The following is a 111755-nucleotide window of genomic DNA, read 5'->3' as shown; positions in this document are numbered from 1 at the left end:
AAGAAAAAAGAAAAGAAAGAAAAACATTATAGAATCTGAGTCCCTAGCCCAGACTTACTGAAATCAGAATCTCTGGAGGTGAGACTCAGGCAAAAATCTCAAGTTGCATGAACCAAATTACCTGCTTTCTTCCTACCTGAAGCTGGGCGGCAGAAGGAAAAGTCACCTTATGAGCTAATTTCTTTTTTGCTTGTGTAAGTCTTTCGTGGAGGGGAGAGGAGTGAAATGGAATCTATTCTTAACTCCAGGCTAATATATTTGATTAATGGGTACAAAAGGATGCCTTGTTCCAAAAAAATAGAATTTTCCCAAATTGAGGCAAGTAGAACTAGAGATCACAAACAGAATAACATGCTGAAATCACGAAAGTCAGAACTTTCTACCACAAGGCTTCTGCCCATCATGGATTTTCTGTGTACTTTTCCCAAACCTCCAAGGATAATCTAGACTGAAGGGTTTTATACCCTGTTAATGGCCAATTTGACTGGCTCTAAACACTGTTGGGAAATCCTATTACCCTTCTCTGGTTAACTTCTTCTCCTTTTCTCTGCAACAGCTAGTCCAAACCTTTGGTCCCAGATCCACAAACCCCATTTCCACACACACATTCCCTTCCTCTGTTACAAAGAGGAAGTATCTCTCCTCCTCTACCCTGTTATCTCTGTTCCAGAGCCCACGCTCCTGCCCTCCCTGGACCTTCCATTTATCATTTCAGTTGACCTCTCCTTATCTCTTCAAACATCTCTTGACTTCTAAGGCCAAATTCACCTTGTTTTTCTCTCATCCGTCTGGCAACTCTTTCTCAAACTCCTTTATTAACTTCCTTCTGCTTGTTCCTAAAGGCTAGTCTCCCTCAGTGCACAAACCAAGACACTTTATACTCTCTTCTTTGCTAACCTCACTGTGGTTCCACTGCCATCGACACTGAGAACAAAGGCCATGTCCACTACGCTGATGACTCCCAATCCAATCTGGTCTTCAGTTTGGAGCTTCAATCGACATATTCAACTAGAATGCCTCCATTTGGGAACTCTTTTGGAGCTGCTCAAACCAAAATGTGCCAAACTCCCACCCCCACCTGCTGTTTGTCCAGTCTTTGTTATTTAAGTAAATATTAACACTCTTCTACCCATTTCCCCATGTACCTTCCTCTTGCTCATCCAAAACTCACTAAGTTCCATCAACTCTGCTTCCCACTGGTCTCTCAAATCATTATTTTTCTGATCCATTTTAGTCCATTCATGCTACATGACATAATACCACAGACTGGGTAATTTATACACAACAGAAATTTATTTCTCACAGTTCTGGAGGCCGAGAAGTCCAAGATTAAGGCACCAGCAGGGCTGGCTTTCCCTGCTTTCAGGTGGCATCTTGCTGCTGCAGGCTCACATGGGAGAAGGTGGAAAGGCAAGAGGCAGCTCTCTGAATCCTCTTTCACAAGGGCATTAATCTCATTCACAAAGGTAGAGCCCTCATGCCTTAATCATTTCCCAAAGGCTCCACCTCTTACTACCATCACACTGGGGTTTAAGTGCCAACATGTGAATTTTGGAGGGACGTATACATTCAAATCATAGCACCATCTCCACTGCTATCATGGTCCAAAAAAGCCATCACATCTCCTTTGGAAAGTTAACAATACAGATGGTCCCTGACTTACAATGACTTTGGTTCCCTGACTTTCCTTTGGAAAGTTAACAATACAGATGGTCCCTGACTTACAATGGTTTGACTTAAATTTTTTCTACTTTAGAATGGTGCAAAAGTGATATGCATTCAGTAAAAACAATACCTTGAGTGCCCATACAGCCATTCTGTTTTTCACTTTCAGTACAGTAATTCAATAAGTTACATGAGATATTCAACATGTTATTATAAAACAGGCTTTGTATTAGATGATTTTGCCCAATTATAGGTTAATGTAAGTGTTCTTAGCACATTTAAGGTAAGCTAGGCTAAGTTATGATGTTTTGTACATTAGGTGTATTCAATGCTTTTTTTCTTTTCTTTTCTTTTCTTTTTTGTTTTGAGACAGAGTCTCACTCTGTCGTCCAGGCTGGATTGCAGTGGTGCAATCTCGGCTCACTGCAACCTCCACCTCCCAGATTCAAGTGATTCTCCTGCCTCAGCCTCCTGAGTAGCTGGGATTACAGGTATGCGCCACCACACTCAGCTAATGTTTGTATTTTTGGTAGAGGCGGGGTTTCTCCATGTTGGCCAGGCTGGTCTCAAACTCCTGACCTCACATGATCCGCTAGCCTTGGCCTCCCAAAGTGCTGGGATTACAGGCATGAGCCACCGTGCCCGGCCACTTAGACGCATTTTTTACTTAACAATAATTTCAACTTATGATGGGTTTATTGGGACATAACCTCATCATAAGTTGAGGAGTACCTGTGCTTATGAAGTTGTAATCTTGATATAGCCACTAGTGGTGATACAGTTAAGAGTTTGGGAGGAAAGGGAGTGAGCGTGTGTCTAGAGGACAGGAAGTCCACATCTGGCCAGATGTGGTGGCTTGTGCCTGTAGTCCCAGTTAGGCAGGAGAATTACTTGAACCTGGGAGGCAGAGGTTGCAGTGAGCAGAGATTGTGCCACTGCACCTAGGCAACAGAGTGAGACTCCATCTCAAAAAAAAAAAAAAAACGAAAGAAAGAAAAGAAAAGAAATATAGAAATATCAGTATACATAAATAATTTTGAGATAAAGTGGTAAATAGGAGAGGAAATAGAAGAATTGAAAGTGGTTACCTGTGAAAAGTATGAATAGGGATAAGGTTGGAGGAAAAGAGGTATGCTGGTTTTATTATAAGGCTTACGTATTAATATTACACATACATGCACAATTTTAATATGAATAAATTTATGAAAATATAATTATTTCATGAATTCCTAACAAATCCAGACCATTACTGGCTACCCTTATGGTGGTGTGGCTTTTAAAAAATACAGTATCTTCTTAGCTGCAGAAATGGTTAAAGCTGGCAATGTGGAAGGACAGCTGGATAACTCTGTCATGCTCCAAACTAAGAGCTAAAAGCATTATCATGAGAAGTAGCTGGGGATAGAACAAAGCTTTTTTTAAACTATGAAATTTTTTGGAAATGATATATTACTTCAAATACTACACAATTGGAAGTGATTCCAATTGCATCTTGGAATGTTGGCAACATTTATATTGTTTTAAATTAAAGATATCTGAATTACACCACTTATGCTGCTATAACAGAGCACCACAGACTGGGTAATATATAAAGAGCATAGATGTATTTCTTATGGTTCTGGAGGCTGGGAAATCCAAGATCAAGGCACTGGCATTAGTGTTTGGTGAGGGCTGCTCTCTGCTTCCAAGATGATGATGCCTTGTTGCTGTGTCCTCACATAGAGGAAGGTAGAAGGGCAAAAGGACCCAAACTAGTTCCCTCTAGTCCTTTTATAAAGCACCAACCCATTTTTGAAGGAATCCTCATGACTTAATCCCTTCCCCAAAGTCCCCATCTCTTAATATCACCACAATGGAGATTAAGTTTCAACCCATGAATTTTGGAGGGGTCAAACACATTCAAACCATAGCAGTATCTTCATGGAGAGTTTAAAATGTTCATACCATAAAAATAAAGCTAGATAAATAAAAATTATTAACAAAACATGGTAAAAGAAAGCTGATCTTTATTCTTTCATCTCACTTTAACATCATCGTGTTTGAACTCAAAAAAAGTGTGTAATGTTTATTTTATTTATTTATTTTTTAATTCTTTTTTTTGAGACGGAGTCTCACTCTTATTGCCCAGGCTGGAGTGCAATGGTGCAATCTCGGCTCACCGCAACCTCCGCCTCCTGGGTTCAAGTGATTCTCCTGCCTCAACCTCCTGTGTGGCTGGGATTACAGGTGCCCGCTATCATGCCCAGCTAATTTTTTGTATTTTTAGTAGATACCAGGTTTCACTATGTTGGTCAGGCTAGTCTCGAACTCCTGACCTCAGGAGATCCACCCGTTATTTTATTTTTTATTTAAAAACAATTTTAAAAAACAGACAGGGTCTCACTATGCTGCCCAGTCTCCTCAAATGATTCTCCCACCGGTGTTAGCCACTGTACCCAGCCATTTATTTTAAAATGCCCTTTGGTTTTTAGGCCCTGAACTAAGTATTTATTGTGGGCAGATCTCCTTTGCCAGTCTGCAGCTCAGTTTAACCCTTTCGGAGTGGCTTATTTTTAGAGTATGGCATGTGTATTTTTTTGGTGGTAGCATTGCTCTCCCAGGTTCAATCCTGGGGTGGGGGGAGTAAGCTACTCAGTTGTGTTCTGAGTAACCAAGGGCACCTTGAAAATGCAAAAGAAGAAATAGATTATAGGCAATTATAGGGAGAGTGTCAAGGTTGAGATCAGTAAGTTTTCAAGTCAAATGGCCAGACTTCAATCTTGGCTTTACCATTTACTGTGAATTTATTCTCTCCAAGACTCAGCTTGCTCATTTTTAAATTAGGTGTGCCAGTTACTTTTTTTTTTTTTTTTACTAATTTTATTAATTTGTATAACAAATTAACCCAAAACTTAGTAGCATAAGATAACCATTTATATTATGTGAATGGATTCTGTGGGTGAGGACTTTGGACAGAGCACAGTTAGCTTAATTCTGCCCATTGTGGGGAATTTAGTCAGGGCATGTCCAGGATGACTTGTTACTGCTCTTCAAAGTATGTAGCCTCTCCTGGAAGACTCACTCACATGCCTGGCGATTGCTGCTGGCTGTCAGCTGGGGGCCTCAGTTTCCGTCCATGTGGGCTTCTCCATGGTCTCTCTGTGTGGGCTCCTTTGGGCTCCTTCACAGCCTGATGATTGACTTCCCCAGAATGAGTGTCCCAAAAAAGAGCAAGCCAGATGGAAGTTGTATCACCTTTTCTTACTCTAGCCTCAGAGGTCCCATAGCAACACTTTGACTGCATGCTATTCTTTGCCATATTCAAGGGGAGAGGAATTAGATTCTACCTTTTGTGGGAGAAGTGTTAAAAAATTTGCCAAAAAAAAACCCAAAAAATTTGCCAAGATGTAGGGGCTTCTGGTTATCTGAGTGTTCATAATCAAAGTTCCCACATTTGCCAGGTTGCCCAGGGAAACAAAAGTCATCATGACAAGGAAATAGTCACAAGCGAATTGACATTCCCGGCCTCCCTCAGCCTCCCCGCCAACATTCCTCCTTGCTGAAACTAAGGGCTGTCTGTGTGCACCAAGCCCCATCAAGTCAAAATCTTTATTGGTCAGCCTCTCCCTAGTAGCCCATGGTAAACATCTGACAACACATAACAAGTCATTCGCAAGAAATTATTGCAAATCTTGCAGAAGATTCGGGATCTCATGCAACCATTACAAAAGATGTTGGAAAACTGCTAGAATCATATGCAAAGCTTGAATGTAACAGAATTAGACGAATTAATAACCAGAAAAGAGAAAGTCAATAAGGATGTTATAGGCACTTCAATAAAGAATGGTTTCAGGATGAATAAACTGCTATGTATTTGCACAATGGGAATGTTAAATAGGTGTCAAAAGGAACAACTGTAGCAACACACAACAATATGGTAGAATCTTAACAATGTAATATTAAGTGAAAAAAGTACATAGCTGGGTGTGGTGGCTCATGCCTGTAATCCAAGCACTTTGGAGGTCGAGGCGGGCGGATCACCTGAGGTCGGGAGTTCAAGACCAGCCTGACCAACATGGTGAAACCCCATCTTTAAAAAAAAAAAAAAAAAACTCTCTCTCTCTCTCTCTCTCTCTCTCTCTATATATATATATATGCACACACACACATACATACAGACACACACACACATATTTTTACGACTGTATATAGACACAAGAAAACTATAAAACTGTATGAAAAGCAAAGTGAAAGATAAAGAGCTCAGCAATCTGGATGATGATCACATTGGGCCAGGGAGGGAGTAAAACGTGTTGGGCATACCATACAGGCAGATGCAAATTGCCGACCAGACCCTAGTTTCATTTCGAATAGAGGATCTGAAGGTACTTATATATTATTAAAATAACTAATATTTAAAAAGTAAACAAAAGAGGGCCATGCATGGACCAATGAGGATATGTCATGAACCATGGATTATGAACAGTCTGACTGTATGTATGTAAAGTAGAATTAAAAATACTAAAACAACAACAACAAGGATAGTAACATTTACCTCATAAAATTACTGTAAAGATTAAATGAGTTTACATATTTAAAACATTCAGAACAGTTCCTGGCACATAATAAGCACTCATACTATATAATTATGTAAGTATTTTTGTTATCATTCTTTTTACTTTATCCCAAGGAGTAACTACTCTTTGTTATGCATATAAAACTACTACGTATTAAGCTTTGTTGCAGCAGACACCGTTAGCTTCCTTCCCAATACCTATTTCCGCCTTCTTTGCTACCAGAAGTCTGCTTTTTCTCGGGATGGCAATGAGCCCAGACCCAGGCAAAATATGTGCTTTCCCAGGTTTTTGCTTGTATCCAGGGTATTCATGGCGCACGGTTCTAGCAAATGACATATAAGCAGAAACCTGTTGGGAGATCTAGGAAGACTTTTGTTTTTCCTGGTAAGAGAAGATGATGTGGCTGGCACCATTCTCACTTCTTCCTTTTTCTTGCCTCGAATGTGGTATGATGCCTGGAGACTCAGCAGCTATTTTGTTACCAAAGCAACAGGCATGAAGACAAAAACAAGTAGGCCAAGGATGGCAACATGAAAGGGAGAGACTTACTTTTTACATTTTATTGATTACTCTTGTGGTTGAGAATTCTTCTAAGTATTGATATATGATTTTTTTTTTTTTTTTTGAGACGGAGTTTCGCTCTTGTTACCCAGGCTGGAGTGCAATGGCGCGATCTTGGCTCACCGCAACCTCCATCTCCTGGGTTCAGGCAATTCTCCTGCCTCAGCCTCCTGAGTAGCTGGGATTACAGGCATGTGCCACTATGCCCAGCTAATTCTTTTTTGTATTTTTAGTAGAGATGGGGTGATATATGATTTTTAAAAATCGATGTCTAGGCTGGGCATGGTGGCTTGCACCCATAATCCCAGCAGTTTAGGAGGCCAAGGTGGGCAGATCACCTGAGGTCAGGGGTTCAAGACCAGCCAGCCAACCGGGTAAAACCCTGTCTCTACTAAAAATACAAAAATTAGCCAGGCATGTTGGCACGTGCCTGTAATCCCAACTACTAGGGAGGCTAGGCATGAGAATCACTTGAACCCAAAAGGTGGAGGTTGCACTGAGCTGAAATCATGCCACTGCACTCCAGCCTGGATGAAAGAGTGAGACTCTGTCTCCAAAACAAAAACAAAAACCTTATGTCTAAATAAGTATTAAAAATTATTTTGGTAAACATACAATAAAAATTTAAAGTCATGGGCTGGGCGCAGTGGCTCATGCCTGTAATTCCAGCACTTTGGGAGGCCAAGGTGGGCATATCACTTGAGCCCAGGAATTTGAGACTAGCCTGGGCAACATGGCAAAACCCCATCTTTACAAAATATGCAAAAATTAGCTGGGCATGGTGGCCATACCTGTAGTTCCAACTACTTGGGAGGATTGCTTGAGCCCAGGAGACCGAGGCTGCAGTGAGCTATGATAGTGCCACTAAACTCCAGTCTGGGTGACAGAGCAAGACCCTGCCTCAAAATAAATAAATAAATAAAATTCTAAGTCACGAGAAAGCACTGAAGCATGATGTAACTAATTATATTTGTACTTCTGTGGCACCTAAGATAATGATGCATTTTGCAGTTGATGGCATCTCAGATTTACTCAATCATGGTAAGAACTTTATATTTCCAGTTGCTCTCACAAGTTGACTTGTGATCCCAGTAGAATATGTTGCTGCCGGCTCATTTCAGCTGGATCTTTTGCAACACTGGACTGGGGAGGAAAATAACAATGACAATGAACACATTATAAAGCTTTAGAGCCTAATTCACCAATGTCAGTTAAGAATGCATTTGGGGCTGGGCACTGTGGGATCACACCTGTAACCTCAGCACTATAAGAAGCCAAGGTGGGAGGATCACTTGAGCCCAGGGCTTTGAGACCAGCCTGGGCAACATGGTGAGACCCTAACTCATCAAAAAAAAAAAAAAAAAAAAAGAATGCATTTGGCTGCAAGGAACAGAGACTCAAACAATAGTAGTTTAAACAACTAGAGATTTATTTTCTTCTCTTAACAGGAAATCTGGCAGTGGCAGCCTAGTACTTCGGCAGTGGCCTCTGGGGAGTGTGTCTGGGTGGCTAAGAAGAGGTGAGACAGAAAACTACTGGGACTTTTTAAAGCCTTTAAGTATTTGTGACTATTTTACCCTCTGAACTCTCGTATTAGTCACTATCTCTCTGTAACAAATTGCCTCAAACCTTAGGCACTTATGATATAAAACATTTATTATCTCATAGTTTCTATGAGTCATGAATCCAAGAGTGGTGTAGGTGGGTGGTTCTGGCTCAAGGTCTCTCATAGTGCTGCTGTCAAGCTATTGGCTGGGGCTGGGGCCATCTGAAGGCTCTATTTGCGGGAGGGAAACTTCATCCAGGCTCTCTCTCTGACTGTTACCAAGAAGCCTCAGTTCTTTCTTGGCTGTTGGCCAGAGAACTCAGTTCCTCACCTCCTGGGCCTTTCTATAGGTCACTTGAATTTCCTCGTGACATGGTCACTGGCTTCCCCCAGAGTAAACGATGTGTGTGTGAGAGAGAGAGAGAGACCAAAATGGAAGCTGCACTATCTTAATAATCTCAGAAATGATATCCATCACTGCAGCTGTATTTAATTGGTCACACTCACTGACCCTGAAGGGGACTATGGGGAGAGGACAATATAAGGGTAAAAATACCAGGAAGCAGGAATTAGTCACTTTTCTTCCCCTGAGAGACAGAGTCTTGCTCTGTCACCCAGGCTGGAGCGCAGTGGCCCGAACTCGGCTCAATGCAAGCTCTGCCTCCCGGGTTCAAGCAATTCTCCTACCTCAGCCTCCCGAGTAGCTAGGATTACAGGAGTCTGCCACTGCATCTGGCTAATTTTTGTATTTTTAGTAGAGACAGGGTTTCACCATGTTGGCCAGGCTGATCTCTAACTCCTGACCTCGTGATCCGCCCACCTCGGCCTCCCAAAGTGCTGGGATTACAAGCATGAGCTACCATGCCCGGCCGAAGCAGGGATTATTGAGGCAAACTGGAGGCTATCACACCTCTATGTATATATACATATATGTGTGTGTATTTGAGAAAAATGATTAAAACAGAAAAATAAATTTTAAAAAAAGACATAAAAACAAAACACCAAATGGTTGTTAGTAATTCACTCTTCCACCAAAAATATATATACATACCTGTTTTAGCACATATTTGCCATCATTTGGTATTATTATTTTTAAGATTCTTTTCTATTTTGATTTATTATCTTAATTTAACCTAGTAGTAGGTGAAAAGTAATATTTTAATTTTTGTATCTTATTGATTATTCCTAAGGTTGAACATTTATAAATTATTTGTTCACCAGTTTTATTGATGTTTTTGCAAGTTATGTCTTTACTTAATATATTAATGCATTAGGATATTAGCATTTTTTTCAATGTGCATGAGTTCTATATATAATAAAGGTATTACTTTTTTTCTTTTTGAGATAGGGTCTTGCTCTGTCTCCCAGGCTAGTGTGTAGTGGCACAATCTTGCCTAACTGCACCTTTGACCTCCTGGGCCCCTATGATCCTCCTGCCTCAGTCTCCCAAGTAGTTGGAACTACAGCTGTGTGCCACCATGCCTGGTTAATTTTTTTTCCCAGAAATGGGGTCTCACTATGTTGCCCAGGCTAAAGATATTACTCTTTGTCAAAGAAAAAAAAGGCAGCTGTCTAGGTGGTGGGGAATATGGGGATCCTGCACTCCTCAGTGGCAGAGCTCCAAGGAGGGAGCAAGACCTCAAAAGGGACATCTCAGCTTTGTACCTGGAGAGGGAACTGGACCCTGAGTACGAGGGATTCCATCTTCCCTCCTCCAACCTCAGTAAAGATTCCTACAACTCATGTGGGGCTAGAAACAGGCACCGGCGGGCCTCACAGTCCCCATTCTTGGGCTGGCATGAGCCAGCTGTCAGCACCCCCAATGATGCCACAGGCTTTTTTGTTCCAGGTTCTACATCTGGATTCTGGGGCATCCCTGGGAGCCCAGTGATAACAGAGATTGAATTTCTTTCTAGTCTGGCAATATCCAGGCCAATTTAATTAGATTTTTAAAATATAAATGGATACTTTATATATATATAAGCCTCTACTTTCTATATTTTCTTATTTAAAACTTCATCTACATTCTACATTTTCTTATTTAAAACTCCATTAACTTTTAAAAAAAGATACTGAGATAATTTATTATTTTTTCTCACTCCTTTCCCTTGGCTTTGTATATAACAGCGTGAATTTGAACTGTAACTGAACACTAATACAAGAGATGGCTTTATCACATTGTCTTTATTTTCAAAAAATAACATGAAGTCTGCTTTGGCCTGCTTCCTCAAGGAGTTAGGGAAAAATTCCTAGTATCGCATGACACTGGTTACAAAAGAAAAGAAATAAGAGAGAAAATTCCAACTCAAATCTGTTTTTTTTATTATTTTATTTTGTTGGTTTTTTTTTGCCTGCTCTTTCCCTGCCCCTTGATGGAGTCACATAGAATCCCCTGAGTTCACCCAATCTTGGAATCTGAGGGAAGAGTTCTAGACAGTGTGGTCACTGTGAAGGGCTCGATGTCCAAACTTCAGTGGTCCCACTGCTCATAGCCATGGAGACCATGGCTTAGAGCTCAGTCCCCAGCCAAGTGTCAGCTAATCCATCAGACATTCTGCCACTCTGGGGTCTGGAAGGGAGTCAAACACAGGCCTCCACGGAGGGCAGAACCTGTACCTCTCTATTTCCCCCATGGGGAGGAAATTCCACTTGCTGTAGAAAGCTGGGAACCATTCTATTCTCCCTCAACTTTTCAAATCAGCACTCCCTACTCACTTATATAAACTAGATCTTTGCCTTCAAGAGCCTAGATTTTCCAAAACAAAAGTTCTTTAACTCTCTGAGTGGGGACGAGATGGGCAGTCCTCTTAAACCTACTAAGAGAAAAAGCCTGTCATGCTTTGGTGGTGAATCAGCTGATCAGCAGGGAAACCAGCCCCAGCTTGGAATGAGGTAATTCTGACAATAAATCACACTACTGCATACAAAGCCCTCATGAACTGACTGAGACCCAACTTTCCATGGCTATCTCTAACCATTCCTTCTCATGTATCGAACACTCCTACTTCCTTAAATATTTTTTCTCCCCTTCTCCACCTGGCTCATCTCTCAAGGTATTCAAATCCTCAAAAAGGTGTCGGGGCTCTAGCTTGGCATCTGTAATTCTTTTGGCTTTCTATTGTGGTCATAAGCTGACTGCCACAGTGACTTACACAGTATCCCAGGCCAGAGTGTGCCAACAAGCTCTCTGCCACGTTTGTCTCTTTCATAGGAAGTAAAACATTTCCCAGAAACCCCTAGCAGTCTTCTTCTCGTGGCTCATTGGTCAGAACTGGGTCACATGGCACACGTAGCTGCAGGAGAGGCTGGGAAAGCAAATTTCTGGCAAAGTTGAATGGTATCACCATAACTGGTTTAGGCAAATTATGATTTATGCCCAGACTGTGAACATAGTTGCCCTAGCCCTACAAAAAAATGAGTACCCCTAACAAAGAACATAGAAAGAAATAATTAATATAAAGTCTACCATAGAGATGTTGTCCCATTAATTATTCCATCTTCTTTAATTTGGCAGGGGCTACTACTCTTTGTTTGCCCCTTCTTCCACTCTGAAACACTTCCAAGAGTGTTTAGTTGTAAACTCAGTTGGCCAGAATAAGGTTTACATTTTCCAGCCTTCTGTGCAGCTGAGTGTGGTCATGTGACCAATTTCTGAGAATGGGTTGAAAGGGGAAAAAAATGGAGGAAACTACCAGGTATTGAAGAGAAAGGTCATGTTCTCCCTGCCCTTCATCCCAGTGCAATGGCCCAGTGCGTTCTTCCTGCCTCCTACACAGACAAAACCAATTCACTGAGACCATGGCATTGCAGTAAAGAAAGAGTTTAATTGACACGAGGCTGGCCATACCACATGGGATATGGAGTTATTACTCAAATCAGTCTCCCCAAAGGCTCAGAGGTTAGGGTTTTTCAAGGATAGTTTGGCAGGCAGAGGACTAGGATATGGGTGGTGCTGACTGGTTGAGGAGGCCATCATAGGGATGCAGAAATCTGTCCTTGTGTGCTTAGTCTGCCTCTGGGACAGGGGTGCACAGGACCGGTTCAGTCAGGAGTCAGGAGCTCAGGTACCCAGATGGAGTTAGACAGTCCTCAAAAATGCCAATCTGAAAAGACATCTCAAAAGGCCAATCTTAGATTCTAGTGATATTATCTACAGGAGGAACTGGGGAAGTTACAGATCTTGTGGCTTCTGGAACAATGGCTGGTTATCATTTAACTACACCTACATTTTAGCAGAACTCAGGCCCCTCTCTTAATCCTAACCTTGTGGACTTTTATTAGTTTTACAAAGGTGGTTTAGTTTTGGGAAGGGCTATTGTCATCTTTGCTTTAAGGTTAAACTGTAAACTAAATTATTTCCAAAGTTAGCTTGGCTTGGAATGACCAAGGAGAGCTTGGAGGTTAGAAGCAAGAAGGAGTCAACTGTGTCAGACTTCTCTTACTGTCATCATTTTTCAAAGGCAGTTTCATCGGAGGCTGAAACTCCTATGGGAGAATAACTGTAAACTTCTATAGTGTCTAAAGCACTATTATTTTGCAGCTACACTTATATCCTAACAAATACAGCTGCCTCCAATCCTTGGCCTATAAACATGCTAAAGTCTCTCCTACCTTAACTTCTCCTTGACCCCATGTTTCTCTCTAATTTACTTTCAGCCTTTCTCTATGTAAGTCAGAGCAAGCAACATGTGCCAACTCTTGGTTGATTTAAGCAGAAAAACCATAGCTCACAGACTTTCTCCAGGAGAAAGCTGGAGAATCATATGTGTATTAGCTGTATATTGTCACAATAACATCACATAAACAACCATAAAACCGCAGTGGCATATAACAATGGATACGTATTTAGTACACAAGCTTGTGAGGTTCAGTTTATCTGGGGATGGGCTGGGCTGGCCTGGGCTGAGCTGAGCTGATCTCAGCTGGACTCACTCAAGTGTCTGGGGTCAACTGTTGGTTGGCCAGGCAATTCTGTTGATTTTGGCTGAGCTAATTCATATGTCCGAGGCTCAACTGGCTGTTGGCTGATCTAGGATGGCCTCAGCTGGGATAACTTAGGGAGACTTGGCCTAGTTCCACATGTTTTTCATCATCCAGCAGGCTAGCCTAGACATGTTCTCATGGCAATGGCAGAGAGCAACAGTGAGAGTAAGCCAGTCACACAAGTGCTTTGCAAGCCTTGGCTTGTGTAATGTTTACTAACATCCCATTGACCAAAGTAAGTCAAAAGGGTAAGCCCAGTCAAAATGAGAAAGTCCAACACGATGAGGTCCTCAAGTGAAGAATGAAGGCCATTAATGCAATCAATCTACCACACTATGTTCAGAGATTTTTCCTTACAGGGTGGTGGGTAGCCCAACATCACACCACGGAGCTGGTACACTGAAGGCACTGCCACTGCTGCTGATGAGCACTGACTCCACAGTTACACGGAGAGGCCCAGGACCAGATCTGATTGTTGCTGCTGCCACAGCTCTTCTCCCAAACTGGGAGTTGCTGCCATGCTGGCATTGCCCATTAGTGGAATGGCTTCTGTTCTGCTTCTGCTTCTTTGCATCACAAGCTCCTTGCGCTTGGAAGTCTGGAGTGGGCACATCTTATTAGCAGAGCCTACAACATGTGCCATGACTTAGTTCTCAGGAAGACTGGGAAAATAAGTAGCTGGTGTTTTCATATGTAATACTAGGAGGTGGGCTCTGCTTCCCACAGAGTTTCATAGAGTGGGAAATTCTCCATTTGTGGGAAAGGGATTTATATCATGGGCAGCTAAAACACCAGAACAGAACAACAATGATGAGGAAGAGGAGATATCTACTAGCCTTTCATTTTCTTGACAGCCAAGCTTCTTTTTTTTTTTTTTTTTTGAGACGGAGTTTCGTTCCTGTTACCCAGGCTGGAGTGCAATGGCACGATCTCGGCTCACCACAACCTCTGCCTCCTGGGTTCAGGCAATTCTCCTGCCTCAGCCTCCTGAGTAGCTGGGATAACAGGCACGTGCCACCATGCCCAGCTAATTTTTCGTATTTTTAGTAGAGACGGAGTTTCACCATGTTGACCAGGATGGTCTCGATCTCTTGACCTCGTGATCCACCCGCCTCGGCCTCCCAAAGTGCTGGGATTACAGGCGTGAGCCACCGCGCCCGGCCAGCCAAGCTTCTTGAAAGCCTATTCTTAGCTGGCTTTTCTTTTCTACTTATCTTTGAATTCACTCCTGTAGTAATCAGCTTTTGCCACAGTAATGATGCAAAATTCAGTGGCTTAAAACTACAAGCATCTATTTTTCTTACTCAAGCTTCAGGCTGAAGGTTGCCTGGGGTAGGTTCCAGCCTTCAGTGTGGATTTTTGTCTGCTCCACATGTCTGTTATCTTCCTTGGGCCAGTAGCTCCCCAGGGTATGCTTTTCTCACAGTGCAGGCAGGGGAGTGGAAACACATGATATCTCTTAAGGCAAACTGTTACTTTTGCTCACATTCCATTGGCCAGAAGTCTGGCAGGAAGGTATACTCCATCTACTCTCATGCACTGCAAGACGGAGTGAAAAACTGAAAACAATAATCTAGTCTACTTCTACTCTTCTGACTTCTGACCCTGCTGTGCCATTAGGGTCGACCGTAACCCCACAATTGCCCAGTTGAATAGACATTTCCCAGTCTGGGCATGGTGGTTGACATCTGTAATCCTAGCACTTTGGGAGGCCGAGGCAGAAGGATCACTTCAGCTCAGGAGTTTGAGACTAGCCTGGGCAACATAGTGAGACCCTATTTCTACAAAATAATTTTAAAAATTAGCTGATATGGTGGCATGTGCTGTGGTCCCAGCTTCTCAGGAGGTTCAGGTGGAAGGACCGTTTGAGCGTGGGAGGTCGAAGCTGCAGTGAGCCATGATTGTGCCACTGCACTCTAGCCTGTCCCCCCAAAAAATTCTCAGAAGACGGAGAGACAGCCAGGTGCCAGGTCATGCAGTACTTATCAGGCATGATTAGGAGTTTGGATTTAATTCTAAGTGTAGCAGAGGCCATTTCATTGTTAGGTATGTGACTAACATGGTCTGTCTATAATGCAGATCTGGTCATGTCACGTCCCTGCTTAAATTGGCAATGAATGTCCCATTGCCAAGAGGAAAAGGTAACGTAAGACTTATATAGCCTTAGACGTCTCCGATAGACCCCTGCTGCAATGTCTTCTGTCCTTCACACCATTCCTTGTGCTCTTTGGTCTTACCACGTAGAGCTACTTATGGTTAATTTTAGTTTGGATTCTCCGAGAAGCTGACCCTGAGACAAGGATTTGAGTGCAAGTAGTTTATCTGGAGGTGACAGAAACACGAGTGGGGAAAGAGGTAGAAATGATATAGGGGAAGGAAGGCAGTCAATAAAGGGCGAACTATTAAGCCAACTACCACAATGGACAACAGGAGCTTAATCCTTTAAAGAAACTCTAAGAAACACACACCTCAGAATTATCCCCTCTAAGTGCTGAAGGAGCTTGGGTATTTATTTATCTACTAACTCCTGAGAATCAGTCGCTAGATGAGGGCTGCTCCCAGGAGGAGTTAACTCTCAGACATTTCCAGTATGTCAAGACTCTGAATAGCATGGTTTTCTATAGTTCTTGGGAGCTGGGGGAAGAGCCTTTAGGCAAAGAGATGCACTTAGCACAAGCAGAGGCTGAGGGATGTGGGTGAGGCACTGATAGCATCTCCTACAGTGCTTCATACACAATTTCTCCTTGTAGACATCCATAGTTTCACGTTTGTTTCATCCTCCTGCCTAGAATGCTTTTTCCCACCCTCTCTACCTAGTAAACTCACATTCATACTTCAAGGCCTTCCTCAGATCCCCAAGCAGAGAGGCTCAAGCTCCACTCTGTGTTTTTTTTAGGACATATTAAAGCACACACCTCCATTTTTATCACTTGCCATGCTGCTTTACTTACTAGCCGGACTCCTCTACTAGATTATACAGTAGAATAATCTAGTAGAGGCTAGATTATCCTCTAGGACAGGGGCTGTATGTTTATAGTTCTTTACATAGTTTAGTGACAGGAATATAGTAGATATATAAAAGCTAGTGAGATAGAAATGTGGCAATGTTCTGGTGCAGTGCCGCATTGAACTGAGGTCAACTTGAGGCAAAATCATATTTTTTTTTGCCCCTTTCTCACTTTCATGGCATTCCCCTCCCTTCACTCACCCAATACCATGCTCTTCTTTCTCCCTAACCTAATATCAAAATCTGCTTCTGGATACTTTTCTTACATTAAATGAGCATAAAAAATAGGAAACCTGGATTGCTATTCATCTGCTGCTAGCTAGCTTGAGGGTCCTTGGGCAACCCTCTTCCTCTCTTTGAGTTTCAGTCTTCTCATCTGTAAAATGATTTTCAATGTTCCTGCCAATAATTAGGGGGTTCTTTAAGAATATCTCTATAAGGATGGCATACAAGGAACTGGCCATGGTGGTTGCCTCTAGGAAGCAGAAATAGGTGGCAATGGGCAAAAAGTTGTGAGGGAGATCAACTTCTTCTTTATATCCTGCACTAGCTTCCTAGGACTTCTGCAACAAATACCACAAACAAAGTGGCATAAAAGAACAGAAAAGTTTTTTTAAGGTTCTGGAGGCTGGAAGTCCCAAATCAAGTAAACTCATGCTTCAAAGGCTCTGGTAGAGAATCCTTTCCTCCCCTTCTGGGTTCTGGTGGCTCCAGGTAGTCCTTGGTTTATGGCTGCCTCACTCCAATCTGCCTCTGGTCACATTGCCTCATTCTCTTCTGTCTGTTTCTTCTTTCATAAAAGAACACTTGTCATTGGATTTAAGATCCAACCAAGCAATACAAGATGATCTCATCTTAAAATCTTTAACTTAATATTTATAAGGACCCTTTTTCTGAATAAGATAACATCCACAGGTTCCAGGGATTTAAATGTATACACATCTTTTTGGGGGCCACAATTCAGCATATCCAGTTGTATATTTTTATGATAATATTGCTTTTCTTTTCTTTCTTTCTTTCTTTTTTTTTTTTTTTTGAGACAGAGTCTCTCTCTGTTGCCCAGGATGGAGTGCAGTGGCACTATCTCGGCTTGCTGCAACCTCCGCCTCCCAGGTTCTAGCGATTCTCCCACCTCAGCCTTCTGAGTAGCTAGGACCACAGGCTAACTTTTTTGTATCTTAGTGGAGATGGGGTTTCACCATGTTGGCCAGGCTGCCCTCGAACTCCTGACCTCAAGTGATCTACCTGCCTCAGCCTCCCAAAGTGCTGGGATTACAGGTGTGATTCCTGCACCCAATGGAAGGAAGATTTCTATGTGACTAAACAGAGACTAAGATTTCTTTTTTTGTTGTTTTTTTTTTTTTTTTTTTTTTTTTGAGACGGAGTTTTGCTCTTGTTACCCAGGCTGGAGTGCAATGGCGCGATCTCAGCTCACCGCAACCTCCGCCTCCTGGGTTCAGGCAATTCTCCTGCCTCAGCCTCCTGAGTAGCTGGGATTACAGGCACGCACCACCATGCCCAGCTAATTTTTTGTATTTTTAGTAGAGACGGGGTTTCACCATGTTGACCAGGATGGTCTCAATCTTTTGACTTCGTGATCCACCCGCCTTGGCCTCCCAAAGTGCTGGGATTACAGGCGTGAGCCACCGCGCCCGGCCCCCAAGACTAAGATTTCTACTTTTCTGCTTCCTGTTCAACCAAATTTTGTCCTTCCCTTAGGATCTGACTTTGAACCACCTTTTCCCTCCAACTTTTATTTACTGTCGAAACTATGTTGTAGGAAATAAAAATGGAACTCTCATCCCATGTGGTTGGAAGTGTAAAGTAGTATGACCACTTTGAAAAACAGTTGGGCAGTATTTTGCAAAGTTGAACTTATGCACACACTCCAGACCAACAATTCCACTTCCATGTCAACATCCTAGAGAAACATTTCTAGTTGTTCACTTATCTGCAACACACAGGTAAGAAAGTTTGTAGCAGCAGAATTCATAGTGGCACAGAATGTGAAACTACCAAATGCCCATCAGTAGTAGCACAGATAAAATGTGGTATTTCTAAAATGGACCATTACAACAGTGAAAATGAGTGAACTATAGCTATACTCATCAACATGGGTAAATATCAAAATCATACCATTCTCTAAATGAAGGAGGCAACAGAAGAATAGATATATACAATATTAATAGTATATTACTTAAGGTTACAAACATAGGTAGAAAACATAAAAACAAGGGAAAGATTAACACAAGATTCTGCACAGTGGTTACATCTGAAAGAGAGAGAAAAGGGGAACGCCCACAGGAAGGGACCCCCAAGTGGCTTCTAAGGTATTGGTAATATCCTGTTGTATAGCATGGGGAGTGGGTACACGAGTGCAAATGTTATTCATCAGACTGTGCATATTAGTTTTATACATTCTTTTGTGTGTCTGATATATTTAACATCCCATGAGAAAATTCTATTATAGGTGAGGACATGGAGCAATGGAAACTCACACTCATTGCTGTGAGGATAAGTTGGAAAAGCCATTTTGGAGAACATTTTGCAGTATCTAGTAAAGTGGAAGTTGTACATGTTCTGTGATCTAACAATGCCTTTCCTAGATATTCCTAGGTACTGTGCCTTAAAGCAGTGCTTTTCAAACATGCTGATCGTAGCCTCTTATTGAGAAATATATTTTACATCACAACCAAGCATTTCTCTTTCTCTCAGGTGCTTGCATGCATGCACATACACACACAAACACAAGTGTAAAAAGGCTGGGAAAAATGTTTGCAAAACAATGCCTACCCCTATTACATGCAGCATATTCTGATATGTTCTATTTCTGTCTATTCTGTTTCATTAAAGGTCCCGACCTTTAAGTTTACTTTAACTCATTAGTAGTTAATGCTGTGGAATGTTTGCGTCCCCTCAAAATTGGATTTAGATGCATATATTGAAACTAATCACCAATGTGATGGTATTAGGTGGTGGGGTATTTGGGAGGTGATGATGGTAGATTACTGCCCTTTTATTTATTTATTTATTTATTTATTTGATTACTGCCCTTTTAAAAGAGGCTCCAAAGAGCTGCCTGGCCCTTTTCACCATATGGGGACACAGCCAGCAGGTGCCATCCATGAACCAGGAAATGGGGCCTCACCAGACACCAAACCTGCTGCCATCTTGGTCTTGTACTTCCTACCCTCCAGAACTATGAGAAATAAATTCCTGCTGTTTATAAGCTACCCAATCTATGATATTGTTGTTTTTATTTTTTATGTCAGACAGGTAATATGCCTACATCTTAACAAGGTTTGAGGGAGGTACATGTCACACATGAGCATAAACATTCACTCATCTCGCTTACAAACTGCAAAAGGACTGATCTATGATATTTTGTTATAGCCTGAATGGACTAATAAAGTTGAGAAACCATAATTTGAAAAAACTGCACTATAGAAAATTTTCCACGAGATAATGTATAAAAGAATGTTGACTGAGCAGTGCTCAGAATAAAAATAACTGGAAATGAGAATTGAGGAATAGTCACATAATGGAACGATATATTGCAGTTAAGATGAGTAAACTAGAGCTCAATGTATTAACAGAATGTTGAGTGAAAAAGCCAGTTGCTGAAGCATATGTACAGTATGATGCTATTTATAAAGTTTCAAAACATGAAAAACATGTTGTTTATGGATACACACATATGTAATAAAAGTCTAAAACACACATGGGAATGCTGAACATGTAACTCAGGATTGTGGTTTCCACTGGAGAGAGGGAGTGGAACTGGATCAGAGAGGAACAAAATAGAACTTTAATTATATTTTAAGGTTTTTTGTTTCTTAATCTTTTTCTTATTTGTTCCTTATTATTTATTGCAGGAAATGGCAAACTACCAATTATGAGCCAAATCTGGTATGCTATTTTTATATGATCTATGAGATAAAAATGGTTTTTACATTTTTTAATTGTTGAAAAACTTGAAAGAAGAATAATATTTCATGATATGTAACATAAAGTTCAAATTTCAATGTGGATAAATAAAGTTTTATCAGAATACAGCTCCGAGACTTTATTTATTGTCTGTGGTTGCTTTCGCACTGCAATGGCAGAGATAAATAACTGCCACACAGACCGTATGGCTGGTAAAGCCTAAAAATATCTACAACTCTGCCCTTGTTAGAAGTTTGTTAACCCCTGGTTGACATATATACATATATGTATACATATATATACGTGTTGACATATATGTGTGTGTATATACATACACACGTGTGAGGGTCTGTGTGTTTGTGTGTATGTGTATGTGTATTTTTTTTTTTTTGAGACAGGGGACAGGGTCTCACTCTGTCACCCAGGCTGGAGTACAGTGGCACAGTCTCAGTTCACTGCAACCCCCACCTCCCGGTCTCAAGTGATCCTCCCACCTCAGCCTTCCGAGTAGCTGGGACTACAGGTATGTGCCACGACACTCTGCTAATTTTTTGTATTTTTGGTAGAGGCGGAGTTTTGTGATGTTGCCCAGGCTGGTCTCGAATTTCTGAGCTCAAGTGATCCACCCGCCTCAGCCTCCCAAAGTGCTGGGATTACAGGCATGAGCCACCATACCCAGCTATATTTTATAATATTAAAAATTATGGTAACATTAAAGAAAAGTTCCAGAAGTACCAAAATGTATAATTCTACCCTCTACCAAAATTCACTTAATTTTTCCATGTTTTCTTCCCAGCTTTGACAAAATCTATATATTCTTATTGAAGTCATGCAAAGATATTTTATATTCTACATTTTTCCTGCTGTACATCATTTCATACACCTTTTTGATGTGCCATGTAACATTCAAATTTGCCCTCTTTAATGGTATAACATGCTTCAAGTTTATAAACTGCACACCATAATGTATGTAACTGCCTTCTCATGTTTGAATCTTCATATTCTTTTCATTTTCTGCTGTTTATTATTGGTTGCAAGACAAAGAATATCTCTGTACACAGAGATTTTCCCCTTCTTGCCAGCCATGGTGACTTCTTTTCTTAGAATAAGTTCTTAGGAATGAAATACCTAGTTTTCCCTCCCCCACCCCCAAATTCTTAAAAACTCTTTCTTTCTCTCTTTATTCCTATAACCTCTTGCTTTTTCAGTCTTTTTGCTTATCCCTTTGCCTTCTCTAATATAACTGATCTCTGCCATTGGCTCTTAGAGTGGTTGTTTAGATACTGTAAAGTTCTCTTGCTCTTAAATCCCAGCTTGACCTCACTGTCTCTTAGGTGGTCCAGCACTGCACAGTGCATTGTGAAGGCTGCTCCTTGCTCTAATTTCTTAACCCTTCCCCTTGTTAAGTGTCTACTTCCTTCCTTCCATTCCACTTCTTTGCTAAGGTTAAAGTCTGCCAGTGATCTCTCTGTAAGTCCAAAGGCTTTTTTCTCTATTTTTATCTTTCCACTGGAGCTCCTGTCCTGAAGTGACTTTCCTCCTATAGTTCCTCAGGCCTTTCTCTTTCCTTTCCTGTCCCTACACAAGGATTATCTCTTTCATAACACTTTCTCTAAGGGTTGGGATATGCCTACCTCTTTTAAGTCGGCAGTCAACCCAGGCATATCTCATCCCTTAATGATGCTTTGCCCCATTCTAAGTAGTTTAACCCCCTCTTGAATGAAGATGAAGTTAAGCGGGGAAAAGTAAAAACTTGCAGGCAAACAACATTGAGAAGCCTTTCAAAAGAAACTCTTGAGATAAATTCAACAATCACAGGCCATACTATACTAGTAACAGAAGATCTACAAAGTGAGGTCCATGGCTCAGCAGCATCAGTGTCACCTGGGAGCTTGTTAGAAATGCTCAGTTGTAGGCTCCACCTCAGATCTACTGAATCAGAATCTAGGTTTTTAATATAATCCTCAGTGATTCACATGTGCAATGTAGTATAGGAAGCAATGGTCTAGTGGACCAGTGAATACCTGCCAAGAAGGACCTCCATCAAAAGGCCTCCAAGGATCCCTTGGGAACCTCAAACCAATGATTTACACCTCTGGCTGGGCAAGGATGGCTGCCATAGCTATCAGCCCTCTGATGACAGCTACCAACCGATCTCCTGAATAGGTGGGGGGCCTCCCTCCCTCATCATTCTAGGTACAGGCACATTCCTTTGAAGCTGCAAAAGAGTTTGAAGAATACAATCTTTCTCAGAGAAGAAGACTGTTCTTCAACCGAGAGTGGAGGCAAGGATATAGAATCATTGGTAAAGTGGACACATCCTACTAGGGGTTAGGAAACACTGTTTCCATCATCTTTCCTAATGAAAAATATGTGAACGACATAGAACTGAAAGACAACAAATATTTATATTCTTCATTCTTTCACTCAGTAAATATTTACTGGGGCCAGGCGCAGTGGCTCATGCCTGTAATCCCAGCACTTTGGGAGGCCCAGGTGGGCGGATCACCTGAGGTCGGGAGTTTGAGACCAGCCTGACCAACATGGAGAAACCCCATCTCTACTAAAAATACAAAACTAGCTGGGTATGATGGCATATGCCTGTAATCCCAGCTACTCAGGAGGCTGAGGCAGGAGAATCACTTGAACCCAGAAGGCGGAGGTTGAGGTGAGCAAATCTTGTGCCATTGCACTCCAACTTGGGCAACAAGAGTGAAACTCCGTCTCAAAAGAAAAAAATATTAAGCACTCATTATGTGCCAAACACTATTCTAGGTGCTGGGGATACAGCAAGGAACAAAGCAAAGTCCCAGCCTTGGTGGAGTCCACATTCTAGGGCACCCAGGCATATTTTCCTAATATGCCAGTCCCCAACCTTTTTGGCACCTGGGACCAGTTTCATGGAAGACTTTTCCATGAAAATTTTTGGGGAAAGGGGTTTCAGGATGAAACTGTTCCACTTCAAATCATCAGGCATTAGATTCTCATCAGGAGTGCACAACCTAGATCCTGTGTATGAGCAGTTCACAATATGGTTCGCACTCCTATGAGAATCTAATGTTGCTGCTGATCTGACAGGGGACGGAGCTCTGGTGGTAATGATTGCAAGCCCACCAGCCACTCACCTCCTGCTGTGCAGCCTGGTTCCTAACAGTCCACAGACAGGGGGCTTCTATTTTAGGGGATAGAGATGGACAGCAAACAAGTATATAATATGGCCTGTAGTGATAGCCCTTTAGGTAAAAATAGAGCCAGGCACAATGGCTCATGCCTGTAATCCCAGCATTTTGGGAGGCTGAAGAGGAAGGATCATTTGAGCCCAGGAGTTCGGGACTAGCCTGGGCAACATAGGGAGACTCTGTCTCTACAAATAATCAAAAGATTAGTTGGGTGTGGTGGCGTGTGCTGTGGTCCCAGCTACTTGGGAGGCTGAAGTAGGAGGACTGCTTGAGTTCCAGAGGTCAAGGCTTCAGTGAGCCGTGATCATGACACTTTATTCCAGGCTGGGCGATGAAGTGAGACCTTGTCGCAATAAACTAAAGAAAGAAAGAAAAAGAAAAATAGAGCAGTGTAGCCACTATTTAAGATGGGTGGTTAGGGAAGGTCTCTCCAAGATAAAGACAGTTGGGTATATGCATGACATGGGGAAGCAAGGCATTTGGGGAAGAGAAGTCCAAGCAGAGGAAATGGCTAATGCAAAGGCCTTGAAGTAGAAACATGTTTAACATGTTCAAGGAACAGCAGAAAGACCAATGGGCATGGTTGGAGCAGATTAAGCAAGGAAGACAGTGTAATGAGATGTGACTGGAGAGGCGAGTGGAACCAAGTCATGTAGCGTCTTTAAGGAGCTTGGATTTTATGCCAAGTACAATGCAAGGCATTGCAAGGTTTTGAGCAGAGGAGTGACATGATACGGTCTGTTTCTGGGCTGGGTGCAATGACTTACACCTGCAATACCAGCACTCTGGGAGGCCAAGGCTGGCAGATTGCTTGAGGTCAGAAGTACAAGCCCAGCCTGGGCAACACGGCGAAACCTCATCTCTACAAAAACACAAAAAACTAGTTGGGCATCGTGCTGTGCACCTGTAGTCCCAGCTACTCAGGAGGCTAATGTGGGAGGATTGCTTGAGCCCAGGAGGTGAAGGTTGTAGTGAGCTGAGATCGTGCCACTGCACTGCAGCTTGGGTGACAAAGCAAGACCCAGTCTCAAAAAAAAAAAAAAAAAAAAAGCAGGGAGCCAAATAGCAGGCTGTTGTAAGCGGGTGTGTGGTTGGTTAAGATTAGGGTGGTCAAGTGGTAGTGGTGGTGAAAAAGTAGTTTCCCTAGCAAATACTATTTAAAAAGCCATCACCAGGTAACTGATGTGAATTTTAAAAAAATCTTAGAGGGGAAACTGACACAGAAAACTAAATGTAGAAATAATGGGCTTCTTCTCTGGGTTGAGCACTCCTAACAACATCCCCTGGGAATCAGTGTTATTTAACATTTCATAAAAGATTAAGAAAAAGGAATACTTTAAGATATCTCTAGGTACACAAATTATACTTTCCTTTCCACATAGTAAAATGTCAAATCAATAGGGAGCATCTTCTGGAACATCTCTAAAGCCAGGTGCATAAGCTGGAAAGTGGCAGGTATCTTGTCACATGGATGAGTGTATGGCAGCTCACACAGGGGAAGACAATTCAGAGGATACCTTTAAGATGATGAACTCTGAACTGCCAGTTGCCACCAAGGTAAGGAATCTAGAAGTTGTTTTAGATTATTACTTCAAGACATCAATTCTTCTAAAGCCTAAACAGCCAGCAAAAGTTTTGGCTGTCCAGAATAAAGACAAAACATCCACCTTAACAAAGCCTTAGTACATTCCTCTTTGGGCTTTGTGTGCAGTGGGTCACTGCATCTTAAGAAAAAGAAGCGCCAGAGAAAGGCAGGTAAAATGAGTAAAAGAATAGAGGGGTGGCTGGGCGCAGTGGCTCATGCCTGTAATCCCAGCAATTTGGGAGGCCAAGGTGGGTGAATCACGAGGTCAGGAGTTCAAGACCTACTAAAAATACAAAAATTAGCTGGGTGTGGTAGTGCATGCCTGTAATCCCAGCTACTTGGAAGGCTGAGACAGAAGAATAGCTTGAACCAGGGAGTTGGAGGTTGCACTCCAGCCTGGGTGACAGAGCAAGATTCGGTCTCAAAAAAAAAAAGAAAGAAAGAAAGAAAAAGAAAAAAAGGATAGAGGGGCTTCCCCTCCCCTGCCCTGGGTTAAATGGCCATAAAGAAGACAAGATGAATGTGTATAAAAGCATTAAAGAGTCAGAGATAGTAAAAATAACTCTTTTCATAGATACCTATAATTCTCAAATCTGGCGACAGAAGCTTGAAAATGGGAGTAATGGGGCCAGGTGCAGTGGCTCACGCCTGTAATCCCGACACTTTGGGAGGCTGAGGCGGGCAGATCACGAGGTCAGGAAATCGAGACCATCCTGGTAACATGGTGAAACCCTGTCTCTACTAAAATATGAAAAATTAGCCGGATGTGGTGGCTGGCACCTGTAGTCCCCGCTACTTGGGAGGCTGAGGCAGGAGTATAGCTTGAACCGGGGAGGCAGAGGTTGTAGTGAGTTGAGATCACGCCCCTGCACTCCAGCCTGGTGACAGAGTGAGACTCCGTCAAGAAAAAAGAGAAGAAAGAAAGAGAGAGAGAGAGAGAGAGAGGGGAAGGAAGGAAGGAAAAAAGAAAAAAGAAAGAAAGAAAAAAGAAAGAAAGAAAGAAAGAAAGGGAGTAATGAAGAAACAGTTGCTGGAGGACATATAAAGAAGGTCCTTCTTTGGCTGGGGCCAGGGGTCAGGTCTTTAAGCATTCTCCAATGTGTGGAAGGGCATGGGGTCGGGTCTTCAAGTATTCTCCAGTATGTGGACGTACATGTGGTAGCTGTGAATGGGGGGTGGGTGAGGGGGTGGGGGACATGCAGCCCACCTCAACAGTCCTTCGATGGGACAAAACCCACTCTAGACTGGTGCCCGCTTTCTCTCTGTCCCCTAATCACCACGGAATACAACCATAGAAACTCAAAAACAGCAAAAAACCCCGACAAGATATTCAAAATGCTAATATTAAATCTCATTGTCTGTGAAAATCAGATTGAAAATAAATCCAAGGGTGCAAGATTTATAATAGATTAACAAGCGAAATTAAGGATGTTGGTGGGGCCGGGAGGAGATGCATCCTTAACTTTGTGATTCACACGATAGAGCTATACTGTGTCCTTCAAAGAAATGGTACTTGGTAATCTGAATTGGACGGCTATCATAAACCGTTTCCTATACACTGTTAACATAGTCAGAAAGTGAGAGTTATGGATTGACATCGGGATTAGATCATTTGAATTTTTCACCCACAGCACAAGTCCTTCCATCGTTTTCAATAAACAGAGCGAGAGGGACACTCCAATGAACCGTTGCTCACGTGTTGAACAGTTAGCAACCCCGGGCTATCGGATCCCTGATGACCTTCCTTCAGAAAAACGAACGGACATCTAAACGGAACGAGGAAGGGGAGGGTAATAACCAGAGTGTCACTGAGTTGAGAGATGTTAAAAATGGACCACAATCAACACATGGACTCTTACTTTTAGGTTAAAGATTTCTTTTTTTTTTTCCTAGGTTAAAGATTTCTATATATAAATACATATTATGCTCTCCCTTGCCAAAAAATACTAGACTCAGGAAATTTATTCCTCACAAAGAAAATAATCCCCTCTCTTCCATTCCTTAGGTCCCTTACTTTACCTGCTTCTTCCCTCTCGAGGGTAGGAACTTTGAGCCCCGCCTCTCTGCTCATCCAAGCTCCGCCTTCCCCGTCCACCTGTGTGCCCTGCCCCTGACGTTACCCGTTGGCTTCAGCGGCTTGCAGGATTCCGGCTCCCGATTGGTCGGCCCGTCCACGGCTTGCGCAGCCCACCAATGGCAGCGGCGCTGGGTGGAGGGGTGCCCACATCCAAGATGGCGTCCCCAGGAGCTGGGAGTGGGTGACCGGCGGCGGGGAAGCGGCCTGGGTTGGCCCTCAGATTGCGGGGTCTGGGGGCATCTCTCCAGGCAACCCCCCTGGCCCGCCTACAAGGCCTTCCCCCGGCCAGAGCAATGGCCGCTGAGAACAGCAAGCAGTTTTGGAAGAGGAGCGCTAAGCTGCCGGGGAGGTGAGCCCAGGACGCTGAGAGGGAAAGGGGATTGGACCAAACCCTTCCAGATCCTAATCCCTAATCCCGCGGGCCTGGGGCGCCACCGAGGCCAGAAGACTGGTTTGGGGAAGCCGGGCTGGGGAAACTGGGGCTGCCTGGTGGCGGCAGAGCAGCTGTCAGGCAGAGGAGCGAACAGCGAGCTTTGGGGACGGCTGGATGTGGGTGTAGACCGGGGTCTGGGGGCGGAGGTTTCAGGAGGGGTGACCTCAGCTGGAAGGTGGCCGAAGATTGGGCGTAACCTGCAGTGGAGTTGGGTGAGAAGTCAGTGTCGGCCCTGGTCTCGGAGGTTCATCCCCAGAGCTGCTTCCCACTCTAATCAGAACCCCCTCTCAGGGGTCTCCACCACGCACAGGTGGTTGCTCGCTTGAGGATGGCCCCTTCCCTTGCTCCCCTAGCTGGGCACTTACCCGAAGAGTTCTGGTGGGAGTTTGTGGCCGCTTGCCGAAAGGGTTAGGCAAGAAAAGTGAGGACAATTCTCAAGCCCGACCTTACTTTATCTTGAGTTGGCTCTTTCCTACTGGGAATTAATACAAGGCGACCACAGAATCAGGGTTATTCCTTTGGCATTTTCTAAGGATTTGTCCAAACCCAAGTGACTTCTTCCTTCCTTGCATTGTAATGCTCTTCTTGTGCAAATGCACTAAATTCTTTCATTCTTCACTTGGTTAGTTGGAGAGCAGACCTCCTAAGACTACCCCCCACCCTCCTTTTGGTGTATGTTGCGACTTTTAGCAAATTACCCATCCATCATCTATTGGTTTACTGTTTCAGTTTATTTTGGGGAGAGTCCTGAGAAGTATAAGGAAGAGTGTGTATTTCAGTCGTGAATTTAAGTTTTCTTCCAGCTACAGCCTACTTGGTGATGAAATTCATGTTTGGTTGTGCCCCATGTGCTACCTTTTCTAGTGGATTCAGGTTTTTTCCTTCTGAGATAATCTTTTGAACTCGTGACTTTTTTTTGAGACGGAGTCTCTCTGTTGCCCAGGCTGGAGTGCAGTGGCGTGATCTCAGCTCACTGCAGCCTCAAGCGATTCTCCTGCCTCAGCCTCCCGAATAGCTGGGACTACAGGTGCGCGCCACCACGCCTGGCATATTTTTGTATTTTTAGTAGAGACGAGGTTTCACCATATTGGCCAGGCTGGTCTCGAACTCCTGACCTCGTGATCTGCCCACCTCAGCCTCCTAAAGTGCTGGGATTACAGATGTGGGCCACTATGTCCAGCCGACTTTATTTCTTTATTTATTATTTATTTATTTTTTAAGCAAGAGAGAAATGAGGGTCAATAGTAGCTAGATAAGAGCCTTAATTTTTTTTTTTTTTTTTTTTTTTAATGAAATAGAGACAAAGTCTCACTCACAATGTTGCCAGGGCTAGTCTCTAACTCCTGGCCTCAAGTGATCTTCTTACCTTGGCCTCTCAAAGTGTTGGGATTTCAGGCGTTAGCCACCATGCCCCAGCAAGTCTTATTTTATTAAGGATCCTATTAGACATATGGAGAATAGGGTGGAAATCAGCTTTTAGTAATATTTATTAAAATAATAGGAATACAAAGATAACTTCAGATTAAAGTGCTGTGGATTTACAGTGTTAATATTACTGTTAAAGATGTTCTATGTCTTTAGGTAAGCACCACTTCCTGTCAGCTGATTCGTTTTCCTTCCTGGTCTAGTGAGCTCTCTACTTGTGCTGACTGCTATTCTCTGGGATTTTCCATAGTGAGATCATTAAATTTTGACATCCTAAGATTATAATCAGAATCAATAGGAAAACTGTTGTATCAGGAAGCAGTGTAAGAGATGTGTGACATGGCATGGCCTTCTCTGCCTTCTGACTGGTGGTTGCTATTAACAGTCTTTTTTCCCCATATCTCCTGTGTTTGACTATAGAACGGTCAACTTTTTAAAAGCACTACTTTTCTGAGATAGGAAGAGAAGTCTTTTCAGTTTCCTGATTCCCTTTTCATTTTGAAGAATATAGAGAAATTGAGAGAGGGCCGGGAACAATGCCTTCACGCCTGTAATCCCAGCACTTTAGGAGGCTGAGGCGGGCAAATCATGAGGTCAGGAGTTTGAGACCACCCTAGCCAACATAGTGAAACCCCTTCTCTACTAAAAATACAAAAATTAGCTGGGTGTGGTGGCGCTGTAATCCCAGCTACTTGGGAGGCTGAGGCAGGAGAATCGCTTGAACCCGGGAGGTGGACGTTGCAGTGAGTCGAGATCATGCCACTGCACTCCAGCCTGGTGACAAAGGGAGACTCCGTCTCTAAATAAATAAATAAGTACATAGAAATAGAGAACTTTTGCCAGGCACAGTGGCTCACGCCTGTAATCCCCACACTTTGGGAGGCCGAGGTGGGTGGATCACGAGGTCAAGAGATCAAGACCATCCTGGCCAACATGGTGAAACCCCGGCTCCACTAAAAATACAAACACTAGCTGGGCGTGGTGTCGTGCGCCTGTAGTCCCAGCTACTGGGGAGGCTGAGGCAGGAGAATTGCTTGAACCGAGGAAGCGGAGGTTGTAGTGAGCCGAGATCCCGCCACTGCACTCCAGCCTGGCGCCTGGCAACAGGACTCTGTCTCAAAAAAAAAAAAAAAAAGAAAGAAAGAAAGAGAGAACTTTTGAGTTCAGAAAGACTTGGGTTACTATTTGGATTCTCTTGTGTATGTGACCAAGACAAATAATCTTTCTAGGCTTCAGTTTCCCTAGGAAATGAGAAATAAAAATACTTTTCCCAGAGTTACTGTGGGGACTAACTGAAATACCCTATTTGTAAAGAACCTAGGACAGATTTATTTAGCCCATTATAGTTGTTCAAAAAACAGTAGTTATTAATATTACTGTCATTAATAGAGCAAGTAAGCATTTAAAAGAATGTTTCTCAGATCCTTATCCCAGCTCGTTGTCTTCATTAAGGATTAAAGTATTGTCACAATTCATAATAGTTTGATGAAGTTAAATATTGTTCAGCTGTGTGCTTCTAGCAGTGAAGCCCACGAGCCACTGGTCGTAGGAAAAAACTAAGGTTTTTTTGTTTGTTTGTTTTTGTTTTTGTTTTGAGACAGAGTTTCGCTCTTGTTGCTGGGGCTGGAGTGCAGTGGCGCAATCTCGGCTCACCGCAACCTCCACCTCCCGGGTTCAAGCGATTCTCCTGCCTCAGCCTCCCAAGCAGCCAGGATTACAGGCATGTGCCACCACGCCCGGCTAATTTTGTATTTTTAGTAGAGGCAGGGTTTCTCCATGTTGGCCAGGCTGGTCTCCAACTCCCAACCTCAGGAGATCCGCCCGCCTCTGCCTCCCAAAGTGCTGAGATTACAGGCGTGAACCACCGCGCCCTGCCCAAAACTAAGGTTCTTTTAGATAGGAAGGTACTTTGATTTAAAGAAAATGTTAGGGCATTTTCTCAAGAATAGAACTTTTGCATCTGTACTCTTTCAGTCTTAGAGAAGAAAAACTTTCTCCCAGGTGGGGAAATGACACAAATGACTGTACTAGATGCTTTGCAACTTGGAAATGAAACTAGTTTACTCTTCTTTGCCAATTGAAAGGTGAAAAATCAAAGTGATGACAGGTTTCTTTCAGTTTGTCTGATCACAATCCAGCAACCTTAATGACACCAAATAGAATTTTTATTAAATAAAATAACAAGTTGAAAGTGAATGAAACATTCTTTTTAAAAATAACAGCGTTATTGAGATATAATTCACATACCATAAAATGTACCCTTTTAAAGTGTACATTTCAGTGGTATTTAGTATATTCATTTATAGTACAGATGGTTTTGTACAACCATCACCACTAATTTCAGAACATTTTCATCATCCCAAAAAGAAACTACATACCTGTTTGCAGTCACGCCCCATCCACCCCAGTCCAGACCCTGGTAACTTTAATCTACTTTCTGTTTCTGTGGATTTACCTCTTTTGGGCATCTTATATAAATGGAGTAATATGATATGAGGTCTTTTGTGACTAGCTTCTTTTTTAAACACAGTGATTTCAGGCTTGTCCACCTTGTGGCATGTATCAGTACTTCATTACGTTGTATGGCTGAATAATATTCCATAGGGTAGATACACCACATTTTGTTCATTCATCAGTTGATGAACATTTGAATTGTTTTCGCTTTTTGGTTATTGTGAATAATGCTTTTATGAACATTTATGCATAGGTTTTTGTATGGTTATATATTTTCTATTCTTCTGTGGATAAATAGGAGTGGAATTGCTGGGTCATGTGGTAACTTGCTGGAACTAAACATCTTTTTAAGTTCTCTCAATTATTCACATAAGCCCCATGTACTTAGCACATCAAATGGTCATCATATTGAGCCTAGAAGATAAGAGGCAATCTGTACCATTGTGGTTAAGAATGCAGGCTTTGATGGGTATGGTAGCTCATACTTGTAATCCCAGAACTTTAGGAGGCTGAGGCTGATGGATCATTTGAGGCCAGGAGTTCGAGACCAGCCTGGCCAACATAGTGAAACCCCCATCTCTAATAAAAATACAAATTAGCCGAGTGTGGTGATGTGTGCCTGTAGTCCGAGCTACTCAGGAGGCTGACATATGAGAATCACTTGAACCTGGGAGGCAGGAGTTGTGTGAGCCGAGACTGAGTCACTACACCCCAGCCTGGGAGGCAGGAGTTGTATGAGCTGAGACTGAGTCACTACACTCCAGCCTGGGCAACAGAGTGAGACTCCCATCTCCAAAAAAAAAAAAAAAAATGCAGGCTCTGAAATTTGACTCCCTAGGTTCAAATCCCAGCTCTGCTTTCTAGCTATGTGATCTTGTAGAATTTAATTAGCCTCTTAATACCTCAGTCTCCTCATCTGTAAAATAGGGACAGAGTATCTGCCCCAGGGGGCTGTTATGAGGATTAAATGAGATAAATATAAAAATGGGTTAGGAAGTACAGAATAATATTACTTATTATAAGAATGATAATTCCAATGATAGTAGCTATCATGTTTGTTTTCTCTCCTTGCTTTAGTTTTTGAAACTGGAATTGAAAAGCTTTGATCTGGCTGGATGTGGTGGCTCACGCCTGTAATCCCAGCACTTTGGGAGGCAGAGGCAGGCAGATCATTTGAGGTCAGGAGTTCAAGACCAGCCTGGCCAACATGGTAAAACTCTGTCTCTACTAAAAATACAAACACCATTAGCTGGGCCATGGTGATGCATGCCTGTAATCCCAGCTACTAGGGAGGCTGAGGCAGGAGAATTGTTTGAACCCGGGAGGTGGAGGTTGCAGTGAGCCGAGACCATGCCACTGCACTCCAGCCTGGGTGACAGAGTGAGACTCAGTCTTTAAAAAAAAAAAAAAAAAAAAAGTTTTGATCAGTGTGTATGTGTCTGGAGCCTGGGCACAGGAGAAAAAAAACAGGGTCTCACTCTGTTGCCCAGGCTGGAGTGCAGTGGCATGATCTTGGCTCACTGCAGCCTCTGCTTCCCAGGTTCAAGCAATTCTCCTGCCTCAGCCTCCCGAGTAGTTGGGATTACAGGCATACGCCACCATGCCCAGCTAATTTTTTGTATTTTTAGTAGAGAAGGGGTTTCACCATGTTGGCCAGGCTGGTCTTGAACTCCTGACCTCAAGTGAGCTGCCCACCTCAGCCTCCCCAAGTTCTGAGATTATAGGCATGAGCCACTGTGCCTGGCCCTGGCTGATTTTTGTATTTTTTGTAGAGACAGGTCTTGCCATGTTGCCCAGGCTAGTCTTGAACTCCAGGCTCAAGCAGTCTGCCCACTTCAGCCTCCCAAAGTGTTGGGATTACAGGCGTGAGCCTCTGTGTCTGGCCAAAATCCAAATTATTTGAGTCTTTCAGGCTCTTCAGCGTTGGAAAGAGAGGCCAAGTTAAGGACTTGAACCCAATCCTAAAATCATAATGAATCTGATACTCCTATCACGTAGTGTCACAGCCTTTCTGGGCAGCTATGTTACAACCTGTTCTTGGCTTGGAGATGTTTTACTGGTAGAGTGAGTGACTAGAAGATACTAAATTATCATTGAAACAGCATAGATCGCCTGTTCTGGAAGACTTCTGTGGAGTGAGTGTGTGAACCTAGATCAGTTGCCAACACGTTTGGCATTTAAATTTGATGAGTCTTTTCCCATATTTGCACTAGCTCTTTTATCAGTGGTAAATGAACAGCTGTTGGTTTTTCCTACCAAGATGTTTGCGCTGTTCCAACTAGGCAAAACAGCTATGCCAGTACATTCTATGGTGTTGGTTTTATTAAAAGAGAGTGACGGAGGTTAACAGAACTTTTGTTCCATTTTGTCTGTGTGGCAGCATATCCCATGGCATTCTTTTCTCTGCATATGTGTTGTGATTTCTTCGAGATGCAGTGCGTTAACCTCTGGTTTTTAGATCTAGCTTAAGCAAATGCCTAGGTTTTGTAGAGTTCTAACCATCACTTCCTAAATATTGTTAAGTGCCTGCTGGCAAGTGTTGTGCTCTGCCAGGTGGCAAGGGGGCTACAGAGAAAGATATGGCACCACCATGGCTTTCTAGAAGCAAAAAATCTGCTTGGCATCATGGCTTCCCCTGGAGAAGATGCTGTGTATGATTGACTTTCTGGTTTTTCCACTAAACATATGTTACATTTGTAATCAGACAAACTTAAAAGTGGAGTTGGGTGAAAACACATTGTTGAATGCAAAGAGCAAGATGTAGAATGATATGTACAATGTGCAGTCTTTTATGTGAAGTTTGAAAACATAAAAATTACTGTGTGGTGTTTATGGATATATGAATATACGTAGAAGTATAAAAACAGATGGGAGGAGTTCCCTCCAATTTCAGAATAATGGTTATCTCTTGGGAAGTGAAGGGACAGGATTAGGGACTGCAATTGGAGCATCAGTAGTCTAATACTTTTTTTCTTCTCTTCTTTTTTTGTTTTAAGATGGAGTCTTGTTCTGTTGCAAGGCTGTAGTGCAGTGGCGCAATCTTTAGCTCACTGCAACTTCTACCTCCTGGGTTCAAATGATTCTCCTGTCTCAGCCTCTGAGCAGCTGGGACTACAGGGATGTGCCACCATGCTCGCTATTTTTTTGTATTTTTAGTAGAGATGGAGTTTCACCATGTTGGCCAGGATAGTCTTGATCTCCTGACCTCGTGATCCACCTGCCTCGGCCTTCCAGAGTGCTGGGATTATAGGTGTGAATCCCTGTGCCTGGCCTAACACTTCTTTTCTTAAATGAAATGTGACAAATGTTAACATTTGTAAATCAGAGTGATGGGTTCATGAATGTTTGTTATATTATTTTCTGTACTTTTCTTCGTGTTTGAAAATGTCAATTAAATGCTTTTTCACTTGTGTTAGAGCAAATGTTTTGTATTTTTTTAATTTGTGTTGGAGAGATCAGCCAGTTAGCCATGGAATTAAGTAAAATTTAAAGTAACATGGTTTAGAGTCAAAATAAGTCATATTTACAGTATGATGTTATTTATATAAAGTTTAAAAAACATGCAAAATTATACATTGTTTAGGGATAATACATAGAAAATAAAAATTTTAAAATGGGTGTGAAAAATGACAGATTTAATAGAGCAACTTTCTAGGAAGGGAGGGAGGGGTATGCCAGGGGTTTTGACTCTGTAATTTCTTATTTCTTAGGCTGAGTGTTGAGTGCCTACCTGATTACTTGATTGTGTCTTTTTTTTTTTTTTTTTTTTTTGAGAAGATCTCGCTGTGTCGCTCAGACTGGAGTGCAGTGGCTTGATCTTGGCTCATTGCAACCTCTGCCTCCCAATTGAGGCTCAAGCAATTCTTGTGCCTCAGGTTCCTGAGTAGCTGGGATTACAGGTGTGTGCCACCAAGCCCAGCTAATTTTTATATTTTTAGTAGAGACAGGGTTTCGCTATGTTTACCAGGCCAGTCTCGAACTGCTGACCTCAAGTGATCTGCCTGCCTTGGCCTCTAAAAGTGTAGGCATGAGCCATGGCTCCCAGTCCTGACTGTGTCGTATATTATTACCCAAATCTAGTTTATTTTTTATTTTTGTTGTTTTGAGATGGAGTCTCACTCTGTTGCCCCGGCTGGAGTGCAGTGGTGCGACCTCGGCTCACTGCAACCTCCATCTCCCTGGTTCAAGCAATTCCCCTGCCTCAGCCTCCTGAATAGCTGGGATTACAGGTGCACACCACCATGCCCAGCTAGTTTTTTGTATTTTTAGTAGAGACAGGGTTTCACCATATTGGCCAGACTCATCTCGAACTCTTGACCTCAGGCAATCTGCCTGCCTCAGCCTCCCAAACTGCTGGGATTACAGGCATGAACCACTGCACCTGGCCAATCTAGTTTATTTTTTAAAAATAATATAAGCCCTGATTTATGTAAGTTAGGGAACTAGAAAAGGCATGAGTTAGTAGATGCTGAGGGTAGGGATATGGAAAGTTTCATGGTGGGTGTACAATTTGAAGAGAATATTGCAGGGTGGATACAATTTTGAAAACGGATACTGAAAATAAAAAAGCACTCCAAGTAGGGAAAATAGCCTTATTTAATAATGGATTTAATAAGTTTGGAAGGGGAAGTGGAGATCAGCCTTTCCTAAAGCTGAGTTTGGGTTTGGAAGGAGTAGGGATGGTACAGACAGTGATAGGTGAATTAGAAATGTCAGGAAATTGAGCACCTTAATCATTGGGCTCTTCTGGTCTATCTCCATTTAGTCTCTGTGATCATCTTGGTTTCTCTTTTCTAACTTCTTGCCTGTCTTTTTAAAAGTGCAATAAACTGATTTATTATGCATAGTGTTCCAGGTTTAGATACATCATGGTTTAGTTCAAGAATATGTTAACAAATTCAATTTGGGCTCTGATACCTTTGCTGTTGAAGTCTATCATTTATCTTAGCCTTTCTGGCTACGCCAGCACCATGGGCTGACAGCTTTAAAAAATAGTACACTGTGTTTTTCAGATTCCTTTCCTAGATAGTAACTGATGGCCTCTGACCCTTCAGCCTGCACAAATTACGTTTGCTTTTTTTCTCTATGGGTTACTGGCAGATGGCAATACTCCTTTAAGGAGAGGATCTAAGGACCCTCTTATTTTTCTACCCAGTCAACCTTACCTAACTGGCCTGTTGAGATCTTCCTGCAGTTTTTTTCTCTGATTTTATATTGTACTGTGAGCAGGACTTGTGGACTTGAAGAATTCAGGTGTACTCATCTTAGATTATGTGCAGCTGCTGATGTGCACATCAGTAGCCCTTTGGGTGCTTTTGTTTTTGTTTTTGTTTTCCAGGAAGGGGCAGGTTGTCTGTGTCTAACACCCGCTTCCTCTCTCAGCAGAACTTTCCCTTTACTCTTTGATTCCTCTTTTCTTCTTTCTGCCTAGGAAACCCTTTAAACACATCAATTAGTATTGTTTTCAGAGTTTGTATTTCTGTAGCAATATATGTAATAGTTTGCTTACAAATTACTTCATAACCTTCCAGAGAGATTTTGGGAGTAATGAGTGTTATAGCTAAAGAGGTGGGGACTGTATTTATACGTGGAAGATTATATACAAGAAGATTTCCTCTGAAATCTTAATAGAAATCAATGTGAAAGTGATTGAATTGTCTATATGTTTATTTAAAAGCATCTTTCAGATCACCTGTTATGTGAAACAAGTATTTGGTAAGCTTGTTTCAATTTCTAAATGTTGGGTATGTATTAAATTATAAAACTGGGAGAGAGGAAGAAAATCAACGTTTCTTGGTCACTGAGTGTTTGCTGGGTAGTGTTCTAACATTTGCAAATGTACGTCACTACCTGCTTAACATTAAATGAGCATTACCACCAACCAGGAATTGTGCTAAAGGGCTCTTGACATATTATCCCATTTAAATCTTCCAACCTTCTCATGATTGCTTAATTTATTTCTTATAAAAGTGATACTTGTACATGAACATGATACTAAATCAGAAAGGATTTGCAGTGAAAACAGTCTCTTTGGTGTCCCGTCATCTTCTAGTCATCTGGTTCCTATTCCAAACTGCTGCTACCAGTGTCTTTTGTATTCTTTCAGATACTCTGTGAATACATAGACCTAATCATACATAAAATGCATATATCTATTTTAAAGATTTGTACAAAAATGGTGTCATACATATAGTTCTGCATCTTTTTTCAATTAATGTCTGCGTTTATTTCAGGTCAGTGAATATAGAACTGCCTCATTCTTTTTTTGTTGTTGTTGTCGAGATGGAGTCTTGCTCTGTTGTCCAGGCCGGAGTGCAATGCAGTGGCGCAATCTCAGCTCACCACAATCTCTGCCTTCTAGGCTTAAGTGATTCTCCCACCTCAGCCTCCCAAATAGCTGGGATTACAGGCACCAGCTAATTTTTATATTTTTTCGTAGAGACAGGGTTTGGTTTTGCCGTTGTGCAGGCTGGTCCTGAACTCCTGACCTCAGATGATCCACCCACCTCGGCCTCCCAAAGTGCTAGTATTATAGGCGTGAGCCACTGTGTCCAGCGAGACCTGCCTGATTCTTTTTAAAAGATGTATTGTAATTTATTTAACTACTTTCCTGTTGGTAATTATCCTTTCTCTTTTAATAGGTAAGTTCACTCCTTTATATTTATTGGAATAACTGATATATTTAGTTATTAGTCTTAGTTCAATTTTTAATATTTTCTTTGTCTTTTTTTTTTTTTTTTTTAAGATGAGGACTTACTCTGTTGCCCAGGCTATAGTGCAGTGACATGATCATAGTTCACTGTAGTCTCAAACTCCTGGGCTCCAGTAATCCTCCCACCTCAGCCTCCCAAGTAGCTAGAACTACAAGCATGCACCACCACAGTTGGCTAATTTTTAAATTTTTTGTAGGGACAAGGTCTTGCTATGTTGCTCAGGCTGGTCAAACTTCTGGCCTCAAGCAATCCTGCTGCCTCAGCCTTCCAAAGTGCTGGGATTACAGATGTGAGCTACTGTGCTCAGCCTGTTAAAAATATTTTCTTTTTAAAAAAATCTTTCACTATGTGAACTGTGCTTGCTCTTGAGGAGAGGGCATACACACACACACACACACACACACACACACTCTGATAATTTAGATTTATCTTTTTATTCTAGTGATTGTGTTTATAAGTGTAACTTTATACCATATTTCTTCAGACAGTACCTGTTGACTCCCTAACCATGAGTAATGATGAAATTAGTAAGTATATTTCCTCACCCCTCCCTTCCCACCTGCTTCTAGTTATTTTTCTTAGTTTTATTTTCTATCTTAAAGCATACATATTCCTCTGTTAATGTTTACAGATCTCAGTAGGATTTAATGTTAAGCAGGTAGTGACATAGATTTGCAAATTGAGCTGTCCGCTTTATCTTCTCAGCCCTGTCAGTAAAAGATGAGGGAGTCAGTGCACTTATTTGTCTACTTTTTCCTCCTTTTAACATTTGCCGATTATATTACTTTTACATTCTCTTTGCCTCAATGTAAGACCTAGTCGTAAGATTGGATCCGTTCAGGGCCCTCCACCAATCCTTTTGCCATGGTTTCTCCATCTCGTGATTAGTTGAAGTTTGTTCTGTCACAGCTTCTTCAGGCAGGAGTTAAGGGAACACATTTTCCCTGAGTTCTCATATGTTGAAAGTAGTTTGTTTTTTTTTTTCACTTTTATACTTAAACAATTTGACTTGATATATAGTTATTCTTGAGTTATTCTTATTTATTCTCATTTTCATTTTTTTTTTTCTTGAAGCAGGGTACAGGCTGGAGTGCAGTAGTGTGCTCACTCCAGCCTAGACCCTTCTGGGGTCAAGCGATCCCCCCATCTCAGCTTCCCAAGTAGCTGACACTACAGACGTGCATGCCCAGCTAATTTTTTATTTTGATTTTTGTAGAACCAGGGTCTCACTTTGTTGCCCAGGCTGGTTTTGAACTCCTTGGCTCAAGCAATCCTTTTCCCCCAGCCTCCCAAAGTGCTGGGATTACAGGTGTGAGCCCCATCCAGCTCATTTTCTTTTAATTGTGATATATTACAGAAAAGCACATGAAGGCCGGGCGCGGTGGCTCAAGCCTGTAATCCCAGCACTTTGGGAGGCCGAGGCGGGTGGATCACGAGGTCAAGAGATCGAGACCATCCTGGTCAACATGGTGAAACCCCGTCTCTACTAATACAAAAAATTAGCTGGGCACGGTGGCGCGTGCCTGTAATCCCAGCTACTCAGGAGGCTGAGGCAGGAGAATTGCCTGAACCCAGGAGGCGGAGGTTGCGGTGAGCCGAGATCGCGCCATTGCGCTCCAGCCTGGGTATCAAGAGCGAAACTCCGTCTCAAAAAAAAAAAAAAAAAAAAAAAAAAGAAAAGCACATGAAGCACAAATGTATGATATGATGGCTTAATGAATAATCACAAAGTAAACACCCCAGAAACTTCTGTGTCTGTTTGCTGTCTCTTCCTTTCCCCCAGAGAGAACTATATCCTTTTATGTCATTTATTCCTTTTTTTCTTTATAAAGTTACTCTGCATATATCCCTAAACAGTAGAAACTACTTTTTTCAGTTTTTGAAGTATATATAAGAAGAATCATACTGTATTTATTCTCTTCTACTTTGCTTCATTTGTTCAACATGACATTCGTAAGATCCGTCTACATTGTTACCTGAAGCCCTACTTCACATATACTCTCATTGGTGTATAGTGGTCTACTATATAAACATATTGCAATTGATTTCTCTACTCACTATTGATTTGGGTTATTTCTAGTTTGAGGCTAAGGGGAACCATGGTGCTTTGAATAGTCTTATATGTCTCCTAATAGATATATGTATATATTTCTCTTAAGATACATATTTGGGGGGCCAGGCGCTGTGGCTCACGCCTGTAATCCCAGCACTTTGGGAGGCTGAGGCAGGTGGATCACGAGGTCAAGAGATCGAGACCATCCTGGTCCACATGGTGAAACCCCGTCTCTACTAAAAATACAAAAAATTTGGAAGGCCGAGGTGGGTGGATCACGAGGTAAAGAGATCGAGACCATCCTGGTCAACATGGTGAAACCCCGTCTCTACTAAAAATACAAAAAAATCAGCTGGGCACGGTGGCGCATGCCTTTAATCCCAGCTACTCAGGAGGCTGAGGCAGGAGAATTGCCTGAACCCAGGAGGCGGAGGTTGCGGTGAGCCGAGATCGCGCCATTGCACTCCAGCCTGGGTAACAAGAGCGAAACTCCGTCTCCAAAAAAAAAAAAAAGATACATATTTGGGAATGAAAATACTGAATCTTAGGGTATGCATATTTCATTCTTCCTAGATATAGCCAAACTGCTTTTTGAATTGGTTATGTTACTTCATACCCCTCCTTCAGTGTGTGAGTTCCTTAGGTCACCCTTCACTGTCCTTAGCCCAAAGAGCCTTTCAAGTAGGTAATATTCCCACTTTAGATGAGAAAACAGGTTCAAAGGAGTCAAAAAACTTGCTGGAAGTTCATAGTGGTACTGAGTGCCAGAACTGGCATTTGAACTCTGCTGTCTCCAAGTCTAAAGCCTGTTACATTTCCATGCTGCCTTCTTTACACACAGGACATCTTGTCAGGTGTGTAAGGCACTGAAACTTCACCAGGGAAAATGAACATTATCAAATATATTTTTTAATTTTTTAAAGGTTAGATTGCTCTCTTTGGAGGATGGCTTGGGTACAGTTATTAGAAATAACCTATTTCTCAAAGTCCCATCCAATTTTGTTATGCAGATGGCACTCAGCCAAAATATTTAGTTTCCTAACTAAACTAACAATTTATTTATTTCTTTTTTTTTTTTTTTGCTGTTAGCATCCAGCCTGTATATGGAGCACAACATCCTCCCCTTGACCCTCGGCTCACCAAAAAGTAAGTCAAGACATTTTCCTTTTATCTATCTACTTCCATCACCCTCATACCCTCCCCTATTTTGTTGAAATGACAGTTTCTACCTTGACCTTTAGCCTCTCTTCTGCCCTATTTTGGACCAGGAGATGAGCAATGTTCTTACTTCCAAATGGTCCATTACTAAATGGGAAATTAACTCCCATTAGAGATTTTGTGTTTTCCTATACTGGGAACTGGTATATGTAGGGTTTGGTATTGGATTATTTGGTCAGAAGGGAATGGTCAGGCCAGGCACAGCGGCTCACGCCTGTAATCCCAGCACTTTGGGAGGTCGAGGTGGGCGGATCATGAGGTCAAGAGATGGAGACCATCCTGACTAATACAGTGAAATTCTGTCTCTACTAAAAATACAAAAAAATTAGCTGGGCGTGGTGACACGCGCCCATAGTCCCAGCTACTTGGGAGACTGAGGCAGAATTGCTTGAACCTGGGAGGTGGAGGTTGCAGTGAGCTGAGATCATGCCATTGCACTCCAGCCTGGGTGACAGAGCAAGACTCCGTCTCAAAAAAAAAAAAAAAGAGAGAGAATGGTCAAAAGGTCTTTATTGATTAAATGTTGTCCTGAAACCAGAAGATTGATGCCCTCTAGATCTTTTAGCAGGAGATCTGGTTTCCGAGCCTCACTGCTTCTGAATATAGGTAGGTCTGCCACCTTTTCCTCACTTACACTATGAGAAATAGGGCAACAGAATATAACTGTAGGCTGGCATTCTTTAGTTCCTCTTACTCTTTGACACACTCAAAGAGACATAGCACATGTACAGTAGAGTGAAAAGCTATTTAGGGCCAGGCACAGTGGGTCATGCCTGTAATCCCAGCACTTTGGGAGGCTGAGGCCAGTGGATCACTTGAGGTCAGGAGTTCGAGACCAGCCTAACCAACATGGTGAAACCCCATCTCAACTAAAAATACAAAATTAGCCGAGCGTGGTGGCAGGCACCTGTAATCCCAGCTACTTGGGAGGCTGAGGCACAAGAATCACTTGAACCCGGGAGGCAGAGGTTGCAGTGAGCCAAGATCATGCCATTGCATGCCAGCCTGGATGACAGAGCAAGACTCCGTCTCAAAAACATAAACATAAAAATAAATAAATAAAAGCTATTTAGGAGGCTATTTCTCTAGTAGAACTCTAATAAAATATTTTCAAATGCAGCAGAGACTCTAGTAAAATTCAAGATGTGTGAGTATGTATCCATACCCCCAATTATCCCTTTATCCCATCTTTCTCTCATGGACCATCACTGAGCCACAGTGAACTTAAATGAGGAAGTAGGTTGCCTTCTGAGATTTTCTAGGAACATTGGCGTCTATATGGGGAAGGCTTAATTTTAGAGACTAGTTTCTGGGAAAGTTGTTTGTAATGAAAGCTGAATGGTTTGGGAGATACAGACCTAGGTTCGCACCTTCCTGGGGCCTCTGTATTGATAGCCACCCTTTCTTCCTTCACAGTCCATAGGGAAGTAAAGATAATACACAATTATGCTTCCAACTATATGACATGCTGGAAAAGGCAAAACATGGAGACAGTAAGAAGATCAGTTGCCAAGGGGTGAGGTTGAGGGGAGATATGAATAAGTGGAGCACTGAGGATTTTTAGGGTAGTGCAGCTACTCTATATGATACTATAAAAATGGTGGAACTGCCGAGCATGGTGGCTCATGCCTGTAATCCCAGCACTTTGGGAGGCGGAGGTGGGTGGATCACATGAGGTCATGAATTTGAGACGAGCCTGGCCAACATGGTGAAACCCTGTCTCTACTAAAAATACAAAAATTAGCCAGGTGTGGTGGCAGACACCTGTAATCCTAGCTACTCCAGGAGGCTGAGGCAGGAGAATTGCTTGACCCCGGGAGGCAGGGGTTGCAGTGAGCCGAGATCATGCAACTGCACTCCAGCCTGGGCAACAGAACGAGACTCTGTCTTAAAAAACAAAACAAAACATAAAAACGGTGGATGCATGTCATTATGCATTTGTCCAAACCCACAGAATGTGCAAAGCCAAGAGTGAAACCTAGTTCAAACTACTGACTTCGAGTGATTATGATGTATCAGTGTAGGTTCATCAGTTATGACAAATGCACCACTGTGGTGGCAGATGTTCATAATGGAGAGGCTGTGCCTATGTGGGAGAAGGGAGTATATAGGAAATCTCTGTACCTTTCTCTGGATTTTGCTGTGAACCTAAAACTGTTCTAAATAGATAAATAAAGTGGTTTATTTAAAAAAGAAAAGAAAAAACGATAATGTACATTAAAGCACTTTGAATACCTAGAAGAATGCTATATCAAATATGCATTATCAGTATTTAAAGATGTTAAAAATAACTGAACTGAATATGTGGCGCACTTTCTATAATTCTACCAACTTGTTCTTTTTGTGATTGGGTATATGTAGAAGGCACAGTGTTCTGAATTACTACAGAAGCATGACTGCTGTTCTTCTCTGCAAGCTGCAAGCTTTTTTTTTTAAAAAAATCAGAAACTACTATTGTATAGACTCCTTGAGAGTAGGGACTTTGTTTTGTTCATCACTATACCCATAGCCTCTAGAACAGAATGTGGCACATAGTAGGCACTGAATAAATATTTACTGAATGAAGGAATGAAACTATCTCATTTACTTAAACAGCAGGCTGTTCTTTAATGTTCCTTAGTTTGTACCTTTTTTTAGGTCTTTTTTTTTTTTTTTGAGATGTGGTCGCTCTGTTGGCTGGAGTGCAGGGGTGTGATCTTAGTTGATTGTAGCCTCCACCTCCTGGGCTCAATCAATCCTCCCATCTCAGCCTCCAGGTAGCTGGGACTACAGGCATGCACCACCACACCTGGCTAATTTTTGTATTTTTTTGTAGAGACACAGTTTTGCCATGTTGCCCAGACTGGTCTCAAACTCCTGAGCTGAAGTGATCCACCTGCCTGAGCCTCCCAAAGTGCTGGGATTACAGGTGTAAGCCAGTGCACCAGCATTTTTTTTTTTTTTTTTTTTTTAAAGACAGAGTCTTGCTCTGTTGCCCAGGCTAGAGTATACTGGCATGATCAGGGCTCACTGCAGCCTTGACCTCCTGGGCTCAAGCTATCCTCCTGCCTCAGTCCCTGCCTGCCTTACCCCCAACCCCACCCGCAGTAGCTGGGACTACATGCGTGGGCTACCACGCCTGGCTAATTTCTGTATTTTTAGTGTAGATGGGGTTTCACCATGTTGCCCATGCTGGTCTCAAACTCCTAGACTCCAGCAATCTGCCTGGCTTGACCTCCCAACGTGCGGGGATTACAGGGGTGAGCACTGCACCTGGCTGTTAGCTCTTAAGGGGAGCATGTTTTCTGTGATATCTGTGTGATCTTCACATTAAATAGAAAGGATTTTACTATTCTTTTGGTTTTATCAAGAATCGACTTTCTGGTCTGTTGGCCAGTGAACCAGGCACTACTGGTTACCTACCTGGTAGTCTTCCCTATCCCTTTTTTCATGCTCAAGAACCATAATTTTGTTCAGATATTGAGTAAGCAATAATGCACTTAGGGGAGGTATTAAGATTGGTTTAAGCCTTTCATGTTAATTCTTTAGTCATCCCAGTGACTGGCGTAGAGTGGTCTCATCTCATTGGTTCTGGCCAATCAAAGAAAGTCTCCTTTAAACCAGTCTTAATACCTCCCCTAAGCGCATTATTGCTTTCTCAATATCTGAACAAAATTATGATTCTTGAGCATGAAAGAAGCAGGCATAGGGAAGGCTATCAAGTAGGTAACCAGTAGTGCCTGCCTCACTGACCAAAAGACCAGAAAGTTGATTCTTGACAAAACCAAAAGAATAGAATTCATTCTATTTAATTGGAAGATCACACAGATGTTACAGAAAACATACTCCCCTTAAGAGCTAACAGCCAATCAGAGTGGGAGATGGTTCTGTGAAGAGCCTCTTTTTGCTGCCACTCACATTTCCTGCTTTTGAATGTGGTAGTGTGAGTGCGATTCTGAAAGCTATAGGAGCCAACTGGTAACCCTGAGGCAAAAAACAAGAGAGTGGCCTAGACCTACATCGTGGTCTTACTATTTAAGGATCATAGTTGAGTATTATGTTACTTGTATCCACAAGCATTCCGGTCACAGCCAGGAGTTATTGATTGGTAATAGATCTGTTCCAGCACAACCTTTGACAAACACATGGCTAACCTATAAATCTGTCCATCCACTCATGCATAAGGCACTGGATGTACTCTCCATTTTATGTTTTGATCAAGATCACCATACCTTGTCTACCCCTGTCATCAACTGAGCTTTTCCTAATTTTGTATTTAGGACAGATCTTCAGGAATATTTCCATATCCCAAACTGCCAAGGCAAACTTTATATTGTTTTCTCACCTGTTAATGATATGAAATCATGAATATTTTCACTGATCCTTCAGCAGAGTTTCAGTCATGCTTTCAATAGGAGTAATTACTTAGTTTGGGAGAAATTTAATTGTCACTGAATTAATTGCTTCCCTTTTTCATGTATGTGGTGATTTTGGTATTGATATTTTACAACATGAGACCACATCTACATCTGCACCAGACCATTTTACAGTTTCAGATTGTTGCCATAAAACATTTATCGCCTCTATTTTAGTACCTTTATTAGGACATTTTTATGACTTTCTCTGCTACATGATTATCGTTCCACTTCAGCCCATCATTAATTACTGTGTGGTTAATACACATTGCAGCAGAAGCCTTTACATTGGGTCTTCAATCATCTAAACTGCACAAGCACAGTAAGTCGTTCCCTGTCCATGTATATTGACTTTAATTTGCCAAATTATTACTATTAGCGATACTATTGCATGCAATAATTTTTACAGCTCAAATAAAACTCGTCTCATTGTTGAGCAGCTCCATTGGCCACTTGATGGTATGACCAGCTTCTAAGTTTATTGTTTCCTGAATTGATGCTAAAGTATGCTAGGTCCTAATTCTGAGTCATAAAACCAGTTCATATGAAGCCACATTAGTTACTAAGATATCTGGATTTATTTGATTGTTACTAAATTTCTCCACTTGCTTCATATCACTTGCCAGTGTCAAACACTTTTCTAGAAAATTCTGTTAAGTAGAACGTCCACATCAGTAAGACAGTGTAGTATGATCAAATTACAGAGTGATTGATCTTCTGTACTCCTAACCGGTGTAACCTGTGGCCAATGTTTTTCAACCTACCCTTAGGTATTTGTGTTACTATTTAGCAAAGTACTCATGACCAAACCCTTCACCAAATCAAATGTGCCATTTATTAGGTTTGTGAAATTTTTAGTATTCCCTGTACTACTTGAATCCCTTTTTCTTTGCCAGTTACTATCTCTATGACCTTGAGCAAATTACTGAAATTTTCTGAGCCTTAGTTTTCTCATTCATAAAATCGAGATAGTAAGACTCACCTCACAGATTTGTGAGGATTGCATGAGGTTGAGGTATCTGCAAAGGTGCTTTCTAAACTATGATTTGTCCTACAGTTGTAAGAAGGTGTGGTGTAGGTATTCATCAGAGGCCAGTTTGGTTTTGACTTTGATAGAGTTGTGTTTAAATAATCTTGGTTAGGGCGGGGCACGGTGGCTCACACCTGTAATCCCAGCACTTTGGGAGGCTGAGGTGGGCAGATTACCTGAGGTCAGGAGTTTGAGACCAGCCTGGCCAACATGGTGAAACCCCATCTCTACTAAAAATACAAAAATTAGCCGGTCATGGTGGCACGTGCCTGTAGTCCCAGCTACTCGGGATGCTGAGATAGGAGAATCACTTGAACCTGGGAGGAGGAGGTTGCAATGAGCCGAGATTGCACCGCTGCACTTCAGCCTAGGTGACAGAGCGAGAATCTATCTCAATAATAATAATGACAATAATAATAATAAATAATCTTGGTTAGACTTCAAGCCACACTGTGACATTCTTTTACCTTGAGTTAAGTATAAACTACTTGGGACCGTGTTTAAATAGAATAGTCTGTAAATTGAAGGCATCCCTAGCTGGAGTTATGTGGATTAACTTTTTGTTGCAACTACTGGGGTCAACAGGAAGGGGTGACATTTCTCTTACAAGGAGCCCATGGCTACATGTGGCTTCTTTCCTGTCTACTCAGAATAGGCTATGTGTGTCAGACCTAAGTCTTTTCCTACAAGGTGAGATTTTTCTTCCTTCAAGGTGAGAGAGTCAGGCTGTTGGCTGTGTATACTTGGGGAGAATTATAGCTGTGGTGGTGTGTGGCTCAGTTTACTTGGTGACTTCTCTTCCTAGGCTGCAGATCCTTCTAGGTCCTGGTCTTCTTTTTTTTTTTTGAGATGGAGTTTTGCTCTTGTTACCCAGGCTGGAGTGCAATGGCACGATCTCGGCTCGCCGCAACCTCCGCCTCCTGGGTTCAAGCAATTCTCCAGCCTCAGCCTCCCAAGTAGCTGGGACTACAGGCGCGTGCCACCATGCCCAGATAATTTTTTTGTATTTTTAGTAGAGACGGGGTTTCACCATGTTGACCAGGATGGTCTCGATCTCTTGACCTCGTGATCCACCCGCCTTGGCCTCCCAAAGTGCTGTGATTATAGGCGTGAGCCACTGTGCCCAGCCTCCTGGCCTTCATTTTAGCTATTTTTTTCTAGGTAGAGTAAGTAGCTAGTAGCACATGCTGGCTCAGGAGTCAGGTAGACCTAGATTTGAACCCAGACTTCACTGCCTGCTCATGATCTCAGTAAGCTTCAGTTCCCTCATCTATAAATGAGAATAACAATAGTACCCACTTCATAGGATTATTAATGGGCATTAGATTAGAAAATGGGTATATATAAAAATTAGCATAGGGTCTGGTAGCTAGTAAGTGGCCAGTATTTATGTGTATATATGTGTGAATTTATGTATCTCCTCTGGAGAGAGCATAACTAGTAAACATGGAAAAGCTTCAAAGCCTTAAATTTTCCCATCATTGTTTATTGTCCCTGGTCTGTGAATTCTCTTGCCTTCTCTCAGTGATAACCAAAATTACCTTTCACTTCTTGCTTTGCTGTTTCTTTCTTTCCTTCCTTCCTTCCTTCCTTCCTTCCTTCCTTCCTTCCTTCCTTCCTTCCTTCCTTCTTTCTTTCTTTCTTTCTTTCTTTCTTTCTTTTTCTTTTTGGAGATGGAGTCTTGCTCTGTTGCCTAGGCTGAAGTGCAGTCATGCAGTTATGGCTCCTGCAACCTCAGCCTCCCAGATTCAAGTGATTCTCCTGCCTCAGCCTCCTGAGTAGCTGGGATTACAGGTGTACACCACCACACCTGGCTAATCATTGTATTTTTAGTAGAGATGAGGTTTCACCATGTTGGTCAGGCTGGTCTCAAACTCCTGACCTCAGGTGATCTACCTGCCTTGGCTTTCCAAAGTGCTGGGATTACAGACATGAGCCACCACTCCTGGCCTTCCCTTTCATTCTTGTGGGTGGTTCTCACCAACCTTGTTTTGTCCTCGGATTCTTCCCCTTTTCTATGTGATACCAACTCCTTCCTCCATGAAGACCTCTTTTCTCAGGACAGAGCTGACTGTTAAATTGGTTGGTTCAATGTTAGTTTTTGTGGGCTAGGTGTCCTTAAAATCATTTCTGGCAGCCTCAAAATGGTCTGCCTTGAATCTCATGTCTTTATGTTATGGGGAATGACAGCCTTTTCTCCCTTCTTTCCTCTTCATTGTGTTGGAAAGTGTCCTTCCAGTTTCTATTTGCAAGTCTTCATTTGAGTAAATTCCGATTCTTAATCTGCTTCAAATATATTGAATCATCATTTGCTTCAAAAATGTAATGAAAACTGGCCAGGTGTGGTAGCTTATGCTTGTAATCCCAGCACTTTGGGAGGCCGAGCCGGGCAGATCACCTGAGTCAGGAGTTCGAGACCAGCCTGACCAACAAGGCGAAACACCGTCTCTACTAAAAATACAAAAATTAGCTGGGTGTGGTGGTATGCACCTATAGTCCCAGCTACTCAGGAGGCTGAGGCAAGAGAGTCACTTGAACCAGGGAGGTAGAGATTGCAGTGAGCCTAGATTGCACCACTGCACTCCAACCTGGGCAACAGAGCAAGGCTCCTAAATATATATACATATATATATTTATAGATATAAATGAAAACCTTTAAATGCGTAAAAAGAATATGAAGAAAAATACAACACACACCCTGGTACCCACCCCTCGGTTAACCGCCTTCATTTTTCTCAGAAGTCAGCACCAATTAGAACCTGACAGCCAGCCTGGCCTATCTCTTACTGGAGTGTGTTCATCCAGTCCTGGTGTGAGTGTGTCACCCCCGTTAGGCCATCAGCTTCAAGTCAGCTCTTTGACATGAGTTAAAATTAAACTTCCTGATTTGATGATTGTTTAAAGAATTCTCAAAACATCCAGTATTTATGCAATCTTGATGTACACATGGTCTCTAAGGAGGAAAACAGTAATAACCACAAACTCTCGTGCAGTATATTAGATGACAGATCTTTCTTACACAGCTGCCTGTTTGTTCTTGATAGCGAATCTCCTGAGGTGGTACTGCAGGTGGTAGATCAGGTTCCCTTTTACAAAGGGAGTTTATTTATAACATTTGTCATGAATTTGTCATAAATAAGAAGTAACTTCTGGGCATGGTGGCTCATGCCTATAATCCCAGCCGTTTGGGAGGCTCAGGTGAGAGGATCACTTGAGGCCAGGAGTTTGAGACTAATGAGACCTTTGTCTCTCCAAAAAAAAACAAAGCTGGGTATGGTGGTATGTGCCTGTGGTCCCAGCTACTCAGAAGGCTGAGGTGGAAGGATTGCTTGAGCCCTTGAGTTCAAGACTGCAGAGAGCCGAGATTTCTCTACTGCACTCCATCACTCCACCCTGGGTGACAGAGCAAGGCCCTGACTCTTAAAAGAACCATATAAATACACAGTGAAAAACAGAACAGCCTTATTAAATTTGGAGCCAGATCTTGTTGCTAGCAAATATATTGATTCTGAGGCTGCTCTCATAGTCTTAAAGACAGAGTAGCACCTAACTTAGACTTTCTCCTCAAGGCTAGCAGATCTTAGAACAATAAAAAGGGAACAACTTCTTTGTTTTGGGACTTAATGTTGTTTAATGCTACATATGTGGATGACCAAAAATTATCTCCTTTCCTGCCAGGAGTTTATGTCCTACTCTAAGTGATAGCAAATCAACTCTCAAATCTCAGTGGATTAACACAGTAAAGGTTTATTTCCTGCTCGTGCTACATGTCTAAAATAGGGGTGGGGTAAGGGCAGAGGGCAGGCTCCTAGACATAGTCACTGCTGCTCCACATAGTCACTCCCTAGGCTGAGGGAGGCTCCACCATCTTGCCAGTCATCATGATAGAAGACAGGCTATAGGTCAGGTATGGTGGCTCACACCTGTAATCCCAACAATTTGGGAGGCCGAGTGGGAGGATTGCTTGAGCCCAGGTGTTCAAGACTAGCCTGAGCAACATAGTGAAACCTTGTGTCTACAAAAAGTAATAAAATTAGCCAGGCATGGTGGTGTACACCTATAGTCTCAGCTACTTGAGAGGCTGTGGTGGGAGGATCATTTGAGCCCAGGAGGTCAAGGCTGCAGTAATCCATGATCGTACCATTGCACTCTAGCCTAGGTGACAGAAACTCTGTCTCAAAAAAGAAAAAAGAAAAGAAGAGAGTTATAGAGAACTGCCACCTATTCTCTACTTTGCTTGGAAGTAATCGCCTCATTTCTCTTCTCAACCCATTCGCCAGAACTAGTCATATGGCCTCACCTTAGTGCATGGGGGCCAGGAAGTGTACAAGAGCACATGGGATATTTGGTGACCGTTGCTGTCTCTGCTACATCTGTCTCTGTGATATCAGGCTGGTCTGGCTGCATCTAGATGAAGAATGGATGTGGGCAGCTTTTGTTTGAAGAAGCTAATGATTATGTATGGGGTAGTTTGTAATATTATTAATATTATAAGCAAATGCAGGTGGTCAGATATGTCAGACCATTCCTTGGTAATTGTGTCTTCTTTCTTGAAGTTTCATTAAAGAACGATCAAAAGTCAACACAGTTCCTCTGAAGAATAAGAAGGCCTCTAGTTTTCATGAGTTTGCACGGAATACCAGTGATGCTTGGGACATTGGAGATGATGAGGAAGAGGACTTTTCCTCACCTTCTTTCCAAACTCTGAACTCAAAAGTTGCTTTGGCAACTGCAGCCCAAGTTCTGGAAAACCACAGCAAGCTGAGGGTAAAACCAGAACGGTCACAGTCAACGACATCGGATGTTCCTGCCAACTACAAGGTCATAAAGTCCAGCAGCGATGCCCAGCTGTCCAGAAACTCTAGTAAGTCCTTTCTGTTCCCTTCACAGCCTCAGCCTTCTCAGCAGCATGCATTTTAAATAAAAGTGATTTTTCTTTAGGGCCTCACTCAGATATTCCATTGGGTGGTAAATAAACTCAAGCCTGAGATAGGACATCATTAAGTCTGTGTGATCACATGCTATACTTGCCCCTCCCACAATGGTGGCTGCCTAGTCTGGTGACCTGGGCCTTCACTTTCGGACACCCAAGTGTTGTTTGCCATTCTCCTCTTTTCTTCTTCTTTTCCCTGTCCTGGAGTCCAAAACTTCTCTGGTTTGATTGCTTCACATCACTTTAGGCCTGGTCAGGTTTAGAAATATTAACTAATGAATTTAAAGCTGTTAGTGGCTGTATTTCACAAATGTTTGGCACTGTGGTTTGACTTTCTCAGCCCTGGGGAACAGCCGCTAGCACAAGGTTGTCTTTTCCTGTTCCTGAGGGAGGGAGCAGCATATGCTTGAAGACCCCAGGTCCCAGCTTCTTGACCATCAGGCAGGTCCCATCTGGTTGGTAGGGTGGAAGCAGAGGCCTCTCTGTTTTGTTTTCTTTCAGGAAACTGGCCGCAGTAACGGTTGATGTGATCGTGGTTTTATTAGACCATTGGGGACTCTCAGTGTGTTGCTTTAAATATCCATGGTTGTGTTAAATATTGCCCTAATGGGTTTTATGAAAGTACGTTGGGAGCTGTAGAGGGAAGCTTTGTCACTGTAGCGAACGTTAAAGTGGTGAGCTGGTAAAGGATGAAAAGGAAGTAGAAGAGCATCAGAGCCCTGGAGTGTATCCTGGCTCATGTTCTAAGGGAACTTTTTTTCCTGACTGTAAGGTCTTTGCAATCATTCCACAGTTATTTTCCATCACTGATTTGGGCTCTAGCCTGAACCTTCAGTGCCATGCCCAGATAGGCATTCAGTGTTACTGGACAAAGTGGCCACAGCTGCAGGCTGTGGAAGGTAAGTCCTTCCTGCTCTACACACTGTGATGGAGGGTCTCCAGACGTTCCTAGTGTGAGGAAGGCCCCCACCGTGATCCATGATGAGCTGCCCTGTACAGCCAGGACCTCTCCCTGCCCAGAGCATTCTCCCTGAGGAGGTCTTCTCCTGCAGTCATCTGTCTATAAATAGCTAATAGCAGAGATGTACATCTTTCTCAGCTGTATAGTGTATGCCTGTATTTTCTAGTCCCCTTGTTACACTCTGTGTCCCAGCCAACTGCCTTGTGGAAGTTGTTTTTGTAAACCTTCTAGTAACGCTGGTTAGTTGATGTTCACTGTTTAATTTTTGTTGTGACTACTACTTTTTTTTTTTTTTTTTTTTTTTTGAGACGGAGTCTCGCTCTTGTTACCCAGGCTGGAGTGCAATGGCGCGATCTCGGCTCACCGCAACCTCCGCCTCCTGGGTTCAGGCAATTCTCCTGCCTCAGCCTCCTGAGTAGCTGGGATTACAGGCACGCACCACCGTGCCCAACTAATTTTTTTGTATTAGTAGAGACGGGGTTTCACAATGTTGACCAGGATGGTCTCGATCTCTCGACCTCGTGATCCACCCGCCTCGGCCTCCCAAAGTGCTGGGATTACAGGCTTGAGCCACCGCGCCCGGCCATGACTACTACTTTTTAAGGCCCAGCTGTGTAAAGAATATGAAACAATCATGTAATGACAGTTAGAATTAAAAACTGAGTTTTGCTTGTGGTAATAAAAGTTTTAGAGTCAGGCATACCTAAGGTGGCATCTCACCTCTCACTTGCAAATTACTTAACCTCCCTGAGCTATAGTTTCTTGTCTGTAAAATAGTTATACATTCCTACCACATGTTCTAAGGATCCAATGAGAGATCACATGTAAAAGTGACCTACATGCCTTATACATAAGGAGCACTCAATGTATGTTAGTCCTGTACTGCTTATTCCTCCTACCCACCATCTAGTCTAGAAATGTCGAGAACCAGAGTTCAGCTTGAGTCTTTGTTTGTTATTTCAGTCATATTCTGGCAGAATTAAGAACTGGTTCATTTTCCCAACTGGGAAATGTAGGAGCCCAAAGGCACCGCAGCCACTAAAGGCAGGATTGCCTTAGGCCAGAGCTTCTCACCATTGTGCAGGGCACACTGGTGGGCCAAGAACTGGTTACAAGTTGTGCAGGAATATTGATCCTCTTAGTCCTTGGAACAGCCGGGGGTTCTGGGGCTTATGGAGAGCTCCATTTATTGCAGTCTTATGCTTTGCGGTGTCATCTGCAGTGTCATCATTCCTTATGTGCTCTGTGATGTGGAACGGGAAGGAAAACACTGCATTAGACTAAACTAAACTCACTATTTGGCACCAAGAAAAGTTCCAAGTTGGGGTAGAAAGAAAACATTTGATTTTCCTTTAAAGTCACCAAAAAAGTTCTCAAAAGTTGCTGCAGCATCTTGAGTCTCCGTTAGCACCTAAGGTGCCTTGGTGTGTTGGATATAAATGCAGCCCTTCCTCTGGGTAGTGAGTGGAGCATGGCTGGGTTCTGGCCTTTCGCTGCCCCTTAGCTGGGCGCCTCAGGCAGTGCACACAGCCAGCCACGGCCTTGGGGAGGAGACATGATGCTGAACCGTTAGTTTTAAGACTTCTCAGAATCCATGCTCCTTACACAGCCTCTTCTCTTTCTTTGTCAAATTATCTCAGGTGATACATGCCTGAGGAACCCACTCCACAAACAGCAATCACTCCCTCTCCGGCCCATCATCCCCCTCGTTGCCCGGATCTCGGATCAGAATGCTTCTGGGGCCCCCCCAATGACTGTCCGGGAGAAAACCCGCCTAGAAAAATTCCGTCAGCTTCTCTCCAGCCACAACACTGACTTAGGTGAGTCCTTGTGAGCCCAGGCAAGGTAGGAGCTTTTGGTGACTGGTATTCTTATAGCCTTGGAAGCTACTGCTCTTTATTCTTCCTTCTTTTACTTTTCTAGCTTCTCCTGACCTGGTACCCATTGCAGTAACATGCAGGTATTAAGTCAGACGTATGTTACTAGAGATTTTGGACCAAATATAGGTGGGACTGGTTTCTGTGGCCCGTAGACCATAGTGCAACTATTCTGACTTTGGTTTCCCATACCTCAAGGTGACTCTTACTGAAGTCTACACCCACTGGTCTTTCCTTTCCCCTCTAACTCTCATCTCTGAGCTGACAGGACCACTACTGCAAGGCCGTGTCCTTGGCACTTGGCTGCTCAGGGTTGTTTTGGGCTTTTCCCTGTGCTTAAGGGTAGCAGGTGGTGGTGGCGCTGTTCTTACATGAATGGAAGGAGACATCAGGCAGTGCTGGTTGCGGTTTGCTTTAGGGCATTTGTGGAGCATTAACCTAACAAGGCTGTTTTCTGTTTACAGATGAACTGAGGAAGTGTAGCTGGCCAGGGGTTCCCAGGGAGGTTCGACCTGTAACCTGGAGACTCCTGTCGGTGAGTTCTGCCCGCTGTGTAGAGAAATGTGAGCCTCACACGGCCCTTCTTGCCTGACGAGGTTAGTCTAGACACATTGGTCTCACTCCATAGACTTCTCTGGTCCTTGGATATGACAGCACTATGGGACTATAGTCCTATTTCTGGGCATTAAGAAACATATTCTTGAGAGTTTATTCACACACATGTAGAGGCACACAAACTTGTACCAATAATCATGGTCCCATGTTCTTAACAATGAGGAACAAGAATAGAGTGAGATAGGGTGATCCCAGCACTTGCTTTGAGCAAGCTCCAGCATTCCCTGTGCTTCACTCCTGTTTCAGTCAGATTAACCAAAGTGTTGAAACCCACTTTGAACTGTGAAGAGTTGATAAATGGGCCTCTCTTGGAAGCCTTACTAGTCCTGTTTTCACCAAGTACAGAGAGAGCACTGTGCCAGCCGCTACAATAGGAACACTTGGGTTTCCTGAGCCTGTAAAATTCATTCATTCATCTAGGGAAGATTTATTGAGGGCCTGCTGTTTGCCAGGCATAGTGCCAGATGCTTTGAGCAGATACAAAAATGAATAAACCACAGTCCCTGCTCTCCAGGCACTCACTGCGGAATGCATTACATGTTTTCAAGAAGAAGGGTCTGTCTCCTGACTGCTTGCCCCACCACTACTCTTGCAACCATGTAATCATTGCCTCCGCCACTTCTAATAAGTTTGAATGCTATTCAGAGTAGATTTGGTGAGAACGGAAGGGAAACAGAAAACATAAGAATGAGAGTGGGATCTAGACCAGGGATAAGAATGAAAGTTGGCCTGGAGTTTTGGCTAGGCAGGGGGCTGCTGCCAGAAGTTCTGTCTGGGTGTTGTAGCTGTTATGTCACAGATTCCATTCAGCTGCTTCCTAAGCTGGTAATTCTGAAAGTTACACTGGAAAAGAATGTAACTGGCACCAGCTTAACTTGGCACACTGCTGAGATGTGCTGTAGAGGTTGCTATATCCCTGCAGTTCTCAGAAGTACAGCCCTGCACACACGCAGCCCAAGGCCATGACTTGAGGCCAGCTCCCTCCCACTGACCTACATTCACTCCTGTACTGTGCCAGCTCTGGGAGCTGAGGAGTGCTCATCAGTGGCACAAGCTCCAGCACAGTGCAGGGCCAAGGGAGTCAGTAATCCTGGGAAAGCTGGCCTGGCTTCATCTGCTCACATGTGGATCTCATTGAATGAGGAGAGGGCAAACACTGGGTGGCCAGAACCAAAAAGGGATTTACCCTTGGCAGTTTTCCTTCTTGATAGTTTCCAAACCACACCACTGCGTAGACTAAAATAAGTTAAGGATTTATCCAACCATGGTCTCTCCCCATCTGACCAGCAGTCTTGTCTATAGGGCTATCTCCCAGCAAATACTGAGAGGAGGAAGTTGACCCTGCAGCGGAAGCGGGAGGAATATTTTGGCTTCATTGAACAGTATTATGACTCTAGAAACGAGGAACATCACCAGGATACCTACAGACAGGTACAGTCATCCCCTGTTGTCTTTTCACTTACCAGTCTTACTCTTTAGGTGTGTCTCATGGTAGCGCTCTCAGGACACAGGCTTTCCAAGTCTTCAGGCTGTGGTATATTGGTTAGGAGTTAAATTTATCCTCAAAACCTTTTCCCCTCTTTTCATTCAGCAGCTCTGATTTTAGCCATTTTAAATAGACGTTTTTGGCACTACTCAGTGGCAGTGCTTCTCAAACTTTAATGAACATACGAATCACCCAGGATCTTGATAAGATCTCACCTAGAGATTATGAGAAAATGCGGATTCTGAGTCTGTGGGTCTCAGGTAAAGCCTGCAGTTCTAACGTGATCCCTGGTGACGCTGCTGCTGCTGGTCCACCAACCACACTGTGAGTAGTAAGAGTTATTGAGCATGGAGAGAAAAGAAAAGCTCACTTAGCAGCGGTCCAGTCCCTCTGGACTATGACATCAGTATTCTTTCTGGCAGCTGTAGTGCTGGTTCGGCACCTCTGACTGTCTGTAGGAGCTGTAGCTGTCAGTAGTCTTGACAGGGAGTCTTCTGTCATTGCCCATAGCAGTCCTCATGGTCTGTGGAAAGGTTTGCTCCCAGCATCACATGTAGAGGGAGGAGAAGAGTAGACCAGGGGTTGCAGAAAGTGGAAGGTGGGCAGCTATCTACAACAAGCCTCAAGAACTGAAGTAGCCTCTGCTGCTGCTGCTGCCACAGTCTTTTACATAGTTAGACTGAGCATTGGGAAATCTCTGAGTTGAAATGGACCATACTGATGTCTTAGGTGACGGAAGTAAGAACTTTCAGCTTTGGTTACTAAAGGGCAACTCCTTTTGGTCTATCCCCACTTCTTTTTTTTTTTTTTTTTGAGATGCAGTTTCGCTCTGTTGCCCAGGCTAGAGTGCAGTGGTACGATCTCAGCTCATTGCAGCCTCCGCTCCCGGGTTCAAGTGATTCTCCTGCCTCAGCTTCCCGAGTAGCCAGGATTACAGGCATGTGCCATCATGCTCAGCTAATTCTTATATTTTTAGTGGAGACAGGGTTTCACCATGTTAGCCAGGCTGGTCTCAAACTCCTGACTTCAAGTGACCCACCCACCTCAGCCTCCCAAAGTGCTGGGATTACAGGCATGAGCCACTGCCCCTGGCCCTTCCCCACTTCTTATATGTCTTGACTTCATAAACAAGTCCTTCTCTGGTTCCCTGTTTTAGGACATTTTTGCAGCTTTCTGAGCTCTTTTAGTTCTTAGAAACTATTGATGAGTAAGATTCTAAAAGAAGGGTATCTACTTGGATCATACCTGCTGCATACATGCCCAGCCCAAATTGAAACAGACTTCAGAGCAATAAGAAAAACCCCTTAGGCTGTGAAGCCTATTGCCATTTGACTTAAGTGGTTTCTATTGAGAGGTCTCCTCACTGTTCAATATGCTACTGCTATCATGGAAGTATGTTCCACATGGGCAGGTAGGTATAACTAGATTTTTTTCTGTGTCAGTCACGTCTTTCTGAAGATAAATTGAGCTCTCTTACTACTTTGATTCCTATTTCTTTAAAAAAAAAAAATTAACAACTGGCTGGGCGTGGTGGCTCATGCCTGTAATCCTAGCACTTTGGGAGGCTGAGGCAGGTAGATCACTTGAGGTCAGGAGTTCAAGACCAGCCTGGACAACATGATGAAACCCCATCTCTACTAAAATACAAAAAATAGTAGGGCATGATGATGGGTTCCTGTAATCCCAGCTACTCGGGAGGCTGAGACAGGAGAATCGCCTGAACCCGGGAGACGGTGGTTGCAGTGAGCCGAGATCGTGCCACTACATTCCAGCCTGGGCGGCTGAGTGAGACTCTGCCTCAAAAAAAAAAAAAAAAACTTGTCAAAAGAACAAACTGGCATTTGTGTTTTTGGACTTGCCTTCTGTTTTTCAGATTCACATTGACATTCCAAGGACGAATCCTCTCATTCCGCTGTTCCAGCAACCACTTGTACAAGAGGTGAGGGAATTACTTAATGTTCTTTGGTGCTTCTCCCCACATAGTTTTGTGGTACCTGTTTACAGGTTTGCAGCTAATCCTAATAGTACCCTATGTTCATATATGCAGCTTTGGTTTGTTCAGAGCATGGTTTCATGCATTCTCACTTGATCTTCATAACAAACCTGTGAGCGGAGTAACATTCTGAAAGGCTGAGAAACTTGCTCAGCATCTTGAGGCTACCTGGTGGCAGAATGAAGAACCCACATCTTAGAATTCCTATTCCTGTATTTGCTCTACTTTATCAAGATTTAAGTAGTGATTTTGTAAATTGTGGTAAAATATACATAATATAAAAGTTACTGTCTCAACCAATTTTTAGTGTACAGCTCAGTGGCATTAAGTACAGTCACATTGTTGTATGACCATCATCACCATCCACTTCCAGAACATTTTTCATCTTCCCAAACTGAAACTCTGTACCCATTAAATATTAACTCCCTTCCCCAGCAGCCTCCATTCGATTTGTCTCTTAAGAATTCGGCTACTCCAGGTACCTCAAATAAGTGGAATCATACAATATTTGTCCTTTTGTGACTTTGTGACTGGCCTGTTTCACTTAGCATAATGTCTTTAAGGTTCATCCCTATTGTTGCATGTGTCCATTTCCTTCCTTTTTAAAGGCTGAATAATATTCCATTGTACATATGTAACACATACTGTTGAGCCATTCATCTGTCAGTGGACACATGGGTTGCTTTTACCTTTTGGCTATTGTGAGTAATGCTGCTGCTAGTATGGGTATGTGACTATCTGTTTGCATCCCTGTTTTAAATTCTTTTGGGTATATATTCAGAAGTGGAATTAATAGTTATATTTTGAGACCTAACAAGTTAATGAAGTACATGGAAAGTGTCAGTGGGACTATTATGTTTTGACCCAAGCAGTAACTATAAACTTAAGATTAGGGATTTCCTTTGCAGCTTTACAGTAGCCAGAACAATGTTAGTGCTCTTTGAATTGAACTTTCAGTTCTCAGAGAGGGAGGGTGGTTAAAATGCTGAAAACAATTTCCATTTGACTTTGGGTTATAGTTATAATTTTGTTTAAATAAAGATGTCTCCACTGGTGGGGTCCCTTGTGACTTACCCATTGCATAAAGAAGATTTTGAGGGTAACACTATTATTTTACCCATAAGATTCAGCTCAAAGGAAGCTAAAAAGCCATTCACGATCCCTTTATCCTCCCATACCGTTTTCTGTGGCTCAGCCCTGCTTATTTCTCATTTTAACTTGGAGATTTTCAGATACTTTTACCTGTGCATGCTTACTCTAAATTTGGAGATGGGGAAAGTAGTCAGTTTAAAAGGCTTCTCAGGCCGGGTGCAGTGGCTCACACCTGTAATCCCAGCATTTGGAGGTGCTGAGGTGGGCAGATCACCTGAGTTCGGGAGTTCGAGTTCAGCCTAACCAACATGGAGGAACCCTCGTCTCTACTAAAAATACAAAATTAGCTGGGTGTTATTGTGGGATCCTGTAATCCCAGCTACTCAGGAGGCTGAGGCAAGAGAATCACTTGAATCCGGGAGGCGGAAGTTGCGGTGAGCTGAGATTGCGGTGAACTGAGATTGCACCATTGCACTCCAGCCTGGGCAACAAGAGCAAAACTCCATCTCAAAAAAAAAAACCAAAAGACTTCTCAGCCAGGCATGGTGACTAACTCCTATAATCCCAGCACGTTGGGAAGCCAAGGCCAGAGGGATTGCTTGAGCCCAGGAGTTTGAGACCAGTCTGGGTAACATAGTGATACCCTGTCTCAAAAAAATTTACAAAATTAGCCAGGCATGATGGTGTGTGCTTGCAGTCCCAGCTACTCAGGAGGCTGAAGTGGGAGGATCTCATGAGCCCAGGCGGTCGAAGCTGCAATGAGCCATGATTGTGCCACTGCACTCCAGCCTGGGTTTTTGAGACACTGTCTCAAAAAAAAAAGATGGGGCAGGGATGGCTTCTCTTAGTGCATCCTGAATACAAACGTGGGAACTCAAACTTTATTCTTCCCATTCTCCCTGAATTACCTTTTCATCTAGCAGGCTACAGTCATCTTTAAATTTTTTTATTAATTTTAATTTTTTTAAGAGACAGGGTCTCACTCTGTCACTCGAGCTAGAGTGCAATGGCATGATCATAGCTCACTGCAGCCTCTACATCCTGGGCTCAAGCAGTCCTCCTGCCTCAGCTTCCCAAGTAGCTGGGGCTACAAACATGCACCACCACACCTGGGTAATTTTTTTCTAATAATTCTTTGTAGAGTTGAGGTCTTGCTTGTTGCCCAGGACTGATTTTGAACCCCTGGCCTCAAGCAATCTTCCTGTTTCTGCCTCTCAAAATGCTGGAGTTACAAGGCGTGAGCCACCATCCAGTCTTTGGTTGTCTGAAACAGAGTAAAAATGCCAACCAAGGAGCGAAGAACGAAGTAACACTGAATACAGAAAGGCTTGCTTTGAAAACCTGAAAGATATTTGAGAATTGACTATAGTATATAAGAATTACCCACACTAGTAGAAGAAACATAGGAAAACCTCCAGGGGTTCTCCTGTCTGCTCCTCTCTATAAAGCAGGATTATCCGAGACTTTTTTCTGTAGTGAACATCCCATGGTCTCCCCCGATTACCAGGCTTGGTGCTCTTCAGTTTCCATCTCTTTGGCCATTTCACTTTTACGGTGTGAGTGTCTGTGTTATCCCACCTTTACTAGAGAGGGATTATCGCAGGTCTCCTGATTCTGAACAGCTAGCTTCCATGTACTTGGCCATTGTTACAGCCAGGTGCCAAGGATTTGAGTATTTACAAGAGGCTGATCGTATAGAGTGGAAGCCCTTCTAAGTCCTTTGGAAAGATCAACCTGGAGGAGCTTTTTAACAGAGGCATCTAGACAGCCCAGGTCACAAGAAGGTACAAAGAAAGAGAGGTAGGGAATTATTGAGGTTTTTCTGAACGTGATGGTTCTAGCTTTGGCTGCATTTTCAAGGTAGAGGGGTCATTTAGCAACAGAGAGGAAACAGAGTGTAAGAGCGCTCCATTAGAATGTTGGGCCTAACACAAATGAGAGTGCTATTCCCTTTCCTCAACCACACAAAGCAAATGGGTAGGTCTAGTGAAGGCAGAGAGCCAGCTCCCTTCAAGGGAGGGCTTTGTTCTCACTGCCTATAAAGGCAGCAGTGTTGACAGTGAAAGAAACCGTTTTTCAGCTCTGTTTGCCAGCTGTAGACACAACTATCTGTGACACAGGGGCTGGGAAGCATCTTTTATGTCTCTAGATCCTCTACGTTCGTCTACTAGATAACCGTCTCCAAAAACCATATAACCATTTCCTGTTTATTGGTCTCCCTGGGAGGTTTTTCTCCCTTGCACCTGCTTGAGAGGGCCTCTTGAATCTGATGCAGAGGTGACTGACTGAGATTCTTCTGAGTCCATGTGCTTTCTAATCTCCTACCCTATCATCGGCATGTGCTCACCATCACCTCTGCCATCCCCCTGGTGTGGTCCACAGAGACACGAGGCAGCCCAGACAAAATCAGTCTCAAGAATGTGTCAGACTCAGGAGTTGTGGTCACCAGGATGAAACCAGGCAATGGTTATCATCAGGTTGAGAGATGATGGGGAGAAGCTCAGAGGGCCTAATGAAAGTGAGGGGAGTATAGTTGAGTGGGACAGGGCATGATTCTCTAAAGGGACCATGAAGATCTTTATTTTCTCCCCAGACCGGGCCTCTGGCTTCTTATGGCTAATATGCTAAACCCCATGGCTTTGCCCATGGGGGCACTGACTGGTTCCTCTGTTCCCAGCTGTAGGAGTCCATAGGATTTTGTTTATTTGACTTCTTATCCTTAGCAAACGTCTGAGTTGCATCCTGATATGTGAAGTGACTTCCTGCAATGTATAGACTGTCACTTGGTCCTAGTCAGGCTGGGTTAGAATTAAATCTAAACCTCCTTCCTTCTCAGCAGGGAGAGGGGAGGGTGTTAGAAAAGGTATTTCCTCTATAAATCCTATAATGACCCCCCCAAAAAATTAGGAAAAGTATCAGAACTAGGATGTTCTGATATCTTGCTCTTGGAAATAGGAAACAGTATCTACAGATGAGAATGTGGTGACTTGAATTAACAGCATTCATCCCAAATGTTGTCTAAGTCATTTGGGATGCTGTTCTTTCCTTTTTCCAATTTCATACTGTGGTGACCAGATAATGAAGAAATGAATAAAGAGCGAGAAGTAATCCACCCCTACTTGAAAACAATTAGTGTATTAGAAACTTTTTGCATTTATATACTTCTTTATCTCACGGTATTTTTAAATTTTCCTGAAAATTCTACACCAATCCAGAGGTAAATTGTGAAGTAGGTAAATGGAGGGAGTGTGTCCCCATGATTTAACACTCGTGTCTTTCTTTCTCATTTTCCTAGATCTTTGAAAGAATTCTATTTATTTGGGCCATCCGACACCCTGCCAGTGGGTATGTCCAGGGAATTAATGACCTGGTCACTCCATTCTTTGTCGTCTTCCTCTCAGAATATGTGGGTAAGAAGCATTAGTACCAAGTTGAACAAGCTGTTGCTCTTTCTTATCTGCCATCTGTCTGTTTGTTTTTCCCCAGAGTGCAGCCAGTGGGTATGCCTTGCTAGAAAATAGATAGTGCCTTTAGAATACACAGCCAAAACTACTTTTAACAGCGGTTGCTGCCTGGAATTTATCTCTTAAGATGGTCACAGATCTCACCTAAAAAGACCTGCTTTGTCACAAAAATGACCACATTAATATATTTATGTTCTGTGGTTTGATGCTTTATTTGAGATTATTTTAGGATTATTTTGAACTTGTTTCCAGTGCAGGCCCTCATCCATGTAAACTGGAATTTTAGATTGGACATCAGGCCTGCATACTCCAGTTTACTTGCTATATCTTAGGAGCAGGATGTGGATGTGCAGAGGACAAAAGGTTGTGACACCAGAACCCAGCACGTATGGGAAATGATGAAACAAGCCAATGAGAACTCCAGGACCTTGATTTCTCCCCACTCCTTCTTCACCTCTCACCCCACTGGGTTCTTGTCACTTTGGAGAGAGATTAGATTTCATAGCAGCAGTTAGGTTTTCTTGTAGTCCCAGCCACTGCCAGGCAGCCAGCCTAAATTAAGCAAAGTCTTAAAGGAGCTGAGGATCCTGTGTTTCTCCTTTTTGGTTTCCTTAATCACTTGTTCTGAGAGAGTCACAGGAAAACCCATCCGCCATGGCCTGATACTTTGTTTCCTTAGGTAAGGAGAAGCTCATGTAGGAATAAGAACATCGAAAGAGATCTTAGAAGAAAGCCATTCATCTAATCCCTCATTTCACTGATAAGTTATGAGATTCTCTGTCTTCTTATTAGTGGTAGAGCTAGAACTAAAATCATTTTCTTTAGACTCTGAGGGTGGTAGATGATTGTGGTTTTTGGAGGAAGCCATTTGGAGAGGTTGTGGGGTTGGGTAATGAGAACTGGGTGAGAGTGGGGCTCTTTGGAGGGGAGAGCATGAGAAATGTCTCACTTGGTCTATCTTATCCAGGTTTTCTGTTGAGGCTCAAATGGATGATGAGATCTTTCATGAGACAATCTCAAAAAATTAAGGCAACTGACTAAGAAAACTTTTTCTAGAGGACTTTTTACCCCCTCCCCAACCTCCCTTAATAGATCAACTTTTTGAAATAGCGTAATTCTACTATGTTGTTTAATTTTTATCAAGAGAGTAGTTCAGCTGATCTGTGGGGATTTTTTACTTGCTTCTTTCAGTAGTAATTTTCTAAGATAGTATTGAAGAATGAGCCTAGGATGGTATTAATCCATTCATTAATCTGCATTTGAAGTCTAAATGCTATCATGAAATCTTGCTAACAGTGTTATGCCAGTTAAAAATAATCCTCAGCAGCTGTAGTTCTGATTAGATATTTAATTATCTTGTTAGCTACCATTTATATTTTGTTCCAAGCATGTCTTCACCTTCTTCAGGTGCCCATCCCATTACTACTTCAATCCCATCAAGCAGTGTGCCTTTCTGTGATAGGTATGATTGCTTTCTGATCTTGGTACAGGCATATCTTGTTTTACTGAACTTTGCAGGAATTGCATTTTTATAAATTGAAGATTTACGGCAACCCTGCATCGAGCAAATCTATCAGTGCCATTTTTCCAAAAGTCTGTGTTCACTTTGTGTCTCTGTGTCATATTCTGGTAATTCTCACAGTATTTTTAACTTTTCATTATTATTATATCTGTCATGGTCATCTGTGATCAGTGAACTTTGATGTTACTATTGTAATTCTTTCAGGGTGCCATGAACTGCCTCTATATAAGACAGTGAACTTAATTTATAAATGTTGTATGTGTTCTGACTGTTCCACTGGCTGGTCCTTCCCCATCTCCCTCTCCTTGGGCCTCCCTATTCCCTGAGACACAACAATATTCAAATTAGGTCAATTAGTAACCCTGCAATGGCTCTTAAGTGTTCAAGGGAAAGGAAGAGTTACATGTCTCTCACTTTAAATCAAAAGCTCTAAATGGTTAAGCTTAGTGAAGAAGGCATGTCACAAGCGGAGGAGGCAGGCTGAAAGCTATGCCTCGTGTGCCAGCATGCTGTATTGTGAGCAAAGTAAAAGTTATTGAAGGAAATTAAAAGTGCTACTCCAGTGAACACACAAATAATAAGAGAGAGAAATAGCCTTATCGCTGATATGGAGAAAGTTTTAGTGTTCTGGATAGAAAATCAAACTAGCCACAACATTCCCTTAGTCCAAAGCTTAACCCAGAGCAAGGCCGTAACTCTGTTCACTTCCATAAAGGCCAAGAGAGGTGAGGAAGCTGCAGAAGAAAAGTTTGAAGCTCGCAGAAGCTGGTTTTCATGAAGTTTAAGGAAAGAAGCCATCTCCATAACATGAAAGTGCAAGGTGAAGCAACAAGCGCTCATGTAGGAACCACAGCAAGTTATCCGGAAGATCTAGCTAAGACCATTGATGAAGGTGGTACACTAAACCGCAGATTTTCAGTATAGACAAAACAGTCTTCTCTTAGAAAAAGATGCCATCCAAGACTTTCTTTTTAAAATTTAAGTATTTTTTTAAGAGACAGTGGCATGACCTTAGCACACTATAACCTTATACTCTGGCTAAAGCAATCCTCCTGCCTTCTGAGTAGCTAGAACTGCAGAGGCACACCCACCACACCTGGCTAACTTTTTTAAAAAAATTTTTTTGTAGAGAGGGAGTCTTGGTATGTTGTCCAGGCTGGTCTTGAACTCATGGCTCAAGTGTCCCTCCCATCTTGGCCTCCTGAGAAGTTGGGATTACAAGTACATAGTAGCCACTATGGCCAGCCTGCTATCTAGGACTTAGATAGCTAGACAGAAATATTAAATTTCTGGCTTCAAAGGACAGGCTGACTCTTGCTAGGGGCTAAGGCAGCTGGTGACTTTAAGTTGAAGCTCATGCTCATTTACCATTCCAAAAACCGTAGGGCCCTTAAGAATTATGCAAAATATACTCTGCCTATGCTTTATAAGTGGAAAAACAAAGCTTGGATGACAGGACATCTATTTATAGCACGGTTTACTGAATATTTTAAGGCCACTGTTGAGACCTCTTGCTCACAAAAAAGATTTCTCTCAAAATATCAGTGTCCATTGACAATAAATGTAGACACCCGAGAGCTCTGATGGAGATCCACAAGGAGATTAATGTTTTCATACCTAACACAACATCTGTTCCACAGCCTATGGATCAAGGAGTCATTTCAACTCCTGAGTCTTATCATTTAGGAAATATATTTAGTAATTTAATAAAGCTATAGCTGACATACTTTCTTGAGATGGAATCTCCTCCTGGTCAAGATGCTGTGAACATTTGAATGACAACAGAGGATTTAGAATATTACATAAACTCAATTGTAAAGCAGTGGCAGGGTTTGAGAAGGTCGACTTTAATTTTTTTTTTTTTTATGTATTTATGTATTTATTTGGAGACAGGGTCTCACTCTGTTGCCCAGACTGGAATGCAGTCGTGTAATCATAGCTCAAACTGTAACCTCAAACTCCTGGGCTCAAGTGATTCTCCTGCCTTAGCCTCCTGAGTAGCTAGGACTACAGGTGTGCACCACCATACCCAGCTAATTTTTCTATTTTTTGTAGAGATGGGGGTCTCATTGTGTTGCCCAGACTGGTCTTTAATTCCTGGCCTCAAGCAGTCCTTCTGCCTCAGACTCCCAAAGGAGTGAGCCACCACACCTGGCCAGATTGACTTCATTTATTTATTTTTTTTAGATAAATAGAAAGTCTGGTTTTATTTTCAGCTTTACATTTTTGTCAAATGCAAGGTGAGCCAGCTAAGATATAAATATTCCAATAATGACTGAAGTAATAACTTCTGCTGGCATGTCTTCTGAGTCTCCATTTCCTCCATTGATACTCATTCAAATAATAAAAGAAACACATTGTAGTTGAGTTTACTATTATCAATGGCACTCTCATCAAGGTTCTTACAGATCGAATAAGGTTCATTAGCTGAGATTTAATTTGTGACTCCTCTCCGAAGCCACTGATTCCCTGGTCTGTTCCCCAGCCAAAGTTCCACATGGTTGGGGAGGCCTCACAATCATGGCAGAAGACGAATAAGAAGCAAAGTCACGTCTTACATGGTGGCAGACAAGAGACTGACCTCAGTTTTGAAAGAAGTTCTACTGTGGGCACAATGTTATCAAATAGAACACACACTACAGAGAAATCTTTTGTGAAAGAAAAAGTCAAATCAGTGTGGCCAAGTTCACTACTGTCTTAAGAAATTGTCGCAACCAGCCTAGCCTTTAGCAGTCACCATCCTGATCAGTCAGCAGCCATCAACATTGAGGCAAGATCCTCTACCAGCAAAAAGATTATGACTCACTGAAGACTCAGATGATTGTTAGCATTTTTTAACAATAAAGTATTATTTACTAATTAGTGGGATACGGTGGCATGCGCCTGTAATCTCAGCTACTGGAGAGGCTGAAGCAGGAGAATTTCTTGAACCCGGGAGGCAGAGGTTGCAGTGAGTCGAGATCATGCCACTGCACTCCTGCCTGGGCAACAGAGGGAGACTCCATCTCAAAAAATAATAATAAATAAAAGATAAAGTATTATTTGTTTGTTGATTGGTTGATTGAGACAGGGTCTCATTCTGTCACCCAGGCTGGAGTGCAGTGGCATGATCCTGGCTCACTGTAGCCTCAACCTCCTGGGCTCAAGCTATCCTCTCACCTCAGCATCCCAGGTAGTTGGAACTACAGGGGCATGCCATCACATTTGGCTATTTTGTTGTATTTTTTGTAGAGATGAGTTTTTGCCATGTTGCCCAGGCTTGTCTTGAACTCCTGAACTCAAGTAATTCTCCCGCCTCAGCCTCCCAAAGTGTTGAGATTACAGGCGTGAGCCACCATGCCTGGTCCCAATTTTGTTTTATCTAAATCTCTATCCATTCTCTACCCCCTCACCATTGTGAATTATTTTGAAGCAAATCTCAGTGTCAAACATCATATAATTTTATGCATAAATATATGTTCATGTGTGTCTCTGAAAGGTACATGTATGTATACACACACACATACACATGCACACACACATATACATACATACATGTATATATACAAAATACTTTTTTTGTTTGTTTTTTGGACAGAGTCTCACTCTGTCACCCAGACTGGAGTGCAGTGGCATGATCTCAGTTCACTGCAACCTCCATCTCCCAGGCTCAAACAATCCTCCCACCTCAGCCTCCAGAGTAGTTGGGACTACAGGCTCCCACCACCATGCCTGGCTAATTTTTGTATTTTTTGTAGAGACAGAGTTTAGCCATGTTGCTCAGGCTGGTGCTGAACCCCTGGGCTCAAGTCATTTGGCCTCCCAAAGTTCTGGGATTATAGGCGTGAGCCACTGCACCTGGCCAAAGACATATTTTTTAAAACATACAGCCATAATGCAAGTTACAAGTACATAGTAGCCACTTTGGCCAGCCTGCTATCTAGGACTTTCATAGTAATGCAAATAGTAGCCACTTTGGCCAGCCTACTATCTAGGACTTTCATAGTAATGCAAATTAAAGGTACATAGTAGCCACAAGCAGTAGCATTATGCTGGTTTTTTTTTTTTTTTTTTTTGAGACGGAGTTTCGCTCTTGTTACCCAGGCTGGAGTGCAATGGCGTGATCTCGGCTCACCGCAGCCTCCGCCTCCTGGGTTTAGGCAATTCTCCTGCCTCAGCCTCCTGAGTAGCTGGGATTACAGGCACGCGCCACCACGCTCAGCTAATTTTTTGTATTTTTAGTAAGTGTTTCACCATGTTGACCAGGATGGTCTCGATCTCTTGACCTCGTGATCCACCCGCCTTGGCCTCCCAAAGTGCTGGGATTACAGGCGTGAGTCACCGCGCACGGCCAATATGCTGGTTTTTAAAGTACTTTACTATTTGCAAAGATCTTTGACATACCTGATTTCCTTTAGTAGGGCCCAGTATCTCCTTAAGATAGATGTATCAAGCCTTTTTATTTATTTATTTATTTGTTAGACAGAATCTTGTTTTGTTGCCCATGCTGGAGTGCAATGGCGCGATCTTGGCTCACTGCAACCTCTGCCTACCGGGTTCAAGCGATTCTCCTGCCTCAGCCTCCTGAGTAGCTAGGATTACAGGCATGGACCACCACGCCCTGGTAATTTTTGTATTTTTAGTAGAGATGGGGTTTCACCATGTTGGTCAGGCTGGTCTCGAACTCCTGACCTCATGATATGCCTACCTTGGCCTCCCAAAGTGCTGGGATTACAGGCATGAGCCACCATGTCTGGCCTTATCAAGCCATTTTATAAGGTGAAAAATCCAAGACTCAGGGGTTTAATGAGCTTCTCAAACTCAAACCTAGGTATTTTGTCCTTAATACCTATGCTCTTCATATGACTTGGTGGTATCTCAATTTCAATCCTTGTCCTTGGACTTCCAATGGCTTCACCTATTATATTTAATGCTCTAAAGCAGGCAGTACCTTTCTTACTGCTCCTCATCTTTTAAAAAAAATTGTAGAAGTATGCTCATTAAAAAAATCAAAACAATATAGAAGTCACACACATACACACCCCCCGCAAGATAACTACTGTTGTTAACTTCTTGTGTGTTCTTCCAGACCTTTTCCTATGTATGGATGGAGCTGCATTTATTGTTTTCCTTTACTGTGTTCAGAAAAATGAAATCAGGCTATTCATACTTTCCTATATTTTTCTGGTGTTCATTTAAACATATCATATAGTAAGTTTTCCAAGCCCAAACATATAGATCCACTTCATTATTTTTAGTAATTCCATTATTTCTATAATAAGGCTTAATCATAGTTTATTTAACTTTTCTTCTCTAGAAGGACATTTAAGTTGCCCACAGTTTTTAGCTGTAATAAATAACATTGCACTGAATATCCTTGTACATATTTTCTTGTGTACTTGTTAAAATATGTATTTCTCTGAAAGAGTCCTAGAAGTGAAATTACTAATCCTAAAAGCATGCCAAATAGGTACTACTAAAGTATAATCCAAAAATGTTTATACCAGTTTGTATTCTAGCCACAAATGTGTAGATGCACTTTTCCTCACATCCTTAGCAAAACATGTGTATGGATGATGTCTAGTATATTTCACCTGTCTAGCAGTAAACCATGGTTCATGTTTCAGTTTTTGTTTCCACTTACTGGTCAATGATATTATGTATCTTTTCTCATCTGTATTATCATGTGTTTCTTTTGTGGTCTGCTTGTTTAATCATTTACCTATTTTATCTAATGGATTATTGATCTGTCTTGTTTTGTAAGAGCTTTTTGTATATCAGATAAATTCATGCTTCATCTGCTATGTGTTAAAAATACTAGGTTGAATCACATGAATTGTTAATATTCAACCATTTTTTACCCCCCAACATGGGAATTTTATATAGTTCAACCTAATATTTTCCCCAGACCTTTATTTATCTCTTAACTTTGCTAATTGTGTCTCTTTATGTAGAACTTACTAATTTGTATACGGTCAGATTTGCCCATTCAACCAGTATTTATCGAGCTATGTGCCAGGAGATAGATGTGGGCCTTCCATTGTGGCACTTTCTGTCTGGTAGGAAGGCTCACAAACATCATCACATAATTGCAAACTGTGATGAAGCCTCTGAAGGAAGCAGCTTCTCCTTTAGCGTTTTTTGGATTTGGTATCTTGCTTAGGAACTCTTTCCTTCCCCACCTCAAGATTATGAAAATACTGGCTCCGTGGTGGCTCACACCTGTAATCCCAGCACTTTGGGAGGCTGAAGCAGGTGGATCACCTGAGGTCAAGAGTTCAAGACCAGCCTGGCCAACATGGCAAAACCCCATCTCTACTAAAAATACAAAAATTTCCCGAGTGTGATGGCAGGTGCCTATAATCCCAGCTACTTAGGAGGCTGAGGTGGGAGAATCACTTGAACCTGGGAGGCAGTGGTTGCAGTGAGGCAAGATCACACCACTGTACTCCAGCCTAGGTGGTGACAGAGCGAGACTCTGTCTCAAAAAAAAAAAAAAAAAAGTTACAAAAACTGTCACATGTTTTCTTCTAATACTCTTGTGGCTTTAACATTTAACTTTTAAAATTCCATTCGTTATTTATTTTCCGTTATGGTGAGAACTGAGGTTTATAGTTACTATTCCAGTTGCATAGCTAATTATTTTAACACCATTTATAAATAATATACCATCGTTTCACTGATGTGAAGTCTCTCTTCATACTATTATATGAATTTCTTTATTTACATGGTTCTGCTGCTTTGTTCAGTTTAATTTCATTTGTCTCCATTTCTATCAGTACCACACAGCTTAGATTTTTTGAGTTTATAAATTTGTTAAATTATTTATTACTGATATTTATTCTTATTTTATTTATTTATTTTTGAGATGGAGTCTCATGCTCTTGTCCAGGCTAGAGTGCAATGGTACAATCTCGGCTCACTGGGTTCAAGCAATCCTTCCACCACAGCCCCCCTAGTAGCTGGGACTACAGGCATGTGCCACCATGCCTGGCTAATTTTTGTATTTTTGAGTAGAGATGGGGTTTTACCATGTTGGCCAGGCTGGTCTGGAACTCCTGGCCTCAAGTGATCCACCACCTTGGCATCCCAAAGTGCTGGGATTACAGGCATGAGCCACCATGCCCGGCCAATTATTATTTATTTATTTATTTATTTATTTATTTTGGAGACGGAGTTTCGCTCTTGTTACCCAGGCTGGAGTGCAATGGCACGATCTTGGCTCACCGCAACCTCCGCCTCCTGGGTTCAGGCAATTCTCTTGCCTCAGCCTCCTGAGTAGCTAGGATTACAGGCACGCGCCACCATGCCCAGTTAATTTTTTGTATTTTTAGTAGAGACGGGGTTTCACCATGTTGACCAGGATGGTCTCGATCTCTTGACCTTGTGATCCACCCGCCTTGGCCTCCCAAAGTGCTGGGATTACAGGCGTGAGCCACCGCGCCCAGCGCCCGGCCAATTATTTTTTATTAGTGATTTTTTTTAATTCCCCCTAGGGCTAGTCTCTTTCATCATCCTTTAAAAAAATATTGTCTTGGTTGTTTTTCCAGTTGAGCTTATTTTTAAATTTTATTTATTTTTAATCTTTTTCTTATAGTGATAACAGCACTTAACATGAGATCGGCCCTCCTTAACAAATTTTGAAGTGCACAATACAGTATTGTTAGCTGTGGGCACAATGTTGTATAGCAGATCTCTGGAACATACTCATCTTGCGTAAAGTTATCAAATTTGTACCCTCTGAACATCAACCCTGTGGTTCCCCTCCCTGTAGCCCCTGGCAGCCACCCTTCTGCCTGTTTCTATGAGTTTTGACCTTTTTAGGTACCTTATATAAGTGGATTCATACAGTATGTGTCCAAAGAAGTAAGCCAACTTTTACTTCCAGGTTCATCCATTTGAGCTTGAGAATCAGCTTGTCAAATTTAGGAGTGGGGAAGCTTTGCCTAATACAATTTTTATTGAAGTTGCAATAAATTTATAAATTACATTTTCATGAGTTTTTTGGTAACAGCTTTATTTGGATGTACTTCATATACCAAACAATTCACTCATTTAAAGGGCACAGTGAATAATTTTTAGTATATTTACAGAGTTGCATATCACCACAATCAATTTTAAAATGTTTTTATCATCCCAAAAGGAATCCTCATAGTCTTTAGCCGTCACCCCTGAGCCTTCCATCCCTTGTATCCCTGGGCAACCACTAATCTTCTGTATCTAGGGATTTCCCTATTCTGAACATTTCGTATAAATGAGTCACACAGTATGGAGTCTTTTGTGTCTGGCTTATTTTACTTAGCCTAGTGTCTTCAAGATTCATTCATGTTGTAGCACGTGTCAGTACTTCATTCTTTTGTATGGCCAAATATTCTATTTTATGGATATACTACATCTTATTTACCTATCATTTGCTAGATATAAATTACATTTCAAAGAAATACAGACTTCTCACCAGCCTCACACCTTTTTTGAACAGAGATAGATAAAACATTGTGGCCATCAAGCCTAATTTTCTTGTCTGGGCAATAATGCTTCTCTACTTCTCTCATGGTGGCATATCTGGATGAGGCAGCTGCTGTCAAAGGTTTTTTGCTCTGGCCCTCCTGGTGTGACTCTCCCTATTGCAGAGGCCTGAAGTATCTTTCTTATGGAACAGGCCAGCAGTTGCCCTCATTATCCTGGACAGGTCTCTCCAGGCAGCCTTACCCCACTGCCCGATCTCACTGAATCATGGCATAGGGGATCTGCCCTAGTAGAGCTGTGGAGTCCACATGCCGTTGGGACATTATTTAGCTTCTCTCATATCTCTTCCCCTACCTATTCTCTGCCACCTCTATCACTTTTAAAAATTAGTATCTGAGGGCTGGGTGCAGTGGCTCACACCTGTAATCCCAGCACTTTGGGACACCGAGGCGGGCAGATCACCTCAGGTTGGGAGTTTGAGACCAGCCTGAACAACATAGAGAAACCCTGTCTCTACTAAAAATACAAAATTAGCCGGGAGTGGTGGTGCATGCCTTTAAACCCAGCTACTCGGGAGGCTGAGGCAGGAGAGTTGCTTGAACCCGGGAGGTGAAGGTTGCAGTGAGCCGAGACCTTACCACTGTACTCCAGCCTGGGCAATAAGAGCAAAACTCTGTCTCAAAAAAAAAAATAATAATAATATCTAAGCCTCCTTCATATTTTATGTCATGTTTGTTGTAAAGTAGTTGGAAATAGCAAGACCAGTGATTCCTCTGTGAGTTGTTAGAGAAGTTGTCTATAGCTCTAGCCTTGCCCCTAAGCAGCTTCTTTATCTGCTGAAGCCAGCTGTGTCTGGGTCTAGTGGTGACAGTGCTGGGTTGGGGGGTGGGTGTCACCCCTGGGAAGATAAAGTCTCTGGAATCTTATCTCTGAGACTGTGGTATAATTTTTTTTTTGGAGACAGAATCTTACTCTGTCGCCCAGGCTGGAGTACAGTGGCACAATCTCAGCTACTGCAACCTCTGCCTCCTAGGTTCAAGCAATTCTCTGCCTCAGTCTCCCAAGTAGCTGGGATTGTAGGCGCCCACCACCACACCCGGCTAATTTTTGTATTTTTAGTAGAGACCGGGTTTTACCATCTTGGCCAGGCTGGTCCTTTTTTTTTTTTTTTTTTGAGACAGAGTTTCATTCTTGTTGCCCAGGCTGGAGTGCAGTGGCACAATCTCAGCTCACCACAACCTCCGCCTCCTGGGTTCAAGCAATTCTCCTGACTCAGCCTCCTGAGTAGCTAGGATTATAGGCATGTGCCACCACGCCTGGCTAATTTTGTATTTTTGGTAGAGATGAGATTTTGCCATGTTTTTCAGGCTGGTCTCAAACTCTCGACCTCAGGTGATCTGCCCACCTTGGCCTCCCAGAGTGCTGGGATTAGAGGCATGAGCCACTGTGCCTGACCCAGGCTAGTTTTGAACTCCTGACCTTATAATCCACTGGCCTTGGCCTCCCAAAGTGCTGGGATTACAGGCATGAACCACCACGCCTGGCCAACTGGTATAATTCTAAACTCTTTCCTCCAGGAGCTTTTAGGCTTAGGCAATACTAATCTAGCTCTGAAAATACTAAGGTCCAATATAATTGACCATGTGGCAGTCATCAAAATAAACTGCTTAACAGGAACTACAGAAGTGATGCATATAAGGAAATCATGTAGAAGAGCAGGGCTCATGATGTTTCCTATTTTCCAAAGAGTGGTGTCTGATGATATTTTTAGGTACAAGATGCAACACCAATTATCAAATAACCTATTCTCTTTTCCTCTGCATGAAACAGCACAGTAGGATTTTTCACTGTAGATTTTACCTGGAAACATGACGGCAACGGAACTCTCAGAAAGGAAGTCCTTCCCAGACCTCTGACTTGTGTCCAGTTCCCTGCATGACATTTCCACCTGATTATGTCACAAATGATCACTTAGGATTAGCTAGGCTGCATATAACAGGGAACCCAAGTAACAGTTCCTTAAGTAAGATAGAAAAGCTTATTTCTCTCACATTAAAAGTCCAGAGGTAAGTGATCTGGGACTTATCTGCTGCTCCAAAATATCAGAGATCTAGGTTCCTCTCTTTTGTTCTGCAGTCTTCAGCTTGCCGTTTCTTTCTCATGATCTAAGAGCTGTTTGTGCTCCAGCCATCACATCTATTTCCCAGCCAGTATGGAGAAGGAAAGGAAGGAAGGCATACTTCTTGTGTTTGAGAACATTTCTGAGAGCTGTGCATGACTTGCACAAGGGACTTGATTCTCTTTTGTCTGAACTTAATCTTGTGGACACACCTAGCAAGCAAGTGAGGCTGGAAAACAGTCTGTCCCAGGTGGCCAGTATCCTTAGGGGTCCTGTCACCAAGAAAGAAGGAGGGAACAGTTGTTCGTGGGGAATCTTTGCTATTCCTAGGCTCCTCAGACTCAGTGTTCAGCTCTTCTTCTTCCCTCGCCCAGGCACCCTTTTCTCTTAGTTGGCAGCATGTTCTGTCACTTAAGTCAGAAATGCTAAGAAGCGTTCATGATTCTGTTTTCTCACTCTTCCATATCCAATCATTTACCAAGCTCTGACGATTTTACATCCTAAATGTTTCTTGATCTGCTTCTTCCTCTTCATTCTCACCATGCGTGCCCTAGGTCAGGCATGGATTGCAGAACCAGCCAAACATGTGTTCTCACCCCTGGTTTTATCCCCTCACACCCATCTTCCACACCATTCAAACACAGATCTGCCCACACAACTCCTCTGACAAAAATCCTTCCTTAGTGTTCCATCACCTACAGGTTAAATATCCAGGTTTTCTAACTTAGCATGTAAGGCCCTGTGATCTGCTCCCTGCTTCACCCCTTAAACTCCACTATCTGAAATGGACGCTGTGAATATAAATTCCTTGTTCTGCACCATCTCTTTATCTCCTGGGCTAATCTTTGTATACCCTTTAAGACTCCCCTTCCTCTGAGAAGCCTTCCCTGGGGTCCTCCCCATCCCCGGCATCCGATAGTGCTATTGCTGTCACTGTAGATTTCTCCTGTGGCGCTTTACCTCGCCAGTTGTTTGTGTTTCCCGCCTACTCTCTGCCACCAGACTTTCTGGTTCTTTGAGGCCATAGACTATTTTAAACACCTTCATATTCCCAGTACCTTCATTCTGGTGTCCAAAATAGGCATTCCACACATGTCTAGATGAATGAGAGAATGAAAATTCCATAATAACTGCAGAATACTCAGGAATTAGTATAGCTTCACTAGGCTTGGCCACTGGAGGGCAGTGAGTTACACTTTTCTGATACTGTGGTGAGTTAGCTGAAAGCTCCCTCTCCACTAAGGGATGGAGGTGGAGCACCATCACTTAATCAACAAGTCTTGATGAGCACCAGCACGTGCAGGCTACTGCTCTAGGCACCGGGGTTATGACAATAAACAAAGTAGACAAAAACCCTGCCTGCTACTTCTAGGTATTTATTCAAGGAAAATGAAGGCTTATAGCCCCAAAAGACATATACAAAAGTATTCACAGCAACTTTACACAGACAAAAAACTGGAAACAACTCTAATACCAATTAATATGAGAACAGATACCTATACTATGGAACAGTACTCAGCAATAAATAAGAATGTACTTGCTAAGTACAGCAACATGGCAGAGTCTCAGAAACCATGAAACTGAACAAAAGAAACCAGATGCCAAAAAAAGTATATACTGTATGATTCGCATTATATGGAGTTAAAAATATGTAAACTTTATCATGGCAATAGAAATGAGAACAAAGTTTGCCTATGGTAGGAGATGGACTGAGAGTGGGTATGAGGAAACATTTCTGGAGTGATGGAAACGTTCTCTATTTGGACAGGGGAGTTTTTTTTTCAAACCATAGACATAAACATGTGTCAAGATTCAGAACTGTGCACATAGGTGCAGTTTACTATGCATAATTCTACTTTTTAAAAAAATCACTTTTTTTTTTGAGACAGAGTCTCCCTCTGCCACCAGACTGGAGCGTAGTGTACAATCTCGGGTCACCGCAACCTCTACCTCCCAGATTCAAGTAATTCTCCTGCGTCAGCCTTCCAAGTAGCTGGGACTACAGGTGCACGCCACCATGCTCGGCTAAAAAAAAAAAAAAATCACTTTCTTAGTTTAATTTCTGGTGGGCAGACAATCAACTGAAAAAAATAGATATTTGTTAGATTGAGGTAAGTGTTATGGATAAAAACAAAGCAAGAAAGAGGGACAGGGATGTGCCACGCTGTCAAGTGTGGGAGCACTTTAAACCCAGTGGTGAGCTACCTTCACACTGAGGAGATGACATCTGGGCAGAGTGCTGAAGGAGGTAAGGGAGTGAGCTGTGCAGTTAATTTTTAATAGTTAACCCTCACATTTTCAAAGAAAAGGTACTATGGATCCCGTTGCCTTGTCTTGCTCCTGAGCTGTTGTGGATTGTGCTCGCCCTCCACGCTCAGTCCTGGGAGACAGCACCCTCCAACTTAGATCTGACTCCTTGCACATGACATCAGTTCTCCACGGTCTGCTCTTCCCTGTCGGGCTAGACCGAATATGAAACTGGACAAACTTCATTATTGTCTCAAGAGGACGTTCCTTTACTGCTTTTTAAAATTTAACCTTTATATTTAATTATACATTTAGAAAAGTGCATCTATCATACATGCACAGTTTGATGAATTTCCCCAAAATAACCAACACCCATATCAAGACATGGAACATTTCTAGGACTTCAGAAGTCCCCTTGTGTTCCTCCTAGTCTCTAACCCATCCTCTCCTCCCCTGCCCCTGCAAGGGTAACTACTTTACTGACTTCTAACACCCAGATTAGTTTTGCCTATTTCTAAGCATTACCTAAATTGAATCATATAGTAAGAAGTTTCTACTTTAATGTTGTTGATTTGGAGGGAATTAGGGAGTGGGCTTGATGCTGAATTTTTAGCAGCCACCTATTTGGGACTCAAGCTGGCTCCTGGCCCCATCTTCATAGATGAAGCAGCCTCCTATGTGATAGGCAGCTGAGAAATATTGAGGTTCTTCCCAGCAATGTGTGAAGATAGCCCAGCCAGGGTGCTGAGATGCTTTCAGTTACACTTGAAGGCAGTGTGTGCGTTTGGTGGGATGTCCAGTGCTGAATTTCTTGTCATTGCAGGAGACGAGTTCTCCAGGGGCAAGTTGTGGCTTGTTATTTCTGAGATTATAAGACCTTGCCTGGTGCTCTACCCTGGCAGTGAGCTGAGCAGTGTGTGGTGTGCATGTGTTCTCTGTCCCTCATCTGACCCCAGGGATAAGTGAGAAATTGTAACAGAGGAGAAGAAGTTGAGGTAGCCAACGTATTCAAGATATTTTAGCCTACATGAGTAGCCTCTGTGAACAGCTGACATTGGCACTGGGGGCCCTGAGCCTCCCAGGGCCTCTTCACATCCACAGCATCTTTGTAACTTGCTGCCTGTCTCTGCGAGTGGTCTTTGGACAGGTCCTAGAAGGTTAAGTATGTGCTGGACCTTGCCTCTCCTTTGCCTTCTCTTCCTTTGCCCCATAACTGGAATACTCAGTTTGGACCCTTATAATCTGGGATCCTATAGCCAATTTTAGGAGGCTGACTTAACCAGCAGCAACTAATGTTTGCTAAATAAAAGTAAAAGTAATACAGCAACCTAAGGAAAATAGCGAAACCTTGGTAGTATGGTTGGATTTTTAAATTAATTTTAAACAGGACATCACGATACTTGTATACTGGGCTATCCCACCCTTGAGCAGCCAGAGTTCATGTATCATTCCGAGTTAATAGTCACCACCTGATTGACAAGCAAAGTGTCAGAATGCCATTATGGTCAGCTAAGCAGCATCTTCAAAATGGCACGTCTCTGACAGCCAGAAACATGAACTGCCTCCCAGTGGGTCTTTTCTCTGTGGAAATTTCAGAATAAGCCTTTCCTCCAACCATCTCATTGGAGTGGCCATCTCCCTCAGACACCAGCTCCCCTGTCTTTGCCAGGTGGTTTGGCTCTCCCAGGTTAGCAAGTGGCCTCTCTGCCCTCTCTAAACTTACAGGTTTGCAGTGGTGTTATTGTCTCAGCTACTGCCATCCTGTACTTGCCTGAAAATGTCAGATGCATAACACCCAACAATACATTTATATATAGCACTTGAACCAGTTCAAAATTATTACATAGAAGTGATAAGATGAATTCTTGACATTTTAAGCCGTTTTTTTTCTGGATGAAATATTTGTTCCTGTTTTATGAGGTTCTTTAGATGTATGGTTGAAAAGATTTTTTGCTTTTTCTCAGTTTACTTTTGTTATCAGAAAATATTATGCGAGGTTTTCTTAGGAGTCCAGTTAAGAAACAACAACAAGGACCTGAATCAGGTAACCAGAAGCTTTGGAAAGTAGAAAGGCCATCTGCAGCTGAGGCGTTGGAGCCTCTTGGTCTGGCTGGTCAGGGTGAATCATGCTGGCCCACCAGATCACATCTAGAAATTGCCCTGAGATCACAGATGACTCCTGGGAAATGCCTAGAGCAGTGAATAGACAAGTTACTCTTGTCAGTGTAGGCAAAACCAGTTCTTCCTAAAGCTGTCAGGGAATTTTTGAGGCATATATTAAGCTGATTTTTTAGGACTGGGGCTCAGAGTTCTCGGAAAAATAAACAGTTGACTGGAGCCATCACTCAAGTACATTTCATCAGCTAATAAATGGGCATGTTCTTTGTCAGGCCCAGAGTGGGCAATTTGATTTTTATAAAAGAGCTTTTGGGTTTCCTCCTTTTGGATGCCTTGCCTCTTAAAATAGCCATAAAATATCCCTTAAAATCTCGATTCCTCCCATCTGAGTCCTGGCTACTGTATGCTCTGTCATGACAACCAAAGACTCTGCCCTCACTCGAGATTACACTGCTGGCATGGTTTCCCATTTCAGCTTCAATTATATGTTGAATTTCCTCAAGTGGACGCTTAATGATCCTTCTGAACAGATTGTTTATGCTGAATGAAGCCCTTCAGAGAGCATTTCCTCCTCCCTTTCTCCGCTGCTTTTTGCTGGTGCACTCAGTTCACAGTTTTTGACTAAATGTTTGAATTTTATCCTCCCAGCAGGCAGAAAAATAGAACTAAACCCTCCCTCCCACTCTCTGCAATGCCGGGGAACTATCTCACTGGCTGTGAAAACAAAGGGCTAGTGGGCAGAAAACAGCCCCCAATTCAGGGCCCCAAAATAGGGTTCAGCACCTTGTCTGTTGTTCCTTTGCTCCCTAGATGGCTACAGGTTTGGAGTTGGTACAGTTACTGAGCATGGCAACTTACCAACTTATGACCTCATGTTGTTAATCAGGTTTTTTCTCCTTAAGATGAAAGGCAAAAGTAGAGAACTTTGAAAATTGACTTATTTTTAAGGTGTGTTTTGGGATGGTAGGTGTATCAGTTAGGATTAAGTTTGGCTGTGAATAACAGAGATCCAGAGTATCAGTGCTGGCTCGGTACGGTGGCTCACACCTGTAATTTTAGCACTTTAGGAGGCTTAGGTGGGAGGATAACTTAAGCCCAGGAGTTCAAGACCAGCCTGGGCAATATAGTAAGATCTTGCCTCTTAAGACAAAAAAAAAAAAAGACAGTGCCAGTGGCTTACATAAGATAGAAGTGTATTTGTCCCTTTGGTAACAATAATAATTATGCCAGCTAAGTTTTTTTTTTTTGAGATGGAGTTTCGCTCTTGTTACCCAGGCTGGAGTGCAATGGCGTGATCTCAGCTCACCGCAACCTCCGCCTCCTGGGTTCAGGCAATTCTCCTGCCTCAGCCTCCTGAGTAGATGGGATTACAGGCACGCGCCACCATGCCCAGCTAATTTTTTGTATTTTCAGTAGAGATGGGGTTTCACCATTTTAACCAGGATGGTCTCGATCTCTTCACGTCGTGATCCACCCGCCTTGGCCTCCCAAAGTGCTGGGATTACAGGCATGAGCCACCGCGCCCGGCTGCCAGCTAACTTTTATGTAATGCTTATTTTATGCCAGGCACTGTCATTAGCACTTTTCATATATTAACTAACATATTTAATCCATAAAATATCCTATGACACTGGGACTGATGTTACCACTTTAACGGATGAGGAATTGAGACACAGAAGGTAAAGTCATTTGAGCAAAGTCACATAGCTAATGAGTGACAGAGCCAGGACTTGAGCTCTGTAGTCTGGCTCCAGAGTCTGCTCTTAGCAGACAATGTGCTTGCTATTCTGTCTGACAAAAAGCCATAGGTCACCAGGGCTGATATGACAGCAGTGCTCCTGTTGCCCCCAGGAACCGGGGCTCTTGCTCTCTTTATACCCTGCCGTGTGTGGTTTCCAATTCTGCTTGTATTTGCATTGTAATGCAATGTTCTGGAATCCTAAAATGCCCAAGTTGGAAAAGACCTTTCAATTTATTATGGAGCTCTGGATCTTCCTTTGGAAAATGTGTATGAGGAATGGGGGTAGTTTTTGTCTTGATCCTTCCTTGTGGGTTTCACTTTTTTCTTATAACCCTATTATAAAGAAGGAGCTGCTGCCTCGCATGGATTAGAAGTCATGCTCATGAATAGGGAAGGGGCTCTCCTTCCTTGTGTACTGTTGTGAGGCTGGCCCTGGAGAAGAGTCTGCCTGAGCCTGTGACCCAGAGCAGCCCTCAAAGGAAACAGTTCCTTGGGGCATTGTTTATGGTCATGAGAGTTGGAGCCAAACTGGGTATCCATCCCCAGGGGAATGGATAAAGTATGATGGAGGCACACCATGCAGCAATGAACTAGAGGTATGTACAGGAACTCAGACCTTAGAACATGAAGCAAAAAGTCAAAGGAAGATCCTGAGCTGGGTTTTACAGCCCAATATAATTTAACTAAATTAATTAATATATAATATTAAAATATAATATAAAACATGTAAAATATTAGGTAAAATGATGAAAACTTTTTTTGTTGTTCTTCTTTCTTTCTTTTTTTTTTTAATTTGACAGAGCTTTGCTCTTGTTGCCCAGGCTGAAGTGCAGTGGTGAGATCTCAACTCACCGCAACCTCCACCTTCCAGGTTCAAGCAATTTTCCTGCCTCAGCCTCCTGAGTAGCTGGGATTACAGGCATGCGCCACCACACCCAGCTAATTTTGTATTTTCAGTAGAGACGGGGTTTCTCCAGGTTGGTCAGGCTGGTCTTGAACTCCCAACCTTAGATGATCCACCTGCCTTGGCCTCCCAAAGTGCTGAGATTACAGACATGAGCCACCATGCCCAGCCTAAAATATTGTTAAAATAATATATAGTTATAATTTTATATATTTTATAATATCTATATAATTTTTATTTTTATATAATTATAATTATATTTAAATATAGGTTAAATATAATTTTAGATATAATTATATTTTAATATAGCTTTATATATCTATTTACATAGATATACAAACATATATTTAAAAATATGTATATATGCTCACATATATAAAAAACACTACATAGTAAATGTTTAAATTAGGAATAAAAGAAAAATGATATCTCCTGGAAGAGTTTTTTCTAATGTGATTTCTCTGCTGGGCACAGTGGCTCACACCTGTAATCCTAGCACTTTGAGGCAGGTGGATCACCTGAGGTCAGGAGGTTGAGAATAGCCTGGCCAATAAGGTGAAACCTTGTCTCTACTGAAGATACAAAATTAGCTGGGCCTACTGGCTCACGCCTGTAATCCTAGCTACTTGAGAGGCTGAGGGCAAGAGAATCACTTGAACCTGGGAGGCGGAGGCTACAGTGAGCTGAGATTGCGCCATTGCACTCCAGCCTAGGTGACAAGAGTAAAACTCTGTCTCAAAAAGAAAAGTAAAATGTGATTTCTCTGGCCTGGCATGGTGGCTCACGCCTGTAATCCCAGCACTTTGGGAGGCTGAGGTGGGCAGATCACCTGAGGTCAGGAGTTCAAGACCAGCCTGGCCAACACAGTGAAACCCCATCTCTACTAAAAATACAAAAATTAGCTGGGCATGGTTGCAGGCATCTGTAATCCCAGCTACTCGGGAGGATGAGGCAGGAGAATCACTTGAGCCCAGGAGGCAGAAGTTGCCGTGAGCCAAGATTGCGCCTTAGCACTCCAGCCTGACAGACAAGAGGGAGACTGAGTCTTTAAAAACAAAAAAAAAGTGATTTCTCAAATTGACCTTTATATGCTATCTAGATTTTTAGTTTCTGCCAGCTTAGTGTTTTATAAAATATTCCTTTTTTTTTTTTTTTTGGTGATGAAAGGCAGATGTAGTCAATTGTGGCTCTTTTTTTTCTAAAATACTGTGCATTTTTTTCCTGACTATAAAAATTATGCCTATTATAGAAATTTTGAAAAGTCCAATAAAGCTTTAAGAAAATAAAATCCTTTATTCATACCACCTGGGGAATACTGTGAAACTTGCGATATTTTGTCTTTCCTCTGTGCTTATATAAACACATAAATATCGTATGTACATTAGTTGAAAGTATGCCATAATTTTTCCCTTCTTTTCTCCTTAGTACTGTGACATGCTTTTTCGTGTCATTACAAGTTCGTAATAAACATCATCTAAGATAGCCATATTGTGCCTACTGTGTGCCAGGCACTGTAGTTAGCTAAACTGCAGCTGGCCTTCAAGTTGGATTTTTAGGTTATTCCTAGAGTCATGACTTTTCTGATGAAGCACCCCACCCTTCTCAAGAAAGTTTTTCTTTTTTTTTCAGCCTTTGATGTTCATTTTTAAAATAGCTCTTGAGGCCAGGTGTGGTGGCTCACACCTATAATCGCAGCACTTTGGGAAGTTGAGGCGGGTGGATCACCTGAGGTCAGAAATTTGAGACCAGCCTGGCCAACATGATGAAATCCTGTCTCTACTAAAAATACAAAAATTAGCCAGGCATGATGGCGGGCACCTGTAATCTCAACTACCTGGGAGGCTGAGGCAGGAGAATTCCTGGAACCCTGGAGGCGGAGGTTGCAGTGAGCCGCCATCGCACCATTGCACTCCAGCCCAGGCGACAACAACAAAAAAACAAAAACAAAAACAGCTCTTTAAACAGGATGAAAATCTGAGAGTTTTTACGTGTTATCTCGAGGAGGTTCAGATGTAATCCCAGTACTTTGTGAAGCTGAGGTGTGAGGATCACTTGAGTGTAGGAGTTTGAGACCAGCCTGGGAAACATGGCAAAAAATTAGCTGGGGGTGGTTGTGCACCTGTAGTCCCAGCTACTTGGGAGGCTGAGGTGGGAGAATCATCTGAGCCTGGGAAGTCAAGGCTGCAGTGAGCCAAGATCATGCCACTACACTCCAGCCTGGGCATCAGAGTGAGACCCTCTCAAAAAGAAAGAAAGAAAGAAAAAGGCTAGATACCTTTTTTCTGATGCCATTATGTCTGTAGCACAAGGGATTGCAGTGAACATCCTGTTTCCAGAATAGGGGTTATGTGTCTGAGGAGAAAAGTTGTCTGGTGGAGAACTCAAGGGTCTGATTGTTCTGTGTGTGGCCTCTGACAGGCATACAGGGACTTTCTTGTTGAGCAAGCACAGCGCTTCTTACTACTTCACCTCTCTGTGACAGGAAGGGGGAGCTAATCACGGGCTAGGAAGGACACATCACACGGCCTTTTTCTTCTTCCGGTTTCTGGAAGGCTGCTTATGTTTTCCTCATTTGCATCTCAGATGAGACAAATTCTCACTCCTGTTACTCAGTGGGAGATTTCCATGAGAAGCTAACAGATAGTCCTCTCCAAAGAGGTCTCATGGCTAGATAAGCTTGGGAAATGCTGGATAAACAAAGTTTAGCAGATTTACTTAATGCAAAATTTCTGATAACTTCTCAGACCCTTTTGTGTGCTGTGATCTTTGCCAATCTCCAAGATGGGAATATCTAATGCAACATTTCTCAACCATATGTGTCTGTGGAACCCCCTTTTCTTTTTGAGTGTCCTGTAGGATTGATATATTGTAGAACCCATCTTGAGAAATACCATCTTGTTGGAATTAAGTCCTAGAAGCACTCACAGGCTTGACTCATCTTCCTTCACATGCATAACTTCTCTTCTGAGTGGCAAGACTGTGGGTCTGCCCTATCAGAACTTGGGAATTCCATCTTTCAAATGATCTGTTGGGGCTTTCTGATCCCAGCTATTCTCTCTGCATATAAGCGTGCTAGACAGCTCACTAAGCTGAAATCAAAGAAATTTTCCAGGCCATCACCAGGGAGCTGAGTATAATTCATTGAACATGAGACTTGAGGTATCATTTTCTAAAACTGAACAAACAAATGCCAAGGAAGAGAAAGATATGTTGGATATGATGGGACTAGCATGAGAAATGGCCTGTCCAGTGTTGTAACAAGATCCTCGAGAACTTCCCTGGGACACATTTGTCCACCTGACACAGGAAGTAGAGGGGCAGACCCTCATTCCTTGACATCAGGTTAACCTGGTCCTCACTTTGCCTTAAAGACCCTGTTGAAGACACTAGAATCTATCTCTCTCTCTCCATTTTTAGATAAGACCTCTGGACTCTCTTCACCTTTTGTTTTACAGAAGAGGATGTGGAGAACTTTGATGTGACCAACTTGTCTCAAGACATGCTGCGAAGCATTGAGGCTGACAGCTTTTGGTGCATGAGCAAGCTGCTAGATGGAATCCAGGTGAGCTGCTTCTGCCCTTGTGGGGACGTCTAGGTCCAGGGGCTCCCAGCAGGCCTTTGGTTTCCTTATTGCTCTTCTGTATCAGGCAGGCCCACCCACCATGTCTCCTCCTTCTTTTGGTCTGTCTCAGTCCTTCTTCATTAGCTTTACGGCTTTCAAAACATCAGTGAGGGTCAGGCACGGTGGCTCATGCCTATAATCTCAACACTTTGGGATGCCAAGACTGGAGGATCACTTGAGCTCAGGAGTTCAAGAGCAGCCTGGGCAACATAGAGAGACCCCATCTCTACAAAAAATTTAAAAATTAGCCAGGCGTGGTAGTGTGGGCCTACAGTACCAGGTCCTCAGTGGGCTAAGGTGGTAGGATTGCTTGAGCCTAGGAGGTCAAAGCTGTAGTGGGCAATAGATTAAGAACCTATCTCAAAAAAAAAAAAACAGTGACGGTGTAGTGTCCCTTGGAGTCCGAAGAAACTCCATGTTGCCTTGGCTTTGTCATTGGAGGAGGCTGCTCCTTTCTGCTGCACCCCTCAAGGATGTGGGTTTGCTTCCGCAATGCAGGGCTCCCTTGGGCTTTCCCCCTTTTCTGTTGTTCTGTACGTTCCCTTGTTTCCCAGAACACTGTCACTGGACATTGGTACTAGCTTTGAAAAACAGACTAAACTTTTAAACATATTTCAGTGAACATCAGTTGATAGCACAACTGTTTAGAGTCCATGTTCATCCCTGGCTGTATGTCATTTGCAGGATAACTACACCTTTGCACAACCAGGGATCCAGAAGAAGGTGAAGGCGCTGGAAGAGCTTGTCAGCCGGATTGATGGTAGGTTCAGAGGGAGAAGAGTTCTCCAGCAATAGCACAGTTGATTCTGATATGAACCGGTTGTACTTGTGGGTCCTCTCTTCAGCTGTCTTCCTAGCAATGATCCTTTCCAGTGCACTCAGTGCTGCTGGCAGCACCAGCATCCTTCACACATCTCAGCAGGAAGGCGAGATGAGAACTCTGCTGTTATCTCAAGTTCTTCTTTCCCCTTGGTTTCCTATCACCAAGCTCTGTCAGTTCTCCTTCAGCAGCTCTCCTCAGTTCACCCCTTCCCCATTTCCCCAGCCACAGCTCTAGTCCAGCTTCCTTACTCTTCTCTCCTAAACTATCTGTCACACAACTGCATCTTTCTGCAGCTCTGTTCTTGCCACGTCCCTCCTCTGTTCTGAAGCCTCCCGTGGCTTCCTGTTGCCTTCAGCTTCCAGCCTTTGGTCTGGCCTTGTCCTTCATGTTGTGATGTAACTCAGAACTCTGGGCTTGACATGGGGTCCTCAGGCCTGGCCAGCAGGACTTTCCACAGCTTCCTAGGTCTTGTGTAGGGTAAGGAAATTGAGATATGGCTGTTGCTAAGGCAGATGTCTTTGAGGAACAACAGCCTTACGGGAATTCCTCAGCTTTCGCCTAGACTCAGAATGTTAGAACTAAATGACAACTCAGGAAGCTCTGCTGTTGACTGATGAAGAAACTGAGGCCCAGGAAGAAAAGTGACTGGGATCTCTAACACTAGTTAAGTTGTAGTAGTCCCATAGGACTCTACCTGTCCTAACACTGGCTAACAAATGTTATTCCCAGGCTTTCCTTTGGATTTTCTGCTTCACCCAAGCAGAGCCTTTCTTCCCTACCTGCTGCCCACCCCCGCCCCCCAACATTGTATATCTTTCTTCTTTCCCAGGTTCTCTTTTCATGAAAACCTTCCTTGAGTTGTTCCACTCACTCTATTTTATGACTTAGCATTCAATCTTCTGAGCCCATTTGTTTTTTCAGTTATTTCCCGTATGTCACATGTGGAATGTTTTTTTCCACTGTGCCTTATCACCGTGGCCCAGCTGTTAGCCCTCATGGTGAGGCCCTCATGCAGGTCTCTGGCATCCCTCACCAGGAGCCTAGCACAGGGTGTATGCTGCCCTCTTCTGGGGGATAAGCTGGCTGCCAGAGGCTGGTCATCAATCAGATTCCAAAGGCAGATGCTGTGGTTTCTGCCACTGTCTGCCCTATCCTTATTTCCTTATTTTTTCCGCCCTTACAAATACATGATACACAAAGGCATAGTATTTTGGAATGGTGGATTTTTAAATATTATAAATATATATATATATATATATATATATATCTCGAGTGTTTCTTTGCATTGTAGAAGTAATACTTCCTCATTACAAAAATTTAAACAGGCTGGGTATGGTGGTGACTCATACCTATAATCTCAGCACTTTGGGAGGCTGAGGCAGGAGGAATGCTTGAGCCCAGGAGTTCAAGACCAGCCTGGCGAGAGAACAAACATGGCGAGAGCCCATCTCTACAAAAAATTTAAAAAGTAGCTGGGCATGGTGGCACACTCCTGTAGTCCCAGCTACTCAGGAGGCTGAGTAGCTGAGATGGAAGGATCACTCAGGCCCAGGAGGTCGAGGCTACAGTAAGCCAAAATCACACCACTGTACTCCAGCTAGGGTGATAAGGTAGGAATTCTCCCTCTCCTTAAATTCTTCTCCCCAGAAATAACTGTTGTTTTTTGAGATGCAATCTTGCTCTGTCACCCAGGCTGGAGTGCAGTGGTGCCATCTTGACTCACTACAGCCTTGACCTCCTGGCTCAAAGCATCTTCCCACCTCAGCTTCCTGAGTTGCTGGAACCATAAGTGTAGCGGGATTACAGATGTGCACCACCATGCCTGGCTAATTTTTGTATTTTTAGTAGAGATGGGGTTTTGCCATGTTGTCTAGACTGGTCTTGAGCTTCTGGGTTCAACAATCCGCCCAGCTCAGCCTCCCAAAGTGCTGGGATTACAGGTGTGAGCCATGGCACCTGGCCACAATCATTGTTAATAGTTCTTTAAGAATTGTTTGAAATATTTACCACATGCCAGGTGCCACTGTAAGCACTTTACTTGTGTTTTCTTATTTATCTTCTCTAAAACCCTCTGAGGTGTGAATGATTGTCCTCGTTTTATAGGTTAGGAAACTGAGGCCAGTGGTTTTAAAAAACAATCCCATTAAGCATTATTTGGAGAGCTGTCATGTGGAACAGCAATAAGGTTTGTTTGGGCTTGCCTGAGAATACCACACGAACACCAAGGGGTGGGAGTGAGGAGGCAGCTGGTTTTGCTGAATATGGTGAAGCGCTTTCTGGTGAATCACTTCATACATCAGTGGAAGAGGCTGCCCTTGAGTGGAGTTTGTGAGCCCCTCTCCCTGGTAGTGTTCACGTCCCTGCTGGCTGGCCATCTGTCGGCGATGCTGAAGAGGAGTTCCTCGCCAGTAGGAGGGTGGCCAAGGTGACTTCCAAGGCTCTTTTCCATTCTGTCTCCTTCTCTGCTGAGTACTAAGGTCGAGCAGCCAAGTAAACCTCATAACCTCTGCTTTGTGGCCAAAGCGGCCCCACAAAGGAGGCGGGGTCCTAGACTATCACTGTCGGATATTAAAATAGTTCTGTCTGCTGAGCTGAGTTAACATGCAGAGTTGCTGTGAGATGATGGAATCAAACACAAAGACGCCTATGTGCCCCTTCTGTGTCTGCTTATGCATGGGGAGGGGACAGTAGATGTGAGAGCTGCTGTTTCGGCTCCTGTGGCCCTTTCAGGTCCACTCCCCTAGGCCGATGATCCCCAATGATGCTTTGTGTTTCAGAACAGGTACATAATCACTTCAGGAGGTACGAGGTGGAATACCTGCAGTTCGCCTTCCGCTGGATGAACAACCTGCTTATGCGGGAGCTTCCTCTTCGCTGCACCATCCGCCTGTGGGACACGTATCAGGTAGGAGGGATTCCCCAGCATCTCCGTGCCAGGCTGTCCCTGAGGTGCCCAGTTCCCTGCCCTGTTGTAGAGCATAGCTGTTTAGAAGTTCCCCTTTTTCCCTTTTCTACTTCCATGTCTGCCTTAGCCTCAGGGCAGGGCCCTTGCTGAGTCTCTTCAGAACTCTATCTGCCCAACCGTGAGAGTTTCCCTCCTCCCGGAAGGAATGGAACTGAGAGGACCAGAGCTGAATCCTTGTCAGGGCTGGGAGACCTAACTATTTTTTTTGCTTCCCAGTCTGAACCTGAAGGGTTCTCCCACTTTCATCTCTACGTATGTGCAGCCTTCTTGATCAAGTGGAGGAAAGAGATCTTAGATGAGGAAGACTTTCAGGTGAGTGGTCAACTGCTCAGTGTGGGCAGGGAATGAACATTAGAATGGGTGTTTGCCCCTCAGTGGGCAGCACAGACAGAAAGTGCCACAGCAGGTACCTGGCTGGGAGTAGGAAGGGAGAAGGGGTTCTGGGAAGGCGTCATCCCTCTTAGTTGGCAGGAAGTCACTGGAGCCCAGAGTTCTTCAGTGTGAGAAAGGGCTTTGTGCCAGAATGGCTGCAGAGTGACTGGGCAGGCCTAAGAGATCTTTCAGGCACTTATTGACAAGCATTTATTGAATGCTTGCCACATGCCAGGCACTGTCAAAGACAAAGGCTGTATCAGGAAGTGAAACAGAGAGAGGTCTCTGTTCTCACAAAGTTTACCTACTCTGATAGTTGTGGGGAGACATATGGTAAACAACATCGTAGTAAATAGTAAACTTAAAAGAATGTGAAGGTACTAAGAAATACTTTTTTTTTTTAAAGTAGAGCAGGGTAAAGTTTTTATTAGGTGGTAGAGAAGGGACAGGTTGCAATTTTGAGTAAAGTAGTCGGGATAGGTTCACTGACCTCTGAGCAAAGACCTGGGGAAGGTGAAGGAGTGAGCCACGTGGACATCTCCAGGAAGGGTATCTAGGCAGAAGAAACAGCCAGTGTGAGGGCCTCAGGCAGCAGTATACCTGAGCTGTTGAAGGAATCATGATGGTCACCAGTGTGGCCTGGAGCAGAGTGATCCAGGGGAAGAGTAGGAAGAGGTGAGGTCAGAAGAGTCACAGGGACCCAAATCACAAAGGACTTTGTAGCCACTGTTAAGAACTTTGGCTTGTACTCTTGAGTGGAAGAGGAGCTCTAAGAGAGTCATGAACAGAGGAAAATGGCACAATCTGACTTATGTTTCAATAGGGGCACCTGGCTTCTATGTGGAATATAGGTGTGGGCAAGAGTGGAAGCAGAGAGACTGCCCAGGGTGCTACTGTAGTCCTCCAGATGAGACATGAAGGTGATGGGACCTAGATGGTGACAGTGGAGGTGTGATTGGCCAGATTTTGGATCTATTTAGTAAGTAGAGCCAACAGGATTTCCCATTGAATTGGGTGTAGAGTACAACAGAAAGGGTGAGTCTGGATGACTTTACAGTTTATGGCGAAGGCTACAGGGGGATAGCCAGAGCCCAGTTTCAGGCATACTAGATTTAAAGGGCCATTAAATGTCTAAATGGAGATGCAGACTAGGCAAATACACCTTGAGTCTGCAGTTTGAAAAAGAGATCTGGACTGGACCTATAATAAATTCAGGAGTTTTTGCCTAGACGCCACTTAAAGCCAGCACACTGGATGAGATCCCTAAGGAAGTAAGGATGGACAGAGAAGGCAACCAGGGCCCTAGCCCTGACATACTCTTACATGACTACATGAAGAGGTCAGGGAGCAGAGGAGGCTGAGAGGGGATGAGCAGCGAGAGTTCAGCCTCCGGGAACCCCTGGGTGGGGGTGCTTCAGAATCCCTATATAGAAAACTCAAGAAGGGCCTATCTTAGGTGGTGGATGAGCTAGGAGCTGTTCCAGGGTCAGGGAAATAAGGATTGAGGAGAGAGATTGTCAGGCTCTGCAGAGAGAATCATTGGGATGGGGGGAGAGGTTGTATTGTTTTTATGCTTTGCATATTTCTGAACTAAGGGTTTTTTTGGTTTGTTTTTAATAGGTATATACTTCTTTTAAAAACAGAGGGAAAAGCCAGACAAAGTTGAATGCTTTTCTCAGTTCTAACTCATAACATAGATGCTCTCAAAAGTGGCAGCATCTCCATGTGATCCCTAAGCATTACCACTCTGTGATTGGTGTTAGGTGGCAAGAAAAAAAAAACAGAAGCATATTCAGCAGATAGATGGAAAGGCAGGATCCAGCTCACCCAAGTAAGGGCTTTGGAAGACAAAGGAGAGTGGATGTGTGGACCTCTGTGAGACCATGGTGCCAAGGCTGCAGGCCACTGATTAAGAACCGTGGCTTCTGCCAGTGAGCAGCATGTGTGACATCCTAGGATAAATGAGAACAAGGGACTGGAATGGCTGTGTTCTGGGATGAGCTATCCATTTTGTTAATGTGGTTGAGGTGGAGCAGGATAGCAAGAGCATGAAGTTTAATTTAGTTATGAGCCAGGCTCAGAGCTTTGCCAGATGTGATAAAAGTGCTTCCCAGATCAGCTCAGGGAGGTGGAGACAATTCCTGGAATGGCTTTTCGCAGTTCACAGTATCAACAGAACAGAGGACAATACTCTGTGACTTTACAGCTACGTTAATCTTAGAGATGTTCTTTCCTGGGTAGCATTTTCAGTTATCTGGGAAGTCTGAGGTCTTTGGCAATACCCAACAGAACAGCACTGGGGCTGTCATCTGCTGCCGTATTAATACTTCGATTAATCCTGTTCATGGAGGAGTCTCACATCTTTCTTTTAGACAAAATAAAATAGGCGATTAAACTGGATTAGGTGAAAAGTTCCTCCCACCCCCTACAGTTCTGAAATTCTATGAAAGATAAAAGAAGAAAATGCACCTGGCTGTTAGGCTAGACAGGCAGTGCCCTTTAGAAGACAGAATAATAGCAGAGGTGTGAGGAACAAAAGTACGAAGCATTGTGTAAGGTTGTGAACTATTGGGTATGACTTTTGCAGAGAAAGTAGGCACGTGTATCCTAACTGCTGAAGGGGGGCTTATAGTGCAATCACTGTGAAGGAAGCTCTGTAGATGAATACAGGTATTATAAAAAACCAAACATGCCTAGCCTGGGAGAGAAGTTTCAGGGCTAAAAGCCACACTAAGTGACTCAAAGAAAACCCAGGTATAGTGGTTACAGAAATAAAAGTAGTAGTTGCAGCAGTTTTAGCAGACCGGCCAACTGGTTACACTTCAAGAACAGGGAAAAAGAGCCAGATATAAGGGGAGCCAGTAAGGGGTTCAGAGAGGAAGCAGATCTCTTCCTGTCAAGGTTGGAGACTGTGCAAAATAGTACAGTGGTTAAACCATGGTCTTTGGAGCCAGACTGCTTGGGGTCAGATACCAGCTCTCCCACTTCCCTAAACATGCAGCTGTAAGTAACTTGTCTCTCTGTGCTTCCGTTTTCTTATCTATAAATGAGGCAATAGTAGCTACCTCCTTGGGCTATAATGAGATTAAAGAAACAAATACATGTGAGGCAGTTAGAATGATGTACTTGACGTATAGTCCTCAAAACAGTGACTTTATTATCACTAATATTAATACTACCTTTAGTGTATTCATGAGTCCTGGAAGCAATGAGGCAAGTTTAGAAACCCACTTTTCTAATTAAGTGGCTTTAACATAATGAGTAAATCATACTAAGTTCATAGTGGGGGAAACTGCTGAGCTGGATGAGGAAACTGGGACGGAGAGGAGGCATCAGAGTACTCAGGCGCAAAGGGCAGGGTCCCAGTGTGGTGAACGCCCCCAGCAGGAAGGGTGCATGCATGCTTCTCCCTGGCCAAGCAGTTGTCTAGGGCCACTGCCTGGCAGAGGGGACCAGAAACTGACAAAGGAGGATCACACTGAGAGGTTTCCTTCCTGAGACCGCTGGGCAAAGGAACCTGAGGCACATTTGCACATAGTACACTGGGAGCAGAATGGCTGGATCTTCCGGGGCCCATGGGCTGCTTGAATTGAGAGCTGCCGGCAGAGCTGGGCCAAAGCCTCTTTGTGTGGTAGGAGGGGACTCTCAACAATTGCTGCCCTCAGCCTTGGCTAGTGTAATAGAATTGTAATAATGATGTTAGGTTGGCCAGGTACAGTGGCTCACACCTGTAATCCCAGCACTTTGGGAGGCCAAGGTGGGGGGATCACGAGGTCAGGAGATTGAGACCATCAATCTCCTGGCTAACACGGTGAAACCCTATCTCTATTATAAATACAAAAAATTAGCTGGGCATGGTGGCACACACCTGTGGTCCCAGCTACTTGGGAGGCTGAGGCAGGAGAACCGCTTGAACCAAGGAGGCAGAGGTTGCAGTGAGCTGAGATCGCACCACTGTACTCCAGCCTGTGCAACAGAGCAAGACTCTGTCTCAAAAAAAAAAAAGATGTTAAGTTGAATCACACGCAATTATTTTTGTAGATCAAAATGGTTGAATACTGGCAATTTCATAAGGCTCAATCTAATAGCAGCTAATTCTTAGCACTTTTAATATACAGGCACTATTCTAAATGTTTGCCTGTGTTAATTCATTTCATCCTTGCCACAATCCTACAAGGTAGGCTATAATACCACCGCTTTACAAATGGGGAAACTGAGTCACAGCAAGATTAAGTAACTAGGCCAAGCTCACCCAAGTGAGTGGTAGAGGCCTGAAATCCACTCTCTGAACCACTGCGTTTTGCTGCCTCTCAGACCCAGGCCTGCCAGGTGCTTCCTGGAGCTCTTGAGATAAACTCACTTGGTGGCTGTTCCCAGGCAAGGATCTGCTTATGTTTCCACCTCCCCTCAAGATTTATTCTTCCCCATCTCTCTCCCTGCATTGGAGGTTGCTAGCAGGCTTTCTCCTCACAAAGAAACATTTAGCAACGACAACAAAAAATTGTTTTTTTAAAACTGAAAAAGAATTCCTCCCAGGGTCTGCCTTGTGACCTCCTCCTATTCTGGCTCCTGGGTTTTTCTCCTTCCACTGCCAGAAAGATCTATGACCTCCTGCTGCCCTTTCATGCTCTCCGGCTAAGTGGCCTGAAATCAGCTCCCACACATCCCTGGGGGAAGCAGAGGCTCTAATGCTCCAGGGCGGACTGCAGCAGAGAGTCCCCGGGGCTGGTGCAGGTTATGGGTGAAGAGCAGCTCTGGGCATGTCCGTGGAGCCCTAGAACCCCGTCTGGGCCCTGGTGGAGCTCTCAAGCTTCGGTTAGATCAGTGGCTGGGGAGGCCATGTTGACTGGGAAGGAACATGAGTCTTCTGAGACAGAGGACGTGTTCTCTGTTTTCATCTGGGTGGTGATTACTTGGGTGTGTATTTATGTAAAAAGTCATCATGGTGCATGCTTAAGATTTACGTCATGAGTCCACTGTCAAAAGGCTGGGAGGAAAGTAAATGGTGGAGACAATGTAAGACCACACAAATCTACCTACCAAATAGACAATCGGTTATATAAAAATGACCTACATCAAAATGGGTAGAAGACATCCACCCGTTTTGATGTGGGTCTTTTTTTTTTTTTTTTTTTTTGAGATGGAGTCTCACCCAGGCTGGAGGCAGTGGCATGATCTCGGCTCACTACAACTTCCGCCTCCTTGGTTCAAGCGATTCCCCTGCCTCCACCTCCTGAGTAGCTGGGATTACAGGTGTGCACCACCACATCCAGCTAATTTCTGTATTTTCAGTAGAGACAGTTTTACCATGTTGGTCAAGCTGGTCTCGAACTCCTGACCTTGTGATCTACCCACCTTGGCCTCCCAAAGTTCTGGGATTACAGGTGTGAGCCACCGCACACAGCCTGCTGATGTAGGTCATTTTTACATAGTCACAATTCATTACCACCATGTACAGTTATGTACTACCAAGGAAGTAAATGGAGCTTCTGTTACCCAACTGTGAGCCTGAAGAGGACTATATCTGCCCAGAGGACAGGGCCATCTGTCAGTTGCCACTGTGATCCTAGAAAACGGAAGTAAGAGGCACGGTGGCTCATGCCTGTAATCCCAGTACTTTGGGAGGCTGAGGCGGGCAGATAACCTGAGATCAGGATTTCAAGACCTGATCAAAAGCCTGGCCAACATAGTGAAACCTCGGCTCTACTAAAAACACAAAATTAGCCAGGTGTGATGGCGTGCGCCTGTAATCCCAGCTACTCAGGAGGCTGAAGCAGGAGAATTGCTGGAACCTGGGAGGCGGAGATTGCAGTGAGCTGAGATTGCACTACCGCACTCCAGCTAGGGCAGCAAAGTGAGACTGTCTCAGAAAAAGAAAAAGGAAGTAAGCAAAGGGAACTTTTGGGGGAACAAGGCTGGAGCCTGTGAGTGCTGAGAGGCCTGCCATCCCCACAGGTGTTTGTAATAAAAACATGTTTTTATTCCCAACACCCATTGGCAGAATATGCCATCAAGGCAGGGTGCAGACTTCAGACTTGGGGAAGACTTCCCAAAGCAGGTTAATGTCAAACATGGGGATAGATAGTTTGGTTGGGTGAGCTCTGTGAGCGAGGAAAGCCATGACGAGCCCTCTGTGGTCAGTACAACACCACTCAGTTACAACCCAAAACCAAGGGGTTAATGACAGGGAGCAGGGGAACACCTCCAAAAATCAAAAATTCACTGTGCATGTAGATGAGCATGAGATGTGACCAATTATGGGCACTTAGATGAGCAGCAGGCAGAAAATCTGTACAGAATAAAGCAACCCATAGGAGGCCTGGAAACTGACTCTAGGATAATATTTCTATGAAGAGTGTGTGCCTGAGTCAGAGGGGACAGGCGCCTGAGCAAATGCCTGGTCACTCTATTCTAAAAAGTCATCTTGGGAAAAGCAGCAGCAGTGAAGCCTAGAAGAACATGGGAGCCCAGGAACATGTCGGCAGGTGCCAGCAAGGCCTCAGAGGGCTCAGAACGGAATTTGAGAAGCACCATGCAGGGCACTCTAAGGACTAATAATCCATTTCTATAAATACATAAAAAGAGGCAAGGCGCAGCAGCTCACGCTCATAGTCCCAGCACTTTGGGAGACCAAGGCAGGAGGATCGCTTGAGCCTAGGAGTTTGAGACCACCCTGGGCAACATAGGGAGACCCTGTCTCTAAAAAAATATTTAAAAATTAGCTAGGCATGGTGGTGCACACCTGTAGTCCCAGCTACTTGGGAAGACTGTGTGGGAAGATCACTTGACCTAGGGGAGTCGAGGCTGCAGTGAGCCATGAGTAGACAGCAGAGTGAGTCTCGAGTGAGTGAGTGAGTGAGTGAGTGAGTGAGTGAGTGAGTGAGTGAGTGAGTGAAATGACAAAGGGATCAGCTGGAAGAAAACCTGGGAGAGAGTCCCACTCTGAAGTTCCTTTTGTAGGAGACAGGTCAGGGTTATTAAATAGTGCTAAGCCCATGTGATGTTCCAGACCTAAATTATAAACTAAATGTAAATAAATCCCTTGAAGCAGATGGCATCCACCCACCACTTCTGCAGGAACTCAAGGGTGCGACTGTGCATCATTGCCCAAATGGCAGCCCTGTCTTTACAGACATTTGGTGGAGTGCCAGTTTGAGTCCTGCACACAAGGGTTCAGAGGGAACCCTGAGAACTGAAGATCTCTCTGCCCAAAACAAGCTGTTGTGAGAAAGGGCACAATTCCTAGACATGTGAACAAAAACAAGCCATTGAGGGAAACTCTGCACAGCTTTCTTTGAGAGGAAAGTCTGCCAAATGCCTAGATTCAGGAAAAGCCAATGAATAAAAGTTTGACTCTCAACAAGCTTCTATTGCAGGGACAGGTTTTTGAAAAGTTGTATTGGGACCAGGGGAAATGTTTTGCTACCTCACTGATTCTCAAAATAGAAGAGGTTTGTTTTAAAGTACTTATTTGATTAGGATAGTATTTTTGCATGCTTGAATACACTTTACATTTGCAAGGAATGTTCCAGTACTGCAAAGTGATTCTGCATAGTTTCTTACTTAGTAGCACATATTTAATGTTCTTTTGTTGCTCATCATTATACATCCTGTCTTTGGTTGTGCCAGCCCTTATTGCAGAGTAAAATTAATCAACTCTTAGTCACCAGCTGGGTCGCACTAGTGCCTGGGAAAGACCAGGAGGAGGCGGAGGAAGAGGTGGCAGTGATGATAAAAATCTGTTCAAAAATTTAGATGTGACATCTGCAGCAGGTTCACATCTCTCAGCTGTAAGACAAACTGCATACTTTGTAAGGACTGTGGCCTATTATGCACCAAAATCCCTTACTGAGATTGTCTGGGTGAGCTGCCTGCTGGGTCCAGTGATACATTAGTAAATCAAGAAGCTTAAATAGAAGGCTGACATATCCTTTGGATCGCTTGGCAGTGTGACACCAATATGGCATCAAGCCTTACTACGAGTCCAAGGACTTAATGACTAAATAAAAATAAAAATGAACAGCAACAAAAAAAAAAATGAATGCTTCTAGATATCCTTCAAACAGCTTATTTTATGACTTCTCTTCTTTTTGTTCCTTCTACTTTATGCCTCACTTTCTTCTCACGCCAGGGTAGGCAGTATGTGGCCTCGTGGTTATGAGCACATGCTCTTGAGCCAGATTCTTTGGGCTCAAATCCCTGCCCAGCACTACCCTGTGACCTTAAGCAAATTTCTTAACCCCTGTGCCTCAATTTCCTCATCTGTAAAATGGAAGTAATAATATGTATCTCATAGAGTAGATGTAGGATTAAATGAACTAATACAAAGTACATGTGAAACATTTAGAGCCCTATCTGGTATGTAATAAGTGCTCAATAAATAATAACTGCCATCATACTGATTTTCTTTGGTGTTCTTTCTCTTCCTCCTCAATTCTTCTCCCACCTTTATTGGACAGCCGTTAGTGGGATTTTTCTGTACCTTCCCCTTTTCAAAGTCTCTGCTTATTACTTACTATCCCTTCACCTTTGGCCTCTTATCTAATTTTATTTTTCCCCGCCCGTCACATGTGGCTCAAAGTCTTTCTCTGCCATATTGCCTTTTCCTTTGTGGATTTTCAGCAGGTAACTATGCCTGGCCCTTTTCTGCTATTTCAGCCATTTCCAGCAGTCTTCTACAAAAGGCGTTTGCTACCTTTCTGTTAATTGGGAATCTCTTTCTGATGCTTGCCCTACAAGCTTTCTCCTCCTCCTGACTGTAGTATCTCATCTGACTGCATGTCATACTTAAATGCTCCTATAAACTGGCTTTGTAACAAACCTTCAGTTGTTCCCTGCCCCAGTAGTATCTGTTCTTTGCCCCTAAATAAAAGATCCTGATTTGTGATTAACACCTTCATCCCCCAGCAATGATTATTTTCTCTATTTTCTTTTTTTTTTTTTTTTTTTTTTTTTTTGAGACGGAATCTTGCTCTGTCTCCCAGGCTGGAGTGCAGTGGCACGATCTTGGCTCACTGAAACCTCTGCCTCCCAAGTTCAAGCAATTCTCCTGCCTCAGCCTCCCGAGTAGCTGGGACTACAGGCGCACGCCGCCACGCCTGGCTAATTTTTTGTATTTTAGTAGAGACGTGTTTCACCGTGTTGCCCAGGCTGGTCGGGAACTCCTGAGCTCAGGCAATCCGCCCTCCTCTGTCTCTCAAAGTGAGTTTCTACTTTTTAATCCATTGGGCAGGATTTCTCATTGTTGCCGCACGAGGACACCAGGTGGTAGAACAGTGTCGGGGTTAGAGGTGGGGATGTTGCAGTTTTAGGCCTAGCCACCAGGTGGCAGAGTGACTCCTCATTGCTAAATGTCACTTCCCTTGGGGCAAGTGGTGACTTTTCACTTATCCAGGGGTGGAATTATTTGCAAGCTTCTGAGAGGTTTCTATTAAAGCTGAAAGAAATGGAAATTATAGGTTGATCTCTTCTCAACAAAGAGTATTCTCTTCTAGAGAGCTCAATCCTTTGTTGACTGTTCTTGTTTGTTGTCAATTATGCAAGTCTGTGTAACCATCATAGAAAAATTAGAAAATTCCAGTAAGAAATCTTAGGTTGGGTATGGTGGCTCACGCCTGTAATCCCAGCACTTTGGGACGCCGAGGCGGGTGAATCACCTGAGGTCAGGATTTTGAGACCAGCCTGGCCAACATGGCGAAACCCCATTTCTACTAAAAATACAAAAATTATCCAGGTGTGGTGGTGGGTGCCTATAATCCCAGCTACTCGGGAGGCTGAAGCAGGAGAATCGCTTGAACCTGGGAGTCAAAGGTTGCCATGAGCAGAGATCATGCCTCTGTACTACAGCCTGGGCAACAGAGTGAGACTACGTCTCAAAAAAAAGAAAAATCTTACCACACAGAGGTGAATATCATAAATTTTAGAAAATATTTTGATTAAGATGCATTTTTTTATGTATTAATATTTAAAAACCATTATTCTGAGGAGATCGAGGGGCTTCACCAGACAGCCCAAGAGTCTAAGTTACAGAAAAGGCTGAGACCATTATAAAGAGAGCCTGCCTAACTTAGGATTAAAGTTGCCTACCTGAGGAGGATGTTAGCAGAAAGAGGCAATGCCTTTTCCGGTTGTTGTGGGACAGGGGCTTGTTGGGGGAAGGAGGTAGGAAGCAGGAGAGATGAGTCAAAGGGGCCAGAGACCAGGGAGTTCATGCTGGGGCGGGAGTGGAGGTGTGTATTATAGTGCAAGGTCAACATTTTAAAAAATAAGTTGATATAGAAATGATGGTTCTCTTTCAAAACAAAAAAAGCTTTGAGGCAGACAGGGCTGAGGCCAAGACAGAACCAAGAAAGAATTACTCCCATGAGAGGGGAGTATTCCAAAGATGTTCAGATTAGCTAAAGGCAGAGTTTTAAAAGCAGAGCATCTGCTAGGTTGAGTGAATATCAATAAACTGGTTGAATAACTGGTCTGGTTGAGTGAATTTCCATAACCATGTGATTGGAGGGGTTTACTTGGAGGGCTGGGGAAAGCAGATGCCAGCAACCATGGAGGGGAGAGTGGGGACTTTGGGATGTGCGCTCTTCCGGAGGTTCACCACCATTGTGACTTAAAGCTTTGAGTTCTGTTCTAAGGTTTAGGGATCAAAGGGAAGACATTAGCATTAACAAAGTTTGTTTTTTTAATAAGAGTATTTCATGCTGGTAGAGATCTAGGGAAATGGGCATTTTTCTGGAATGTATTTTCTGGTTGAATGTTAAAGACCTTTAAAATGTTTCTGCCAGGCCAGGTGCAGTGGCTCACGCCTGTAATCCCAGCACTTTGGGAGACCGAGGCGGGCAGATCACCTGAGGTCAGGAGTTCCAGACCAGCCTGGCCAACATGGTGAAACCCCACCTCTGCTAAAAATACAAAAAGTAGCCAGGCATGGTGGCACATGCCTGTAATCCCAGCTACTTGGGAGGGGGGCTGAGGCAGGAGAATTGCTTGAACCTGGGAGGCGGAGGTTGCAGCAAACCAAGATTGTGCCACTACACTCCAACCTGGGCAACAGAGCAAGATGCTGTCCCAAAATAAAGAAATAAATAAAATGTTTATGAATAAACAAATAAAATAAAATATGCCCTTTGAAATAGTAATTTCATTTCTAGGAATTTGGCCCACGGAAATAATCCAAGATGGGACTTTGTGCATAAAGATGTTCATTGTAATTTTTTTATAGTGAAAAACCAGAAATAATTAAATGCTCAAAACAGGAGGATGTAAGTTATGGTACATCTTACATCATGGAAAGTTCTTTGGTTATTGAAAATATCTACGAGGAATTTTTAATATTAGAGGAAATGCTTGTGGTAAATGCTTAATATATTCAAAATTATGTAGAGAAAATATTTCAAGTATGTAAAATATACAGGAAAAGGACTGGAAGGAAATATGCCAAAATATTTTTAAATGGCTTCCTCTTGATCATGAAGTTATGGATAATTTATTTCCTGGTGTTTTTGTTTTGTTTTGTTTTTCGGTTTTTGGTTTTTGAGACAGGGTCTCACTTCACCCAGCCTGGAGTGCAGTGGCACGATCTCTGCTCACTGTAACCTCTGCCTCCCAGGTTCAAGCAATTCTCTGCCTCAGCCTCCTGAGTAGCTGTGCCTGCCAGCACACCCAGGTTAATTTTTGTATTTTTAGTAGAGATGGGGTTTCACCATCTTGGCCAGGCTGGTCTTGAACTCCTGATCTTGTAATTCACCTACCTCAGCCTCCCAAAGTGCTGGGATTATAGGCATGAGCCACCGCACCCAGCCATTTTTTGTTTTTTTTTTACTTTTTACTAAACAAAATTTCCACAGAGTAGCTTTTAAAAAAAAAAAAAAAAAAAAAAAAAGACGGAGTCTTGGTTTTTGAGACAGGGTCTCACTTCGCCCAGGCTGGAGTGCAGTAGTGCAATCTCTGCTCACTAAAACCTCTGCCTCCCAGGTTCAAGCGATTCTCCTGCCTGAGTAGCTGGGATTACAGGCGCCCACCACAACGCCTGGCTAATTTTTGTATTTTTAGTAGAGATGGGGTTTCACCATGTTGGTCAAGCTGGTCTCAAACTCCTTACCTCAAGTGATCCACCTGCCTTGGCCTCCCAAAGTGGTGGGATCACAGGCATGAGCCACTGCGCCCAGCCCAGAGTAGCTATTACTCAAAAAAATTTTTATTTCATAACGTAATAATACACAAAGATTTTATTTTATAAGATACATAAGTATAATGAGAGAAAAGCGAAAGGCATCCCTCCCAAAAGGTAACCAGTGTGGACAGTTTCCCACTTCTCTATCTAAAATGTTTACATGTACGTGTATATATACAAATATATTATCGTGATTTTTCTTTTTTCTTTTTTTTGTTGTTCCTTTTTTAAATTTATTATTTATTATTATTATTTTTAATCTTTATTTTTGTGTGATTTTTCTTTTACCTAAGCGGGATCATGCTGTAAATATTATTCTGCAACCGCCTTATTTATCCCTTCCAAAATGTCTTCTATATCCTCCCCTGTTGGTACAGGTAGACCTGCTTCACTGTTTCAAGTGCTGCTTTGCATTTCATGATGTGAATAATCCATGGTTTATCACGCCATTCCCATACTCCCACATGCTTTTCTTTCTTTTTTTTTTTATTGCATTTTAGGTTTTGGGGTACATGTGAAGAACATGCAAGATTGTTGCATAGGTACACACATGGCAGTGTGATTTACTGCCATCCTCCCCTTCACCTATATCTGGTATTTCTCCCCATGCTGTCTCTCCCCAACTCCCCACCCCCTGCTGTCCCTCCCCTGTTTCCCCCCAACAGACCCAAGTGTGTAGTGCTCCCTCTCTGTGTCCATGTGTTCTCATTGTTCAACACCTGCCTATGAGTGAGAAGATGCAGTGTTTGATTTTCTGTTCTTGTGTCAGTTTGCTGAGAATGATGGTTTCCAGGTTCATGCATGTCCCTACAAAGGACACGAACTCATCGTTTTTGATGGCTGCATAATATTCCATGGTGTATATGTGCCACATTTTCCCTGTCCAGTCTATCATTGATGGGCATTTGGGTTGGTTCCAGGTCTTTGCTATTGTAAACGGTGCTGCAAGGAACATTTGTGTGTATGTGTCCTTATAGTAGAACGATTTATAATCCTTTGGATATATACCCAGTAATGGGATTGCTGGGTCAAATGGAATTTCTATTTCTAGGTCCTTGAGGAGTCGCCACACTGTCTTCCACAATGATTGAACTAATTTACACTCCCACCAACAGTGTAAAAGTGTTCCTATTTCTCCACATCCTCTCCAGCATCTGTTGTCTCCAGATTTTTTAATGATCGCCATTCTAACTGGCATAAGATGGTATCTCAATGTAGTTTTGATTTGCATTTCTCTAATGACCAGTGATGATGAGCATTTTTTCATATGTTTGTTGGCCTCATGTATGTCTTCTTTTGTAAAGTGTATGTTCATATCCTTCGCCCACTTTTGAATGGGCTTGTTTGTTTTTTTCTTGTAAATCTGTTTTAGTTCTTTGTAAATTCTGGATATCAGCCCTTTGTCAGATGGGTAAGCTGCAAAATTTGTTTCCCATTCTGTTGGTTGCCGAATCACTCTATGACTGTTTCTTTTGCCCTGCAGAAGCTGTGGAGTTTGATTAGGTCCCATTTGTCTATTTTGGCTTTTGTTGCCAATGCTTTTGGTGTTTTGGTCATGAAGTCCTTGCCTACACATATGTCCTCAATGGTTTTGCCTAGATTTTCTTCTAGGGTTTTTATGCTGTTAGGTCTTATGTTTAAGTCTTTAATCCATCTGGAGTTAATTTTAGTGTAAGATGTCAGGAAAGGGGTCCAGTTTCTGCTTTCTGCACATGGCTAGCCAGTTTTCCCAACACCATTTATTAAACAGAGAATCCTTTCCCCATTGCTGTTGTCAGGTTTGTCAAAGATCGGATGGTTGTAGATATGTTGTGTTGCCTCCAAGGCCTCTGTTCTGTTCCATTGGTCTATATCTCTGTTTTGGTACCAGTACCATGCTGTTTTGATTACTATAGCCTTGTAGTATAGTTTGAAGTCTGGTAGTGTGATGCCTCTCGCTTTGTTCTTTTGGCTTAGAATTGACTTGGCTATGCGGGCTCTCTTTTCGTCCCATATGAAGTTTTTTTCTTTTTAAGGTGGTTTTTTCCAGTTTTGTGAAGAAGGTCATTGGTAGCTTGATGGGGATAGCATTGAATCTGTAAATTACTTTGGGCAGTATGGCCATTTTCACAATATTGATTCTTCCTAACCATGAACATGGAATGTTTCTCCATCTGTTTGTGTCCTCTCTTATTTAGTTGAGCAGTGGTTGGTAGTTCTCCTTGAAGAGGTCCTTTACATTGCTTGTTAGTTGTATTCCTAGGTATTTTATTCTCTTTGTAGCAATTGTGAATGGCAGTTTGTTCTTGATTTGGCTCTCTTTAAGTCTGTTATTGGTGTATAGGAATGCTTGTGATTTTTGCACATTGATTTTGTATTCTGAGACTTTGCTGAAGTTGCTTATCAGTTTCAGGAGATTTTGGGCTGAGACAATGGGGTCTTCTAGATATACAATCATGTCGTCTGCAAATAGAGACAATTTGACTTCCCCCTTTCCTATTTGAATACCTTTTATTTCTTTTTCTTGCCTGATTGCTCTAGCTAGAAATTCCAGTGCTTTATTGAATAGGAGTGGTGAGAGAGGGCATCCTTGTCTAGTGCCAGATTTCAAAGGGAATGCTTCCAGTTTTTGCCCATTCAGTATGATATTGGCTGTTGGTTTGTCGTAAATAGCTTTTATTATTTTGAGGTACATTCCATCAATACCTAGTTTATTGAGGGTTTCTATCATAAAGAGCTGTTGAATTTTATCAAAGGCCTTCTCTGCATCAATTGAGATAATAATGTGGTTTTTGTCTTTGGTTCTGTTTATGTGATGAATTATGTTTATAGACTTGCGTATGTTGAACCAACCTTGCATCCCTGGGATGAATCCTACTTGATCATGGTGGATAAGCTTTTTGATGTGCTGTTGCAATCAGCTTGCCAGTATTTTGTTGAAGATTTTTGCATCTACGTTCATCATGGATATTGGCCTGAAGTTTTCTTTTCTTGTTGAGTCTCCGCCAGGTTTTGGTATCAGGATTATTTTGGTCTCATAAAATGATTTGGGAAGGATTCCCTCTTTTTGGATTATTTGGAATAGTTTTAGAAGGAATGGTACCAGCTCCTCTTTGTATGTCTGGTAGAATTCAGCTGTGAACCCATCTGGACCTGGGCTTTTTTTGTGTGGTAGGCTCTTAATTGCTGCCTCAACTTCAGACTTTGTTATTGGTCTATTCAGGGTTTCGACTTCTTCCTGGTTTAGGCTTGGGAGGAGGCAAGTGTCCAGGAATTTATCAATTTCTTCCAGATTTCCTAGCTTATGTGCATAGAGTTGTTTGTAATAATCTCTGATGATGGTTTGAATTTCTGTGGAATCTGTGGTGATATCCCCTTTATCGTTTTTTATTGATCTATTTGGTTATTCTCTCTTTTCTCTTTTATTAATCTGGCTAGTGGACTGTCTATTTTGTTGATCTTTTTGAAAAAACAGCTCATGGATTTATTGACTTTTTGAAGGGTTTTTTTGTGTCTCTATCTCCTTCAGTTCTGCTCTGATCTTAGTTATTTCTTGTCTTCTGCTAGGTTTTGAGTTTTTCTGATCTTGCTCTTCTAGCTCTTTCAATTTTGACAATAGGGTGTTCCCACATGCTTTTCAAGTGTTTTTTTCCCCCCACTGTTTGAAGCAATAGTGCAGTGAATACCTTTTTAAACACGACAGTGTGACTATTTCCCTAGGATAGAGACTTAGAAGCAAAGCTGCTGGATGAAAGACCATGTATATTTCTTTCTTTCTTTCTTTTTTTTTTTTAAGACAGGGTTTCACCATGTTGGTCAGGCTGGTCTTGAACTCCCAACCTCAGGTGATCCGCCTGCCTTGGCCTCCTACCACGCCCGGCCAACCATGTGTATTTCTTATTTTGATAGATATGGTATTTGTTAAGATGATATAAACTTGTCCATTGTAACCAAGACCCCAAAATAACTGTGTCTTAAAACAAGATAGTTGTTTATTTCCCTTCAACTAGCAGTCTAAGTGTAAGCAGTCCAGGGCTAACATGATGGTTTCGGAATGTTAGGGACTCTGATTTCTTTAGTCTTATTACTCTGCCATCTTCAACACATGCTTTAATTTTATGGCCTGAGATGATCACGTTTACTCCTCCATTCATACACATTTTCTAGGAAAGAGAGAAGTGTAGAGCAAAACCTAGAAGTTACACCTGTCATTTTTATTCACATCTAGAATTGGCCAGACCTTAATCACATTGGCCACACATAGCAGTGATGTGCCTTGGGCAGCTTTGTGCCCAGCCACACTTCTAGTACTAAAGGAAGAAATCTCATAAAGGACATGCAAGACCTTTACACTGAGAACTGCAGGATGCTGCTGGAGTATTCGGATCAGCTAAGAGCAGGATTTGTAAATCATCATAGTGTGAGTGGCCCCTGGCATTAGTGCATTAGCTATTCACATGGCTTGTCTGTTTTCCCATTTGGCTGTTTATTTTCTTTCTTACTGATTTGTAGGCAGTCCTTATGGATTATGTGTATTAACCTTCTGTCTTTTATAGATGTTATGAATATTTTGTCTGTTTCTTATATTTTTAACTTTGTCAAAGGATCACTTGAGCCCAGGAGTTAGAGGCTGCAGTGAGCTATGATTGCACCAGTGCACTCCAGCTTAGGTGACAGAGCAACACCTGTCTCAAAAAAATGTCATAGTTATTGCTACAACTACTTAAAGAAATATGCAGGTGAAAAAAGGCTAAGAATGAATACCTTAAGCGAGGTATATTTGGATAAGTGATTATTTTTCTCTCTTAAAAATCCTTATCGTTGTCATTCCCTATTTATGTTTTTAAAGAGGCAGGTATTAGTAGATCAGAGAATCACCAGAGGCTTTCAAGGCTTCCTGAGGTGAACTAGGACCGAAAGCTGTGTGCTGTTTGGGAGGAAGGAGGCTGGACTCTTTGGGGTATGTGAGCCAGGAGGAAGGGGCCCCATTCTAGGCCTTGGTCTCTAAGAATGGGGTCGCTGGTCAGGTGGTCTACAGTCTGGAATGATATAAAAGTCCTTTCTTGCATTCCAGGGTCTCCTCATGCTGCTACAGAACCTACCTACGATACACTGGGGCAACGAAGAGATTGGGCTGCTTCTCGCCGAGGCATACAGGCTCAAGTACATGTTTGCCGATGCCCCGAATCACTACCGCCGATAGGTGCTGTCTCCCCCGGGGACCCAGACTGCCCCCATCTCTGATGGCAATCTGATCACTGTGGCCACTGTGCGAGCCGTGGACCCCGGCCAGGAACCACTCCTGTTGTACAAAGCTCACACCCACCGCCCAGGTCTTAACTTTCTGGCGTCCACCACTCCATGTCTCTGGATGTGTCACTTGGACCACTGTCAGTATTCCATGCCGCGCGGATGGGCCCAGTTCTGGGAGAGGACAGAAATAGTGGTACAGGGTTGTCTGCCCCTTTAAAAGAAACTGGATAAAAGAAGGGGAAGGCTCAGGGTTTCAACTCACGTTGTCCCTACAAGGACAGGCCCCAACTGATACGGTTGCTTTTTTTGTGAACATAGTTTGATTTGATCACAGGTCAAAAACGCCTTATGTTTTCAAAAGACTCCTGGCCCCTCTTCTCTCTCCCTGGTTTCCTAGCCCTTCCCCTTCTGCCCCAGTCTGAGCCACTGAAGGGTAGCTTTTTAAAACCATTATTCTAGATGGAGGAGGCACTGATACTTGTAACTCTGGGAAGAGGCCTATACCCAAGGGCTAGGAATTTTATTTTTCCTTCTCTCACCAGGTGTCTGCATGTGTGTGGGGGTGTGAATGTGTATACACACCCATCAGCATTTAGTCACATGTCTGAATTTCTGTATCCAGACGAGCCCCATCAGACTAGTTGGGAAGGGCCCCAGTGACCAAGTGTATAAGCATCCCTTGAAGAGGGATCAGGGCAGGGGAGGCAGAAGGGGTTGTTTACCCCTCCAAACCCCTTTTCCATGATGACCCACTCCAAGATATTATGTGTAAATTGTGTTATTATGTATATGGGTAAAGATGTACAAATATATGTCCTCTTTGTAGCAGATATGATTTTATATTTATAATGTGCATCAACATGTGAAAGCAATCTAGGTCACTAGCACAGAGGAAGTTGCCAGGAAGGCGGCGTCAGCGCCTCCAGATTGGTTCTGGGTGCCTTGCTGTGAGGGGTAGAACGGGAGGCTGCTGGAGTGAGTGGCTGAGCAGGTTGAGCCATCCCAAGCATCAGTGTCTCAGAGTCCTCCTTGCCCCTTTCTCCCCCACCCCCAGCCCCAGGCCTTCCTGGAGCATCTGCCCTTTGCTCCTAGCAGCCTCCCCGAGAAGAGACTGCAGAGGCAGGCAAGCTCTATCTATGTGTTTTTATCCCCACCCTCCCCAGAATCTGGGGAGGGCTTTTGTTTTTACATTTTCAAGTTCAGTGTTGTATTCAGGACAGAAGCTGTGATGGACGACTCAGTGCCAAGGAAAGGGGCTTCCTGTGTGTCCCTTGGGTTTGGGGCTCTTCTCAGAGAGCAGCACTCCTTATCCCCTACTGTCACCATCACTCCCCATACAGCTCATGAGATGTGTGACCCCTGTTCAAGTTTTGGTATTTGGTAGTAGACAGCGAGGTGCGGTGGGGGCCAGCAGCTGTCATCCTCCTGGGAAGCCAAGCAGTGTCCCGGGCGGGTGACACCCTTGAGTCTCTTTGCCAGTGAGGCCCCACCACACCGGTGTGAGTTAGGTTTCTCATCTGGAGCTGATTCTCAGGCATTCTTCCCAACCCTCTTCCTTTTCCCCTTCAGTGTGCCTCAGTGGTCCCCTTCATAGAGGGAGAGGACTTACAACCCTCCCTCAACTGGACTAATTAAAGAAAGACACTTGTGTTCCCAAGTGGTGGTTTTATTTTTTTAGTTTTTATGTTTGTATGGGAAATTGTGGATAAAGTGAAAAGAACTGTAAATAAATGGTGTATTTCCTCCTCCATCTTCTGTTTTTTTTCCTGTGTGTTCAAGGAGCCTAAAGAGTCTCCTCTTCCTGAGGTTTTCTTGCTGATACTAGTAGGTATGTGGTCAGGCCTTCTGTGAGGCGAGCAGGGGATCAACAGAGGACCAAAAGGCATTCTTAGAGGACAGCCAGCAAACACTTACCTGACAGCCATCTGCGAAAGGTATTGTGGAAACTACAAAAATGAGTCACTTGGTAAATGAAACTACTAAAAAGAGTAACTTGCCAAGCACTTTGATAAGCACTTTACACGGATTATTTCATTCATCCGAAAGGAGTATGTCATCTGATAGAGGGTAGAAAACAGACTGGAATTTCAGTGCTGGGTGAAAGCCTGGAGATATCTAGTTTAACACCCTCATTCACAGAGGAAAATCCAAGCCAAGGCCGCGCAAGACAGCATCCGAGTGAGACCAGAGGGCCGGTCTCCTGGCTTGCCTGTTCAGTGTGTTTTCCCCCAAACCATGAAGAACTAAGACTGGCTGCCATTTACGGTCGTCTCTAAGTCTTTATTGGTTGTCAGCTGTTGGGTTTTTTTCTTGTGAAATATCTCAAGAAAGGTAGTTGGCTACATTTTTCATCTACAAAGGACAGATTGGAATGGTTTCTCCACCCAGAACTCCTTCCTAGGATTTATTTGAGAGTGTTCCTTGGTTTCAGTCATTAGGAACTGTATAGAAATTAAATTCAGCTATGTGTAACAAAAACCAAAAATTACTGTGACTTACACAGGATGAGATTTTACTTCTCCCTCACATAAATGCCCAAAAGTAAGGCAACCCAAGGCTAGTAAGATGACTCTGTTTCATAAAGTGCTTAGGAATCTGGACTCCCTCCCTAGGTCTCAATGGTCAGGATGGTAGCCAGCTCTCCAGCTATTTTTACACCAACTTTCCAAGCTGCAGGATGGATTAAAGAGGTGACAAAGAAGAAAAAGGAAATGTGCCAGCAGTGTTGTAAGGAAGCTTCCAAGAAGGTGCCCCATCACATCTCCTCCTACAACTCACAGCAGAACGTAGTCCATGGTAGGTTGTACCTAGTTCCAGGGGAGGTTCGGGGGATGAGTCCATTCCAGACAGCCATATGCCTGGCTAAAAGGATTCTGGTACTATGAAGGAAGGGGAACACAGACATTAGGATTCAGATAACAGTCTCTACAATAAGAACTTATAAGAATAAGTTGACAACAGAGACAGACTTTCCCATAAGCGTGCAGAGAGGGAATGTGTGTTCAAAATCCAAGTCACTCTCCACAATTAACTTTGGAATTTAACCTTGATCATAAAACCTGAATACTTTCTACTTGATATTATTTGGACTGAAGCCATTAATTGTTTCTGAGGCTAAAAATAACTAACCTGAACTAGTCTTCATTCAAAAATTCTATTTTTCATTTATGCAGGAAGTCAAGCATTTTCTGAGATAGGTATGTTTGATCATGACTAGAAAATTGATGAAATCTTTCAAACTAATCCTGACATACTCTAATCTACAGTTTATCCAATGTTTCTACAATTTTAATCTCTACAAGCTTCTACATAAAATAGGCCCTGCCTCTGTTTGTATTGATCTGCAAAGGGATAGTGGCGCAGATTCCTCAGTGACCTTATTTGCTTCTAGAGGCAAGAGCCTCTTGTTGACAACATTTGGCTTGCCTTGGACTGGACTTTGCCTTTCAAAACAGCTATGTAAAGCTTTGAGGATTGGAGGCAAAATCGAAGTCCCAGTAACCAAGCCCTTCATACCTCTCTCAGGACGTCCAACACTCACTTCCTCGTTGGAAGCAGTTTTGGAAGCTGTCATAGACACCAAGGTGATGATTTTAGATTCATGATGAAAAAGATGAGATTCACACAGAACCAGACTGAAATGCCTTGCCACAAGACCAGGGTCTTCTGAGCCTGGGCCAGCTTGCCAGGATAGGTGCCACATGCCCACAACCGTGGCCAACCAAGCCATCTCCCAAGGAAAGGCATCCCCTTGCTTTGGCAAAGGCTGAATGAGAATTCTTGGAAGCAAGGAGAATCCCTGTTCAGTTTGGTTCTGCAGGCGTTGTGGCTTCTGTGAGGTGCGTGTGACAGTTTGTTTCCAAAACAAACTGCAGTTTCCAAAATAAACTGCAGTTTCCAAAACTGCTGCCTGAAGTGAGAGCCATTGTGAGGAATCTGGGAGCCAGACCCTGGGCTACTTTTGCTTGTAGGGGCACTAAACTTGTCCCAATAGTGACCCCACTATACCTGTCCCACCCAACCCAGCTATCTGAAAGCAAAGCCCAAACCTCTTCAAACCACTGGTCTGCAAACATATTTTCTTTACTTTTAACCCATCTACGTCTTTATGTCAATATGGATGTCTTATTTTTTATTTTTTTGAGACTGAGTCTTATACTGTAAGTTGTTTGTGTAATGTTAATGAAAGTAACATTATGAGTAGACACATAATCAAACTTCAGAAACTTAAAAAAAAACTCAAAAA

The 111755-nt window shown here is 43.0% G+C and overlaps 1 protein-coding gene and 1 non-coding gene across 2 annotated transcripts; one reads left to right on the top strand and one right to left on the bottom strand.

Moving 5' to 3' along the window:
• Positions 1–19584: 19584 nt before the first annotated feature.
• Positions 19585–19688, bottom strand: LOC135268596 (small nucleolar RNA U13). Its single transcript, XR_010336900.1, has one exon. It is a non-coding gene; the product is annotated as a small nucleolar RNA U13 (small nucleolar RNA).
• A 7544-nt stretch (positions 19689–27232) lies between these two features.
• On the top strand, positions 27233–109259 carry TBC1D22B (TBC1 domain family member 22B). The gene is made up of 13 exons (XM_012464330.2): positions 27233–27435; positions 41254–41310; positions 51363–51670; positions 54341–54520; positions 55042–55112; positions 56495–56623; positions 58552–58617; positions 63059–63173; positions 85779–85885; positions 86630–86705; positions 89546–89673; positions 89950–90045; positions 107331–109259. The coding sequence occupies exons 1-13, from the start codon at positions 27380–27382 to the stop codon at positions 107457–107459; spliced, it is 1518 nt and encodes a 505-aa protein (XP_012319753.1). The 5' UTR covers positions 27233–27379; the 3' UTR covers positions 107460–109259.
• Positions 109260–111755: the final 2496 nt, after the last annotated feature.

Source organism: Aotus nancymaae, unplaced genomic scaffold, assembly GCF_030222135.1.
Source record: "Aotus nancymaae isolate 86718 unplaced genomic scaffold, 86718_ANA_hifiasm-v0.15.2.pri h1tg000040l, whole genome shotgun sequence".
Classification (NCBI taxonomy): domain Eukaryota; kingdom Metazoa; phylum Chordata; class Mammalia; order Primates; family Aotidae; genus Aotus; species Aotus nancymaae.
Note: the sequence above shows the minus strand (reverse complement) of the source record. Positions and strands in the feature narration are given on the sequence as shown.

Coding starts and splice junctions, on each gene's coding strand:
- TBC1D22B (XM_012464330.2), top strand. CDS start 27,380: ATGGCCGCTGAGAACAGCAAGCAGTTTTGGAAGAGGAGCGCTAAGCTG. Junction 89,674..89,949: donor GCCTGTGGGACACGTATCAG/GTAGGAGGGATT, acceptor TTTGCTTCCCAG/TCTGAACCTGAAGGGTTCTC. Junction 90,046..107,330: donor TAGATGAGGAAGACTTTCAG/GTGAGTGGTCAA, acceptor CTTGCATTCCAG/GGTCTCCTCATGCTGCTACA.